General features: G+C 35.3%; 2 protein-coding genes, 1 long non-coding RNA gene and 3 pseudogenes across 3 annotated transcripts; 4 read left to right on the top strand and 2 right to left on the bottom strand.

Annotated features, from left to right (window-relative positions):
• Positions 1-25,806: 25,806 nt before the first annotated feature.
• LOC120143820 lies at positions 25,807-27,044 on the bottom strand. The gene is made up of 2 exons (XR_005517976.1): positions 26,904-27,044; positions 25,807-26,142 (listed from the first exon to the last, which is right to left on the bottom strand). It is a non-coding gene; the product is annotated as an uncharacterized LOC120143820 (long non-coding RNA).
• A 3,100-nt stretch (positions 27,045-30,144) lies between these two features.
• On the top strand, positions 30,145-40,581 carry LOC120143890 (annotated as a pseudogene).
• A 2,842-nt stretch (positions 40,582-43,423) lies between these two features.
• On the top strand, positions 43,424-61,326 carry LOC120143791 (annotated as a pseudogene).
• Positions 61,327-75,756: 14,430 nt separating this feature from the next.
• LOC120143889 lies at positions 75,757-93,945 on the top strand (annotated as a pseudogene).
• A 17,060-nt stretch (positions 93,946-111,005) lies between these two features.
• On the top strand, positions 111,006-111,809 carry LOC120143888. The gene is made up of 4 exons (XM_039158097.1): positions 111,006-111,046; positions 111,229-111,380; positions 111,485-111,610; positions 111,688-111,809. Exons 1-4 carry the CDS (start codon positions 111,006-111,008, stop codon positions 111,801-111,803), a joined length of 435 nt encoding a protein of 144 aa, XP_039014028.1. The 3' UTR covers positions 111,804-111,809.
• Positions 111,810-114,466: 2,657 nt separating this feature from the next.
• Positions 114,467-116,232, bottom strand: LOC120143824 (UDP-glycosyltransferase 74B1-like). The gene is made up of 2 exons (XM_039158055.1): positions 115,588-116,232; positions 114,467-115,379 (listed from the first exon to the last, which is right to left on the bottom strand). Exons 1-2 carry the CDS (start codon positions 116,227-116,229, stop codon positions 114,630-114,632), a joined length of 1,392 nt encoding a protein of 463 aa, XP_039013986.1. The 5' UTR covers positions 116,230-116,232; the 3' UTR covers positions 114,467-114,629.
• Positions 116,233-144,179: the final 27,947 nt, after the last annotated feature.

Raw genomic sequence — 144,179 nt, 5'->3', positions numbered from 1 at the left:
TAATTAAATTATTTAATAGATATAAATTTGAAAAAAATAATTAAAAATAAAAAAAATAAAATTATTCTCAATTAAATTTGTGCAATCACATTTCTCTAGCACCACCATCCAACGTTATAAACGTGACATTGGGTAGATGATGTGATTTATTTAGATTTGACATATTCTCTAAATAAAAATGAAGAAGGGCATAATCGAAAAAATGCATTTTAGTTTGTAGTATGAAATGGAACATTTTGATCCTTCAAATAAATAAATACTTATTTAGAATAAATATAGGATTTAGTGTTAACGAATTTGGTTGAAATAAAAATGAGCGTAAACTACACAATTGCTCGATATTATTTTATTGAGTCATTCAACTATTAAAAATTATAAAATAATTCATTGATTAAATGATATTGTTTTGTTGAGTCTCCGACTATTAAAATTTAAAAAATAGTCACTTGACTTCTTATGTTTCAAACTGTTAAAAATTTGACGATGGCCTGAGCTGGACGTTAACTTACTCATTATGATATGATAAAATTTGATCTCAAAATCTCAAACGGCTATCATATCTCAGTCAACAGATTAACGACAAGCTTAGACTATCAAAATTTTTTAAAGAAAAATGACGAGTTTGAAGCATGTGAATAGTCGAGTGACTATTTCGTAACTTTTAAATGTCATGAGACTTAAGAAAACAACGGCATGTAGTTAAGAGATCATTTTATATCTTGCAATAGTCAAATAACTTAATAAAATACTCCTTTATAGTTGGGGATAATTTGTGTACTTTGCCCTAAAAATTATCACTATACTGTAAGCTTCATTAGAAATGGTTCCATGCCAAGTATGTAGCATAGTACTAAATTGCGGTCGCAACGCAGCGTAACGCCTACATCGTAACATTTTTAAAGTTACCGCGAAGCAATATCGGTGCAACGCGATAAGGGAACCACATCACGATTTTTGATGTCAAAAACCGTTACGTAACACCGCAACACGCTATAATTGCGCCGTAACAAACTTTAAATTATCTGAAATATAAAATTAAATAGATGAATTGTTTTAATTTAATTCTTAAAACTGAATTATAAATATATATCATTAATAATATTGCAATAGTTGTGTTTAAAATTAGTTACTTAAATTTGAATTAATTAAATTATTTATGAACATTATTTTAAAATTAAATTAAATTAATTTTTTCTCATATATAAAATTGACGTGATTAATTTTAAATTGAATTTTTATATTAACATTAAGTATCATAATTATATGATAAATTTTGTATAAGAGAGGAATTCACTTTATAATACTATAATAGTATATGTATTTTATCTATTACTATAAAATTATAAAATTTTATATAATCTATTTATTATAAAAGTTTATCATACAACATATTTCTTTCCTACAAATGATGCATCATAAGATGCACATAATGTGATGTCTTCTTCACATAGAATAGGAATGAATCAAAACTAAGACAATGACAAAGATGTAAATGCTTTAGATCCGCCACACCATTTATTTTGGTGGTGAACTGTAAGATATAGAATTTTTATATTTGTAGTTATGTATTTTTTTCTAAGTTATGTAAAATGAATATGTACGTTACAATATAAAAAATTTGATATGATTTTAGTAATATTGTTTATATGTTATTCATTAACATTATAATTATTATTATCCATTATCCAATATGATAATACTTCTATGGTTTATATTTGTTTTTAATAATTTTTTATCTATGAAATTAAATTTTTATTTTCAAAATAAAATATTAAAAGAGTATAGTAATATTAGTATATTAAAATATAACTGTAAAATGTATAAATATAATATTTTAGAAGTATTGTGATTTTTAAGAAAGATATCACACCCACGACAATCGCAATACATTACGTAACGTTTGCAGCATCTGCAATCGCAACAAAATCTACAACCATAATTTGATACTATGATCGGTCATGATAATATCAATAACTCATTAACTCCCCCATCCTGAAATGGAAGGAAACTCAAAGTTGTCTTTTTTGTCCCACTCTCTCTCCCTCTCCAATCATCCATTACCATTCAGTACTCCATTTCCAGGTTCTACTGAGGAAGATCTTCTTCCCCTCATAAAATTTGTCTTTTTTATCCTTGAAAAAAACACGTCTTGAAAAGTGGATATTGCACTGTTTTAGAAGACATGGGATTGAAGTGGGTAGCAGCAACATCGTGAGGCTGAGTGGGGTGGGTGAGTCGAGATGGGTGGTGTCATAACGTTTCCACGGGGGAATCAATTAGACTTAAAAATTTTGTTTCGGGAAAGCGATGAAATATGATTTGGAAAACGATTTGATTTTAGAGTCGCCACCAACCATTAAGTTAGGAAGGTTGGAAACTTTAAATGTCCAAAAAATGGTCTGTGTTTTACTAAAGATTCGTTTTTAAGAGTTCGGGAGTCGGTTACGTGTGGGAAGAGTTATCACCCCCACAACGCCCAAATTTTGGTACCTAAACGATTTTATATTGTTTATATATTGAGAATTACAAACTCAAAAATATATTTAAATTACAATCCTGTTATTCACTCGAATTTATTAAAAAGTGTTAATTTTCGGATAATTAATGTTCTTTTTGTGTGAACAATCTTCAGGAAAATACTTCCTTTACAGTTAGGAGAATTTCTCATAGATTCCCCTCACAAAAGACATTATTCACAATTTTTCGCAAAGATAAAATAAAACAAATTAAAAGTGAAAAGAGTTGAAAATATTCAAAATAAATAACCGTGGAACAAAGAGAAATTATCGAACACCGGCCAACATTTATGCGAAAAATCTTCGTAAAAACACCTTCCCTTGTAGTTGGGAGATGTCTTCGTAGATTCCCCGCATAATGAAAATTTTGTTTTTTCTAATATTAAAACAATGATGATTGGAAACATGCGAAATAAAAAAATTACAAATAAATAGAGATAATCATGTTTATTTATATGATACAAGTACATACATAACATATAAAATGTACATACATATCGAAATAAATACAAATGAATATTGCAACCCAAAATTTAATGGTCAAAAAGAAAATATTTAAAATAACATGGACCAAAATGAGAAAAACAACAACTTAAATGACCAAAATAGCAAAAACCAAAACTTAAAGGACTAAAATGGCACAAACAAAAATTTAAAGAGCTAAAACAGTAAAAATAGAAACTTAAAGGTCTAAAATAGTATTAAAAGAAAATAAAAGGGCTAAACATTAATTACAAAATAAACCAGAGCCATATCGAAAATATTAAATAATACAGGAACCAAAAATGTAAATAACCCGTAAATATAATTTAGGACTAAAAATAAAATAAACAAAAAGATAAAGGGTCGAACCAGAATTAAACCCAATGCCAACATGGACTAAAATGAAATATTTACAAATTTCATATCTAAATTCAAATATTAACAAAAATAACACAACATATAATAACAAAACCAAAATATAAATAATGAATATAAGTACTCGGAATCAAAGAAAGTAAAACTTCATTACATGGCTTCAATATGATATTACAAAGCATGAGGGACCTACAGTGTAGTTAACCCACACACTAAAATACAAATTGGTTCTCTTTGAAACTACGTCGTTTCATTGGGGATATATAACCCTAAGCCCAAAGCCTTCTTTTCTCACTTTTCTCATTTGTTTCCTTTCACAAAAAATCAGAGAAGAGAGAAATTGAGGGATTCTCTCAACTCCCTCATCGGGGAGGGAAAAGCCACCACTCGCCAGTGGTGCCCCACGACAGAGCACGGTGGTCCACAGTGGCTAGAGTGAGCAAAACACTCCCTGAATTCTCCTTTCGCCACCCCCAACATATATCCTAACCCTTCCCAACCTAAAACCTCTTTTAGATCCCTAGATCTAGGAAAAGAGGAGGCCCTTTACATTCGATGATGTGGTTCCTCGAACTCTGGTGAGTCCACAGCTACAAGATCCGGGTGCAAGGTGAGTTTTCACGTTCTTACTTCTCGGTTTGTTTTTCTAAAAGGGGTTTCCTTAGTTTTTTCCTTTTCAAAAGTTTCTCTGTATTTTCTCTCCCTCTGTATTTTTCTTCCCCCACTGAATCGTTTCCTCTCCTTTTTCTTCTCTTTCTTTGTTTATATCCAGCTTCTGTGATTGATGAGTTTTACTGTTGGAGACACTAGGGTGGACAGAGGCTAACTGTACTTTAGGATATCAATTTGATTTCCTTTTGATTTTTTCCTTATCTTTTTCTCTGTTTCCTGACCGAATTGATGGATGATGGATGCATGTTACTGTTCGGTGCAGGTTTGTTGACGGCGTCGATGAAAGGCTCGGGTTGAACAGCTCGACGGCTAGGAAGTTGAAGAGTTATTAGAGGCGGTAACTGCTTGCTTTAGCTGATGGCATTTAGGGTTTTAATACCCTAAGTGCATTAGATTGGTTCGGGTCAGAATAGAGTGGGCTTTTGGTTGAATGCCTAAACCAGGTTGGATCAGCTGCTGGCTTTGGGTTGTTGGGCTGCTTTTTCTGGTCTCTCGGGTTTGGGATTAAACTTGTAAATGGGTTAGACTTTTGGGGTTTATATCTGTTGGGCTCGAGTTTAAGCCTGTAAAAATATGTAATAGATGTTAACATAATAATAATAATAATAATAGATAAAATATAAAATAAATAAAATAAAAAAGACCCGACAAAAACGGGTGTCTACGGATGCCTCTCTTTGCACATTCTTGTGTTAACAAGAATAGGGCAAAGACGACAAGACAACACGTTTTTGGATGGTTCTCTTTTTTGGTTTAGAAAATGGATAGGTTTGTTGGTGGGGATGACAATGCTCATACGTTATGAAGAGGTCTGGTCGTCTAAGGATGACACGACTCATACGTGATGAGGAGATTAGGTCAATGGATGACACGTCTCATACATGATTAAGAGTTCTGGCCATCTTTAGGAATAGTGATAACTCGGTTCCTACGCAATGTGGACGGCTGGTTATCTAAGGGTGACACGACTCCTACATGATGAGGAGGTCTGGTTGGGGATGACATGGTTCCTACATGATGAGGACGATAACCATCTTTAGGGATAATAACACGATTCCTTCATGATGAGCACGATTGGTTATTTGGGGTGACACGGCTCTTATATAATGAGGAGGTCTGGTCGGGAGATGACACGGTTCCTACGTGATGAGGACGACATGCCATCTTTAGGGATAATATTTCAAGGGAAACAGACTCAAAGATGATTTTGTTAAGAGAAACTGTCTCAAGAGAGACAAAATTTTGTTTCTTGTTTTAATAGAAATAGACTCAAAGACTTTTGTTTCAAGAGAAACAAACTCAAAGATACTGTCTCAAGAGAGACAAATTTTGTTTCCAAAGAAACAGACTCAAAGAATTTTCAAAAGAAACTGTATCAAAAGAGACAAAATTTTGTTACCAAAGAAACAAACTCAAAGATTTTTTCATTTTGTTTCGAGTGAAACAGACCCAAAGATTTTTTTTGTTTCGTTTAAAGTGAAACGGACTCAAAGATTTCTCAAGAAAATTTTCTCAATAGAGACAAAACTTTGTTTCAAGGGAAACAAACTCAAATACTTTTCAAAAGAAATTGTCTCAAGAGGCAAAATCTGTTTTTAAGAAAATTGTCTCTAGCTAGACGACACTTTGTTTTGAGAGAAACAACATCAAATGATATTGATAGTTTACTTGTTCCTGCTGGTAGAGGAAATACATTCAGAAGATCTGATCGTTCACAACAGGATGTTGAATCCTCAAATATGCCCCAATCATTCGATGTTGATTGCTTCAAAGATGCCCCAATATTCGATGTTAATTTCTTAAGCACTAATTCTAAGTATGAGCTTCATGTCTGAAAGCTATATGTCAACTACCAAGATCCACTCCAGAGAGATTATCTTGTTTGAAAAACGTTTTTCTTCTTCTTGTATTTTCAAAAGTATGAAAATATCAATTAAAAGAGTTTTGAAAAATGTTTGATCAAAGGTTTGAAAATATTGTCCCTTTCGAGGTTTCACAATTGACAACTCATAAAACAAGAGTTCATTAGATATCAAAGAATTAATTACACTGTTAATCCTTCAATAAATTATAGTTATTTGACAAGTGTCAAGATCAATGCTATCTTTGAGAAATGGTTAAGTAAGGAAAGGATAAAAAATGTCTCAGGTTGTTTTTTTTTGGTCAAAGGTATGAGGTTCTCATTTATTTGCCGTTCATTGATATGATGGAGTAGCTTCTGTACTCATTTCTTGGAAGTGTTATCCGACTCCCAACTCTCATGATCTTATTCGGGTTTTTGCGATGCCTCATCAAGGGATTTGTGCGATCGCCTCCTATGCAATAGCTGCACCATCTTCATATTCGAGTCGCCTTTTCAGGTTTTCAACTCAAATCCTCCTTTGGTTTCAAGAAGTTATTCAGAATTTACGTCTTGAACCCCCTTTGTTATTTTTTCGTATCATGTATTAAAGATTTTAGAAAATATTTTGCAAATAAAAGATTAATCCTGATGGGCGGGATGAAAAATGAAGATAGTCTATTCTGTTCAGAAATCCATGTATGAATAAAAAGAACTTTTAAGGAACGTAATGTAAGACATGATTCATGGTTATGAAAGAAAGGATAAAAGGCCCAAACAAGTGTTTAAGGGTAATTAAACCAATGATCAATTCATTCTGATGCCCTCAATCTTGTCTTGCTGAATTTGAACTGCTCGTATGTGCATTTCTCTTGATGTTCTATGATATTCGAGTGAAGTGATTCTAGAGTGATTATGCTTGATCAATCCCATGGTTTGAAGTTTGATACGTCATTTGAGTCGAGGGACTCTTTGCATATGCTTATTGTCTTCTTTTTCTTTGCTTTTTTCTTTTGCTTTTTTCTTTCCTTTGCTTTTTTTCTCTTTGATTTTTTCCTCTTTGCAATTTGTTTTTCCTTTGATTCTTTTCTCTTTGTTTTTCTATTTATTTTGATTTGATCTTTGCACTTGGCATTTGGTTCACCTTTCAGTATCTCATCTGGATTGATGGTCTTCACTCATGCGAGCAGATTTTTTCTACCTTGGCCCCTAGTGTGGAGGGTGATCCTTGGTTAGGGTTGAATCAGAAGAAAACATAATTAAGGCTCAAAAGGGGACACAAGGGATATATTTTATCCTTCTACGAAAGAGATAAAGAAAGAAAGCCGTTCATCATCTCATACACAGAAATCCATAACCTTATACACAAAAATCCTCGTAGAAAAGGTATCCTCAGGGGATAGATTTTCAGGATTAATTTTTATTCACTTGAAAACAATGTAATTAATTCATGATAGAATTATTTCAAATTAATTCTCCTTTTTTTTACTACTTCTTGCTCTCACTATACCTCAATGTTCAAGCTCATCTTGTAGGATGTTCATGTTCAAGTGAGTACCTTGTACTCAATGCTTTCAGGTTTTATTGGTAGAAAAATGTTTGTTTTGCGTCTAAGAAGATGATGTGTGACTTTATTGGTTCAAAAAATGGTATAACTTTTGTATATTGAAAGGATAAATGCAGTGTTTCAAGGTTAAAAAAATGTTTCGAGGTCTCAAAGAGAGGGAATGTCAAAATTTGGTTCTTTGGTAGTGATCAGGAATTATTCTGGGTAAAAAATTGGGAGATTTTATTTTGTGGTTTTAGACATGATAAGAAAGGTCTAATCTTGCCATATGTCAAAAATCCATAATTCTTGAAGAATCAAAAGAATTTGTAATTCATTTGATATTCGAAGAACTAAAGATTAAAATTCGTTCAATTATTCAACCTTAGAATGTAGCATAAGTTCAATCATTACGATTAAAAATATTTAAGCAAATATTAAAGACCGAACAAAAACGAGTTCAATCAAAACAATGCTCTCAATGCAAATGGTAGATGCAATGCCTCCAACCCTTCTTCGATTGTTCATGTCCCTGAATCCACCAGGTTCTGGATCTTGCACTTTAGTGCCTTACAGTTTTTAGCGGAATGTCTGGAGCTTCCTCAAGGAACATAAACTCTTTTCTCAGAGCATCCTGGAAGGCTCAGTCCTACAACCAGCTGAACAGGCTCTCACCATACTGATTTATTCGAATCTTGCTTTAATGTGGTGTCATATGATTAGGATCACTTCATCAAATCCTCAACAAATTAATTTCATGTTTTCATGAAAGATGCATGTGAAAACGTTTAAATGAATGTCATACAAAATGCAAATGCAAAAGACATCGATTTCCAAAAGTAACCATTCTTAGAAAGAGTTCCTTTTCTCTAAAAGAGTTTTCATCTTTACAAGAGAGATCAATCTACGAATGTGGTTTGGCCCTTTTATTTAGCTATATGATCTCAGTCATGATCCCTACAACATTTTTTCTTTCCAGAAATGACTCAAAATCCAGACGGTTAGTATTTGAGCGCAACCTCTGAATCGACTTCCCTCCAATCTATGACAGTTATTTAAGGATTGGAAGGTCTCTTCCAAGATAGTCGGGGCATGATTTATACCTCTCTCCAATCTGGTAAAGAAATCTACAACAGCAGCCTCCACGTGGAACATAGTCTTTGGTAATATCACTAGACCATGTATAACCAGAGCAAAGGTGTCTAATCTCTTATCTGTTGAAAGTGAAGCAATTGTATGCGGGATTCCAGAATTTGATCAGAGCTTTAATCAACAGTTCATCTATCTTTACGTAGAGGAGATGAGACATGTCACCATATTTCTTGTGAAACTTTTCCTTGGTAGCTTCTTCCCAAATCTCTATCAGCTCTTGTAGATTATTCTGCTTGTAATTGACATTAGCATCTATGGAAATCTGTGATACGTAATATCGATGCAAACTATCTCCTTTTGCCTTTTGTTTCTTCAGATCAAGCTCGAACTGCCAGATCGGGTTCTTCCTTGTTATGAAAACTCTTTTCCATATTAATGATCGTTCTTCTACTCTGATTATTACTTGGTTAATCAACACATTTCTTTTATTTATGATGATCATGTAGAATGAGAAGATGCAAATGCAGATGCAAAAGTGATGATCCTCTGAAATGCAATGCAAAGAAGAATGAAAAATAACACAAATAAAAGAAACGAAATAAGTTAGTAACACAAACAAAAGAGAAAAATGAATTAGTACTAATAAGATAATCAATAGAGTTAAAAGATGTTATCTATATATAAATATAACACATACCCAATCATGATATCATACCCAAGCATGTTTTCTACACAAAATAATTATTTTCCATGAAATGATCCTAATCGCATGGTATCTAGTTCGCATGCTTTTGTTCAACAAAATTTAAAGCAAAAGGAAATGTTCGGAAATGCTCATCCTTTGTGTACACTTAATTTGGGTACCTACTGACAGACAAAAGTTCGGTATGACTATACCTAGGGTGACTATTCTATGGTTCATTATATACGTGGTTTCGACTCTATGAGAAAAAGGGTACTCGAATTGTCCTTGTTGGTGCCTCTTTAGGCTGCTAAACCCTCAATCATGGCCCATTACAGGCTCGTGCGAATTGAGTTCAATTCGAGATGATACATTCTCTTATGTCTGTGAGAAGAACAAATTTATCTCACGTAGACATAAGGTATATGAACCCCAAAGGTTACTAGCTAAAACCCATACAGAGAAACAAATTATCTCACGTAGGCTAAGCTTTCACCTCAACTTAAAAGGGACAAAGCTCGTAAGTGAACTTATGATTGTAAGTGTACGTGTTGTGTGTGAGGAGAAACTCACAAACCTTTGAAAACACGATAAAAGACGACACAAGTTCAAAAAATCTGTTCAAATGTGAAGATCACTAATAATAAAAAAATTACTTAGTTAAAAATGGAATAATGCATGATATGTTGAAACTCAAAAATAAATAAAATGATCTTAAATTAAATACAATTTAAATTTGTAATTCCCAAAAAATAAAAACAACACATAATCGTTTATCGCCTGACTCTCAAAATCCCCAACGGAGCCGCCAAACTATCATAACGTTTCCCCGGGGGGAATCCGTTAGACTTAAAAAATTTGTTTTGGGGAAAGCGATGAAATATGATTTGGAAAACAGTTTGATTTTAGAGTCGCCACCAACCATTAAGTTAGGTATGTTGGAAACCTTAAACGTCAAAAAATGGTCTGCATTTTACCAAAGATTCGTTTTTAAGAGTTCGGGAGTCGGTTACGTGTGGGAAAGGGTTAGCACCCCACAACGCCCAAATTTTGGTACCTAAATGATTATATATTGTTTAAATATTGATACAAACTCAAAAATATATTTAAATTACGATCATGTTATTCATTTGAATTTATTCAAAAAAGTGTTAATAATTGGATAATTAATGCTCTTTTTGTGTGAACAATCATCGGGAAAATACTTCCTTTACAGTTAGGAGAATTTCTCATAGATTCCCCTCACAAAATACATTATTTGCAATTTTTTCAAAGATAAAATAAAACAAATTAAAAGTGAAAAGAGTTGAAAATAATCAAAATAAATAACTGTGAAACAAAGAGAAATTATCAAATACCGAAAAACATTTATGCGAAAAATCTTCATAAAACACCTTCCCTTGTAGTTGGGAGATGTCTTCGTAGATTCCTTGCATAATGAAATTTTTCATTTTTCTAATATTAAAACAATGATGATTGAAAACATGAGAAATAAAAATAATTACAAATAAATAAAGATAAGCATATTTATTTATATGATACAAGTAAATACATAACATATAAAAAGTACATACATATTGAAATTGTTGACACTCGTTTTTCTGTTCTAAATATTATTAAATATTATTTTTATTTTTATTATTATTATTATTAATTAATATAATTTTTTTTACAGATTACAAATAAAGGACTCATCCCAGCAACCCAGATGCAACATTTCCAAGCCCAATACAAGATCCAGCAGATCAAGACCCAGATCCGACCCAAACATGAATTGGCCCAATATGGTAACACGTTTGAAGTTAGGGTTTTTAACCTTAAAACTAAAACTGCCACTGTCTCCAACAAATGAAGCAGTTGCTGCTGCTAGTGACCATCCAAATTCCAATCGGTGCATGAGCCACCACCGCACGTATGCTCCGGCCGAACCTTCACCGCCGATCATCGAAGTCACCATCGTCATCACCTACGCCATATATCACTCAAGCAACCACAAAATCACCAAATCAGTGCAAAATCAAAAATCCACTAAACCTATTTAAAATTTCAGAAATTAGGTATCCTTACCTAATATACCATTATTTGTATGTAGTGGAATATCCATTAAACAACTAAGTTTCACTATAAAAGCATAGAAACAGATTCGAACAAAAGGAGGGGGCATTCGGATTTGAAAAGAAAAAACAGGGGTTTCTACTACTGATCTTTAATTTTCTGTTTTGAAAGCATTGTAACGGGGAGTTACACTTCCAAAATCAGAAAGCAAGAGAAGGCAATAATTTTTTTTGAGGTATTTCGTGTTTTTTTTCTGATTTCCAATATGTTAAGTGAATGTATGTGTGCATGTATTTGTTTTTTTAAACAAGTAATAAAAACAGCAATGAAATAAAAAAATTTCTAACAGCCTATGAGTAGAAAACCCAGCTAAACCAAAAAAATAACAAAATAAATAGGAAAGAGGGGTCGATCGGGTTTATCTTTGGCTTATAGAGGAGCAAATGTCTTCAAATTCTGTCTGTGTCATAAGAAGTCTCGGTGTTTGATTTAGAAGTTAGGGTTCTTGCATGGTGGTTATTTAGATCACGGTTTAGAGTAGAAGTGAGGTCTTGAGAGATTAAAAAAAGGATCAGAATACTGAGTATCAATTTTAAGGTGTTGAAACCTTTTCAAAGGTTTTTTTTAACAACAATAATTTAATTTTTTTTACTTGGGTTCGAACTAAAGAGGGGAATTTTTTTTTACCTGGTATTTGGTCTCTTCATCGTCGTAGTGTGGCCCCGATGATTGAACGGCGGTCGAGTTCAGGGGTTGAGAGTGGCGTCGTGTGTGTGTGTAAGAATGAAAGTGAAGGAGAGAATGAAAGAGATGGTACAAGCGGCGCAGGTGTTTTACACATATAAATTAGGGCAATTTTCATTCAAAATAATATATATATTAATTTTTTTTTTGAAAATAATATATTAAATATTTAAAACTACATCGTATGGGTGTGTTAGGGAAATACTCAATTCATGCATGGGTTATCACTTGGAAGAACCATTCAAATTTCATGTTTCATGAGTTTTGGTCCCTAAATCAAATGTTTCCTTATTTTCAATTTTGCATCTTTATTTTATGCATTTTTAATTTCGGTCCCAAATGTTATGTTATTTAATTTTTGTTACTTTAGACATTAAACTCTAAATTTTGCATGTTACTTGTCAGTCCTATGTATAATTAGAGGTTTATTTCAATTTCAGTACATGAAATGTAATATTTGATATTTATGTCTCAATATATGTCGAATTATAATTTTAACTTTGATTTGATTTTAAATTATTTTTATTATAATTATTACAAGATATAAAGTTGATTAATTAAATTTCTTGTAATCAATTATGATTTTATTAAGTTAATAGTAATTAATTAGTTTATTTCCTATATATATATATGTGTATTAATTAATAGATATAAATTTTGCTTTTCTTTATTTATTAACATCATGAACATTATTTTTAATATCATTAGAATATATGTTTTTAATTAAACTCTAAACTTTATTAGTTTTAACCTTGTTAATGTTATTCTCTTTATTTACAGTTTGTTTTGATTTGTTTATTTTATTGAGTATATATCTTAATTACTTTTAATATTTTTATTTTTTTATTTTAATCCTTGATAGATCATTTTTAGTCCATAACCTCTTAATTATTCGAATCTTAAAATTAATTCAGGATAAAAATAGAGCCTCCATTTTAGCTTAGATTAAAAACTAGTCTTTTAATTTAGGGGATAATTTGAGTTGGCCCTCGTGTAAACGCTCGAGGAACCATCTCAGTTATTTGATTCATTAATTAATTAAAATCGAATACGATTAATATTAGAGCTTACATTTTTTAGATTTGAGCTCTTAGGTTCCTTAATTTTCATAATTTGACCATTTAAGTTAGAAAATGCCTTAATTTACTTTTAGTTTAATTAGGACAAATAAAATGTTGTTTGATTGCATTGTTTTTTTTTCTTCTACAAATCTAAGGCACTGTTCACTTATTAAGGAATTAATAGTATATCTCCCACGATCTTGCTCAGGGGGTGACTACTGGTAATTCCATGAATAAGTCAACATCCTGTTCAAAACCACATCATGTTTTATAAAAATGAGGCAATATTCAGTTATTAGGCACAATAGCTGATCTCCCGCATTTATGCTCATGGGCGAATGCTATTGGTCTTGATAAACGAATACCATTTTCAACTTTGAATCCTTATTGATTTTTAAATTAAATAAAGATTGAAGTCAAAATTTCCGATTTTAAATAAAAGGTAATTAACTAGGTACCAATTTTTGGGCGCTTATGGGGGTGCTAATCCTTCCTCATGCGTAACTGACTCCCGAGCTTGATTTTTGGATTTTCGCAGACCCCAAAACTCATTATTTTGATAAAAATAAAATGTTTTATTAAAATCACCCAGTTTTTACGGTATTCCAATCGCACCTCAAATGATTGGTGGCGACTCCTCACATTTCGAAATGATTTTCAAAGAAAAAACCTCGAGTCAGTATCGGTTTTTTTTCCTCTGGGTGAAAAACGGTTACGACAGCTTGGCGACTTCGCTGGGGACTTTTATTTTTTAAAACAAATTGAGAGTCGAGCCACGAGTTGGTTACCTTATATTTATTATTTGGAAATTATGAGTTCAATCTTGTTTAATTTACGATTCATTCTGTTATTTCAAAAAGCAAAAAAAAAAGATTTTCTCTCTAATTAATGCTTACACTTCTGTGAAATATTTAGAATTGTTACATATCATAGCTCTAAACCTGAGCTCAATCCTAGTATACTTAAGTAGAGAGAAACGTCACACCTCACGAGGAGCATTGGGCTTCCTTGTGTGGGTCTGACAAAGTATCTCTGGAAAGCACCCTAAGTTGCCTATCTGGATATCAGTTCCGAGGTACGCTTTTAGTGGTGTGATCCCCTGAGCTGAATCTGATTCGTAAGTCTGTAATGGGCTAGAATCGGGGTCAACCTTAGCAGGTTGTAAAGATGGCTTAGGAACCTTTTGCTAGAACCCAACCTCGTATAAAGAATTTAGTAAGCCTACCTCGTTAAAGCCATGCAGATAACTTAGAAGAATTAGATCGCATGATGTTAGGATTTTTTATTTTCTTTGATTATTTTGCATTCAATACTTTAAATTTTTACTAATTATTCTTTGATATTTTTTTGAATTATTCTAATATCACTAACTTATTGCTTTGTTTCCTGATTGCATGTATCATTATCATATCACATCATTTCATAAACGATTTTGATTCCCATATTACCTAGTTATTATAAAAAAGCTTAAGGCAACAATGTCTTCCGATGGGATTGAGAATGCAATCAGTGTTCAGACTTGGTCTGAATACGGACAGACACGGTTCAGAGATAGCCTTGCCACTACTGAAGATTCAGTTTTTCCAGAAAAGGTAATTATTCGGATCAGGCATGCACACTGGGCTGAGTTATCAAGAATTTGGTCCACCTGGGATGATAATGAGAAGACATTGTTCAGAGGGATATACGGTGACATCGTAGAGCTGCTGAGAGTACCAATAGATCCAGTGGTGATTCGAGCCCTTGTCGAATGTTGGAATCCAGCTTACAGGTGTTTCACTTTCGGTAAAGTAGATATGACACCTACCTTAGAGGAGTATACAGCTTTGCTGAACATCCCGAATGTTAGAAGACATTCTATTTACACCAAGGCAATTCGACCTAAAGGGTTCATAGCCAAAATGATCACGTTGACGGGAAAGACCAAGGAGTGGGTCGAAGAGTACATTCATGATGAGGGGATCTCCTGGGCTCAGCTGAAGAGTTTAATTTACGAGTAAACTCCATCGAAAAGAAGAAGAGATCACTTCGCACTTGCAATATATGGTTTGGTAATTTTCCCTAGGAACGAGGATCACTTCGACATCACCTTAATCGATTTCGTCGAAGCTATCGCTAGAAAGAATCCCGCACCAGCCATCCTTGCGGAACCATTTTTGTCACTGAACCAGTGTAGACGATTGGGGGGAGGTCAATTCGTTGGATGTGCCTCACTGTTACTAGTTTGGTGGTGGAGCCACTCCTGGATAGTCGAGAAAGGCTGGGCTCGGAGACATCAATCAAATTTTTCACCTCTAGTGGATTTCCTCGATAAATGCCAAATTCCAGAGCATTGCAAGAGGAAAGACTGGGTTGAAGCTCTCCGTAACATGAAAGATACTGAGATAGTATGGAAGGCTTATTGGTTACCCAAAGAGGACATACTTTTCAGGTGCAGTAATGATAGTTTTATAATGCTACACGGATTATGGGGAGCTATCGAGTATACTTCGCTAATTGTACTCAGACAGTTTGGTACCCGACAGTTCGTACCAGCTACCCACGGCCTGAAAGAGGCAGAGTTATCTTTCTCTACTCCGGGTTACCGAGAGCGGATTCAAAGATCTACGCGGCTTGGCAGAAGCCTCAATGCATGAACTTCAAGATGATAGAGCCTGTATTCACACAGGCCTATGAGGTTTGGAGGTCACAGAGAATTAACAACAACACACCTAAGCCGAATTTAGAGGACCAGTTGACTATGGAAGAGCGATTGAGGAGGCTCCCAATAGAAACAGAGTTGTTAAAAGAGGAAATACGATTGATGAATTTGGAGAGAGAAAAAGAACAAAGAAGCTTTTCGGAGGAGAAAACAATATGGGAACTTGAAATGATTAAGAAGGATGGATTGATAAAACAATTGGCCAAAGAGAAAGAGAAGGTCCAGGAGAATTTTGATGCGCTAAACCAAGATTTTTGGGCCTTAGAGAGGAATATGAGAGCCCAAGGTCTACATCATACTGCCAAGACCCTAAAGATAAAACTCGATAGGGTAGAAAGAAGCGCAAGAAGAGGCCAAGAAGAAAAGAAACGATCCCTACAACACACTCGGAAACTGAGAGAGCAAAGAGATGAGGCTAACCAGGAATTAGCACAAAGACAAGCACAGATTGAACAACTCAAAGCAAAACTATTTAGCATTGATGAGACTTTTCGGAACCCTTACAACAGTCTTCAAAAAGAAAATGAGATGTTAAAGAAGAAGATAGTGGAGCTAGAAAGAGCAGGGTTGATCCACTCATCCGCATAAGAGGTAACCATGCAAGAAAACGAGGCCTTAAAAGCCAAGATTAATGAGTTAGAAGTTATAGTACATAGATGTCATCAGCGAATCCAAAAGCTAGAAGATAGCCGACCATTAACTAATCCAGAGCTTGGAATTGCTCTACAACAGGCTCAGGACACCATTCAAATGCAACATGAAGCAATGAGAGAGCAGTGGATCAGGCTCGCGATGTAGCTCGCCAAGTTTATGAATTATCTGAAGAAGCGATAGCTTTAAGAGTTTTCGTGATTCCAGAATCAGAGGAAGAACGCCGCATCATGGGATTGATGATAGAACTTGAGAGATTAGGGAATACGACAATATTCTACGTTTAGTATTCATGTCGATATAATCTCTTTGCCTAAGTGCTTAGACGTTGTGTGTTGTTGAGTACTTTTTATATAAACTAAGTTATTTTGGAATCAATATCGGGTTGCACTTGCATTAGCATTTTCATATGTTTTTTAATTTTTCAAAATCTTAATGATTACATTATAACAATTCATTCATTAAAATTAACCAAATAATAAAATACAATTTCCAATCATTTGTAGTTATTCTGGCACACATCTCACACACATACGGTACTCTTCAGTCAACCAAGAAAATGGATGACAAGATCGCACAAATTGAAAAAACTCAAGCTGAAATGCAAGAGAATTTAAAGAAAGCGCAAGAGGATATGCACGAACAGATAATGAAGGCTCAAGACGACATGATGGCAAAGCTGATTAGTTTGCTACAAGGAAATAGTATAATCCGAGAAGAGACTCCAGTTATCGGTCATACTACCGAGGAACCATTATATCCCCCTGGTTTGACACCACCACATGTCCACGCATAACAAACCACAACCATCCAACCGAAAAAAATACAAGTAAACCTATCTGGCTCTTCTACAAACCCGCAACCAATTGAAGATGTCCCTGATCTGGATGAGGAAAACAAAAAAGAACATGATAAGGAGATTAAGAAAGAATGGGAACAAATGAAACATGAATTCCTAGCTATGAAAGAAGATGCTAGCTTATATGGAATTGACGCCAGAGAGCTAAGTCTGGTCCCTGATTTAGTGTTGCCACCAAAGTTCAAAGTTCCAGACTTCGAGAAATTTGATGGCACCAGTTGTCCTTCTACACACATTACCATGTTTTGCAGGAAAATGACAGGCTATGTGGGAAACGATCAGCTATTAATTCATTGTTTTTAAGAGAGCCTGGCAGGCTCAACAATCCGTTGGTACAATCAGCTAAGCAGAGCTCAGATTAAATCCTGGAATGATTTGGCTAAGGCTTTTCTAGAGAAATATAAACACGTAAAAGATGTGAGGCCGAATCGAATTCTGTTACAAAGTATGGAAAAAAGATCCAATGAGAGCTTCAGGTAATATGCCCAAAGGTGGAGAGATGTGGTTGTACAAGTTCATCCACCATTAGAGGAGGAAGAAACTAATATGTTCTTTGTAAATACTCTGAAGGCCCCGTTCTTTGGACATCTTATTGGAAATTCGTCCAAGAATTTTGCTGATATAGTCAACGCAGGAGAAATGATTGAGATGGCGATCAAAAGCGGGAAGCTAGACGCGGGGGGGGGGGAATCTAGCCGAAAGCCTCCAGCAAGAAGGAAGGATAATGAGGTCAGTAATGTGAAGAAATATGATTCTAATAACATTACAGTAGCTCGACCACAAGCCACTGTATCGTCAGCACTAAATCCTGTCCAGCAAGGGGTGAAAGAATCAAGACAGGAAAGGGAAAGGGTTCAATTTAACCCTATCCTCATGACCTATAAAGAACTATTTCAAATCATGTATGACAAACATGTGGTGTCACCTTACCACACTTCTCCAATACAACCTCCTTACCCAAAATGGTTTGACATCAATGCTCAATGTGAGTATCATGTGGGGGCATCGGGGCATTCAATTGAAAATTGTCTGGCCTTTAAAAAGTTGGTGCAGAGATTAAGACAAAGAAATATCATCAATTTCGGTGATAGTGAACAGCCCAATATGGCTTAGAACCCATTGTCGAACCATGCAGGGACAGGGGTTAATGCTGTTATTGAAGAAAGAGTGAACAGAGTTATAACCAAAGTTAATGAAGTGAAATCACCCATGCATTGGGTATGGGGCAAATGGTCAAAATAGGCTGGTTGACCTTTAATGTTAACGGGAATAAGCATGCTTGCCCCTACCACCGTTGTGAGGATCATGTCATTCAAAACTGTGATGAGTTTAAGGCTTTGGTTCAAAGGCTGATGGATAGTAAAGACATGGAATTTTACCATGAAGCTATGGAGGAGGAAGAGGTAGAGATTTGTGCTTCCGAGGGTACATCCAAAGGAGTTTACAATTCTAACTGCCCTCTGGTTATCATGCCGAAAGCCTGTACAGTAGAGAATGTAACCCCAAAAGTGATGATCATACCCCCATCGTCCTTTTCCTATAAGGATAGCAAACAGGTCCCCTGGAGGTACGAGTGCCATCTAGGTGATATTGGTGTTTCAAAGGATGCCAATGAAGAGGTGGATGAGGTAGGCCACTTCACCAGAAGTGGGAGGTGTTATTCTCCTAATCAGACCAGTGAACCCGAAAAAATAGTAACCCCGGATAAAGGAAAAAAGGTCGAGATACAGCTGAAAGATGATGAGCCAACAATTAATGAGCCTGTAACCGAGAACGAAGATGTGGAGTTTTTAAAATTTTTGAAGCATAGCGAGTACAACATCGTCGAGCAACTACACAAGTTGCCAGCTCGCATCTCAATCCTGGCTCTACTATTAAGCTCTGAGGCACATCGAAATGCCTTGATGAAAGTCTTGAATCAGACCTTTGTGCCAAAAGATGTACCAGTAAAAAAGATAGACCGGCTGGTTGTAAATATTCAAGAAGACAATTTCATCTCTTTCTCTGATGATGAAATCCCATCCGGGATGATGGGCAATCCTAAAGCCCTGCACATTACCATCAGGTGCAAGGGACATGTGTTATCCTGAGTACTAATCGACAACGGCTCTGCCCTGAATGTAATGCCATTAGTGACCTTGAAGAAACTTCCGGTTGATAGTACACACATGAGAAATTGCCAAAGCATCATTCGAGCTTTTGACGGAACAAAGAATGAGGTTTTGGGGAAGATCAATATTCCTTTAACCATAGGCCTATCAACCTACGAGGTCGAATTCCTTGTAATGGATATAATGCCCTCCTATAATTGCTTATTAGGAAGGCCTTGGATCCATCAGGCAGGAGCTGTGCCATCTACTCTGCATCAGAAACTTAAATTTGTAATTGAGGGGAGACTGGTATGCCTTAATACTGAGAAAGATATCATTGCTTTCATATCTACTACCGCTCCATATGTCGAAATAGATGAAGATGCGGTAGAGTGTTCTTTCAGAGCTTTGGAATTCATTAATGCCACCTTTGTTACCGAAAGAAAGAAAATTTCGAAGCCTAGGCTATCCAACTGTACCAAAATGGAACTAAAAATGACTATGGGAAGAGGAGCTAAGGTTGGAAGAGGACTGAGGAGTCGCTTACAGGGGAATATTAGTCCAATTTTTCCCGATTTTAAGCGAGATCGTTTTGGTCTGGGATATCACCCGACCTTAAAGGAAAAATTGAAAAATGTTCAAAAGAGTCAGGAAAAGAGGAGAGCTAGGTTAGCCAGGGAGGATATTAAGTGGGAGCCCATGATTTTCCCATCGCTGCGTGACACCTTCATATCAGGGGGCCACATGTTTCAGGGGGACCGATCATCTAAAGAGTCTGTTATTGAAGATGCCCTGAGGGATTTGGGATAAATGTGATATCGGAGGAAGGAATTGAAGACGGAATGGCTATGGGCATTTACCCCACACAATCAGGCTTTGTGCTAAACAATTGGACTGTAGAAGAATCACATGTAGTTTACAAAACTATTTCAAAGTAATGCACAAAAACTTTCCTTATTGTCTAAACCCCGAGGCAATATGTGATCTTTTGTAAGGGGTTAATCTATATGCTTTTTATTTTAATAAATGATGCATTCCTGTTGATTCACGAAATGGCAAACATCATCCCTTGCATTTTTTTTTCATGTTGTTTATTATATATTATTATTTCATTCTATTTTGATATGGGATAGATCCTCCTGTATTTGTATATGTATATATATCCTCTCATTCGTTATTCTTTGAGGACCTCCGGTATCAATAGTATGAATGATGATGACTCTGACCTGAAGATAGATTTCTAGCTGCCCATATGTCAAAGGGAAATTGAAGATGATGAGGGAAGTGATTTACCTTTTGAACTACTAAAAATGGTAGAGAGAGAAGATAAACAAATTCTGCCTCATGAAGAGCCCATTGAAATCTTGAATCTGGGATCAGAGGAAGATAAAAAAGAGATAAAAATTGGCATTATCATATCTGTTGAGGGACGACAAAGTCTGATTGAGTTGCTTCGAGAGTAGAGAGATGTGTTTGCTTGGTCGTATGAGGACATGCCAGGTTTAGACACTGATTTAGTGGTACATAAATTGCCAATAAAACCCGAATATAAACCAGTACAACAAAAGCTCAGAAGGATGCGACCCAAAATGCTGCTTAAAATTAAAGAAGAAGTAAAGAAGCAATTCGATGCTGGTTTCCTAAAAGTAGCCAAGTATCCGGAATGGGTAGCGAATGTTGTTCCAGTACCAAAAAAAGATGGAAAAGTTCGTGTGTGCGTCGACTACAGAGATCTTAATCGGGCCAGTCCGAACGATAATTTCCCTCTGCCACATATAGACACTCTGGTGGATAATACGACTGAAAATTTTCTATTTTCATTTATGGATGGGTTTTCAGGTTACAATCAAATAAAGATGCATCCAGATGATATGGAAAAGACTACATTTATCACCATGTGGGGCACGTTCTGTTACAAGGTGATGCCGTTTGGGCTAAAGAATGTAGGGGCAACCTATCAAAGGGCCATGGTAACACTATTCCATGACATGATGCATAAGGAAATAGAGGTCTATGTTGATGATATGATTGTCAAAGCTAAAACGGAGGAAGAACACATCGAGAATCTGAGGAAACTCTTCCAAAGATTAAGGAAATGCCAGTTAAAACTCAACCCAAGTAAGTGTACCTTCGAGGTAACATCAGGAAAACTCTTGGGGTTTGTAGTAAGCAAAAAAGGGATTGAAGTGGATCCTGACAAGGTCAAAGCTATTTAGAATTTACAACCCCCACAAATACAAAAAGAAGTTCGAGGATTCCTAGGAAGATTAAACTATATTGCCCGATTTATTTCGCAATTAATCGAGAAGTGTGACCTTATTTTTTGCCTTCTCCGTAAAAATAACCCAGGAGTATGGAATGATGATTGCCAAGGAGCTTTTGAAGCAATAAAAGGATATTTATCGAATGCTCCAGTCTTAATGCCACCAATATCAGGCAAACCATTAATCCTATACTTGTCAATCTTTGAGAATTCAATGGGGTGTGTATTAGGGCAACATGATCAAACTGAAAAAAGAGAAAGAGCAATTTATTATCTCAGCAAAAAGTTCACTGATTGTGAGGCAAGGTACTCACCAATAGAAAAGTTGTGTTGTGCTTTAGTTTGGACTACCTGAAGGCTCAGGCAGTATATGTTGTATCACACTACTTGGCTGATATCTAAACTTGATCCTCTGAAATATATAATGGGTGTACCTGCTTTATCTGGAAGATTGGCTCGTTGGCAAATCTTATTGTCTGAATTTGACATCCAATATGTAAGCCAAAAAGCAGTTAAAGGAAGTGTTGTGGCCGATTTCATTGCAAGTAGGGCTTCTGAAGAGTATGAACCACTGAACTTTGATTTTCCAGACGAAGATTTAATGGTTATTTCAACTGAGGAGGTAGTTTCCTCTAATAATGAACAGTGGAAGATGAATTTCGATGGTGCCTCGAATGCCTTGGGGCACGGGATTGGGGCAATTCTCGTCTCACCTGGTGGAAAACACTATCCTTTCACCAGCCGATTGAATTTTGATTGCATAAATAACATGGCCGAGTATGAAGCATGTATTCTGGGTCTTAGAGCGGCCATGGAGCGTAAAGTGAAAACACTCAAAGTATACGGGGATTCAGCACTGGTAATTTATCAACTCAGAGGTGAATGGGAAACAAAGGATACGAAGTTGGTGGAATACCGTAAGTTGGTCCTAGAGCTCATTAAAGAATTCGAGAGAGTGACATTCCATTACCTTCCCAGAAAAGAGAATCAAATGGCGGATGCTCTGGTCACTTTGGCAGCAACCTACAAAGTCAATGAATATTCAAGCATGATGTCTATTACGATGCAAGCTTATGGGTATCCAACCCATTGCTATAGCATAGAAGAGGAAAATGATGGAAATCCTTGGTATTACGACATCATGCAATATATTAAATATCAAAACTACCCTGAGCATGCCACTAAGAATGACAAAAGAACTATTCAAAGAATGGCGGTAGGGTATGTTCTTGATGGTAATATCTTGTACAAGAAGAGTCATGATCAGGTCTTGTTGTGATATGTGGATGTCAAAGAAGCCAGAACGATTATTGAAGAAGTGCATGAAGGAGTATGTGGTACTCATGCTAATTGACACACAATGGCTAAACAAATAATGAGATTTGGATATTATTGGTCAACCCTGGAAACTGATTGTATCAATTTCTCCAGAAAATGTCACAAATGCCAGATTTATGGAGATAAGCTCCACACCCCTCCTCATCCATTGCACGTAATGACTGCTCCATGGCCATTCTCTATGTGGGGCATGGATGTCATTGGGAAAATTTCACCCAAAGCTTCTAATGGCAATCGTTTTATATTCGTGGCAATAGACTACTTCACTAAGTGGGTAGAATAGGCCTCCTATGCAAATGTCACTCAGTCAACAGTTTGCAAGTTCCTGAAGAGAGAAATTATTTGTCGGTATGGGCTACCAGAAAGGATCATCACCGATAATGCCTTGAATTTAAACAATAAGATGATGGAGTCAGTATGTAAATAGTTCCAGATTAAACATCATAATTCCACCACTTATCGCCCAAAGATGAATGGAGCGGTAGAGGCAGCCAATAAGAACATCAAGAGGCTCATACAGAAAATGACTAAGACTTATAGAGACTGGCATGAGAAGCTACCATTCGCTCTGTTTGCTTATCGAACTTCAGTAAGGACGTCCACTGGGGCAACTCCATTTTCTTTAGTTTATGGGATGGAGGTTGTGTTACCCATCGAGGTTGAGATTCCGTCACTACGAGTGCTGTCAGAGGTTAAGCTAGATGAAGCAAAATGGGTACAAACCAGGTATGATCAGTTAAACCTGATTGAGGAAAAAATATTAAAAGCCATATGTCATGGGCAAATGTACCAGAAACGTATGATAAGAGCACATAATAAAAAGGTTCATCCACGAGAGTTTCAAGAAGGAGACTTGGTGCTAAAAAAGATTTTGTCAATTCAGAAAGACTTTCGAGGAAAATGGATGCCAAATTGGGAAGGACCTTATGTGGTAAAGAAGGCATTTTCCGGAGGAGCTTTGATCCTGACTGAGATGGATGGACCAAAGTTACATAACCCTGTGAGTGCTGATGTAATCAAGAAGTATTTCGCCTGAAAAAAAAATGAAAAAGACTAAAAAATGAAAAAAAAAATAAAAGGAGGGTTCAAGATGAAAACTCGTAAAGGACGTCTTGTAACCAGAGGTCTCAGGTTGAAAACCCGTAAAGGGCGACTTGAGAATTGTGTAAATTCAGAATTCGTGCATGGTGGAGCTAAATTAGTTGGGTAACAAGAAAGTAAACAAGACTCAAACACTGGCTTATGGAATTCAACAGTCGAAAATTTGGCAGTATTGGGGGAACTTCACACCCTTACGCATTACCATAATCCTCAAGATCTCCTTGACAGAAGCTACACTCAGGTCCTCTTACGGCGTGCTAGATCAAAAGCATTCATTCTATTGATGTTTGATGACGCCTACTGTATTTTCTTTTAATTATTCCTTTTAAAAGTTTGTCATGTATTCACTCAAAAATCTCTTTATTTATAAATAAAAAGATGTTTTTAACCGCATTGTAAATATCCTGATTAAAAATAAAAACATGTATATTAGCTCGAAAAAAATGAGATCATTGTGCATTATTGTACAAAAAGTTTTGGAAAATACAGATATTCTGAAGCCGAAAATGGTTTTAGCATAAGGCTTGTGCAATGTTAGACCATAAGAAGTTAAACCCTTGGGATATACGTGAATGCTTAACAATTGGGGATAACCTAAGAGGTTTTGTCACTAATTAAATAGTGGGTCATGAGAAGCACATGGGTTCAAAGAGTAAAGAGAATCAGAGTCAGGCTCAACCAAAGAATGCCCAACCAGGGTTTTCGATCGAGATAAACTGCTGTTGATTTTTCGTGCCCAAATCAGTCTGAAGTACAAGGCCATTAACAAAATAAAATTCTCGTTTGAAAAGAAAATACCCTTAAAATAACTACATCATTGCATACATTTTACGCATAAACAGGATCATGACATAAAATGCATAAAAATAAGTGCTTGCGGGTTCTCTTAAAAGAAAGGGCAATGATGTAAAGACCCAATAAAGAAATAACCAATTAGAATTTCCATGTTTGGTTGTGACAAAACAAGCTTCCGCAAGAGAAATCTCTTCCAAAACTTATCTTCCCAAGACTTTCAGGTATGATGTTTTCGAATCCTCAAACACATATTAACAAAGGTTAATGTTTAATTTTCAGGTTCGATCCCGATTCAATGGATCAACTCCCCCATATCTGATATTTCCTTCAGAGTAAGTAGAACATGTCTCTCTTCTCCAAGATTTGATATTCCCTTCAGAGTAAGTGGAACAAGTCTGCCAGATCTGATATTCCCTTCAAAGTGAGCGAAACAGATCTCTCTTCTCAAAGATTTGATATTCCCTTCAGAGTAAGTGGAACAAATCTCTCTTCTCCAAGATCTGATATTTCCTTCAGAGTAAGCAGAACAGATCATTCTCTTTCAAGATTTGATATTCCCTAAGTGACAGTGGAACAAGTCTACAATGATTCAATCTTCCCTGAGTGACAGCGGAATGGATCAACTCATCCAGATCTGATATTCCCTTCAGAAGAAGCAAAACAGATCCCTATTTTTCAAGATTTTATATTCCCTGAGTGACATTGGAACAAGTCTACCCTGATCCAATCTTCCCTGAAGAACAGTGAAATGGATCAACATCCTCAGATCTAATATTCCCTAAATGACAGCGGAACAGATTCCTCATCATATTTCAAACAATGAAGTTGACCAGACAGAAAAACACATTGTCTCTTCGTCTTTGCCCTATTCTCGTTGATACAAAAATATGACAAAGAGGGACAACTGTTGACACTCGTTTTTCTGTTCTAAATATTATTAAATATTATTATTATTATTAATATAATTTTTTTACAAATTACAAATAAAGGACTCATCCCAGCAACCCAGATGCAACATTTCCAAGCCCAATACAAGATCCAGCAGACCATGACTCGGATCCGACCCAAACATGAATTGGCCCAGAGTAACACGTTTGAAGTTAGGGTTTTTAACCTTAAACTAAAACTGTCATTGTCTCCAACAAATGAAACAGTTGCTGCTGCTAGTGACCATCCAAATTCCAACCGGTGCATGAGCCACCGCTGCACGTATGCTTCGGCCGAACCTTCACCGTCGATCATCGAAGTCACCATCGTCATCACCTACGCCATATATCACTCAAGCAACCACAAAATCACCAAATCAGTGCAAAATCAAAAATCCACTAAACCTATTTAAAATTTCAGAAATTAGGTATCCTTACCTAATATACCATTATTTGTATGTAGTGGAATATCCATTAAACAACTAAGTTTCACTATAAAAGCATAGAAACAGATTCGAACAAAAGGAGGGGGCATTCGGATTTGAAAAGAAAAAACAGGGGTTTCTACTACTGATCTTTAATTTTCTGTTTTGAAAGCATTGTAACGGGGAGTTACACTTCCAAAATCAGAAAGCAAGAGAAGGCAATAATTTTTTTTGAGGTATTTCGTGTTTTTTTTCTGATTTCCAATATGTTAAGTGAATGTATGTGTGCATGTATTTGTTTTTTTAAACAAGTAATAAAAACAGCAATGAAATAAAAAAATTTCTAACAGCCTATGAGTAGAAAACCCAGCTAAACCAAAAAAATAACAAAATAAATAGGAAAGAGGGGTCGATCGGGTTTATCTTTGGCTTATAGAGGAGTAAATGTCTTCAAATTCTGTCTGTGTCATAAGAAGTCTCGGTGTTTGATTTAGAAGTTAGGGTTCTTGCATGGTGGTTATTTAGATCACGGTTTAGAGTAGAAGTGAGGTCTTGAGAGATTAAAAAAAGGATCAGAATACTGAGTATCAATTTTAAGGTGTTGAAACCTTTTCAAAGGTTTTTTTTAACAACAATAATTTAATTTTTTTTACTTGGGTTCGAACTAAAGAGGGGAATTTTTTTTTACCTGGTATTTGGTCTCTTCATCGTCGTAGTGTGGCCCCGATGATTGAACGGCGGTCGAGTTCAGGGGTTGAGAGTGGCGTCGTGTGTGTGTGTAAGAATGAAAGTGAAGGAGAGAATGAAAGAGATGGTACAAGCGGCGCAGGTGTTTTACACATATAAATTAGGGCAATTTTCATTCAAAATAATATATATATATTAAATTTTTTTTTTTTGAAAATAATATATTAAATATTTAAAACTACAACGTATGGGTGTGTTAGGGAAATACTCAATTCATGCATGGGTTATCACTTGGAAGAACCATTCAAATTTCATGTTTCATGCGTTTTGGTCCCTAAATCAAATGTTTCCTTATTTTCAATTTTGCATCTTTATTTTATGCATTTTTAATTTCGGTCCCTAATGTTATGTTATTTAATTTTTGTTACTTTAGACATTAAACTCTAAATTTTGCATGTTACTTGTCAGTCCTATGTATAATTAGAGGTTTATTTCAATTTCTGTACATGAAATGTAATATTTGATATTTATGTCTCAATATATGTCGAATTATAATTTTAACTTTGATTTGATTTTAAATTATTTTTATTATAATTATTACAAGATATAAAGTTGATTAATTAAATTTCTTGTGATCAATTATGATTTTATTAAGTTAATAGTAATTAATTAGTTTATTTCCTATATATATATGTATTAATTAATTGATATAAATTTTTCTTTTCTTTATTTATTAACATCATGAACATTATTTTTAAAATCATTAGAATATATGTTTTTACTTAAACTCTAAACTTTATTAGTTTTAACCTTGTTAATGTTATTCTCTTTATTTACAGTTTGTTTTGATTTGTTTATTTTATTGAGTATATATCTTAATTACTTTTAATATTTTTATTCTTTTATTTTAATCCTTGATAGATCATTTTTAGTCCATAACCTCTTAATTATTCGAATATTAAAATTAATTCAGGATAAAAATAGAGCCTCCATTTTAGCTTAGATTAAAAACTAGTCTTTTAATTTAGGGGATAATTTGAGTTGGCCCTCGCGTAAACGCTCGAAGAACCATCTCAGTTATTCGATTCATTAATTAATTAAAATCGAATACGATTAATATTAGAGCTTACATTTTTTAGATTTGAGCTCTTAGGTTCCTTAATTTTCATAATTTGACACTTTAAGTTAGAAAATGCCTTAATTTACTTTTAGTTTAATTAGGACAAATAAAATGTTGTTTGATTGCATTGTTTTTTTTTTCTTCTACAAATCTAAGGCACTGTTCACTTATTAAGGAATTAATAGTATATCTCCCGCGATCGTGCTCAGGGGGTGACTACTGGTAATTCCTTGAATAAGTCAACATCCTGTTCAAAACCACATCATGTTTTATAAAAATGAGGCAATATTCAGTTATTAGGCACAATAGTTGATCTCCCGCATTTATGCTCGGGGGCGAATGCTATTGGTCTTGATAAACGAATACCCTTTTCAACTTTGCATCCTTAATGATTTTTAAATTAAATAAAGATTGAACTCAAAGTTTCCGATTTTAAATAAAAGGTAATTAACTAGGTACCAATAATTGGGCGCTTATGGGGGCTAATCCATCCTCATGCGTAACTGACTCCCGAACCTGATTTATGGATTTTTGTAAACCCTAAAACTCAGTATTTTGATAAAAATAAAATATTTTATTAAAATCACCCGGTTTTTACGGTGTTCCAATCGCACCTCAAATGATTGGTGGCGACTCCTCACATTTCGAAATGATTTTCAAAGAAAAAACCTCGAGTCAGTATCGGTTTTTTTTCCTCCGGGTGAAAAACGGTTACGACATAAATAAATACAAACGAATATTACAACCCAAAATTTAATGGTCAAAAAGAAAATATTTAAAATTACATGGACCAAAATGAGAAAAATAGCAACTTAAAGGACTAAAATGGCACAAATAGAAATTTAAAGGGCTAAAACAGTAAAAACCAAAACTTAAAGGTTTAAAATGGTATTAAAAGAAACTAAAAGGGCTAAACATTAATTACAAAATAAACCAGAGCCCAGATCGAAAATATTAAATAATATAGGAACCAAAAATTTAAATAACCCCCTAAATATAATTTAGGACTAAAAATGAAATAAACAGAAACATAAAGGGTTGAACCAGAATTAAACACAATGCCAACAATGACTAAAATGAAATATTTACAAATGTCATGTCTAAATTCGAATATTAACAAAAATAACACAACATATAATAATAGGACCATAATATAAATAATGAAATATAAATGCTCAAAATCAAAGAAAGTAGAACTTCATTACATGGCTTCAATATGATATTACAAAGCATGAGGGACCTAAAGTGTGGTTAACCCACAAGCTAAAATACAAACCGGTCCCCCTCGAAACTATGTCGTTTCATGGGGATATATAACCCTTAGCCCAAAGTATTCTCTTCTCACTTTTCTCATTTGTTTCATTTCACAAAAACCAGAAAAGAGAGAAATTGAGGGATTCTCTCAACTTCCTCATCGGGGAGAGAAAAGCCACTGCTCGTCGGTGGTGCCCCACGACAGAGCACGGTGGCCCACGGTGGCTGGAGTGAGCAAAACACTCCCCGAATGCTCCTCTTGTCACCCCCAACATATATCCTAGCCCCACCCGACCTAAAACCTCTCTTAGAGCCCTAGATCTAGGAAAAATGAGGCCCTTTACCTTCAGTGATATGGTTCCTCGAACTCCAGTGAGACCACAACTACAAGACCCGGGTGCAAGGTGAGTTTTCTGCGTTCTTACTTCTCGGTTTGTTTGTTTTTCTCAAAAGGTTTTCCTTAGTTTTTTCCTTTTCGAAAGTTTCTCTCTATTTTCTCTCCCTCTGTATTTTTCTTCCCCCCACCAAATCGTTTCCTCTCCTTTTTCTTCTCTTTCTTTCTTTCTTTGTTTATATCCAGCTTTTGTGATTGATGAGTTTTGCTGCCCAAGACAGAGGCTAACTGTACTTTAGGATATCATTTTGATTTCCTTTTGATTTTTCCTTATATTTTTCTCTGTTTCCTGACTGAAAAGATGGATGATGGATGCATGTTACTGTTCGGTGCAGGTTTGTCGATGGCGGAGAGAAAAGGCTTGACTTGAGCGACTCATCGGTTGGGAATTTGAAGAGTCATTAGAGGTTGCGATGGTTGGCTTTAGCTGATGGCATTTAGGGTTTCAAAACCCTAAGTGCACTGGGCCGATTCATGTCAGAATCTGATGGGCTTCGGGTTGAATGCATGAACCGGGTTGGACCAGCTGCTGGCTTTGGGTTGTTGGACTGCTTGTACTGGGCTCTCGGGTTTGGGCTTAAACTTGTAAATGGGTTAGGCTTTTAGGGTTTGTATCTGTTGGGCTCAGGTTTAAGCCTGCAAAAATATGTAATAGATGTTAACATAATAATAATAATAATAATAATAATAATAATAGATAAAATATAAAATAAAAAGACTCAAACAAAAACAGGTGTCTACATGTGGATGGTAGTGAAGTTGACTCAGACTCACCTCGCTTGTCATTGCTCGATGAAAATGGCGAAAACAAGGGTATGGATCTTTGAAGAGGAGATTTGTTAAGAAGCCCAAGAGAGTTGATTCCCTTGATGTTGAAGCCATGGCCATTGCCGATGCTCATGCTCACCAAACTAAGGTTAATTAATTTCATTATTGCTTATAACGTCTTTTTTTTCTTTTGCTCTTCAAAGTATGAGCTTTTCAGGTTTTGCTGCACCAATATCACATTGCTATCTTTAATCATTGCTTAGAATATTGTGAAATTGGTATAAAGTTCATTGCTTGGGATGACTATTTACCAATTTCTTATATTTACCCTTTAAAGTTGAAAATTAATCACTAATGAAGTTTAGCATCTAACAAAGAAAATGAATGACTTTAGCAAGTGCTGTGATTGAAGGGTCTTCTCTGTTTTTTCTGTTATATTCATTTGGCCCAGCTTGACTCAGTTATGACTCTTGCATGTACTTTTACCATTGAAAGTGAACCTTATCTTGTCTTCAATAACTCCAAAGAATTGTTTTATCAACAAGCTTTAACTATACCCTCTTACCAAAATGTGATGCTTTATTTAAACAGGAGCTTTCGACTTGGCGCACTCTTGCATTGGCATTTCAAACACTTGGGGTTGTGTACGGTGACATAGGCACAAGTCCTTTATACGTTTTCAGCGATGTCTTCAGCAAAGTAAAAATTGAATCAGAGGTGGATATCTTGGGGGCTTTATCACTTGTGATGTACACAATAGCCCTAATTCCCTTGGTGAAATATGTGTTTGTAGTGCTTAAAGCCAATGATAATGGGGAGGGTAAGGGATTTCTGTAGCAATACTCTTAGTCTCCTTACCTTTTACTGGATATTTTGAAGATGATTTACATGTTAACATATAAATTAATGCGGATGTAGGGGGGCCGTTTGCGCTCTACTCACTGATTTGCAGATATGTGAAGGTCAACATGCTGCCGAATCGTCAGCCAGCAGATGAACACATATCGAGTTTTATGCTCAAACTGCCTACTCCTCAATTAGAAAGGGCTTTTAGCATAAAAGAGACTTTGGAAAGGAGATCATCCTTGAATACCATCCTGTAGCTGTTGGTTTTGATAGGGACTTCCTTGGTCATAGGAGATGGTATTCCGACCCTGCAATATCAGGTAGATAGGTTTGTACTAATCTTGCATTGAAGTTAACGAATTCAGGTTTTAAGCAAATACTATTTCGACTCCTGCCTACAATTTGTTTATGAATAGATGAATGGCATTAGAGGCTTTGAACCTGACTGTTGGATATTTTGTGTTGCAGTTATGTCTGCTGTAAGTGGTCTTCAGGGTGCCATTGAAGGTTTTGATACAAGTGGGTACTTTTCATTTGGTTTTGTTTCATACCAAATATTTACAGTTCATTAACTGCCATCTTCTTTAGAAGAACTGAAAGAGGTGAAGTATTTATAGTAGAGGAGCCTCGAGTTTGATTACTAAATAGCTGTTCTACTGGGCTGGCTGAATATGCAGTATCATATGAGGCAGTTCTTAACTAATAAATAAAGTTTCAAGCATTAACCAGTAAACTAATTTGTTTTTTCATCATCAACTGTTATTATTTTTTCTTCATTTATCTATATTTTCACAGCTATGGTGGTGCTCGTTTCGATTGTAATCCTGGTGGCATTGTTCAGCATACAGCAGTTCGGAACCAGCAAAGTTGGTTTTGTAGACACTCAAATTCGTCCTCTAATGTTATGTTATATATATATATATTATCATATTATAATATATATATATATATATATAATTTATTTATTTGGGTACATGTCCAATAAAAGACCAAACAATGACCCAAGTACAAGTAGTAACCCATTACACGCCCCAGGCCCAAACCGGTTCAAGACCCATTGAAGCTAGGGTTTCCAGAACCCTAGCCAGCTTCTCTCCAGTGCCGTTCTCCCCTTCAACGAGAGATCCCCACAGCCGCACGCCTCTCAATAGCACCAGATTTCTCGGCAACCACCAACGGCACGCAAGAATTTCGCAAGCAATCCAACAAACAACAAGCATTAGTGTTATATTCGGAGTTAAACTCCTAAGAATAGGATTTTTTTGGTTTCTATAAATTCTTGTAATAGCACACAAGAGATATACGAAATACCAAGCAAAAAATTACAAGCAACTCGTAGCCATTTTTCGAAGCATTTATATTTCGAAAGGTAAAGTTCGTACTTTCGCATGTTATTTTTCCTTACTCTTGCTGTGTTTTGATTCGAAGGGAAACCGAGAGAAGTGTTTTTGGCCAATGAACGGGGGTGTTTTCGAGATCTATTTTTGTAGATCTAGCCCCGAGGCTTGTGTTTTTTTGAAAAACTATTCGGATTTTTATAAACGGGTCGTGTGGATCCGTGTGTTTTGCCTCTACAGTGGGTTAATGCCCATTTCGGTCCCCCTGATTTTAAATACACACAAATTCGTTTTTTCTTCAATTGACTTTTAATTTCGACCCTTAATTCATTTTTTGTTTTAATTTAACCCTTATTATTTATATATATATATATATATATATAAATATAATTATATTTTATTTATTTATTATAGTTCTCTTTTTTTCATTTTTTTTGTGTTATATTATATTATTTTCCTATTATATATATATATATATTATATTATTTTTTTATATATGTTTACTTATTTACTATTTTTTACTATATTTTCCTAACATTATATATATATATTCTTACTTCATTTTATTTTATATTTCTATAATTACTATTTTTTTAGTTAATATTATATGTATATTTATTTTTCATTTATTTATTATTATTATTACTATTTAGTATTTTATTATATTATACATACATTTTTATATTTTTATATATATATATTTTATTATTTTATTTATACTATTTATTTATTTTAATTATATTTTTAGTTTCTTTGCTCTTATTATTATTTTTCTTTTTTAAAAAAACACTTTACCTTTTTTATTCTTTTTGTATATATATTTTATCTTCATTTATTTTATTTTATTCAATTTCATTTTATTTATTTTTTTTCATCCAATTATTTTATGTTTATTATTATTGGTTTCATTTATTTCCTTGATTTACTCTTTAGTTTTGTTACTTTCTTTTATTATTATTATTATTTTCTTTTAACATCTTATTTTTTAAGGGTATTTCCGTAAACTCATTAAGGGTAAGTAATTCTGATCAAATTTCACCCTCCACACTGGGGGGCAAGGTGGAGAAGATCTGCTCGCATGAGTGAAGACATTGATTCAGATGAGATACCGAAAGGTGAACCAAACGCCAAGTGCGAAGATTCAATCAGAACAAAAAGGGCAAAAAGAAAAAAAAGAAAAAAAGGAAAAAACAAAAGAACAAAAGAACAAAAAGAAAGAACAAAAATTGAAAGAAAAAGGGACAAAAAGCACATGCAAAGATTCCCTAAAGACAAATGGCACATCAAGCTTCAAACTATGAGATTGATCAAGCACAATCATTCTCGAATCTCTAAATCACTTCACTCGAAGATCATGGAACATCTAGAGAAAATCCAGAGAAACACATATGAGCAGATCCAAATTAAGCAATACAGGATTGAAGGCATCAGAATGAATTGATCATTGGTTCAATACCCTGAAACACTTGTTTGGGCCTATTTATCCTTTTCTTTTATAACCACGAACCCTGTCCTACATTGCGTGCCTTAAAAGTCCCTTCTAATTATACGTGGATTTCTAAACATAAGAGACTATCTTCAGATTTCATCCTGTCCATCAGGACTAATCGTTATTTGCAAAAAACAGTGTAATTAATGCATGATAGAGAAAAATAACAAAGGGGGTTCAAGACGTAAATTCCGAATGACGTCTTAAAACCAAAGGAGGTTTCGAGCTGAAAACCTGAAAAGGCGGCTCGAATATAAAAATTGTGCAACTGAGGCGATCACACAAATTCCTTGATAAGGCATCACACAATCCGAGCGTGACCATGAAAGCTGGGAGTCGGAGAACACTTCCAGTAGAGGAGCATACAAGCTACCCTATCAAACCTTTGAGCATCAAATAAACAAAATGCCAAACCTTTGACCAAACAGAATAACCTGAGACTTTTTATCCTTTCATTACTTAACCATTTCCCAAAGATAGCTTTGATCTTGGCACTTATCAAATAGCTATAATTTACTGAAGGATTAACATTGTAATTAAATCTTTGATATCCAATGAACTCTAGTTTTATGATTCGTCTCAATTGTAAAACCGTGAAAGGGGCAATATTTTCAAAACTTTTGATTAAACATCTTTCAAAACTCTTTTTTTATATTTTCAGAACTTTGAAAATAAAAGAAAAAGAAACATTTTTTTTCAAACAAGACAGTCTCTCTAGAGTAGATCTTGGTAAATGACATGTGACTCTTAGACACAAAACTCATGCTCAGAATCAATGCTGAAGCAAGAAATGAGGAATATTTGGGGCATCTTTGAAGATTCAACATCAAACATTGGGGCATTTTTGGATATTGGGGCATTATTTGGGGATTCAACATCCTAATACAAATTATCAGACCTTTTTCAGGAGATAAAATATAACCAATTCATGTTACATGCATCTTATGCATACATTTTAGAGCATCATATTTATCATTTTTTCCACATACATGATTTTTGCAACTTTTAGAGTCAAGTTTCGACTTCAAGACGAAGGATACTCAATTCAAAAACACCTTTAAAGATTGATATTGGTTGCTTAACTCAGCAGCAAGAAGTTTTTTTTGGAACTCCATTTTGTCTCTCTTGAGACAATTTCACTTGAAGCGACACAATTAGCTTGAGAGTAGATTTCAACTTTACGATGAATGATATCTAGCTCGAAGCCAAACATCACAATAAAAGGGGTCATCCACGGTTTCAACTTCACGGCGAAGGGAATCGTATCCACCCGCAACATACAATACTTGGATTTCAACTTCACAACGAAGGATATTCAAGTCAAGGTTCAACTTCACGACGAAGGGGCCATCCACGATTTCAAATCCACAACGGAGGATATCGTACCCATACATCTGCGATTTCAACTCCACGACAGAGGATATCGTGCCACTCAAGACAACACAAGTTTAACTTCACAATGAAGGGACAGTTGGTTCTCAACAAATAATTTCCCAATTTCAGAGCCAATTTCAACTTCACAGCGAAGGATATTGGACTCGAGACAACACAAGTTCAACTTCACAACGAAGGGACGACTGGTTGTCAACAAACAATTTCCCAGTTTCAGAGTCAATTTCAACTTCATGGTGGAGGATATTGGACTTGGAACAAAGCAACCTACATTGGATTTCAACTTCACTATGAAGGATATCCAGTCTCAGGCTCAACTTCACGACGAAGGGGCCACCCGCGGTTTCAATTTCACGGAGAAGGGAATCGTGCATACAAGCAGCATCCATCTTTAGATTGGATTTCAACTTCACGACGAAGGATATTCAACTCAAAGAAGAAGTGTCTGTCAACAAATTTTCCAGTTTCAGAGTCAATTTCAACTTCACGGCGGAAGATATTGGCCTCGAAACAAAGCAACCTACATTGAATTTCAACTTCACTATGAAGGATATCCAGTCTCAGGCTCAACTTCACGACGAAGGGGCCACCCGCGGTTTCAACTTCACGGCGAAGGGAATCGTGCATACAAGCAGCATCCATCTTTAGATTGGATTTCAATTTCATGACGAAAGATATTCAACTCAAAGAATGAGTGCATGTCAACAAAACTTTCCAGTTTCAGAGTCAATTTCAACTTCACGGCGAGAGATATTGGCCTCGAAACAGCACAACTTACATTGGATTTCAACTTCACAACGAAGGATATCCAATACCCATGCTCAACTTCACGACGAAGGGGCCCTATACGATTCCAACTTCACAAACAGATTGACCCAACTTCAACGACGAAGGAGTCATATGTAACACAACAACACCAAAGTCTTCAGGTCAAGTTTCATCTTCACGACGAAGTATCTTGAGCTAGAAGACAGTCCAGGAACTGCTGGTCAAAGTTTCGAGTTTGATTTCAACTTCACGACGAAGGATTTCGTGCTCAGAAATTTCCAGTTCCGGCTCGACCTCACGACGAGGGAGTTATTTCATATTTCAGTTCAAATTAACAAATCAGTCTTCATATCGGATTTCAACTCTGTGACAGAGGATATTCGATATGGACGAAATTTGTGTTTGTAATCTTTGCTCTATTTTCATTACACGATAATGAGCAAAGAGGAGCAGCTGTAGACACTCAAATTCGTCCTCTAATGTTATGTTATATATATATATATTATCATATTATAATATATATATATATATACATGTCCAATAAAAGACCAAACAATGGCCCAAGTACAAGCAGTAACCCATTACACGCCCCAGGCCCAAACCGGTTCAAGACCCATTAAAGCTAGGGTTTCCAGAACCCTAGTCAGCTTCTCTCCAGTGCCGTTCTCCCCTTCAACGAGAGATCCCCACAGCCGCACGCCTCTCAATAGCACCAGATTTCTCGGTAACCACCAACGGCACGCAAGAATTTCGCAAACAATCCAACAAACAACAAGCATTAGTGTTATATTCGGAGTTAAACTCCTAAGAATAGGATTTTTTTTGGTTTCTATAAATTCTTGTAATAGCACACAAGAGATATACGAAATACCAAGCAAAAAATTACAAGCAACTCGTAGCCATTTTTCGAAGCATTTATATTTTGAAAGGTAAAGTTCATACTTTCGCATGTTATTTTTCCTTACTCTTGCTGTGTTTTGATTCGAAAGAAAACCGAGAGAAGTGTTTTTGGCCAATGAACGGGGGCGTTTTCGAGATCTATTTTTGTAGATCTAGCCCCGAGGCTTGTGTTTTTTTGAAAAACTATTCGGATTTTTATAAACGGGTCGTGTGGATCCGTGTGTTTTGCCTCTATAGTGGGTTAATGCCCATTTCGGTTCCCCTGATTTTAAATACACGCAGATTCGTTTTTTTCTTCAATTGACTTTTAATTTCGACCCCTAATTCATTTTTTGTTTTAATTTAACCCTTATTATATATATATATATATTTAATTATATTTTATTTATTTATTATAGTTCTCTTTTTTTTTCATTTTTTGCGTTATATTATATTATTTTCCTATTATATATATATATATATTATATTATTATTTTTTATTTATGTTTACTTATTTACTATTTTTTTACTATATTTTCCTAACGTTATATATATATATATTCTTACTTCATTTTATTTTATATTTCTATGATTACTATTTTTTAGTTAATATTATATGTATATTTATTTTTCATTTATTTATTATTATTATTATTACTATTTAGTATTTTATTATATTATACATACATTTATTTTATTTATACTATTTATTTATTTTCATTATATTTTTAGTTTCTTTGCTCTTATTATTATTTTTCTTTTTTAAAAAAAACACTTTACCTTTTTTATTCTTTTTGTATATATATTTTATCTTCATTTATTTTATTTTATTCAATTTCATTTTTTTTTCATCCAATTATTCTATGTTTATTATTATTGGTTTCATTTATTTCCTTGGTTTACTCTTTAGTTTTGTTACTTTTTTTATTATTATTATTTTCTTTTAACATCTTATTTTTTAAGAGTATTTCCGTAAACTCATTAAGTGTAAGTAATTCGGATCAAATTTTACCTTTTAATTTAACTTGCAATTTTCTTAATCAAAGACAACTGGAAATTACGTAGTACCGAAAGGGCGATTCAAGGGTGCTAATCCTTCCTTGACCGTAACCGACTCCCGAACCCGACACATCTTTGGAAAGACGTAGATCAGGTAAGAAATAGGATATCCGATCAATCCATTTGTTTTAAATAAATGATCAGTGGCGACTCCAATCCACATTTTTCAAATCAAAGCCCAATTCCGGGGCTCAACCGAAAGACGGTTGCGACAGGTTTCATGTTTGCTCCTGCACTTGCTTTGTGGTTCTTCTCTTTGGGTTCAATAGGAATTTACAATCTAGTGAAGTATGATATTGCAGTCATCAGGGCATTCAATCCAGCTTATTTTTTTTTTTTCAAGAACAACAAAGATGCATGGTCCGCTCTCGGAGGCTGTGTCCTGTGCATTACAGGTGCAGTTTGCTTAGCAGACCTTTAGCGTTGAAGCAATGTTTACTGTCATAACAGCCTTGTGTTTTTACGAATAACCGATCATTGAAATTCTCAAATGCCCTCGATCACATGTCGAATCTGTTATACTTTTATAACCTGCAAAAATATAGCTTGAACTTGTCATTAAAATTTTTCATTACAGGAGCTGAAGCAATGTTTGCTGATTTAGGGCATTTCTCTGTGCAATCCATTCAGGTTGGCCCTTCCATTAAATCATCTTTAATAGGAATGAACTTGGCTTTTTCATTAGCTACATGCTTTTTATAATTATTTTGTCTATTTCCCTCCTCAGATTGCCTTCGCCTTTGTAGTGTTTCCCTGTCTTCTCTTTGCATACATGGCCCAGGCCGCGTATCTAATGAAATACCGTGATTCTTCGGGACGAATTTTCTATGATTCTGTTCCAGGTTACAGATGCCGGCATACTCCTTAATCTTATTTCATTTCATTAATTTTTCGAGAATTATATTCAGCTAATTTTTGTTTTTATGATGCTGATTATGAACAAACAGATAGTCTTTTCTGGCCAATTCTTGTGGTAGCTACCATTGCTGCCATGATTGCCAGCCAAGCAATGATATCTGCGACATTTTCATGTGTCAAGCAGGCTATGGCACTCGGTTGCTTCACTAGACTGACACCTCGAGGAAACTGATGGGCCAAATTTATATCCCTTTGATAAATTGGTTTTTGATGATCATGTGTATAGTTGTTGTTTCCATCTTTCGCAGCACTACTGTTATTGCCAATGCATACGGTTAGCGCTACCGATATTGGACTTTCCACTGAAAATTATGATGATTTATGAACAAGGAGCTGATAAAGATAGCAGATTCTACTCTGATCTTTTGATGATCGGTTCTCTGATGACAATCTAATTTTTTTTGCAGGCATAGCCGAAGTTGGTGTTATGTTGGTCACGATGACGTTGGTGACACTCGTAATGCTTCTAATATGGCAGACCAATTTGTTTATCGCTCTGTGTTTTCCTCTTGTATTCGGCTCGATAGAGCTCATTTATCTCTCTGCTGTTCTTTCTAAAGTCTTGGAGGGAGGTTGGCTTCCACTTGTTTTTGCTACTTTCTTTCTCAGCGTCATGTACATTTGGAACTACGGCAGTGTGTTGAAGTACCAGAGTGAGGTCCGAGAGAAAATATCTATGGACTTCATGCATGAACTTGGCTCAACGCTTGGGACTGTGAGAACTCCGGGGATCGGTTTGTTGTATAATGAGCTTGTCCAGTCCAGGATATCCCCTCGATATTTGGGCGGTTTTTAATTAGCCTACTGGCCATCCATTCGATAATCGTGTTCGTTTGCATCAAATATGTTCCTCTTCCCGTGGTCCCCCAGGAGGAGAGATTCCTTTTCCGAAGGGTTTGCCCGAAGGACTACCATATGTTCCGGTGTATCGCTAGATACGGCTACAAAGATATCCGGAAGGAGGATCATCATGTGTTCGAGCAACTTTTGTCTCAAAGTCTCGAGAATTTCTTGCGGAAAGAAGCTGAAGATGTTGCCTTGGAGACCGGTTTGCAAGAAATGGACATCGATAGTGTTTCAGTGAGCTCAAGGGATTATGGAACCAGGGGAATTGTCGATAACGAGGATCTTCGAATCCCATTGATGCAGGACACGAGATCAGAGGCAGCTAACAAAGAAGAAGCTTCACTTGCATTGCCTTCTAGTGTCATGTCGTCGGATATAGACCCGTGTTTAGAATATGAGCTTTCGGCAGTGCGAGAGGCGATTGATTCCGGATTTACGAATTTTCTAGCACATGGAGTCGTGAGAGCCAAAAAGAAGTCATTTTTACTCAAGAATCTCGCCATAAACTGCTTGTATGCATTCCTAAGGAGAAACTGTAGAGCCGGAGCCGCAAATATAAGGGTACGTCACATGAATATCCTGCAAGTGGGTATGACATACATGGTCTGATTATTTTGTCATCCCATCAAAAAGCACCCATTTTTGACGGATTAAGCCAATAATGATAGAATATTTGTACTTCATGAGTGGCTCATTGAAAAAAAAAATTATATTAAAACTCTTCAGATTGCGTGGATGGGAATGCAGATGAGACATTTGTTATCCCCTTTCAGCTTGAATTTGAACATCCAACACAAATCTTAATCAACGCAGCAATGATATAGCAGACATGAATTCGTTGTTGTTTCAAGTACTAATTTATGGCTTCTCATAAATTTTGTCACTCTTGGAAACCGAGAGTATGTTGGTGTTGCTTTCTCCGTAGCTGATCGAGTCAAATTGAATGAAAAAATTGAGTTATTCGAGTTGAAGAGGTATATTTAATAACTCAATCTTTATTTAAAACTTTTTTTAATCTATTTGAATTTATAAAATTCTAGTTAAATCGAGATAAATTATTCGATTTTATTTTTAATTATTCTTTCTTTAAATTAAACTACCTTACTACAGAATTGTCCGGTAAGCATACGTGTGCCTGAAGGATGATATATTTGATGAATGTAACTTACGGTAATGTTTAAGGTACGACAACCTTAATATATAATCAAGGAAATATTCTACCGGAAATGTTAATATTTTTTTTAACATTTTGGGTAAAGCGCTACCTAAAACATTATTTTTTCTACTGGAAATGTTAATATTTAGTGCTACCTAAAATGTTTAACATTTTTGGTAAAGCGTTATTTAAAATATTATTTTTTATACAAAAAATTATTAATATTGGGCGCTACCTAAAATGTTATTTTTTCTATCAGAAATTAGGTAAAAAAAATTAATATTTTCGATAAAAAAATAATGTTTTAGATAACGCTTTATTAACAATATTAAAAATATATTAATATTTCCAGTAAAACATTTTCTTAACCGTATATTAAGATTATAATACAATAAACGTACCATAACTTACACGAAGATCCATATATTGACTTCCTCTCTCTCATTGACTGTCCCATCGAGTCCCTTCTGGTTCTTTTGCTTTATTACTAATTAGTCTTAAATATATAAAAAGTGTATAACGTATCTCTGTTTTTTTTATTTTAGTGTCTAATATTTTTTTCGTTTTAGTTTTGTGTTTAACGTTTTATTCCGTTACTCAAAATGTTTCATGCCGTGACGGACCATTAGTTTTTCTCTGTTAAGTGACACATGTCACGATTTGGTAATTTTAAAATTTTATTTAAAATTAAAAAAAAAATTACATATTTTTAAAAATAATAATAATTTTTTTAAAATAACCTCAAAACTTTAAAAACCTTCATTTCAACCCATTAACCTTTAACCCTGTCACCAAACCACCATTCTCCGACCGGTGGTGTTGTACACCGCTGCTCCCACCGAACTCAGAAGCAACCAATGACCTCAACCAGACCCTCAGATCACTCGAAATCGGTCACGGTCGAGCTTAATCGCAAGGAAACCATTCGGTCGCCTACCTCCAACCTTGGCCACCACTAGTCGGGAGTCATCACCACCTAGTCCAGTGGAAGCGCCGTCCCGGACCGGTCATAGCCAGTCATCCACTCGCCTCCAGTCGTCGCCGTTCGTGGTGGAATGGTGTTTGAAAGTCTGACGGAAAGCCCCTATCAACGTTCGATTTTTTCGATTTTCGGCCGAAACTACCGCCTCACCACCACCGAAGCTGAGCTCGCCGGTCCTATCCGACCAAAACCAAACCTGTTTGGTAAGCCACCATCGCCTAGCGGACGAGCTTGGAAGAGGGGTGGCCGAATAATTTAGGGGTTAGAGGTTGAAATAAATGTTTTTAAAGTTTTGAGGTTATTTCAAAATTTTTGTGCTTCCTTTTTTTAAAATATATAATTTTTTTAATTTTAAATAAATTTTTTAAAATTACCAGACATTTTACTAATAAGACATATTACAATTTTTATTTTTTTTAATTTTTTTTGAAATAACCCCAAAACTTTAAAAACCTTTATTTCAACCCCCAACCCCTAAACCGTTCAGTCGCCCCTCTTCCAAGGTTGTCCGCTCGACGACGGTGGCTTACTAAACCGGTTGGATTTTGGTCGGACAAGACCTACGAGCTCAACTTCAGTGGCGGTGAGGCAGAAAGGCTGCGATTTCGATCGAATATCGTAAAAATTGAATGGTGATGAGGGTTTTTTGTCAGACTTTCAAACGACACTCTACCACAAACGGCGACGACTGGAGGCGAGTGGATGACTGGGCTATGACCGGTCTAGGACTGCGCTTGCACTGGGCTAGGCAGTGATAACTCCCGACGAGGAGTGGCTGAGGTAGGAGGTGGGCAACCGAATGGTTTCCTTGCGATTAAGCTCGACGATGATCGATTTCTGGTGATCTAAGGGTCGGGTTGAGGTCATCGGTTGCTGCTGAGTTTGGTGGGAGCGGTGGTGTACACCACCACCGGACGAAGAAGGGTGGTTCGATGACGGGTTTAAAGGTTAATGGGTTGAAATGAAGGTTTTCAAAGTTTTGGGGTTATTTCAAAATTTTTGTATTTTCTTTTTAAAAAATAATATAATTTTATTTTTTAATTTTAAATATTTTTAAAATGACATGTGTCATTTAACGGAAAAACTAACGGTCCATCCCGACGTAACCCATTTTAAATAACAAAATAAAATATTAGACGCCAAACTAAAACAAAAAAAATATTAACACTAAATTAAAAGAACAGGCATATATTGAGCCCGTTTTGTATATTTAAACCTACTTATTATTATAATTGCTTTTTCTTCCTTTTTCTCGTCTCTTTTCCTTTCCTCTTCCCTTGGTTCTTTTTCCATTATCAACAGAAAGGAAAAAGAAAACCCCATTGAAAAACACACTGTTTTACTCAACCTCATACTGTTCATTCACTTTTCTGGGAAAGACTCAGATTCCAGATAGCGTTTTGCATTTCTTCTCAATGTGTAAAGCTTGAATATTCCTTCATATCTAAGAGATCTTTGCTGTGTCTACTTCTTCTTCTTTTCTGCTTGACTGAAAGAGGCAATGGGTAAGAATGTGTTGATTTTGGGTATTCCACTTTTGCTTCTTCTTCTTCTTGGAGGTGACACTTCAGCTCCCACTACTTCTTCACCTGCAAGTAAGCTTCCAAACGCAATCGATTTTGATCCGCTACTAGATTTAAGCTAAATCTTTGCTTTAATGGCAAATGAGCTTGACTCTGTTTTTTTCTTGCAGAGATCGTTAGTTTTTTGTTGATTTTGGACTCTGCTAATAGCAACCTTTATCGGAAGTCTAGTTCTTTATCTCTTTGTAAGTGAAGTTTCTTCTTTCTTAATTTTTGTTGCATTTGCCTCTAATAATTCATAATGTTTGTATAATGCTTTGTTTTCTTAGTGTGATGTTTGCTTTGTTTGTATAATCTTTGCTGTAAACCAAGAATGTTTTGTGCCTATCATAGACGTTTGGTGAGTTAAATGGAATGTTAATTTATTGTGGTCCTCGGTTTTGTATAATCGTGTTAAGATTGATTATATGTACAGTTATGGTATTCATCAATTCAATTCTGCGGTCTGGCTATCGTCTTGATTTGTCCATGGACAAGTCTTGTAATTATTTCAATTAAATTATGGGAGAAATGCAGATAGTAGACCGAGGCTGGTTGCTGGATCCCTGGAAGGATATCCCTGACATGTCGATGGCAAGCTGAGAGAGGCAAGGATGAACCATCCTAAAGGGCTAGCAGTAGATTACAGAGGCAACATTTATATTGCAGACACTGAATATGGCAATCAGGAAGATAAGTGATTCAGGTCAGCAACTTAATCACTTAGTTTCCTGAAAGAGGAATCCCGATCGCTCGTTAATTTGATTAACTATATATAAGTCTTATATCCTTTATGCTCCTTGCATTTCATCTCCGTGCTGCTAATATCCTGCATGCTAAATATATGCCACCGTATTTTCTTTTCTTTTTTTTCTCACAAAAGTATTTATAGGATCACTCTTTGTCAAGCTTAGTGTTTGTCATAATTTGAATTTAAATTTTTTTTGCAATGTCTTAAAATGCTCGAAGAATTGCTAATAGGAGTCAAATCTTCTTCAGGTATTACTACAATTGCTGGTGGGAAATTGAGCCGAGGAGGGGGACATGTAGATGGACCGAGTGAAGATGCAAAGTTTTTGTAACCCCCTAGACCCGGCCTATGCGTTTCGACTAAGTTTAGTGGATCACAAAGACATTTTCCAAAACCGTTATCCAATCAATATAAAACCACATTATTCATGACATGAAATTATAATAAATTATACTATTAAAACTCAACTCTTAAATATAAAACCAATCAGTAATAAATTAATTTAAAACATATCTTAAAAATCAAAACCACGATAAACTGAATAGTAATAGCAAAAGTATCATCATTATAAAATCCAATACTTTAAAATAGGTCCATGTCACCAGAATAAAGTCAACTTGCAAGTTTAAAATATTACAATCAGATATACTTCAAGAGATATGTTGATCCTCCAAGTACTCGAACCGAGGTATCTAACCAACAGTATCTAAAAGGGGAAAAACATTTTCGAAAGGTGAGCTAGGCTCAGTGTGTCCCAACATTACCATAAAATCACAATAGGTACATTAAACAAATCATAGTCCAGTAAATCTCACAAATTCGTAAAAGAGTTTAACTTTTGAAAACCATAGTTTAAACCCTTTTCTTGTACACCATCAGTAGTTTCCAAAATTATTTTTCCATATAGCTTACTTTATGCACATAGCAAAAAGAAAGCCGACTTAAGGATAGGCTATGAAGCTTGTATCCTTAAGCCCAAGTCAATAAGTCCATATAGCTTACCCTAAGCACACAGCAAAGGAAAGCCAACCTAATGAAACATCTTGGGGCCCTCAAGAGTCACATTAGGCCCGTTTATTAGCTTGATCAGAGCTATACAATTGTAGTTCAATCCATCTCAAAATCAATATCCATATACCAGTCATCAAAGTCCATAAATCATCAACAATAAATCGGTGTACCAACAATAATAATCCATAGATTTCAATGTACCATATTTCAAAACATATAAAACCATTATGTAGTAAACAAGAACACACCTCGATAATGGGTTCAGATAGTAGATCTATTGATTGCTGGTTTCACCACGCTCTGCTACAGTTTTTGAACAGGTGAATACTGGTATACGTGGTTTAACTGATCTAGAAGAGCTGGGTCGAGCTGTCGAATAATCTTGAGAGTCTCTTGTATCTTCAAACAATAATAATTAATCAACCCCAAATCTTACTTAATTGTTCAAAGCTAAAATTCTTAAGTATATAAGCATTTTTTGGGTTTGACTATCATTTTGGGGTATTTCGAGTCGGAATCAGGACGTCGAAAAACATAAAGTATGAATTTTCAAAAATTCAGATTCTTGGTCAAAGTCAAAGTCAACCACTTTGACCGTCAATTTGGAGGCCTTCGGGTTCGAATTTGATGAAACGGACTTCGGAAACAGATTCGGGACGTCGAAAACTATCAGAATAGGTATACTCGAAAAAGATTTACGATCGTGTAAGGGTCGGTCAAAGCCATTTTAAGTTTTGGTCAAAGGAAGTCAACGGTCAACCGTCACGGTCAACGGTCAACGGTCGGGTCAGTCGGGTCGGGTCGGATCAGTCGGGTCGTGTGGCGCGTGTGGCGCGTGAGGCCTCCTCCGGGGTCTAAAAATTCTGGAAAAATTTCTAAAAATTATTTTAAGCGATTTCGAGATACTTACAAAGATCAGTTCAAATTTTTGAACGGCGGAGAGCTCGATTTCAACTCGGTCGAATCTTTGACTGCTCCACCTCCTCACGCGCCGCCGTCGACGGCGAACAAGGTTGACACCGGCGGACTCGAAACGACATAAGAAACACGATGATGCAGGAGGTGTCGTAAACGGAGTAACGATCGGCGGTGAATTTAAGATTTTCCCAACGATAGAGCTAACAAAAACGTCGAGACTTTGACTGTAAATTCCCGACGTTTGGCAGTGTTTCGCTTCAATTAAATTGAAGGATTTGTTCCACGCTCGATGATGAATACAACGGTGGTTTTAAAACGACGATCAGAATTTGGACGGCGTCGGAATCGGAGTTGGAAACGGCGTATGGGAAAGGAAAATTGGGAGCATTTTGGTTCTGAAAATCAGAACCAAATGCACGCTTATAATCACCCAAAGCTGCCGACAGTTTTAGGGTAAATTCAAGGCTTGGTCCCTGAATTTCCTTTACTTCTAAAATAGCCTATAAACTCTCATAAATTTTGATTTAGTCACCAACAATTTACCAATTTTCACAATTAACCTCCAATTTCAATTAAATATTATTTTGTAAATATTCGGGTTGTTACAATTCTCCCCCTCTACAAGAAATTTCATCCTCGAAATTTACCTTATGAGAACAGTTGAGGAAACTGAGCCTCCATTGACTTCAATGTCTCCCAAGGAGCTTCTGAGAGGCCTCGGTTACTCCATTGAACTTTGACCATTGGAATACGCCTATTCCGAAGAACTCGCTCATCTCTTTCTAAGATTTGAATGGGCTCCTCCTCATATGATAAATCAGGTCTCAGCTCTACTTCCTCAACCTTAATGATGTGACTTGGATCTGGACGGTATCGCCTTAACAAAGACACATGAAAAACATTATGAATACGACTAAGATGGGAAGCCAACTCGAGCTGATAAGCAACAGGTCCAACATTCTTCAGAATACGATACGGCCCAATAAATCGCGGACTCAGTTTACCCTTACGTCCAAATCTCAATATTTTCTTCCAGGGTGAAACTTTTAAAAAGACCTAATCTCCAACCTCAAACTATATATCTTTCCTTCTCTGATCTGCAAAAGATTTCTGCCTATCAAATGCCTCTTTCAGACGGTCACGGATCAATCTGACTGTGTCCTCTGTCTCCCGCACTAACTCAGGTCCCAAAGTCTTCCTATCAAGCAACTCAGTCCAACAAATCGGGGTGCGACACCTACGCCCATAGAGTGCTTCATAGGGTGCCATACGAATGCTGGTCTGGTAACTGTTATTATAAGCGAATTCAGCCAAAGGCAAAACGTTCTCCCAGCTACCATGAAAATCAATTACACAACCCCGTAACATATCCTCCAGAATCTGAATTACTCTCTCAGATTGACCATCAGTTTGTGGGCGGAAGGAGGTACTATAATCCAATCTCGTACCCAAAGCCGTATGTAGCGCCTTCCAAAATTTCGAAGTAAATCTCGGATCTCGATCTGAAATGATAGATAACGGAACACCATGCAATCTAACAATCTCTGAAATATACAACCTCGCCAACTTTTCCAACGTATAATTTACCCGTACAGGAATGAAGTGAGCTAACTTTGTAAGTCTGTCAACAATCACCCAAATTGAGTCCTTTTTCGAAGGAGTCATAGGTAAACCAGTAACAAAATCCATAGTAATACGCTCCCATTTCCATTCAGGAATCTTGATAGGTTGTAACAAACCTGATGGATGTTGATTTTCCGCCTTAACTTGCTGACAAGTCAAACACCTCGCCATAAAATTCGAGATGTCCTTCTTCATACCGACCCAATGATACCTCTCTTTCAAATTCCGATACATCTTATCTCCACAGGGGTGCATAGCATATGGACTACTATGAGCCTCCGTGAGGATAGTCTGCCTCAACTCAGCATCATCCGACACACAATACCGACCTTTGAAGCATAAATCTTCATCCTGATCAAGGGCGTAATCTGAGCTTGTCCCTTGCTCTACTTGCTCAAAGATGGAAAGCAAGGAGCTATCAAGGGGCTGCTTAGCTTTGATCTCATCAACCAAGGTCGGCTTAACTTGTAATTCTGCTAACAGAGTGCCATCGTCATATAAATTCTTCCTGGCCATTAAAGATCTTAACTCTGTTATCGTCTTTCGACTCAAAGCATCCGCTACAATATTAGCTTTACCAAGGTGATAATCAATCACGCAATCATAATCCTTTAGAAGCTCTAGTCAGCGTCGCTGTCTCAAATTAAGCTCCTTCTGGGTCAGAAGATACTTTAAACTCTTATGATCCGTGAAAATGTAACACTTCTCTCCATAAAGATAGTGTCTCCAAATCTTCAAGGAAAAAATCACTGTTGCTAACTCCAAATCATGAGTAGGATAATTACACTCATGCGGTCGCAGCTGACGGGATGCATAAGCCACTACCTTACCTTCCTGCATTAGAACACAGCCGAGTCCTGAGTATGACACATCACTATACACTGTAAAATCCTTCCCGAACTCTGGTTGAATCAACACTGGTGCTTGAGTCAATACTGTCTTTATTTTCTCAAAGCTCTCCTGTTGTGCCTCACCCCAGTCAAACGGCACATTCTTCCTTATCAACTTTGTCAAAGGAGAAGCAATGATCGAGAAGCCCTCAACAAAACGTCGATAATAACCAGCCAAGCCCAAGAAACTGCAGATTTCAGAGATATTCTTGGGTCGTTTCCAATTTACAATAGCCTCGATCTTGCTTGGATCGACCTGAATACCTCGCGCAGAAATAATATGCCCCAGAAACGACACTTCTTGAAGCCAAAATTCACACTTGCTTAGTTTGGCATATAGACGATGCTCTCTCAAAGTCCGCAGAACGATTTTCAAATGCTCGTCATGCTCTGCCTCAGTACGAGAATAGATCAGAATATCATCAATAAAGACCACCACAAATTGATCCAAATATGGTCGGAACACGCGATTCATCAAATCCATGAAAGCTGCAGGAGCATTCATCAAACCAAAAGGCATCACTAAGAATTCATAATGACCGTATCTAGTGCGAATGGCCGTCTTGGCAACATCAGATCCTTTAACTTTCAATGGATAATAACCCGAACGAAGATCAATCTTAGAGAATACAGTAGCTCCTCGCAACTGATCAAATAATTCATCAATCCTGGGTAGTGGATATTTATTCTTGACCGTCATCTGATTCAACTTCCGATAGTCAATACATAATCTTAGCGACCCATCCTTCTTTTTCACGAACAGAACTGGAGCTCCCCTTTGTGAAGTACTATGCCGAATAAATCCTCGATCGAATAAGTCTTGCAATTGGACCTTCAACTCCTTGAGTTCTTTTGGAGCCATGCGATAAGGTGCCATGGAAATAGGTGCAGATCCCGGATAAGTCTCTATCTCGAACTCTACCTCTCTATCAGGAGGTAAACCAGGCAACTCCTCTGGAAAGACATCAGGAAACTCGCTAACTGTACGGATCTCTTCGATCGTGGACAATGAACCTTAGTGTTAAAAATACAAGCAATGAAAGTCTCATACCCCTTCCGGATCATACGATCAATTTCCATCACTGAAACTATATTGGAGAGATAGCCACGCCGTTCACCAATTAACACAACGGTCCGACCATCTGAAGTCTTTAGAGTAGCCCGCTTGTATTCGCAATCCAGATTTACCTTGTGTTTATTCAACCAATCCATCCTAAGAATTAGATCGAACTCCTCTAAAGGAAGTTCCATAAGATCAGCGAGAAAAATTTCTCCCTGAACCTCGAGAGGACAACGCCAAAATACTTTATTCACTAATACCGCTTGTCCTACTGAACTCGTAACTGTAACAGAATTTTTATTGTTCTCGATCGGAATCTAAAGGTTTCGAGATACCGAGCTCGATACATAGGAGTGAGTGGAGCCATTGTCCAGTAATGCAAAGTATGGGATAGAATAAATAGTAAATGTACCTGCAATAACCTCAGGCTCTTCTCTGTCATCCCGACGTCTAGTGGCATAAACCAAAGCTGGTTGTCTAGCCTCAGAAACTGTTGGCCCTCTATTTTGCTGAGGTCGGGCTCTACTGTCAGTCCTGGACGCTGAACCACGCGCTTTACTTGGCTACGATCTCTAATTGGAGTCTATACTGTAGTCTGAGAACGCACAGGAGTCTGAGTAGCGGTCTGCTCAAACGAAGCTAGCTGAGGATAATCCCTCCGAAAATGCCCACTAGATCCACACTGATAGCAAAGACCCATCTTCTTACGACACTCTCATGTGTGTTGTTTACCATAAAACTCACAGAGGAACCCATCATAATACGACGAGAAACCACCTCGACTGCCAACTAACGGTGAGGATGCTGCAGGCCTGAAACGTGTATTGTTTCTCTGAGGGACTGAAGTACGAGCCCTTTTCCCGGACTGTGCTGATGACTCCATCGGACCTGCAAATTTCTTAGATCATTCCTGTTCAACACGCTCTCTACCATAAGCTAAAACCTCCACCTCTTCAGCATCTTTGGCTCTGCCCACCAGCACATCAAATATCTCATCCTGATGGGTTACAACTTGCCTACGTGTCTCGTATCTGAGTCCAAGGGAAAATTTACGACATCGATCTCTCTCAGTAGGTACCATACTAAATCCATACTTCAGTAACTTCAAGAACTCGATCTCATACTCAGAAACAGTCATGTCTCCCTGAACCAGGTCTTGAAACTGCTGACGTCTCTGAGCTAAGTAGCGCTCTCATAGAAAACGACTCCGAAAGCGATCCTTAAAGAAATTCCAGGTCAAACGATCGGTAGGAACACTACTGGTCACTGACTACCACCAAGTGTAGGCATTGCCATCTAACATCGCCACAGCACCCTGATATCTCTTAGTTGAGTCTAAACCCAACTGATCCATGCGTCTCTCTGTATCCTGGAGCCAATCCTCAGCTTCAGTAGGAGCTCCACCAATCTGTCCCCCAAAAGTTCTAACTCCATTGGCAATCAAAGTCTGCGAATAGGAACCTCTGATACAACACCAGTAGCTCTGACTGCTCCATGTATCAACTGCAGAAATCTACCAAAATTCTCATCCAAAGCAACTCCGGTAGACTCTGACTCAATATTGGTCGCTCCTATGATCGGTGTAGTCATGCCAATACCAGCGGCATGAGGCAGATTCGTGGGTCATAGGAGCAGGATCACTATCGGAGGTGGGGGATCTACCCGTATCTATCAATCGGAACTGCAAATCTAGCCACTCGACCTCGTCCACGGCTAGTTCGACGACTATGTCTAGCCTCATTTGATGGATCTCAAGTTTACAGAAGATAAAACTTAGGGTTAGATAAGCACTTGGAGTCTCGAACACAATTTAAAAATCTTATTATTTTGTGACATGGCCTTTGTAACTGTTTTTGTAAAATATTTCAAAACCGTATTTTCAATATGGGTCTCATACACGGTCCAATGGTTAAATTATACTATTAAACTCAACTCTTAATATAAAACCAATCAGTATAATTATTTAAAACATATCTTAAAAATCAAAACCACGATAAACTGAAAGTAATAGCAAAGTATCATCATTATAAAATCCAATACTTTAAAATAGGTCCATGTCACCAGAATAAGTCAACTTGCAGTTTAAAATATTACAATCAGATATACTTCAAGAGATATGTTGATCCTCCAAGTGCTCGAACCGAGGTATCTAACCACAGTATCTGAAAGGGGAAAACATTTTCGAAAGGTGAGCTAGGCTCATGTATCCCAACATTACCATAAATCACAATAGTACATTAACAATCAAGTCCAGTAATCTCACAAATTCGTAAAAGAGTTTAACTTTTGAAATCATAGTTTTAAACCCTTTTCTGGTACACCATCAGTAGTTCCCAAAATTATTTTCCATATAGCTTACTTATGCACATAGCAAAAAGAAAGCCGACTTAAGGATAGGCTATGAGCTTGTATTCTTAGCCCAAGTCAATAAGTCCATATAGCTTACCCTAAGCACACAGCAAAGGAAAGCCGACCTAATGAAACATCTTGGGGCCCTCAAGAGTCACATTAGGCCTGTTTATTAGCTTGATCAGAGCTATACAATTGTAGTTCAATCCATCTCAAATCAATATCCATATACCAGTCATCAAAGTCCAAAATCATCAACATAAATCGGTGTACCAACAATAATAATCCTAGATTTCAATGTACCATATTTCAAAACATATAAAACCATTATGTAGTAAATAGGAACACACCTAGATAATGGGTTCAAATAGTAGATCTACTGATTGATGGTTTTACCACGCTCTGTTATAGTTTTCGAATGGGTGAACACTGGTATACGTGGTTTAACTGATCTAGAAGACCTGGGTCGAGCTATCGAATGATCCGGAGAGTCTCTTGTACCTTCAAACAATAATAATTAATCAACCTCAAATCTTACTTAATTGTTCAAAGCTAAAATTCTTAAATATATAATCATTTTTCAGGTTTGACTATCATTTTTGGGTATTTCGAGTCTGAATTTGGCCAAACGGATTGCGAAATCGGAATCAGGACGTTGAAAAACATAAAGTATGAATTTTCAAAAATTCAGATTCTTGGTCAAAGTCAAAGTCAACCACTTTGACGTCAATTTAGAGGCCTTCGGGTTCGAATTTGACGAAACAGACTTCGGAAACGGATTCGGGACGTCGAAAACTATCATAATAGGTATACTCGGAAAAGATTTACGGTCGTTTAAGGGTCGGTCAAAGCCATTTTAAGTTTTGGTCAAAGGAAGTCAACGGTCACGGTCAACGGTCAACGGTTGGGTCGGGTCGGGTCAGACCGGTCAAACCGGTTCGAACCGGTCAAATCTCAATACTTTCTTCCAGGGTGAAACTTTTAAAAAGACCTGATCTCCAACCTCAAACTGTATATCTTTCATTCTCTGATCTGCAAAAGATTTCTGCCTATCAAATGCCTCTTTCAGACGGTCACGGATCAATCTGACTGTGTCCTCTGTCTCCCGCACTAACTCAGGTCCCAAAGTCTTCTTATCATGCAACTCAGTCCAATAAATCGGGGTGCGACACCTACGCCCATAGAGTGCTTCATAGGGTGCCATATGAATGCTGGTATGATAACTGTTATTATAAGCGAATTCAGCCAAAGGCAAAAAGTTCTCCCAGCTACCATGAAAATCAATTACACAACCACGTAACATATTCTCCAGAATTTGAATTACTCTCTCATATTGACCATCAGTTTGTGGGTGGAAGGAGGTACTATAATCCAATCTCGTACCCAAAGCCGTATGTAGCGCCTTCCAAAATCTCGAAGTAAATTTCGGATCTCGATCTGAAATGATAGATAATGGAACACCATGCAATCTAATAATCTCTGAAATATATAACCTCGCCAACTTGTCCAACGTATAATTTACCCGTACAGGAATGAAGTGAGCTGACTTTGTAAGTCTATCAATAATCACCCAAATTGAGTCCTTTTTCGAAGGAGTCATAGGTAAACCAGTAACAAAATCCATAGTAATTCGCTCCCATTTCCATTCAGGAATCTTGATAGGTTGTAACAAACCTGATAGATGTTGATGTTCTGCCTTAACTTGCTGACAAGTCAAACACCTCACCACAAAATTCGAGATGTCCTTCTTCATACCGACCCAATGATACCTCTCTCTCAAATTCCGATACATCTTATCTCCACCGGGGTGCATAGCATATGGACTACTATAAGCCTCCGTGAGGATAGTCTGCCTCAACTCAGCATCATCCGGCATACAATACTGACCTTTGAAGCATAAAACTTCATCCTGATCAAGGGCGTAATCTGAGCTTGTCCCTTGCTCTACTTGCTCAAAGATGGAAAGCAAGGAGCTATCAAGGGGCTGCTTAGCTTTGATCTCATCAACCAAGGTCGGCTTAACTTGTAATTCTGCTAACACAAAATTCGAGATGTCCTTCTTCATACCGACCCAATGATACCTCTCTCTCAAATTCCGATAACATTATCTCCCGGGGTGCATAGCATATGGACTATAAGCCTCCGTGAGGATAGTCTGCCTCAACTCAGCATCATCCGGCATACAATACTGACCTTTGAAGCATAAAACTTCATCCTGATCAAGGGCGTAATCTGAGCTTGTCCCTTGCTCTACTTGCTCAAAGATGGAAAGCAAGGAGCTATCAAGGGGCTGCTTAGCTTTGATCTCATCAACCAAGGTCGGCTTAACTTGTAATTCTGCTAACAGAGTGCCATCTTCATATAAATTCATCCTGGCCATTAAAGATCTCAACTCTGTTACCGTCTTTCGACTCAAAGCATCTGCTACAATATTAGCTTTACCAGGGTGATAATCAATCACGCAATCATAATCCTTTAGAAGCTCTAGCCATCGTCGCTGTCTCAAATTAAGCTCTTTCTGGGTCAGAAGATACTTTAAACTCTTATGATCCGTGAAAATGTAACACTTCTCTCCATAAAGATAGTGTCTCCAAATCTTCAAGGAAAAAATCACTGTTGCTAACTCCAAATCATGAGTAGGATAATTACACTCATACGGTCACAACTGACGGGATGCATAAGCCACTACCTTACCTTCCTGCATTAGAACACAGCCGAGTCCTGAGTGTGACGCATCACTATACACTGTAAAATCCTTCCCGGACTCTGGGTTGAATCAACACTGGTGCTTGAGTCAATACTGCCTTTAATTTCTCAAAGCTCTCCTGTTGTGCCTCACCCCAGTCAAACGGCACATTCTTCCTTAACAACTTTGTCAAAGGAGAAGCAATGATCGAGAAGCCCTCAACAAAACGTCGATAATAACCAGCCAAGCCCAAGAAACTGCGGATTTCAGAGATATTCTTGGGTCGTTTCCAATTTACAATAGCCTCGATCTTGCTTGGATCGACCTGAATACCTCGCGCAGAAATAATATGCCCCAGAAACGACACTTCTTGAAGCCAAAATTCACACTTGCTTAGTTTGGCATATAGACGATGCTCTCTCAAAGTCCGTAGAACGATTTTCAAATGCTCGTCATGCTCTGCCTCAGTATGAGAATAGATCAGAATATCATCAATAAGGACCACCATAAATTGATCCAAATATGGTCGGAACACCCGATTCATCAAATCAATGAAAGCTGCAGGAGCATTCATCAAACCAAAAGGCATCACTAAGAATTCATAATGACCATATCTAGTGCGAATGGCCGTCTTGGCAATATCAGATCCTTTAACTTTCAATTGATAATAACCCGAACGAAGATCAATCTTAGAGAATACAATAGCTCCTCGCAACTGATCAAATAAGTCATCAATCCTGGGTAGTGGATATTTATTCTTGACCGTCATCTGATTCAACTTCCGATAGTCAATACATAATCTTAGCGACCCATCCTTCTTTTTCACGAACAGAACTAGAGCTCCCCATGGTGAAGTACTATGCCAAATAAATCCTCGATCGAATAATTCTTGCAATTGGACCTTCAACTCTTTAAGTTCTTTTGGAGCCATGTGATAAGGTGCCATAGAAATAGGTGCAGATCCCGGGATAAGTCTCTATCTCGAACTCTACCTCTCTATCATGAGGTAAACCAGGCAACTCCTCTAGAAAGACATCAGGAAACTCACTAACTGTACGGATCTCTTCGATCGTGGACAATGAACATTTAGTGTTCAAAATACAAGCAATGAAAGTCTCATACCCCTTCCGGATCATACGATCAATTTCCATCGCTGAAACTATGTTGGAGAGATAGCCACGCCGTTCACCAATTAACACAACGGTCCGACCATCTGAAGTCTTTAGAGTAGCCCGCTTGTATTCACAATCCAGATTTACCTTGTGTTTATTCAACCAATCCATCCGAAGAATTAGATCGAACTCCTCTAAAGGAAGTTCCATAAGATTAGCGAGAAAAATTTCTCCCTGAACCTCGAGAGGACAACGCCAAAATACTTTATTCACTAATATTGCTTGTCCTACTGGACTTGTAGCTGTAATAGTATTTTTAGTGTTCTCGATCGGAATCTGAAGGTTTCAAGATACCGAGCTCGATACATAGGAGTGAGTGGAGCCATTGTCCAGTAATGCAAAGTATGGGATAGAATAAATAGTAAATGTACCTGTAATAACCTCAGGCTCATCTCTGTCATCCCGACGTCTAGTGGCATAAACCAAAGCTGGTTGTCTAGCCTCAGAAACTGTTGGCCCTCTATTTTGCTGAGGCCGGGCTATACTGTCAGTCCTGGACGCTGAACCACGAGCCTTTACTTGGCTACGATCTCTAATTGGAGTCTGTACTATAGTCTGAGAACGCACAGGAGTCTGAGTAGCGGTCTGCTCAAACAAAGCTAGCTGAGGACAATCCCTCCAAAAATGACCACTAGATCCACACTGATAGTAAAGACCCATCTTCTTATGACACTCTCCTGTGTGTTGTTTACCACAAAACTCACAGAGGAACCCATGATAATACGACGAGGAATCGCCTCAAATACCAACTAACGGTGAGGATGCTGCAGGCTTGAAACGTGTATTGCTTCTCTGAGGGACTGAAGTACGAGTCCTTTTCCCGGACTTTTCTGATGACTCTATCGGGCCTGAAAATTTCTTAGATTGTTCCTGTTCAGCACGCTCTCTACCAGAAGCTAAAACCTCCATCTCTTCAGCATCTTTGGCTCTACCCACCAGCACATCAAATATCTCATCCTGATGGGTTACAACTTGCCTACGTAGCTCGTATCTGAGTCCAAGGGCAAATTTACGACATCGATCTCTCTCAGTAGGTACCATACTGAATCTATACTTCAGCAACTTCAAGAACTCGATCTCATACTCAGAAATAGTCATGTTTCCCTGAACCAAGTCTTGAAACTGCTGACGTCTCTGAGCTAAGTAGCGCTCTCCAAGAAAATGACTCCGAAAGCGATACTTAAAGAAATTCCAGGTCAAACGATCGATAGGAACACTACTGGTCACTGACTACCACCAAGTGTAGGCATTGCCATCTAACATCGCCACAGCACCCTGATATCTCTTAGTTGAGTCTAAACCCAACTGATCCATGCGTCTCTCTGTATCCTGGAGCCAATCCTCAGCTTCAGTAGGAGCTCCACCAATCTGTCCCCCAAAAGTTCTAACTCCATTGGCAATCAAAGTCTGCGAAATAGGAACCTCTGATACAACACCAGTAGCTCTGACTGCTCCCTGTATCAACTGCAGAAATTGTCTACCAAAATTCTCATCCAAAGCAACTCCGGTAGACTCTGACTCAATATTGGTCGCTCCTATGATCGGTGTAGTCATGCCAATACCAGCGGCATGAGGCAGATTCGTTGGGGTCGTAGGAGCAGGATCACCTATCGGAGGTGGGGGATCTACCCGTATCTCATCAATCGGATCTGCAAATCTATCCACTCGACCTCGTCCACGGCTAGTTCGACGACTATGTCTAGCACTCATTTTGATGGATCTCAAGTTTACTACAGAAGATAAAACTTTGGATTAGATAAGCACTTGGAGTCTCGAACACAATTTAAAAATCTTAATAATTTTGTGACATGGCCTTTGTAACTTGTTTTGTAAAATATTTCAAAACCAATGCTTTAAATAGGTCCATGCACCAGAATAAGTTAACTGCAAGTTTAAAATATTACAATCAGATATTCTTCAAGAGATATGTTGATCCTCCAAGTGCTCGAACCGAGGTATCTACCAACAGTATCTGAAAGGGGAAAAACATTTTCGAAAGGTGAGTTAGGCTCAGTGTGTCCCAACATTACCATAAATCACAATAGGTACATTAAACAAATCATAGTCCAGTAAATCTCACAACGTAAAGAGTTTAACTTTTGAAAATCATAGTTTAAACCCTTTTCTGGTACACCATCAGTAGTTCCTAAAATTATTTTCCATATAGCTTACTTTATGCACATAGCAAATAAACCGACTTAAGGATAGGCTATGAAGCTTGTATCCTTAAGCCCAGTCAATAAGTCCATATAGCTTACCCTAAGCACACAGCAAAGGAAAGCTGACCTAATGAAACATCTTGGGGCCCTTAAATCACATTAGCATGTTTATTAGCTTGATCAGAGCTATACAATTGTAGTTCATCCATCTCAAATCAATATCCATAACCAGTCATCAAAGTCCATAATCATCAACAATAAATCGGTGTACCACAATAATCCATAGATTTCAATGTACCATATTTCAAAACATAAAACCATTATGTAGTAAACAGGAACACACCTCGATAATGGGTTCAGATAGTAGATCTACTGATTGCTGGTTTCACCATGCTCTGCTACAATTTTTGAACGGGTGAATACTGGTATACGTGGTTTAACTGATCTAGAAGAGCTGGGTCGAGCTGTCGAACGATCCAGAGAGTCTCTTGTACCTTCAAACAATAATAATTAATCAACCCCAAATCTTACTTAATTGTTCAAAGCTAAAATTCTTAAGTATATAAGCATTTTTTCGGTTTGACTATCATTTTGGGTATTTCGAGTCTGAATTTGGCCAAACGGATTGCGGAACAATCAATCATCAAAAACATAAAGTATGAATTTTCGAAAATTCAGATTCTTGGTCAAAGTCAAAGTCAACCACTTTGACTATCAATTTGGAGGCCTTCGGGTTCGAATTTGACAAAACGGACTTCGGAAACGGATTCGGGACGTCGAAAACTATCAGAATAGGTATACTCGTAAAAGATTTACGATCGTTTAAGTGTCTGTCAAAGCCATTTTAAGTTTTGGTCAAAGGAAGTCAACGGTCAATGGTCACAGTCAACGGTCGGGTCGGGTCAGTCGGGTCGGGTCAGTCGGGTCGGGTCGGGTCAGACCGGTCAAACCGGTTTAGACCGGTCAAATCGGTTCGAACCGGTCAGCGGTTGAAAACCGGTCAAACCGGTTTCCAGCCCTCCACTCTCCCTGCGGCGGTGCGTGTGGCGCGTGAGGCCTCCTCCGGGGGTCTGAAAATTCCAGAAAAATTTCTAAAAGTTATTTTAAGCGATTTCGAGATACTTACAAAAATCGGTTCAAATTTTTGAACCGCGGAAAGCTCGATTTCAACTCGGCCGAATCTTTGACTGCTCCACCTCCTCACGCGCCGCCGTCGACGTCGAACAAGGTTGACACCGACGGACTCGAAACGACACAAGGAACACGATGGTGCAGGAGGTGTCGTAAACGGAGCAACGATCGACGGTGAATTTAAGATTTTCCCGGCGATAGAGCTAACAAAAACGTCGAGACTTTGATTGTAAATTCCCGACGTTTGGCAGCATTTCGTTTCAATTAAATTGAAGGATTTGTTCCACGCTCGATGATGAACACAACGGTGGTTTTAAAACGACGATCGGAATTTGGACGGCGTCGGAATCGGAGTTGGAAACGGCGTATGAGAAAGGAAAATTGGGAGCATTTTGGTTCTGAAAATCAGAACCAAATGCACGCTTATAATCACCCAAAGCTGCCGACAGTTTTAGGGTAAATGCAAGGCTTGGTCCCTGGATTTCCTTTACTTCTAAAATAGCCTATAAACTCTCATAAATTTTGATTTAGTCACCAACAATTTACCAATTTTCACAATTAACCTCCAATTTCAATTAAATATTATTTTATAAATATTCGGGTTGTTACAGTTTTCTAATGATTTTGATGTAGTTTTTGTTGGAAGCAGTTGCTCTCTTCTCGTGATAGATAGAGGAAACCGAGCAATTAGAGAGATTCAACTGCATTTTGACGACTGTGCCTATCAGTACGGAAATGGTTTTCCTCTTAGTAAACTAATCCACCGAAAGTCGATCTTCATTAGTTTCTGATATTTAGAGGCTTACAGTACACTATAATATTTGTCATTGCAGGAATTGCTGTTCTTGTTGCTGCTGGCTTCTTGGGTTACATGTTAGCTTTGATGCAACATAGAGTGGGCACCATTGTATCAACCCAGAATGTAAATATTCAGTGTTATTATATGTGAATCTATCATTTACAAAAGTGTTCCTCGATCATAAGCTGCGCAATCGAAACTTGAAATTCTTTATGTTTTCATTATTCATCCAATGAAATGGAAATATTAGCACTGATCTAGTAAAGGTTCCGAAATCTTATAAAAGGGTGTTTTTTTTTTTGAAGCATCAGGATTCGGTTAAAGTAAATGCTGCTTTATCTTGTCCGTCTCAGAAACCGTTGAAATCAGTCAGGCCACCGTTAATTCTGACCAAAGATGAGCAAAAGAAGCAAGAAGGCTTCCTTGGATCCCTCGGGAAGTATTTTGTCAATGGCGTTTTATCCGCTTTGGAGATTTTCAAAGGTGTTTTCCCCTGTTTTAGAAAGGAATTAGTAAGCTATCAATATCAGATCTAGCACCAGCAACAACTGGAGCACACAATGCCCTGGCCTGCACAAGAGAGCTATGTGATACCACATGAAAATGAACCCCCATCAATCGATGCTCGAATCCCTACTCCACGAAAAACATACCCTTTCTTGTCCAAAGATGCAGACACCATCAGTTGCGCCAAAGCCGGGCCTTCTACAGTGGATGGGATGATGATATGGAACAGCAGCAGAAACCGCAGCATCTTCACCATCGCCATCAGCCATCCACCCCGCGTACGTGTTACCAGCAAAAAAACGATGAGAAAACAAATGAGATTGTTTTCGGGGCAGTTCAAGATAAAGATGGGAAGCGAGAAGCTGTGGTCGTACGGCCGATTGATTATGATCATCACGATTTCCGGTTCCGGTCAAATTTGGGTTACAATTATGGCTACTAAATTACGCATCAGAGATTTTGGAGTTTCTTACCCATTCAAAGCTTTATGTTGGTCCATAGAACTTAGGATATAATACTAGTTAAGATTTTTGGTCTGGTGTTTTGGAGCAGCTTGGTGTTTACTTAGGTTTGCACTCTCAGCTCAGCTGACCTAAATTTTGTAAGGCTTCTGCTATTATTATTTCATTAAACTCTCTCATTAATTTTTCAGCTCAAAACTTCCCTTAGAATAATTTAATTTACTAAATAAGTATTCCAACTACCAAAAATTATTTTCAAATTAATGTAGACATTCTTCATGCAGATAAAACCATGTAAATTTAAAGTTATGGTAATGTTATTGTATTAATTTTTTTAGTCAATTTAATTATAAGAGTGAGAAAATCCTAGCTGCTCCCTTCCCTCCTCTCTCTCCTTTTTTCTTCTTCTTTATAATCCGTGTTATTTTTATAGATTAAATCAATTTTTTTTCTTTAATTTGTTTTGCCGAAGGCGACACTAGTTTAATACTAGCCGAAGGCGACACTAGTTTTAATATTGGTTGTCAATCGTCAATTGTCTTTTTCTCTTTGTTTTTTTAGTTTTTATGAATAATTTGTTATCCGATAGTAATAATTCAAGACAATAATGGAACCTGAGAAAAGGTAAAATAAAGAATCAAAATTCTTTATAAACAAGAGAGAATCAAAAGAAAATAAAACACTATTTATATTTGATATTGTGATCGGAATCTGTTGAGGCCTGTCGCTACACAGTTTCCTTAAGACAGATTTTCGGTCACTCCTAGGTGCTCGAGATCTTTTAGTCATCTGTCTCCCAGGATACAACAACTTGATGATCACCTACAGTGACACAACAATAGAGATCACGAACTTTCCTTGCCTTCTACTATCACCGGAAAAACTACGGGAGAAAAGAATATTTTTTAAGAAAAAAAGAAAATATTTTCAAAAGAAGAAAACTTCTTAAATTATGATATGTTAAAAATTTGAGAGGTTTGCTCATTATTTATAGGGGAATTTCGAGAGAGTTTTACTTCATCTAAATCTCTTTTAATATCTAAATTTAAAAAGTTATTAAATATGAGAGATTTACTCCAACTAGATATATTTTAATATCTAAATTTAAACATATAATAATATCTTTTAAATTTAAAATATTAAATAGATATACACTCATTTTATTATTCAAATTAAATAAATATTATTTAATTTACAAAGGACTCTGAATTTAATATATATATTAAATCCAACAATGTTATTCACCATATTTTCCAACAATCCCCCACATGAATGAAATTGATGATTTAATCAAAACATTTTGACTCGATATGGTGATAGCCTCTACGATCGATAATTGTATAGGATAGGTAGGTTTCCTCATTTGAACCTTCTGTTATGAAAGTATATTTACTTTTCTGGTTAAACAGTGGACACGATGTACTTGAATTGTTTAGCCGTTTGTGTAAAAACTATGCCCCATAGTCTCCTTGAAGCGGCCCACACATAGGTGACTTATGTTGCTCGACTCACGACAACACACAATGATCATTAAAAGCTTAGCTTAGCCTATACCACTTTGATCATTGTTTACATCATAGGAACAAACTTGGGATAAGAAACTCCCACAATGATCGTACATGGGTTATGCAATTAGGTTGTCCCTTTAAACCTAGATCTTGAGATCTCCAGTCAACAAGGTAGTGTTTTCCTTCACGTAACACCTTTAAATTTTATGGGCTTTAGTCCCATTCCTTTAGATGTTTTCTCAACTTGATCTCGATTTAACCCTTTGGTTAGAGGATCCACGATGTTATCCTTTGATTTTACATAATCAATAGAGATAACTCTATTTGAGATCAGTTGTTTAATGATATTGTGTCGACGACACATATGTATCGATTTACTTTTATACATAAAATTATGTGCTCTAGTAATGGTTGCTTGGTTGTTACATTATATACATATTGTGGGCATAGGTTTTAGTCATTCTGGAATATCCTCAAGAAAGTTCCAAAGCCACTCTACTTCTTCTCTAGATTTATCTAGAGCTACAAACTCAGATTTCATTATGGATCTAGTTATAATCGTTTGTCTTAAGGATTTCCAAGACACAACTCCTCCTTCTAAAGTGAATACATATGCACTTATGCCTTTGGTATCCTGAATATCAAATATCCAACTAGCATTGAAGTATCCTTCTAAGACAGGATCTCTAGAATAATGCAACCCATAATCCCGAGTATATCTAAGATATCTCAGTATCCTTTTTATCCTTTTACAGTGATTTTCACCTGGATTGCTCATGAATCTACTTAGACTACTCACAGTAAAAATGATGATTGGTCTCATACAACTCATGAAATACTTTAAGTTGCTTATGACCCTTGCATATTCCACCTGGTAAACACTTTCACCTTGATTCATAGACAAAAGTACACATGAGTCTATTGGGGTTATAGTCATACCAGAATTATCCTTCTTAAATTTCTCAAGGATCTTGTCCACATAATGTGACTGTGTTAGAATAAAATATTCAAATGACCTTTTAATTTGGATGCCTAGAATTGTATTGGCCAATCCCATATCTTTCATGTCGAATCTTGAATTCAACATGTTTTTGGTATTTTAACATTTCATTGTTACTCCCAACAATGAGTATGTCATCAACATATAAGCATAGAATCACATATCCTTTGTTTGTAGTTTTGACATAACACATTTGTCACATTCATTTATCTTGATGTCGTTTGTCATCATGACACTATCAAACTTCTCAAGCCATTGTTTTGATACTTGTTTAAGTCCATAAAAAAACTTCACCAACCTACATACTTTTCTTTCTTGACCTAGAACAACATGACCCTCAGGTTGTTTCATGTAAATTTCTTCGTCAAGGTCCCCATTCAAGAAAACTATTTTAACATCCATTTGATGTGCTTCTATATTTCGCAAAGCGGCAATTGTGAGTATCATTCTTATGGATGTTATTCTTGATACATGAGAGTATGTATCAAAGTAGTCAAGGCCTTCTTTTTGTCAGTATCCTTTTATTACCAATCTAGCCTTGTGCTTACCAATTGTTCCATCTGCTTTCATTTTCCATTTGAAAATCCATTTAGAATTTAGTGGAATCCATTTATAATTTAGTGGTTTAATCCCTGGAGGAAGATTCACTAATTCCCACACATGGTTTTGAATGATGAAATCTATTTCGCTCTTAATGGATTCTTTCCATAAGGTGCCTTCAGAGGATCATATAGCTTTACTATACGTTTGAGGTTCAACCTCCAACATAAAGTTTAAGAAGTCTGATTTTCCAACCCTTTCCCGTTTACTCCTTCTTGGTTTTATCACAGAAACAAAAAAGTGAAAAAAATAGTTATGACAATATATGCTATCACTATAGCTAAAATTTATAACTACAAATATAATTTGTCACAAAAACGTGAATATCGTTATTTTTTGTGGCAATGATTTTTGTAATAATTATTAACACTTATAGTTACAAAATTTGTCAATATATGACTTTTTTTGGCGCAAAACAATATGGAGGGAAATCTTTGTGACAATATATTTTGTCACTATAATTAAAACATATAATGACAAACACTGTTTTTTACTAAAAATTTGAATCTCATTATTTGTTATAACAACTTTTTTTGTAACAATAATTATAACTTATAGTTACAAATCATGTCACTATTTGATTTTGTTTTTGTACAAAGATTGGAGATAATCATTTGTGACTGTACATTTTGTCACTATAATTAAAATATATAATCACAAACAAAATTTGTCACAACAAATTTAAATTTCATTATTTGTTGTGACAATTTTTTCTGTCATAGTTACTAAAACTTTTAGTTACAAAATTTGTCACTATATGCTTTTAATTTGGCGCCAAAAAATTGGAGGGAAACATTTGTGACAAAAAATCGTAATAAAATTTATTTTTTCACCGTATGTTACACATGTTTGCTAATTGTGACAAATTATTATGACGATTTTAGCTTTTGTCATAATTGTATATATATTTTTAATCTAATGCGACAATTATTTATTTTGTCACCAAAAAGCTACTAATAGTGAAAAAATTAATTTTGAAAAAATTAAATTTGTTACAATAGTAGAAATTTCTTGTAGTGATATGGTTCATTTTATTGAACTTTGATCAAAGTCCTTAAATTTATAAGAAAAAAATATTTTTAAAGAATGATGCATTCTTTGATTCCATTAGCGTATTCTTGTGAATCTCAAGATTATTTGATTCATACACAATAAATCGATATGCATTGCTATGTTCTGCATAGCCTATAAAAATACAATCCACAGTTTTGGGACATATTTTCATTTTTTTTTGTAATGGGGTCATTATCTTGACAAGACACCCCACATTTTCAAATGTTTGTTGGAAGATTTCCTACCTTTCCATAATTCGTATAGTGTCTTGTCCTTTTTTTTCTTTTGGGGTACTTTATTTAAAAGGTAGTTAGCTGAAATGACATCTTCACCCCATATGTTTTGTGATATATGAGAACTGCCTCAAAAGACATTCATCATTTCTTTTAGAATCCGATTTTTGCGCTCGACTACTCCATTTGATTGAGGAGAATATGGTGGTGTTACTTCATGAATAATTCAATGTTGTGAACAATATTCACCGAATGGTTCAACATATTCACCACCACGATCACTTCTTATAGTCTTAATCTTTTTATTTAGTTGGTTTTCAAATTTATGTTAATAGAAAACAAATTTCTATATAACATCACTTTTTCTCTTTTAGAAAATAGGGGTGAGCGTTCGATCGAGTTGAGTCGAGTAAAAAATTTCGAGTTATTCAAGTTGACGAGTATTATTTAACAACTTAGATTTGATTTGAAATTCTTTCGAGTTGATTTGAGTTTATAAAATTTGAGTCGAGTCGAGTCGATTTTTTAAGTTTCTGTTTAAATTTAATTGTAAATATTTATAATATTATAATATTATTTGATTTCAATTAAAGTGACTTTCTATAACCATATATACAATACAAATATATTTATTCATATTTTTTATATGTGATATACACATATTATAGAAAAGCCATGGACTCGAGTCAAACTTGAAAATAAATCCACTATTTACTAAAAATTTCGAGTTATTCGAGTTGTATTTTACAACTTGATTTGAATTTGAAATTTTTTTGTGTCGAGTTGAGTTTATGAAATTGCAATTCTAACTCGATTCAAGTCGAATCGAGTTGACAAATTTGATTTTTTGAATCGAGTCGAATTTTGCTCACTCCTATTAGCAGATACACATAGCAATACTTTTTCTATCATCACTAGAGGTAATAAAATATTTATTTTTCCTCGTCTATGCCATTATTAAAACAATTTGGAACTTGACCACTGAAATTTCCTTAGTGTCAACATCTTCCATTTCATATTTATGGTCTGATGTCATCCATAATTCTTTAGTCATTTTAAACACTGTACACTTCATAACGTGCATCAGATAAGGCTTAGAGAATGTGATTACATCTTAGAAAACCATGTTTTCCAAGCTTTGATTCGAGACGTTCAAGAAATAAATTTAACAATTTATTTTTTTACAAGATAGAATCATACTTGATTCTAAGGAAAAAAAATCCAACGATTTAATTTCTTTTACAAAATAGAATCATACAAAATTCCATGAAAATAAATTTAACAATTTATTTTGTTCTACAAAATAAAATCGATCTAGATTTCTAAGAAAAATATATTTGACGTTTTATTTCCTTTTACCAAACAAAATCATATAAGATTCATAGGAAAATAAATTCAGTAATTTATTTCCTTTTTAAAGCTAAAATCAAATCAATATTCTAAGATGAAGTAAATTCAATAATTTATTTCTTTTTTTGTTCCAGTGTTATATCTTCTGAAACAGATATATCAGGGCAACCCCATTCTGATTAACAACCATAAATAAAAATAAATAATCTTTTAACTTTGACAACCCATTATTCAAGTGCATTTAATTAAACTCTGAATCTGTTTGTATCTATAAAATTTTTCAAAAAAAATTTAATAGTACAATGTTTCCAAACACTAGCCATAATTATTATAATAGTTTATAATAATTATAAATATCAAACGATAATCTTTATTCATGCCATATTTAATATTATATATTAAAAGACCATGATTAATGCTTATGCATTTTAATATGGTAACAATATTTACCTCATCATATCTAATAATAGGAAGATCATCTCTTATCTGGTCAAATTTACCATGACCAAATAAAATAACATCTTATGTTATCACATCTTGAAATTCTATCTTTAGAATTGTACAAGCTTCTTGTTCTAGCTTACAACCATCAACACTGTTGAATTTAAATTCGAAGTTTGAGTTGGAATAAACATTCCAAATCACAAATTAAGTGAATCACTAAGATTACCCATTATTCCATTTAACATGAAATAATTCCAACAATAAACCAATTTTTTTTTTGATTTATTCAATCAACATTATTTAGTCATGAACTAAAATCTCAATTGATTCCAAATACAAAATCAAATATTCAAATAAACAGAAAATTAATTCTCGCTTATTTTAGATTGTTATCGGACATAATCAATATTTTGAAACAAAATCAATAACCACAATTACTTTAATTGTCCACTTGATATTCTAGTAAACCCGTTAAGACGACATGATAAATCTCGAAATAAATTTGTTTACTATCTCGTTTTTCCTACAATTCTGAATTATCTCGAATCAAGAAAGGTAGAAGATGAGAAAAAATGTCTTAAGATTGTTATCCAAGAGTAACAATGCGAGACAATAATGAAACCTGATAAAAAGTAAAAGAAAGAATCAAATTCTTTATAAATTAAAGGGAATCAAAAGGAAATAAAATACTCTTTATATTTGATCTTTTGATTAGAATCAGTTGAGGCCTATCTCTACAGAGTTTCCTTAAGACAGATTTTTGGTCACTCATTGGTGCTCGAGATCTTTTGGTTGTCTGTCTCCTATGATACAACAACTTGATGATCAGCTACAGTGTCACAACAGTAGAGATCACGAACTTTCCTTGCCTTCGACTATCACCAGAAAAACTAAGGGAGAAAAGAATATTTTCTAAGGAGATAAAATATTTTCAAGAGAAGAAAACTTCTGAGATGTTAAAAAACTGAGAGGTTTACTCAGTATTTATAGGGAAATTTCGAGAGAGTTTTACTCCACCTAAATATTTTTTAATATATAAATTTAAAAAGATAATAATATCTTTTAAATTTAAAATATTAAATATGAGAGATTTACTTCAACCACATATATTTTAATATCTAAATTTAAATAGATAATAATATCTTTTAAATTTAAAATATTAAATATATATATACACTCATTTTATTATTTAAATTAAATAAATATTATTTAATTTATAAAGGACTCTGAATTTAATATAAATATTAAATTCATCAATGTAATTCACCTTATTTTCCAACATAATTATGTATTTAAGACGTGTTTATCTCTGTCTTTGTGGCACATTTATCTCTATCTTTTGGTAGTTTTCAACTTCTTTGTTGTTTTTGCTTATCTTTTTTAAGGGTTGGATTTGAGATCGCCACGACTAATCAAGAAGACGCTTATTTGTTTTCATGATGATTTTCCTTGCTTTGGACCCTCAGATTGATTTGGATACACATTTTGCATTTGTGGATAGTTTTCTCACGTCGTATGACTCTGATTTGTGATTTTTCGGTGGTCTTTTAATAGCTTTATCCCCTTTTGTGGTTCATTTTCCGATGCAGTCATATTTGTTCGTATCTCCATTTTGTTCGAGTATTTTAATTAGATTTTTTAACAATTTCATTCTTTGGTCCTTGTGTGATCTAGGTGACTAGTTTTTGTATCAATAGTTATAAGAAAATGTTCTAATTATAATTTAGTTTATGCTTATAGTTATACTTGTAAATTTCATTGTAATTCTGGATATTTTATACTTTTAATAAAACTAGCGGTTTTCTATCAAAAATATATTAGTAAATTTCGTAGGATGAGATACTAGATTCTCAAGTAATATTAGATTTTTTATAAAGAATTAATATTAGATATTTAAATTACGATGTTGTAATTAAACAAATTGAATTGAAAACGTCATTTTTATAATAAACTTATGTGTTATCTAATTCGAGTTAATCTATCAATAAATTAAATATAAAAAAAAGTTATACTAAATAAATGGTTGTCCCTTTTTTCCCATATGTATGGGGTAAGGGGAAGGTAAGATAGTAGGCTGCCCCCAACACCAAATTGAGAGCAGCTTTCGTAGGAGACCTCCGAATTATGAAATGCCCTCCGTGGGACTCGATCCCACGACCTCAAGGTTAAGAACCTTGTGCTCTACCAACTGAGCTTGGATGGTCATTTCATAAAAAGTTATACTAAAAATATGTATAAAAATATTGTTGTCCTTCGTATTTAATTTAAATCTTTGTCTATGCTGGTATTCTTATTTTAGTATTTTCATTATTTGTGTCTATTTTATTGTGGATCGCATCTTCTGTTATTATAATACTTATATTCATTGTTTTAATACAAATCTAAATTGATTCACAAATGCTTTTCATTTTTAAAAAATATATTCAATCTTAGTTCAAGAAACAGTCTCAATTGTATAAGGAAAATATTATTCTCCTTACGTAATTTAAATTTGAATATTTTACTTACATATACACACACGCGTGAGTTTATTTAAATTTAGAATCAAATAAAAATAAAGTAAATATTACATTATAATCATATTAAAATGTTAAAAACAATTGAATTCAATCTAGAAAATAGGAGTCAATATTATATTACCCTACCTTGATTAATAATATAATGTTTGCAGCATATTCTATGTACAAAATTATCTTATAAAAAGAAATAAATGTTGGAAAAAGGAGAAACAATTTAAACTCTGTTGCAGAGAAATGGAAATCAAGAGCATAGTGTATAAATTAAGTGGTTAAATTATGTTATAGTCCTTTGAAAACATTTGTAATATAATTAAAGCTTTTAACATAAACTTTATGCCATTTAACCTAAAAAATTAATTTTATTTGGGCCCCTCTGGTTACTTTTAATTTATCAAAAGTATCTTTGTCTCCCCTTCTAATCCTTTGCTTAAACACAAAGAAAGGAAGAAGAAAGAAGAAAGAAGAAAGAAGAAAGAAGAAAGAAGAAAGAAGAAAGAAGAAAAAAGAAAGAAGAAAGAAAAGAATGGATCCAATGCTTTCTCTTTATACTTTTTATGGGAATCACATAAACCTATGTTCACAAGCAAGAATTATACACTTTACTTTAAACCTTGAACTATTTATAATCTCTATGGTGCTGGAAGACAAGAATTCCACCATATTGCTTTCTGTTTGATCTGCTCACCCTCACCCATGGAGGGCTTGCAAAGGGAGATGAGTTTTTTCCATCCTTTTTAATAGCCCAAGGTAATTATAAGTTAGTATTTGTTTATAACTTTCTTAATCATTGATAACATAGTGTAAAAACTTATTCAAACTCAAGAATTAAGTTTCATGAAAGTGGGGATTCAAGGATCCAAGTTGTTATTTCTTCCATCTCTGGAATAGGTGGTGTAGGAAAGATCACTGTTGCCGAAATAGTACATCACCACAACCAAGTTATTGTTCATTTCAATCGCTTGGTTTGGATGTATGTTTCTCAACCGTCCCAGAAGCCAAACTAAGTATGCAAAGAGGGATAAAGAATTAGCAGAGATGGTGGTGATACTCGATGATATTTGGAGCACAGAAGCTTGGGATGGTTCAAAATCACAATTTTCTGTAAAGGTTGATCCTTTACAGATACATGATCTGATGAGAGATCTTTGCTTGTCAAAGGCAAAACAAGAAAAAATTCATCTTCATTGTTGATCAATCAAATGCACGCTCTTTTTGTAAGATATAATGCATTAAAGTCTTAATCTTTGATCACTTTTATTCATTCAATGAGATAAATCCGATGGAGGAGTGGAAGGTTGATGATGGAGCCATGTATTGTCTTCGACGATGGTCGATTGGAGATTCGGAGTTGAGGATACTTCTGTTGGGAAAAATAACCAAGTAACGAGTAATTTCCCTATAACCAGATTAGTGAGAATGCGAAATAAAAGCGGAAAAATAATACCCGAAATTGATAACGGAGTTCAGCCAATTATGCCTACGTCTCCGGACTGCTGCAAATCTTTTACTAAAGAGAAAATTTATAGGTGTTTACAAAAACACTTGAGAGAGAGCTTGAATGATTTGGGGATGATTTTGAAGCTAAATGGGTAAGAGTATTTATAGTTGAAGCTTAGGGACTAATCTTTGAAAATACCCTAAAGTGCAATAACTAAAGTGCAATTTACCCATTTCCATTTTCAACACAAAATTTGCCAACTTTGAAATTGTGCACCATTCGGTGCCAAACTTTGAACATGCAACGAATGGTGCAGCCTTATTCGACTAACAATCTCCCACTTGAAGACTGATTTTAATATGTCTTCACACCTCTATCAATGCAGCAGTATTTCTGTTCTTATTAATCTAGCATGCAAACTGAAGCTGAACACAGCTTCAGTTTATCCGTAGTCACCGCCCTGTAAACCCTCTTGTTATTGGGTTATTTCTCCAAGGTTTCCTTGTCAACTCAACGTCTTGGCTCCCTTCGACTCTAGTCCACTAGTCTTTGAAGGATTGCTCCTCATTTGAACATCATCGGTAAGCCCCTGCTCCGACCCTTCTCTTAAATGGTCTCTGAAGCCATGTTCTCTACACGAACATGCTCGGAAAACTTCTTGGACACGGACAACTCGATCTTGGGCTCATCCGTCACCTTGGATGACTCGGCTCCCCTCGGGTAATTTGGCAACACTTCTGGCATCTTAAGTCTGCGCCTCCTCGTTTGCTCGACTCTTACCCTCGGCTTAGCATCTTTGACACTTAAACTTGTGTCAAGATTGCATACATCTTCTCCAGACTCACCATATGGTTCATCATTGAGTGGACTTTCTCTGCCACTCGAGGAACAACATTCCTCATCCTTTGACTTGCCTTCATCTTGACTCCAAATTCTTTGATGGACTCAACGGTTGTCAAGGCTTTGGAAAACTCCTTGACTTCCCTTCGCTCCTACACTTTCTTTGCCCACGGCTTTAATCCGAACATGAAGGTTAAGAACCCATCTTCTTCAGTCAGAGTTGGGACTTTGAGCATGAGTCTTCTGAATCGGATCACATACTCCTTAAGTGCCCCTTTATGCCTAAGATGCCTCAACTTGGACCACGCCTCCATCCTGACATACTGTGAGCGGACTTGCTCACTTTGCACCCTCGGCTTGACGGCTTTATCTCTTGCTATCGCATCGGATCCCTTCTTGTGCTCGACTGCTTTGACACCTGCAGTCTCGTCATGTCTCAATCTTGGATTGACTACTTGAGAACTTGTAGTCTTACCATGTCTTGTTCCTTGCTTGGCCGCATTGATCCCCTCAATCGGAGTGAGTCTTTTCCGTAGCTTGGTAGCTTTAACACTTGCAACAGCGCCAATTCCCGCTACTTCTCCTTCTCCCATCCTCTTCATGATGGTTGTAAGGCGATGCTTCTTGGGATATCCTCTAATCAAATGAGGACCATCACAGAAGTAGCACTTCAATTTTTCCTTCCTCCCCTTCTTTTTCACACCGGACTTAGCCTTGCAATTTTTTCTCGATGGCTTTCCTTGGCTACGAATTGTCGATGGCTCACCTTGGCCATTTGAAGCTTTCTATACCATCTCCCTACTGCACCTTTTCCCGGTCTCCGCCACTGTTGCCACTATCTCTGGGCATGGGCCTGGACGACACATCGCTACTTGGCTTGTCACCTGCAAGCTCAGTCAGTTTTCCGGCTACAACTATGGCCTCTGAAAGTCTCTGGGCATCATTTTGCTCTCCCCCGAGCATCGCCCCTGGTCTAAGTCCTTCCAAGAAGGTTTTGAGCGCATCCCATTCACTCATTGCTCCCTTACATATGAGCAGCTCCCTCTTGAGCTCATCAACTTCGTTTCTCAAAGCCATCGTTCCCACTCGAATTTGGATTTTTTGGATCTTTTCTGACAATTCTTGCGAACCACCGTGTATTAGAACACCTCCGTCGACAAATTTGTATCATCGACAATTTTTACTATTCACGAAATTCACTATTCACATGAATAGTAACTTCACAAAAAATTGACAAAATTTACAACCAAAAGCTCATGATACCAGCTGTTGGGAAAAATAACCGAGTAACAAGTAATTTCCCTATAACCAGATTGTAAGAATGCGAAATAAAAGCGGAAAAATAATACCCAAAATTGATAACGGAGTTAAGCCAATTATGCCTACGTCTCCGGACTGCTGCATAACTTTTACTAAAGAGAAAATTTACAGGTGTTTACAAAAACACTTGAGAGAGAGCTAAAATGATTTGGGGGATGATTTTGAAGCTAAATGGGTAAGGGTATTTATAATTGAAGCTTAGAGACTAATCTTTAAAAATACCCTAAAGTGTAATGACTAAAGTGTAATTTACCTATTTCTATTTTCAACACAAAATCTGCCAACTTTGAAATTGTGTACCATTCGGTGTCAAACTTTAAACATGCATCGAATGGTGCAACCTTATTTGACTAACATCTTCCTGAGCTATAAAATAATTCTCACCGGAGATAAACTGTTTATATAGGTGAAAATTGTTTTATATTTTCGGAGCTAACATTCCACTGTCATATTTTCCACATTAATTCTTTTGAAGATCCTCTACCATTCAAGTGAAGTAAACTCAGTCCTATGGAGCATCTATCCTCCAAACCGTATTTTGTTTATTTTTTTTACGAAAATATTATTTACGTTTAATATGTATTGAATTAAATTGTATTATTTCTAATAATTCTAACGCAAATATTGTTTAAATAGGAATGATTAATCCTTTGCTTACCCATCCATCTATATTTTCCCTTCCCTTGGAAATGTTTACTCATCCAATATCGCACTGCCCATTCGCTGACATTTTATTTGACTATCACTTTGAAAAAATATATAATTATCTAATTAATAGATTAATTAACAAATTGACACTTTTATGGGTAAAATGGCGGAGATAATGTAACTGAGATTTTTTAATTCTCATTATAATTTACTTCGGGGATTATTTTTTTATCTACGGTGAATTGAACAATATCAATCAACTTAAAGATGTAAGTGTTTCATGCGTCTTCAAACTAAATATGAAGACTTCACGATTGCATGATATCTTCATGCAAATGAAAAAGACCCTACGATTGCATGGCGTTTTCAAACAAATGGAGAAGACCGCAGGAGTGCAATGCGTCTTCAGACTAATAAAAACCCCTAATTCAAAAAATAATTTGGTTGATGTCTTATATGAGAAAATTATTTTCTCACAACCTTATATGAGCAAGAAAACCTTTTTATGGCACGTAAAATAAAAACATATCATATTAGAAACGTTTTTCAAAAGACATATAAGGAATGTAAAATAAAGAAAAGACATTTTTATGTCATGTAAAATCAAGACGTATCACATTAGATACTTTTTATGTCATGTAAAATAAAGACGTATCATATTAAAAAAAATTATGTCAAGTTTTTCTGCTCACAACAAGAAATTTCCACCTTCATAGTTTATCTTTTTATTTATTTACCGTGTCAAATCAATAATCTATTAATAGTTTAATGATAGTTTTACCTTCAATAATCATATATTGATAAAACGAAAATTAAAATGACCATAAATTAAGGTTTTTTTGAGTAACCATGTAGTTTAAAAAAAATTGATTAACCATGTAGTTTATTTAATATTTTAATATTTATTTGTAAAGGATAAATAATATATTTAATATCTAGATTATTACTTTTATTATATTTTGGTATTAAATTCTTTTTTTAAATCACATCTAACATTTAATTTATGTTTCATTTTAGTGTTCGTAGTTAAAAACTTAATGGTGATATTGATGTGTCACTATAAGTTAATGACACATTATTATTGAAAAAAAAATAAAAAAAATGCCTCGCCATTAATAATTGAATCAAATTGAAAAAATAAGAACTTAAATTCTGTTAATTTTTTTAATGTTGAGATATCAAATTGAAACATAAACTAAATGTTAGGTATTATTTTGAAAAACAATAAAGTTTAGGTACCAAAAAGAATAAAAGAAATACTTTAGATACTAAAGTTTAGTTTACCCACTTGTAAAACAAGTTGATTAACGCTGCAATGACGAAAGTCGCTATGTCAGCAGCGACTTGGACTTCGTTGCTTGTCTTCTACCGGGTAGTGGTACTGGTAGCCATGGCTGCTAATCGATTTAAACTATAATAAAAAAGGCATTTATATTTTATTATTTTAATTTTTGTAATCTATCATTAAACTTGAATCTATTATCACGTTCACAAAAAAAGAACCTTGAATCTACCATCTTAATTTCAGCCCCTAGAAGTTAGAACAGTCGAAGTTCATCGCCGGAACTGAAAGAAGGAGAAGGAAAAAGAAAAGAAAAGAAAGAGGATCAGAGAATGGGGAAGGAGATTGCTTTACCGATGGTGGGGATGGTGATGGCGGAGTGTGCTCAAGTTGGACTAATTATAACGGGAAAAGCTGCAATGTCCCACGGGATGCCTAATTTGGTCTTCATCTTTTATTCCAATGCTCTTGCCTCTCTCATTCTCCTTCCTTCTTCCTTTCTCTTCCACAGACACCCTTCTCTTCCCTCTTATTATTACCCATTTCTCCATTTTTCTTTAATTTCCATTTTCTTTGCAGATCGCACCGTCCTCCGCTCACTTTCTCTATTTTCTCTTGGTTTTTCCTGCTTGACCTTCTTGGGTATGTATTATTGATGGCAATTATGGTGTTTTTTCAATTATATAACAATGGGTTCGAGGGTTTTATTGGTGATTTGTATGCAGTTGTTTTGCCCAGATTACTGGGTATGCTGGGTTATATTATAGCTCGCCTACTCTTGCAACTGCCTTGCTTAATCTCATCCCAGGATTCACCTTCATCCTTGCTGTTGCTTTCAGGTTATTTTCTCTTGCCTCTATTGTTTTTGGTTTAATGCTGTTGAATCTGATAACTCTAGATTATTATCATGTTTTCTATTGGTTCTCAATTGAAGTCTCCATTTCCAGTTTCTTTTCCCCTCTTTGTGTTGATGTCTAAACTGATTTTCGTTCGGATACGAAATTTTTAATTGGCGGGAAGAGTGATATGAATAAATATTTTTTTAAATGTTTAAGGAGTCGCCATCAGCCTTTTGGGTCAGGTAGGTCGAATACCTAAAAATAATCTTTTAAAAGATTTTTTAAGAAACCATCAGTTAAAAGATAAACTGGTCAACGTTTTAACCAAAAATTCATTCTTTTTAATAATAAAAAGGGGTTCGTGGTCGATTACATTTGAGGAAGGATTAACACTCCACAACGCCCAAAATTGATACTCATTAATTATAAATTCTCTATTATTGGAATTTAAAAATTCAAAAATATATTTAAATCATAATCCTGTCATTTCAAATTTATTAATGTAATTTTAAGAAAATATATTAATATATATATTTTTATTTTTATAAATAAGATATTTATTTACTTAGAAATATCAGAAAAAAACTTCTAAATGCTTTAAGACAACCAATTTCTTAATATTAAGAAATAAATAAATAAAACATAAAATAATATTTATAAAAGTACAATATTTATTTATAAAAGTAAGATATTTATTTATTTAAAAATATCAGAAAATGGACATCCAGTTGCTTTAAGACTGACCTTTCTTAATATTGAAAAATAAATATTAAAACATGATTTATATTAAATATGTATACAATTTTTAAGCATAATATTTATTATTATTATTTTTTTAAAATACCAGAATATGACATCTAGTTATTTTAAGACTGCATTTTTCTTAATATTTTAAAAATAAATAAATATTGTTATCTAATCAAATTATAAAAATCATAATATTGTATTTCACGTAAATATTAGTGAAAAACATAAATAATAAATAAATAAATAATTAAGTAAATTACTAATTTAAACATATTAAAAAATAAATGATAAAAATTATAATAAAATTGCAATAAAATGACCAAAATAACATGAATTAAAACTTACAATATAATTTATTTAAATTAATGAACATAACTCGAAATATTATAAAAATACAATTAATAATAGTGTAATTATCCCTTTATTAATCAATGATTAGAATAATAATTATTAAAATTAAAGGCTCTAACTCGAATAATAAAAAAGTCTGAGTGCTAATAACGTAATTTAGCCTTATTTAATTAATTCATGTTAAAATAATAATTATTAAATGTAAGTGACTAAATTAGGTATTTACCCTAAATATATATATATATATATATATATATATATATATATATATATATATATATATATATATATATATATATACAGATAAGGACTGAAATAAAATAAAATAAAATTACGAGACCAAATTAAAAGGATTAGCAATTAATTCCAGTGACTAAATTGCAATGTTACAAATCTATGAGTGTTGCGGAAATGATTTTCCCAAAAGGGAAATTACACAAATACCCTCCCCAAAATAGCATCGTTTGGGAGAGGGTATATAAACCCTTTAATCGGCCCAAGAGGGTTATTTTTCTCTCATTTCTTTCTTTGGGTTCCCTCTCTAACGAGAGAACCCTCTACCTTCTCTCTAAAAGGCTCTGCTCGGAGGGAGCCCGAGCACCGACTGGCCGCCGTGCTCCGGCGCCGGTCACGACCTCCGACCACCGTGAACAGTGGCCGAAAATTACGACCCTATACCTAAAACGTAGATCTAGAAGTCCTAAAACCCAATATGAGGTTATTTTAACCTAAAACCCTATAATGCATCGTAAATCTACAGTTTTCACATTCGACTTTTCGATTCTTCGGTGGCATTTGAGGTTTTTCGATGACAGAGTAAGTTCTTCCTCTCTCTTCTCTTTTATTTTTGTTTCTGGTTGCGGTGTTGTGGGTTCGCTGGGTTGCTGTTATTCGTTGTCGTATGGTTGATGGTCTTTGTCTTCGATCTCTTGCTCTCTGTCGCTCTACCTTTTTTTTTTTGTTTTGCAAGGAAGGGTGGCCATTTATAGGCCTCATCGGAACTCCCTTCGGTTCGGTCTCAAGAGTGAGGGTCGGTGAGTCACCGAGCTATGTGGTGACTCACCCCATAGCTGCGACGTGGACGATCGTTTGGGTCTTCTAGAAGCTTCGTCGTGGCAGTAGGGTGTTGACGTGGAGTGGTGACAACAAGGGAGGTGGCGACGTGTCCCTAGGGTGATGATACCCTAGGGTTTCATCTGGAACCTCTGGGGGCCGTTGGATCTAATCAGATCCAACGGTTGATAGAGAAGGTGGCTGTTGGATTGAGGTATAAACCCTAATTTGGTTTAGGGTTTTATTATTGGGCCGGTTGTAACTGTAATCGGGCCCTAATTTTGGGCCTTGTATTCTTTATTTAATAATAATAATATATAATATATATAATAGATATTATTAAATAATAATAATAAAAATAATAATAATAATTAAAGTAAAATAAAAAAAATTAGTGTTTACAGCTGCCCCTCTTTGCTCATTCTTGTGTTAACAAGACTAGAGCAAATACGAAAAAACAATAATTTTTCATTTGACTTCTTTTGAGTAAGATGGAAATGTTGAAAACATTCTGCATAGAGGTCTTATGAATGGCCCGGAGGTCTTATCATCTTGCACTGTAGGTCTTAAAGATGACCCAGAGGATTTAAGATCAAGAAACCTTTGAAAATCAGTTTATTAAAATCTCATTTGAAAACATCCTGCACTGAAGGTCTTATAAATGACCCGGAGGTTTTGAGAACATCATGCACTGAAGGGCTTACAAATGATCCGAAGATTTTGAAAACATCATGCACTGAAGGGCTTACAGATGACCCGAAGGTTTTTGAAAACATCATGCACTGAAGGGCTTACAGATGACTCGAAGGTTTTGAAAACATCATGCACTGAAGGGCTTACAGATGACCCGAAGGTTTTTGAAAACATCATGCACTGAAGGGCTTACAGATGACCCGAAGGTTTTGAAAACCAAAAATCTCCCGAAGGCTTTTTGAAAACATCATGCACTGTAGGTCTTACAGATGACTCGAAGGTTTTGAAAACATCATGCACTGAAGGGCTTACAGATGACCCGAAGGTTTTTAAAAACATCATGCACTGAAGGGCTTACAGATGACCCGAAGGTTTTGAAAACCAAAAAGCTCTCGAAGGCTTTTGGAAAACATCATGCACTGTAGGTCTTACAGATGTATGAAATAGTTTACTAAGTAAGAAACTATGAAAATCATTTCTTACTATTCAACAATTTCATTTTTAGAAAAGATTAAATGAGAAATTTTGGAAATCGTTTTCTCATTGAAATAACTTGTTGATTGGGTAACATGCCCTAAAATAAAGATAATGCTCATTCTTGTGGATTGCGTCCATCTATTCTTCAGATGTTTTCGTGATTCCTGCATTTGCGGTTTTGAATACATTTTTCTTGTAAGGTATTTTTCACCATGAATCTTTTTGTTCATACGAAGATCTGTAAAACTTCATGTTTGAATGCACTCAGATGTATCAATGTAATGCATTGCCTATTGTGTAAATAATATTCTTATGAATGCATGAATGTTGATGCAATCTTCATTTGACTTCAAAGTGGTGAACTTGGTCTTTCTTTGGATATCAGTGTAGCAACCTATGCCATAAATCTGAAGAACCATTTGATCAACTTGTATTTTTGTGTTTTCTTTGCTTCATTAAAATATCAGAAGAAATGTTTCATTTATGGAACTCTTGTTGTAGTCAGAACTATGACCTTGATTCCCCATTCAGTCTGAATAAAACCGACTTTCTTTATCTGGATTTGTATAGAAATCCAATAAAGCTTTCATATTTAAAAAGAGAATATATCATCTTTGAAGAGTGTAGATGTAGATATGTCATACTCAGTAAAAATTAATTAGGATAACAATGTCTTTTCTGATTTGACTCTTGCAACACATTATAAGGAGGATGTATCCTAATTCCTTTCATGTCTCCACATCTAATCAGATCTCGAATAAGGCAACTTGAACCATATCATGTTGAGATGTTTAACAACAACCTGTCATTCAACTTTAGTTGGCTCTACTAGTTTTTTGTTGTTAAAAATTTCAGCTTCCCTTCTGTGGAAAGAAATCTTCATCATATCTTACTTCTGACCTTAGGGTTGAAGAAAACATACTTTATCTTGCAACAATAAATGGAAACCATATGATCACAACATTGGTTCAACATCAGAATAACTGGTTCGTAAAACATTTGACAATATATTCATTCTTTACTGTGGCTCCTGCCCAGATGTTCGTAAAGCATTTGACAACACATTCATCATTTTCTGTGATTTCTGCATATATTTCTGATCAATGAAGTTCTTTGCACAATATTCAAAGCTTTTATATGATGTCACAAGACCATTTAAGAATAAAACTCAAGGGGAATACAAGTGAGATGTTGGTGTGTTTCATGACCAAAATGTTGGTCAAACTCACAAAATACGCTACTGACGAATTGAATAAGAGATACCAACTGATCTTGATATCATCTTGAGCAAGGGCAAGTGTGATATCGATCACGTTTTCTTCCATAATGAATTTTTTAGGAAGTAGAAACACATCAACTATAGGAGCCATGTACAGAAAGAGGTCCATGGAATTATTATTGTTGTGGATGAAGCACACATGATCAAACCCCATAGATTAAAACTCAGTTCATCTTGACTGGTAATGATAACTCCAGTAACAAATAAGGGTAATATACATAAGTTAAGCCTCTCTCTTCAATGTCATCAAGTAAACAAAACTGATGTGAAAAATGATTTTGTGGCCTCAACAGCATGATTGAAACTAATTACCAGAAACCTCAAAGAAATATGTACAATCACTACTGACACACAAAATACCAACAGTAATGTAGCTTACAAAGAACACGCTGTCATGTGACACATGGTTTAAGAAGATTGGGTATTTGAAACCATACTTGCTGAGTGGATATTTGTTCAACAATATGATCATAATGTAACTGCCTGATGAACGAAACAAATAGGTATAGTCAGCTCGACTGTCATTGCTTCACCATTTTCATTATTCATATCTTTCTGTCTCATTGGAAATATTTGCTCAAGTCCATGATCTTTAACACAAGATGATATAGGCCTTTAACATGCCCCAGTATTTGCTAATACAAACGTTCAAACTACATTAACATTCCTGATTCTGATTGAAAGGGGCTTTCATCATGCTCCAACATTGCTTCTTGTTAATCTGAGCCTTTAAAATGCCCCACATGGATATGTCTGAAGTAACCTTTAAAATGCCCCAACATTTGCTGATACAGATGTTAAAAGCGTGCTCAACATTACTTCTTGTTGAGATGAGCCTCCAAGAATGCCCAAATATTCATATTACTATGAGCCTTCAAAAATGGCCCACCATTTTATTTCTGGTTGAAATGGACTTTCAAGATGTCCCGCATGGATCTGTCTGAATTGGGCCTTCAAAATGCCCCCAACCTTCTAAACTGTAAGGCTTACTTTCAATGTTTGTTTGATTTCAATCTCATGATCCTCACGAGGTCCAATTTTACTAATACCCCATTGCGGGTACTCGTGGCTCTATCCGTGCCCGAAATCTGTTAATCTTGAATGCTCTCATTCTGGTATTACAAAGCATCATTGTTATCAAGTAATTTGAGGAATTCTCTTCATGTTGTCACAAACTTAAGAAGTAATCAATCATTCTGACAGAAATGTCTGAGATATGTGCCTCTTCTGAATAAGGTGCCCATTCTTTGGATCTGGAGGGATCTAATCGGACAAAATGGTGTAAATCGCTTGGTAATTCATTTCAGGCTGACACAGTGAACCTTGCTTTCAGTGAAGGCTCTTGAAAAGTCAACACTCATGCAACATGTTGATTCTGATAACTACTTATATGATTTTGAAGCGATCTTTCAGGATGATTTCACAGATATTGATAGTTTTTCTGATATCGAGGAAATCCTGAATTCTTAATCTGATGAGGAGAATAAACTATTATACTTGACGAAAATGAGGTACTCAGAGGCTGAAGCTTCAATAGCCATAGAGAGATGTGGTACGGATTCATCAATTGCAGAGTTGACAAATTTTATATGTGCTGCTCAAATGGCTAAGGCTGTTGACGCACTTCTTCCGGTAGAAGATAGGAAGCCATTATGCAATAACTCCAATTACAAGAAAAGGCGAAACTCAGGCTATGATTTTTTTGAAAAAGAAGAAGCAGAGGAAGCTTGAAAAGAAGCTTCTTAATGAAGACGATCATGCAGTTCATCTTCCAAATCCAATGATTGGTTTTGAGGTTCCTACTGAATCAGATCAGATAACTAAAAGAATACTTCAAGAAGATGCTATTGGGCCTCCTTATTTCTACTACGAGAACATGACACTTGCTTCAGTTGGTGTTTGGACTAAAATGTCACGGTACTTATACAATGTAGAGCCAGAATTTGTAGATTCGAAGTATTTTTGTGCTGCTATACGGAAAAAAACTATATTCATAATCTTCCGATTGAGAACATATTTCATTTTGTTCCGCTTCCTCCATGCGCCATACATGATGTTTTTCCATTGATAAAAAATTGGTGGCCTTCCTGGGATCCAAGAACAAAGTTGAACTGTTTACAAACATGTACAGGAAGTGCCAAATTGACAGAAATGATCCGTAAGGCTCTTGAAGCTTATGACGATGAGCCACCTTCGAGTGTCCAGAAGTATGTTCTTGATGAGTGCCGAAAATGGAATATGGTATGGGTTGGAAGAAATAAAGTTGCTCCACTTGAACCTGATGAGGTGGAAATGCTTCTAGGTTTCCTTAAAAACCATACACGAGGAAGAGGATCTGCTAAAGACATGTTCCCCGGTGGTATCAATGTTTTGTCTCTTTTCTCTGGAATCAGTGATACAGAGGTTGCCTTTTACGTTCTTGGCATACCTTTGAAAGCAAATATGCAAGAACTGAATAGTGATCGGTTGGAGCAATTGATGAGATCTATTGATTCGACCTTGTTGTTAGTGACATCCAGTGTAACAACCTTACCAGAAGCAATAAACATCATCAGGATGTACTAGAAAATCTTTGTTGGTGCATTTTCTTGCAATGACTGCTATGGTGGCTGCCTCTTCTATTGCTTTAAGATACACACCTACTGTCCCACTTTGCTAAGGGACATGGATTGATGGCTGGGGAGAATAATTTGTCTGGTAATGCTTATCGCCCTCAGCATGAGATAAATGATAATCTTTCTTGATGGATGTCACAAGAGATATTTACAAGCTCAATTCTCTAGACTTTCTGGACTCTCAGACCCCTTGCCTTCAAGAATATGAAATGCTTCATCTTTTTGGCATCACTTTCTTTTTTCTACAATAGAAGTAGAATAGGAAACAATTTACTTTAGGGGCCTTTCTCATTTGAGACTGTCCTGTTTGAAAATGATTTTCCCTTCTTTATTGAAGAATTATAGAATTTTGTAAAGTATTGCCCTTTACAGGTTCACAATAGAATTAAATCATAAGACATGAAATTAATGAATATCAAATAAATCAACAACTCTTTTAAATCATTCAAAAATCATAGTCCTATGGCAAGTGTCAAAATTATTGAATGATTTAAGGTGTAGGTTGATTATGGTAAAGTAAGGTCTCTTAGGTTAGTCCAACATATATGTCTCTTTGGGTTTCCATTAACTTGAAGAAATAATTGTTATGCTTTTCTGCTAGAGATACTTCTCGTTGTTATGCTCATCTTGTAGAGATACTTCTTGTTTCCAGAGTTTCAGGAACATCTTTGGGATGTGTGGTGCTTCATTTAGAGCTTAAGATCGTCTATTATGTCGCTGTTGCACCATTTAATATTTGAGCCGCCTTTTCAGGTTTTCAACTCGAATCCTCCTTTGGTTTCAAGATGTTATTCAAAATTTACATCTTGAACCCCCCCTTTTATCATTTTTCATATCATGCATTAAAGATTTTAAAAACCAATTTTTGCAAATAAAAATCAATCTTGAGAGGCAGAATGAATTATGAAGATATTCTCTTTTAATTAGATGCCTTCAATCTTTCTTTGCTTGACTTGGATATGCTTTGCTGGGGATTTTTCCATAAGATTCATTTATCTCCAGTATTTCTTGCGCTTCTTGTTGAATATGAATCTTTGAACTAATTGTACTTGATCAATCTTGTAACTTGAGGCTCTATGAGTCGCTTATTTTGATTCAATTTTTTCCTTTTTTTCCTTTTTTTTCTTTTTTTCTTTCTTCTTCTTTTTTCTTCTTCTTCAAGTATAATATTTCTTGACAGAATATGAGTTTATTTGGTTTCTCAGAACTTTCTCATTCATTTCTGCCAAAATCAATGCTCCTCCGGAAAAGGCCCCTTTTTACAACATATGGCCCTTCCTAATTAAGCATCCATTTCCCATGGAAATCTTTATGTATAGGTAATATTAGATCACCCTCTTGGAACTCTCACGGGTGTATTTTCTTGTTGTGATCTTTCATCATCCGTTTCTGATGCATCTACCCATAGTAAATAGCTTTCAATCTCTTCTCATCAATAAGGTTTAATTGATCAAATCGAGCTTGGATCCCTTTAACCTCCTCCAATTTTACCTCCTTCAATATACAAAGTGGTGGGATCTCAACTTAAATTGGTAAGATTGAACAATAAGGTATTGTCCCAGTGATGTTTGAACAATATTTCGATATGCGTATAAGGCAAAAGGTAGCTTATCGTGCCAATCCTTGTAAGTTTCAGTGGTCTTTGTAATGATCCTCTTAACATTCTTATTTGCTCCTTCAACTTCCCCATTCATCTTTGGGCGATATGTCAATGAGTTTGCATGCTTAAACTGTGCAAAAAGTTCAGTCGTCTCATATGTAGAAGTCTTTGTAAAAAGAGGGTATCTCCAGGGGGATGAATATTCAAGATTAACTTTCATTTACATGAAAACAATGTAATTAATGCATGATATATTTATTTAAATCAATCCTTTTTTCTTCTTTGAGTATGCCCTAATCACTCGAAATTATCTTCAATAAATTGATCCATGATGCCTCTTCTCGTCTCTTCTTGCAGGAAGATTCACGGATAATTAAAAGTTTGGTTCTTTTGAGGTCATTTGGTTTATGATGGTTTTGTATTTGGAAGGACAAATGTATGACTTTTGAAGTCGTGTATGTGGTGGAAGGTAGTATCATCAATCAGTAAACATTTGGAGTTGGTCTCTCAAAAATAGGTAGAGACATTTCTTCAGAGTAGTGGCAGGATTTGGTTTTGGTAAGGGTTAAGTAATTGGCGTTGGATGGGATATGGAAGATATAATTTTACCACTTGCCAAAGATCTATAACTCTTGAAAAATTAAAAGAATATTTAATCTACTTGATACTAAAAAATTTCAAGATTAAAACTTAATTCCTTGTTCATAACCATAAAAGTAACACAAAATTATTTATTGCACAAAAAGCGGAGAAAAGAAACAAAAAACAAGTTCAAACAAGATGCTGAAAATGAAAGGTACTACAGTGGTAGATATCAACTTCCAGTCTTTTATCATGCCTCATTACTCCTATAATGTTAGGTGTGTAATAGGACTAGGGTTTTCATCCTTATTTATCCCCCATTTATTGATCATCTTTTGTGTCAACTTTCCCTTTTCAACAAGCATCTCTATTTCCTTTAACAGTTGCCTACAATTGCTCGTAGAATGCCCAAATATTCCCAAATGGAAATCACAAACACTATCTTGATCATAACTATGTGCAGAAGGGTTTGATGGAATTTTCATAGGTCTTGGTGTGATGTATTGACCCTTAATCAAATGAGGGTACAAGTCTGAAATGGAAGTTTGGAACACTTCTAAAGTTTTCCTTGATCGCATGACTTTCTTTGGTCGATTCGAACAAATACTTGCTCTTTTTCTTTTGCAGTAGCGGGGATTCTGGATGCGACATTCATTTATATCATCCACTTTCGATTTTTGATCCGTCGGGCTCTTAGATGTGACTTCTGAGTTTCCTTCGTTGATTACATTTTTAATTAATTCTCCACTTGTCACAAGATTCTCGAATTCCTTCGTCGGATTTGCCTGCATTAACTCGAAGAAAGGAGCGGGAAGGGAATCACGAAACATACGTGATATCTCTTTTTCTAACATGGGAGGTTGAACTTGTGCTGCCACTCCTCTCCATCTTAAGGCATATTCCTTAAACCCTTCATTGGCTTTCATCTTTACTCCTCGAAGATTCATCCGTGTTGGAGCTAATCCTTTAACATACCTATATTGTCCCAAAAATGTATCAGCTAGATCAACCCATCTCTTGATCTGTTCTTGGGTCAACTGATTATACCAGACTACTGCTGGTCCAATGAGGCTATCATGGAAGGAGTGAATTAACATATCATCAGAACTTAAATATCCCTCCATTTTTCGGCAAAACATTCTCAGGTGGATTAGAGGACAACTGGTGCCATCATATTTCTCAAAATCAGGCATTTTGAATTCATGGAGAATAACCAAATCTGGAACCAAGCTGAGCTCTCTTGCTTCTATTTCTTTGTGGAAGGCATTAACATCTTTCATATTTCTGATTGCTTCATCCATCCTCTTGAATCTCTCCTCATATTGTGAATAATTAATGAGGCTATTCTTTGGGTTCGAGTGGGATGCCCCAGGGTTTGTTATTATTTTCGACTCCTTAATCTGACAGCATGGTTGCTCTTTATCAGTTATCTCTTCTTTATCAGATGTCATCCTCTGAATAATTTGATTTGGTCCATCTGGTACTGAATCCGATGATTCTTTCCTTGTATCCTGAGGTAACCCTGTCAATTGTTCTAACCACTGATCTTGTAGTCCCTTATAAGATTACTCTATTGTTTTCACGATGATGATACAGTAATATGAATAAATGATCTCGTTTTACTGTTACAGAAACCTCTCAGGAATTATTTACATGTTTTTATAATTAATGTATATAACAATACTTAAATAAATAAATGTAATGTAAATGCAAAATGGCATAAATACAAAAATAAGAATGCAAACTGTGCAATGCAAATATGCAAATATAAAATGAAAATGTAAATGAAAAAAAAAATGCAAACATAACATAAAAAAATAAGAATGCAAAATGCAAATGCAACAAAGGTGTTACTCAAGAGTGATCATATTAGAACAGATTTCATTGAAAACAAAAGTTTCCGTGCAACAAACAAAACTTTTACATGTAAGGGATATATTTCACTCCTAACTTCTCTATTTCGCTTAAAAGCCAAATTAACTTCCACTCATGCTCAGGTGTGAAGTTATCAATCTGCTTTAACTCTCTCGTGAAGCCAGCTAAGTCCACCAGCTTATGAGCCACATTGTTTACTTAAACAATAGCTTTCTTCATGATATTCTCTTTTTCCTTCATCTTTTGTGTCAATTCTCGGAATTGTAGACAATGTTGTTCATTTTTTCTTGCGAGAGAATCTTTGTGCAAGAAGTTCTCGTACAAGATCTCCGTAATCATCTAAACATTTCTTCAATGTCTTGTTCTTAGCTATAGTAGCTTTTAATTCAGTATCGATCTCAAGCTGATGGATCTGATATGATGCTTTCATGTTGGTTATAGCACTAATGAACTTTTGACTGTCGACTTGATATTTTCTCGATTCAATGACAATTGTATTGAGTCTTTCTTCTGTAACTCGTAAATCATGAGAAAACTTCTTGGCTCGACCTTCATGTATGTTACAGTTCTTTTTCAGTTTAGTGACCCATATTATCCACTCTTCTGGGGTGTTTCCCATGCCAGCATTTTGAAATGCTTGACTAACCTTATGAAAATCTTCCTGCATGGTTTCCATTTTGGTGCTCAATTTATCGTTTTCAATCTTTAAATGACGTATTTGAGCCTCAGACCTCGACAAATCTTCTTCTTTCTGGGCGCCCTTACTGATATTCTTACCTTTGAATACTTTTGGTATTAATATAGCAGGACATTCAGTTACCAAACTAGGTCGATTATTTACATGATCCAAAAGACTTTGGACTCGACGTTTGAAGGCAAGACAATTCTCAATGGTATGTCCTTGAGCTCCGGCATGATATTCACAATAAACGTTGATGTCATACAAATTCGGATATGGAGGTTGGAACGGTTTTATGTAGTACGGAGCCACTTCTCGTGCTTCAAGTAGCTTCTCATGCAATTCTTTATATGATATATGAATAACATCAAAATGAGAACCACCTTTTATATTAGATTGAACCTGAGTTTTAGACGTCGGAAGTAGACTAAACTTAGATGGTTTCAGATTACATGATTTCTTCTCATCTCTGGGAGCTTTTACAGTTGTCACCATTTCTTTGGTATCTCCAGAAAATTTGTGAATACGAATGATAACTGTCTGTAATTTCTCAAATTGGTTTAAATCAGAAGTCCCTTGCATATCTGAAATTGCAGGATTATCTTCATTGAGTTCTCTCTCTTTTTGTGCTGGAATCTCCTTTCCTTTGGCCAAAACAAATATTCTACACATCATTTTGGACACCTGTTCTCTTATTTTTGCTCTTCAATGGGCATACAATCTTTGGGTGCATAACTCTCCTCTATCCTCGGAGTTCCCTCATGATGTCATTCCATGGTTGCGTCATATTTTGTTTGATCATAAAATTTTTTGTCCATTTATAATTTCTTTCCAATTTGATGAACATTCTTTCCAGTTAACACCTTTTGGTTATGACATGATCATGCAATGCAAACAAAAGAAATCAATATAAACAAATTAAAGCAAAACAAAATGTATGAAAAATAAAAATAAAAATGAGAAAGGAAAAAAATAAATTGGTTAGTACCATTTAATGGAAAGAAAAGCTCCCATCTATCAAGGTATAAATCCTAACCTTATGCTTCCTAGTTCCATGCTTTGTTTGGAAAAATTAACTTAACTGCATGATTTCTAGTTCGTAGGCATTTATTAAGAAAAAGAAAAAAAATCAAATAAATTAGAACTTATTTCTCCTTTGTGTAAACCTATGGACAGAGGTTCAATACTGTCTTAGATCAGGAGAATTTCTAGGGTTTATTATATCCAGGGTTTCAGTTCTAAGAGTAAAGGTACTCGAACTGTCCTTGTTGGTGCCCCCTCAGGCTGCCAAACCCTCAATCCTAGTCCATCACAGACTTAAGCGGACCGAGTTCAATTCGAGGGGATACATTTCTCTATGCCCGACACGGAGAATAAATTCTCACGAAGACATGGAGCATATGAATCCCGAAAGTTACTTGCTAGGTCTGACACGGAGAATAAATTCTCACGAAGAAGTCGCTTTCACTCCCGGTTAAAAGGGACAAGCTTGATTATAAAGCTTATGTTATGCAATGCAAGTGTTATGTGTGAGGAGAAATATTCAAACCTTTGACAAACAAATAAAAATGAAATTTAATAACTGAAAATAAAATAAAAACAATTAATAAAGAAGAATATAAAAATATTATGAAAATCATAAGTAAAAAAAATTTGAAAGCAAAGAATTATAAATTAAATATATGAATTTTTAATTTCTGATTGATAGAGACAATTTATAATTAATTCTAAAGCTTGACCCATCCCCAGCGGAGTCGCCAAGCTGTCGTAATCGATTTTCGCCCGGGCACGAAATTTTTACTTGGCGGGAAAAGTGATGTGAATAAATATTTTTTTAAATGTTTAAGGAGTCGACATCGGCCTTTTGGGTCAAGTAGGTCGAATACCTAAAAATTATCTTTTAAAAGAGTTTTTAAGAAACCATCAATTAAAAGATAAACTGGTATGTGTTTTAACCAAAAATTCATTTTTTTAATAATAAAAAGGGGTTCGTGGTCGATTACGTTTGGGGAAGGATTAACACCCTCACAACGCCCAAAATTAGTACTCATTAATTATAAATTGTCTCTATTATTGGAATTTAAAAATTCAAAAATATATTTAAATCATAATCCTGTTATTTTAAATTTATTAATGTAATTTTAAGAAAATATATTAATATATATATTTTTTATTTTTATAAATAAGATATTTATTTACTTAGAAATATCAGAAAATGACTTCTAGGTACTTTAAGACAACCAATTTCTTAATATTAAGAAATAAATAAATAAAACATAAAATAATATTTATAAAAGTACAATATTTATTTATAAAAGTAAGATATTTATTTATTTAAAAATATCAGAAAATGGACATCCTGTTGTTTTAAGACTGCCTTTTCTTAATATTGAAAAATAAATATTAAAACATGATTTATATTAAATATATATATATAATTTTTTAAGCATAATATTTATTATTATTGTTTTTTTTAAATACCAGAATATGACATCTAGTTATTTTAAGACTGCCCTTTTCTTAATATTTTAAAAATAAATAAATATTGTTATCTAATCAAATTTTAAGACGGCCGTTCACGGTGGCCGGAAATTATGATCTTATCCCTAAAACATAGATCTAGAAGTCCTAAAACCCAATATGAGGTTATTTTAACCTAAAACCCTATAATGCATCGTAAATCTATAGTTTTCACCTTCGACTTTTCGTTTCTCCGGCAGCGTTTGAGGTTTTTCGACGACAGAGTAAGTTCTTCCTCTCTCTTCTCTTTTATTTTTGTTTCTGGTTGCGGTGTTGTGGGTTCACTTGGTTGCTGTTGTTCGTTGTCGTATGGTTGCTGGTCTCTGTCTTCGGTCTCTTGCGCTCTGTCGCTCCGCCCTTTTTTTTGTTTTGTAGGGAAGGGTGGCCATTTATAGGCCTCATTGGAACTCCCTTCGGTCCGGTCTCAAGAGTGAGGGTCGGTGAGTCACCGAGCTATGTGGTGACTCACCCCATAGCTGCGACGTGGACGGCCGTTTGGGTCTTCTGGAAGCTTCGTCGTGGCAGTAGGGTGTTAACGTGGGGCAGCTTTCTGAGGCGGCGGAGTGGTGGTAGCAAGGGAAGTGGCGACATGTCCCTAGGGTGATGATACCCTAGGGTTTCATCTGGAACCTCTGGGGACCGTTGGATCTGATTAGATCCAACGGTTGATAGAGAAGGCGGCTGTTGGAATGAGACACAAACCCTAATTTGGGTTAGGTTTTTATTATTGGGCCAAAACTAGGCCGGTTGTAACTGTAATCGGGCCCCAATTTTGGGCCTTGTATTCTTTATTTAATAATAATAATATATATAATATATATAATAGATATTATTAAATAATAATAATAATAATAATAATAATAATAATTAAAGTAAAATGAAAAATTAGTGTTTACAGGGGAGTTGATATATTCATGGAAGATGGAACTAATGCCATTTAATTCAACTAGATTAGGGATAATGTATAAGAGGACCATGGAATGTAAGGCTATTTTATCTATGTACATATTCAGGCATGGTTATGGGGTGTAATTCTCGAAATATAGGGGAAAACTTGAGTTGGGGAATTGAGCATACTCTTGTCGGACACATCCCGGAATTCTGGTATGCAAATATCTGGACCAGATGTGACAGTTTGAAGTAATTTGTCTGCAGCCATTTCTGGTTTTTTTATATACCTCATAATTCCCCTTGGGATTGTATATCTAATTCAGAGATATGGTTCCTTAAAGGAAGTAGATTGCAGTCCCTAGGAGGCTGCCGGCTCTTATTAGTATAGAAGGGGATACATGGTAAATTGGGAATTTATTTAAATGACAAATTTGTTTGGTGTCTTCGCCACAAATAGTCAAAATTCATCTCTGCAATCTTCTTACACCAGAGGTTCCTTCTGATGAAGGTTTTCCCTGCTTTTCATTCTCGTTTTGACAACCTGTTGAATAGACAAGGACTAATACGGAACTCCTTTTAGCTGAGAAAAACACCGAGATCAAGATAGACCTAGTTATACGTATAGTTACTGCATTCTTATTTGTGTACGTTGAACCCAGGTGATAATGCGGTGTACTATCTGGAAGAAATTCCAGTTTAATTATGGTTCGTGTTGGTTTTTGTGTTTCCAAAGAAAAAAGCACTTGAGAATATGTTAAACTTTCTAGTTTCTTCTACATTTGTCGCTATGAGGCTTTGCTTCCTGTTTCTGTCCAATCTTCCCCTGTTATATTATCTCTAATTATGTCAATGCATGAGCTGTGAAAGAACTGGATCTTTTTTTTTTTTTTTGCATTTTACATACGTGTCATGTACAAAATATTGAACTCCAAGTATGTACTTGTGTAACGGTAGCAGAAGATGAAATATATGTCTGTAGATTGGTTTAAATTGATGCATTTGGTGATTTCAGGATGGAGACACTGAATTTGAGAAGTAGCACTAGCCAAGCCAAATCAATGGGAGCCATAGTGTCAATTGTTGGGGCTTCATTGTGACTTTCTATAAAGGCCCATCACTTTTGATGGCACCCCCACATTCAAGCTCACCTCATTTACTTCTCGGGCAGCAGTCCAATTGGATCGTTGGAGGATTTCTCCTTGCTGCTGATTGTGTTTTGCTTCTGCCTGGCTCATTATACAGGTGGAACCCTCTTCTTTGTATGTAGAAAATTGAAGTATGTTTCATCATGATTTAGCACTTCAAGAGAAAGGAAGTGATTGGTGTTTCTTATTTTCCAGGCATCGGTCCTTAAGAAATTCCCAGCTGAGCTTTCTGTTGTCTTCTATTATTGCTTCTTTGTCACCCTTCAGTCGGGAATAATCTGCTTGGTCATGGAAGGAGATCTTAGTGCTTGGAGCTTTAAACCGGATGTGAGATTGGTTGCTGTTGTATACTCGGTAAGTGGTCGAGAGTTCAAAATCTTCATTACTACATAATTTGACTGTTTGGTACTGCAAGCTTATCCTAATTTGCACCCAGTTAATTAAGAGCTTTAACATGGGAAATCGTAGGATGTGTTTGGCTCTGCATTCCAACTGGGGGTTTCTACTGGTGCATGCATCGGACAGGACCGGTGTTTGTTGCCATGTTCAAGCCTTTGGGAATCATTGTTTCAATTGTCATTGGTGTTATCTTCTTGGGGGATACATTCTATCTTGGAAGGTGAAGTATTCATCACTCACTATCGTTGTTATTATGGTAGTTTTGCTGTGTGCACTGTTTAGTACGTGTTGCTGCTGCTGCTTCCTTACGTCTTGGTTTTGTAATTAGAGCTCCTTTCAGCTGTGGGATAGAGATTGGAGTCTAATTTTTATTTCTCATGTATCATTTTGTTCTTTGTATTGTTAACAACCCTCTTATCACTTACAAAAGAAAGTTAAAGACAAATAAGCTTTTGTTTCGAACGTGTTACAGTTTAGTTGGTGCAATCGTCATTGTTAGTGGGTTTTACTCGGTGATGTGAGGGAAAGCAAAAGAAGGGAAGTTAGACGCGCATACTCAGGAGATGGGATCGGAATCAGACGGTCAAAACGTCGCTCTCTTGTCAAAAGATACCGGAGAACCATAGGAGTTTTGTGCAGTCAATCAAAAACAGGTATCTCATATTGATTGTTGTAGTAAGGGGACTTGTAAAGTCGAAGCTAAAAGATGCCATCGTGTCGTCTTCTAGTAACCACTTGACGACTTGGCTCGCTTTTCAGTATAGGGTTCGATTCTTTTCCTGATAATATTCCTAAGGAAGACCATATTTGTGTTACAAGCCTGGCATTATGTTCATGCAATAGGATAAATTAAATGAACCATTGAGGCATAATTTTATTGTTTTGAAATGTAGCTTTTCCTTTTCAGTTCTTGTAAGCACTCAGATCGGTTATTGCTTCAGGTTTACACATCAGGGTAACTAAAGATATTTCAAATATATGAAATAACTTCGAAAGCCTCTAAAAATCCTCAAAATGCACTAAAATCTTCAAAAGAAAACAACACACGGCAGCAAACAAGATACAAGAATGAAGTAAACTTCTCATACAACAATCAAGCAAAGATTGGTTAGCAAAACGAGATGTTAACACAAACACTGAGTTTTGGTAAATCACTATCTTAAAAGTAAATTTGTTCCGATAAATGTAATCGTTGCACTGAATGATGTCCTAAGGTCAACACAATACTTCTAGAAATTGTATACCCAAAATCTGGATTGAATGATAGTGATATTACACTTCCCTTGAAAACAAAATTGAAAAACAATGATGAAGCTTTGAAAAGTGATAAGAATGTAGAGAGAAAATTAAAGAGAAATTATTTTCGGATGACTGAATGAGAAAATTTCTTTCTAAGTTCACAAAATCTAATAAAAGGTTTTACAAAATTTCTTTTGAAAAATAATACGTGTGCGGTACATGTCAAACATAATTTGATCTAATTCAAGCATGTAGGTGTAGACATCAATTTTTTTTCATTTTAAGTTTATTATTATTATTAAAATTATTATTATTATTATTATTATATTATTATTATATATTATTTATTAAATATTACAAAGCCCATTTACAACCCGATTACAATTGGCCCAGCAGAACCCAAACCCTTTAGGGTTTGTAACATTCAGCTAGGGTTGTCTAAACCCTAGCTTCCAGACGCGGCGCCCCCCTGAAGCCACCCCGACGACCGACTCTCTGATGCCAGATGGTCCAACCAGTTGTTGCCGACGCTTCAGTACTGCCACGACGCCGGCCTCGTCGAGCTTTCCAGAAGCCAGCTGCCTCACCAAATCAGTGCTCTATGGTGAGTCACCGCCATAGCTTGGTGACTCACCAAAGATGCTACCCATGGGACCGGTCCGAGGAGTACACTGTGGTGGCTATAAAAGCCACCACTGAACCTGCAAAGGAAAACCAGCAAGAACGGAGAGCAGAGAACAACAACAAACAGAACAGAAAAAAAAAAGAGGGAGGAGAAGAACACAAACGAACAACAACAGAGAAAAGATACGAAAAAAAAAAACACAGAAAGCTACCAACGATCCCAATCAACGACAAACCAGTAAAAAAAAAGAAGAAGAAGAGAACAGAGGAACTTACTCTGTCATCAGAGAACACCAAACGTCGCCGGAGAACCGAAATGCCGAAGGTGAAAATCGTAGATTTACGATATATTATGGGGTTTTAGGTTAAAATAACCTTAGATCGAACCTTAGGACGTTTAGATCTACACTTTGGGGGTGTTTTTGGTAAATTCCGGCCACCGTTACGGTGGCCGGCGGCGGTGGCCGACGCCGGAACAAGGTGGCAAACGGTGGCTGGTTTCCCTCCGGCGAGGGAAACTTAGAGAGAAACGAGAGAAAAAAATTTTCTCTCGTTTGAGAGAGAGAAGGGAGAAAGGAGAATGAGAGTGCTGGCCCTTCGGGCCAGCCGTTTGGGGTTAAATGCCCTCTCCCAAATGACGTCGTTTTGGGAGAGGGGTATTTCTGTAATTACCCTCAAGGGTAAACCCTTTCCGCAACCCTCTATATTTATAACTTTGCAATTTAGTCACTGAAATTGATTTTTAATCATTTCAATTCGGTTTTATAATTTTATTTAATTTATAATTTAATCCTTGCCTGCTTATATAATATTTAGGGTAAATACCCTTTTTAGTCCTTACCAGTATTAAATAATATATTTAGGTAAATATCAAATTTAGTCCCTTATAGTTTAGTATTTTTTATTTTAATCCCGTATTAATTAATTAGGTTAAATTACACTATTAACCATTATCTTTCATAATATTTCAAATTATTATCTTTATTTTTGATACTTTATATTTAGTTTTATAATTTTAATTTCTTTTATTTTGATCATTATTTAATTACAATATTATTTTGTTATCACTTTTATATTTTAATTATGGCTTTAATTATTATTTTATTATTATCTTAATCTTATAAATATATTTATATTAAATATTATAAAAATTATAATTTATCTAAATCATTTTTATGAAAAATTATTATATTTTTAATATTTATTTATTAATATCGAAGAAAAGAACTGTCTTAAAACACCTAGAAGTTCTTTTCTGATATTCTTAAATAAATAATTATCTTGTTTTTTTATAAATTAATTATTTTTTAAAAAAAATGCTTTTTTTAGTTATTTATTTATTAATATCGAAGAAAAGAGCTGTCTTAAAGCACCTAGAAGCCATTTTCTGATATTTCTAAATAAATAAATAATTTATACATATTAACATATTTTCTCTAAATTATTTAAAATAACATAATTATGAATTAAATATATTTTGAATTTTTAAATTTTTAATGATAGAGACAATTTATAATTAAAAAGTACCAATTTTGGGCGTTGTAGGGGTGCTAATCCTTCCCTAAACGTAACCGACACGAATCCCTTTTTATTATTAAAAAGAACGAATTTTTGGTTATAAACGCAGATCAGATCATTTTTTAATTGATGTTTTTTTAAAACTCTTTTAAAAAAATAATTTTTAGGTATTCGACCTACCTGACCCAAAAGGCCGATGGCGACTCTCAAATTATTTTCAAAACCATTTATTCACATCAATTTTCCCGCCAAATAAATTTTTCGTGCCCGGACAAAAACCGGTTACGACAGCTTGGCGACTCCGCTGGGGACTGATGTTGTCAAACTTTAAAATCAATTATAAATTGTCTCTATTAATTAAAAATTAAAAGTTAATATATTTAATTTTTAATTCTTTCTTTTCAAAATTTTTATATTTACTTATTATTTTCATAATATTTATATGTTTCATTTTACTTGTAAGTATTTTATTTCGTTATTTATTTTTCTGTCAAAGGTTTGAACATTTCTCCTCACACACAACACTTGCATTGCATAACATAAAACTCTATAATTGAGTTTGTCCCTTTTAAGTGGGAGTGAAAGCGACGTCTTCGTGAGAATTTATTCTCCGTGTCAGACCTAGCAAGTAACTTTCGGGGTTCATATGCTCTATGTCTTCGTGGGAATTTATTCTCCGTGTCAGGTATAGAGAAATGTGTCCCCTCGAATTGAACTCAATCCGTTTAAGTCTGTAATGGACTAGGATTGAGGGTTGACAGCCCAAGGGGACATCAACAAGGACAATTCGAGTACCTTTACTCCTAGAACTGAAATTCTGCATATAATAAACCCTAGAAATTCACCTAATCTAAGACAGTACTGAACCTCTGTTCATAGGTGTACACAAAGGAGAAATAAGCTCTGCTTTTAATTTATTTAATTTATTATTATTTTTTCTCCCTGAATAAATGCATGCGAACTAGAAATCATGCGGTTAGTTAATATTTCCAAACAAAGCATGGAACTAGAAAGCATGAGGTTAGGATTTATTATATACCATGATAAATAAATTTTGTCTTTCAATTAGTTGGTATTAACCATTTCATTTTTTCTTATTTTCCCATGTATGTTATTTTTGCTCTAATTTGTTTAAATTATTTTCTGTTGTTTGCATTGCATGATCATGACCAAAAGGTGTTAACTGAAAAGACTGTTCATCAAATTAGAAAGAAATCATAAATGGACAAAAAGTTCTATGATCAAACAAAATCTGATGCGGCCAAGAAAAGACATCCTGAGGGAACTCTGAAGATAGAGAAGAGCTATGCACCCAAAGATTGTATGCCCATTGAAGAGCAAAAAGAGATACGAGAAATAAGAGGGCAGGTGTCCAAAATGATGGATAAAGTATCTGTTTTGGCCAAAAGAGAAAAGATTCCTGCACAGAAAGAGAGAAAGCTTAATGAAGATAATTCTGCAATTTCATATATGCAAGGGACTTCGGATCTTAACCAATTGGAGAAATTACAGACATTCATCATTCGTATTTACCAATCGTCTGGAGATACCAAAGAAATGGTGACGACTGTACAAGCTCCCAGAGAAAAGAAGAAATCATGTAATCTGAAATCATCAAAGTTTAGTATGCTCCCGATATCTAAAACTCAGGTTCAATTCAAGATAAAAGGCGGTTCTCATATTGATGCTATACCTATATCATATAAAGATTTGTATGAAAAGCTACTTGAAGCACGAGAAGTGGATCCATATTATATAAAACCGTTCCAACCTCCATATCCAAATTGGTATGACATCAACGTTCATTGTGAATATCATGCCGGAGCTCAAGGACATACCATCGAAAATTGTCTTGCCTTCAAACGCCGAGTCCAAAGTCTTTTGGATCATGGAACCTTACAATTTATGGTAAATGATCGACCTAGTTTGGTAACCAAGGGTCCTGATAGATTAATACCAAAAGTCTTCAAAAGTAAGAATATCAGTAGGGGCGCCCAGAGAGAAGAAGATTTGCTGAGGTTTGAAGCTCAAATACATCATTGGAAGATTGAAAATGATAAATTGAGCACCAAAATGGAAACCATACATGAATATTTCCAGAAGGTCAGTCAAGCCTTTCAAAATGCTGGTATAGGAAACACCCCAGAAGAGTGGATATCAGGGGTCACCAAATTGAAAAAGAATTGCAACATACATGAAGATCTTCTCCAAAAACTTTTTGAACACAAATGTTCTCTCACAAAGGAAAATGATCAACTCCAAGAATTAACATAGGAGATGAAAGAACCCCAGAATGTCATGGAAGAAGCTGCAGTCCAGACAAGCAATATGGCCCATAAGCTGATAATCTAACTTGGTTTTAGAAAAGAAAATGGGAAAGTTATTCCCTATATGTAAAGTTTTGTTGAAGTTAGGATTAAAAGTTGTCCCCTACATGTAAAAGTTTTGTTTGATGTACCGAAACTTTTGTGTTCAATGAAATCTGTTCTAAGATGATCACTCTTTAGTAACACCTTTTCATACATGCATTTACATTTTGTATCTGTGCATTTTCATTTTATATTTTTACTTTTTATATCTTTGAATTGCACATTTTGCATTCTTATTTTTCCATTTATGCATTTTTTACATTTTTATTTAAGTACTTTCATGTACTTTAATTATAAAAACATGTTAATAATTAATGAAAGGTTTTGTAACAGTAAAACCAAGGTCATTCATTCATATTACTTTACTGTCATCATGAAAACAATGGAGCAATCTTATAAGGGACTACAAGACCAGTGGCCAGAACAATTGAAAGGGTTACCTCCGGATATAAGGAAAGAAACATCAGATTCAGTACCAGATGGATCAAATCAAATTATTCAGTATGTGACATCTGATAAAGAAGAGATAATTGATAAAGAGCAATCATGCTGTCAGATTGAAGAGTCGAAAATGGTAAAACCCTATGGGGCATCCCAATTGAACCCAAAGAATAGCCTCATTAATTATTCACAATATGAGGAGAAAGTCAAGAGGACAGAGAAAGCAATCAGAAACATGAAAGATGTTAGTGCCTACCACAAAGAATTAGAAGCAAGAGAGCTTAGCTTGGTTCCAGATTTGATTATTCCCCATGAATTCAAAATGCCTGATTTTGAGAAATATGATGGCACCAGTTGTCCCTTAATCCATTTGAGAATGTTTTGCAGAAAAATGGGAGGATATTTAAATTCTGATGACCTGTTAATTCACTCTTTCCATGATAGCCTTGTTAACCCAGCAGTAGTCTGGTACAATCAGTTGACCCAAGAACAGATCAAGAAATGGGTAGATTTAGTTGATGCATTTTTAGGACAATATCGGTATGTTAAAGGCTTAGCTCCAACACGTATGGATCTTCGAAGAGTAAAGAAGAAAACCAATGAAAGATTTCAAGAATATGCCCTAAGATGGAGAGGAATGGCAGCACAAGTTCAACCTCCCATATTAGAAGAAGAAATATCACGTATGTTTCGTGATTCCCTTCCATTGCCTTTCTTCGAATTGATGCAGGCAAATCCGACAACTGAATTCGAGAATCTAGTGACAAGTGGAGATTTAATTGAGAATGTAATCAATGAAGAAAACTCAAAAGTCACATCCAAGAGCCCAACGGATCAAAAAGCGAAAGCTGATGATGTGAATGTATGTCGCATCCAGAATCCCCGCAACTGCAAAAGAAAAAGAGCAAGTAATTGTTCGGATCGACCAAAGAAAGTCAAGCGATCAAGAAAAACTTTGGAAGTGTTCCAAACTTCTATTTCAGACTTGTATCCTCATTTGGTTAAAGGCCAATACATTACACCAAGACCAACTAAAGTGACATCAAACCCTTCTGCTCATAGCTATGATCAAAATAGTGTTTGTAATTTCCACTTGAGGGTAAAGGGGCATTCTACAGGAAATTGTAGGCCACTGTTAAAAGAAATTGAGATGCTTGTTGACAAAGGGGTTTTGACACAAGAAATGATCAAAAAATGGGAGGGTGAATGAAGAAAAGAACCCTGATCCTATTACATACCCAACATTATAGGAATAATGAGGCATGATAAAATAAATAAGTGGAAGTGTTATCTACCACTGTAGTACTTTATGTTTTCAGCATCTTGTTTGAACTTGTTTTTTTTTCCTTCCTCCACCTTTTGTGCAATAAATAAATTTGTGTTGCTTATTAAAGTTATGAGCAAGAAATCAAATTTTAATCTTGAGATTATTGAGTATCAAGTAGATTAAATGTTCTTTTAATTTTTCAATAGTTATAGATCTATTGGCAAGTGGTAAAATTATATCTTTAATATCCCATCCAATGCCAATTACTCAAACCAAATCCTGACACTACAAAGATTCTGAAGTAATGTCTCCACCTGTTTTTGAGACACCAACTCTAGATGTTTACCTTCTCGGGTAGAGTCGATTGATTGATGATACAACCTTCCACCATATACATGACTTTAAAAGTCACACATTTGTCCTTCCAAACACAAAACCATCATAAACCAAAAGACCTCAAAAGAACCAAAATTTCAATTATCCGTGAATCTGACTGCAAGAAGAGACGAGATGAGGTATCATGGACCAACTCATTGAAGATGATTTTGGGTGATTAGGGCATACTCAAAGAAGAAGGGGAAAGTGATTGATTGAAATAAATATATCATGCATTAATTACATTTTTTCATGTAAATAAAGTTAATCTTGAATATTCATCCCCAATGGATACCTCTTTTTACAAAGGTTTCTGTGTATGAGATGATGAACGGCATTGTTTCATTTATCCCTTAATATATATATATATCCTTTGTTGTCCCCATTTGAGCCTGAATAATTTTTCTTCTAATTCAACCCTAACCAAGGATCACCCTCTACATTGGGGGGCAAGGTAAAGGATATTGGCTCACAGGAATAAAGATTGTCAATACAGTTTTATTACGAAGACAAGTTTCCATGAAGTCATGAAAGTTTTGAACTATAAAGTATGTCAAATACAGAGTGCTTGAAGATCCATCCAATCAAGAATAATGGAAAATCTCCAAAATGCAAAAGGAAAAGGAGGTGCTCAAAGCAATTGAAGTATTATACTCATCCAGCAAAGAAAAAAAAATTGAATCAAGATGGGTGAGCCTCAAGTTACAAGGTTGATCAAGTACAAACAAGAAAAGCAAGAAATGTTGAAGATATGAGAAAATGGAAATAAATCCAAAATTTGGCAGTCTAGAGGGATCCAGTTGATGGAAAATTCCCCAGCAAAGCAGATCCAAGTTAAGCAAGGCAAGATTGATGGCATCAGAATGAATTGATCCTTGGTTTGATTACCCTTAAACACTTATTTGGGCCTTTTTATCCCTTTCTTTCGTAACCATAAGCCATGTCCTACGTTACGTACCTGAAAAGTCCATTTTAATCATACATGGATTTCTAAGTAAAAGAGAATATCTTTAGAATTCATTCCGCCTCTCAAGATTGATTTTTATTTGCAAAAATTGGTTTTTAAAATCTTTAATGTATAATATGAAAAATGATAAAAGGAGGGTTCAAGATGTAAATTTTTAAATAACATCTTGAAACCAAAGGAGGATTCTAGTTGAAAACCTAAAAAAGGTGGCTCGAATAATGAATGGTGCAACAATGGCATAAGAGACGATCTTAAGCTCTTAATAAAGCACCGCACATCCCAAAGACGTTCCTGAGAGTAGGGAAACAAGAAGCATCTCTACAAGATGGGCATAACAACTATTTCTTCAAGTTAGTGTAAGCCAAAACGACATACTGAACCAACTTGAAAGAACCTACTTTACCAAAATCCACCCACACCTCAAATCAGTCAATAATTTTGACACTTGCCATAGGACTATGATTTTTGAATGATTTAAAAGTGTAGTTGATTTATTTGATATTTAGTAAACTCATTGTTTATGATCTGATTCTATTGTGAACCTAAGAAGGGCAATACTTTGTAAAAGTCTTTCATTCTTAAATAAACAAAGGAGAAAAAAAACATTTTCAAATAGGACAGTCTCAAATGAGGAAGGTTCTTTAAGCAATTGTTGCTTATTCTACCTCTGTTGTAGAAAAAAAAGAATGAACGAGGCCAGAATAATGAAGTACTTCACATTTTTGAAAGCAAGTGGTTTGAGAAGTCAGAAAGTCTGGGGAATTGAACTTGTGACACTCCCCTATCACATTATTAATAGCTCATCAAGAAAGATTATCGTTTATCTCATGCTGAGGGCAATAAGCATCACCAGACAGATTATTTTCCCCAACCATCAATTCATGTTCTTTAGAAGATTACATCATAAAGCCATGAACAAGTCACTACCTGCACTCTGGTTATACCGTGATGCTGGCTCAAGTCTTGATACATTATTGCTACTTCTTCTATGCTGATCATTTTCTTTGTCAAGATGATATTCATTATGTCCTTCAGAAGATTGCTGAATTTGAATTTGAGGACTTATGGCACAGAATAAGACATTGGAACAGAATCTACCCTTATAGGCCTTTTATATAGGGTAACATTGGTTACAGGATTCCAAAAGTTGAAGATGACAAATTTTACTGTCAACTAAACCGTTCTATAATTCGAAAAGAGTGGGATATATTGAAGCAGCAGAAGAGACATTTTGTTGTAGCAATCATTGCAAGTAAATGCACCAACAAAAATCTTCAAGCCCATCACAATAATGTTTATTTCTTCCAGTAAGGTTGTTACGCTGGATGCCACTTACAACAAGGTCGAATTCGACAAAACTACTCATCAATTGCTCCAACCGATCATCATTCAGTTCTTGCACATCTGTTTTCAAAAATATGCCAAGATAGTAGAAGACAGCCTCTGTATCATTGATCCCAGAGAAAATAGACAGGACATTGATACCACCATGGAACATGTCTCTATACAGATCATGGTGTATGGTTTTTAGGGAAACCTAGAAGCATTTCCACCTCATCAGATTCAAGTGGAACAATTTTATTCTTTTCAACCCATACCAGATTCCATTTTCAGCACTCGTCAAGAACATACTTCTGGACACTCGAAGGTGTTTCATTGTCATAAGCTTCAAGAGCCTTACAGATCCTTTCTGTCAATTTGGCACTTCCTGTACATGTTTATAAACAGTTCAACTTTGTTCTTGGATCCCAGTAAGACCATCATTTCTTTGTCAATGGAAAAGCATCAGCACATGGAGGAAGTAGAATAAAAGAAAATCTATTCTAAATTGGCAGAATTATGAATATAGCCCTTTTCAGTGTAATAGCATGAAAATGCTTCGAATCTATAAATTCTGGCTCTACATCAAATAAGTATTGTGATATTTCAGTCCAAACATTAACTGGAGCAAGTGCCATGTGCTCAAAGTAGAAATAAGAAGACTCAATAGCATCTTCTGGAAGTGTTCTTTGAGTTATCTGATCTGGTTTGGTATGAACCCCAAAAAACCAATCATTGGATTTAAAAGATGAATTTGCTCATGGTAGAAACAAGGAGACCCAATAGCATCTTCTGGAAGTGTTCTTTGAGTTATCTGATCTAATTTGGTAGGAACCCCAGAACCGTTCATTGGAATTGAAAGATGAACTGCATGATCATCTTCATTAAGAAGCTTCTTTTCAAGCTTCCTCTGCTTCTTCCTTTTCCACAAATCATAGCCCAAGTTTCGTCTTTGCTTGTAATTGGGATCATTGCATAATGGCTTCCTATCTTCTACCATAAGAAGTGCGTCAGTAACCTTAGCCATTTGATCAGCACATATAAAATCTGTCAATTCTGTAATTGATGAATCTGAACCACATCTCTCCATGGTTATTGAAGCTTCAGCCTCTGAGAATCCCATTTTTGTCAAGTATAACAGTTTACTCTCCTCATCAGAATCAGAATTCAGGATTTCCTCAGTATCAGAAGAACTATCAATATCTGTGAAATCATCCTGAAAGATCGCTTCATAATCAGATGAGTTGTTATCAGAATCAACATGTTGCATGGGTGCGGATTTTTGATGAGCTTGTACCATTGTATATGTAGTCTTGCCATTGCATCAGATTATTGTTTGCATAAATTGGTTTCTCTCCCACAGAAAAGTATATTTCAGATATGGCCTTCACTGAAAGATGATAAGCCACTGTGTCAGCCTGGAACGGATTACCAAGCTATTTTTACTTCACTGTCTGACTATATCCCTCCAGATACAAAAAATGGTCACCTCATTCAGAAGACACATATCTCAGACGTTTCTGTTAGAATGATTGAATACTTCTTAAGTTTGTGATAACATGAAGAGAATTTCAGTTACTTGATAACACTACTGTTTAGTGACACCAGAATGAGAGTATTCAAGATAAATAGATTTGGGGCACGAATAAAGCTACAAGTACCTACAACAGTGTATTGTCAAAATTGAACCTTGTAGGGATCATGATATTCAAGTCAAACAGACGTCGAGAGTAAACCAGAAATAGAAAATTGAGGCATCTAGAAAGCCCAATTTAGACAGATCTAGAGGGACATATTGAATGCCAATTTCAACCAGAAATAGAATATTGGGGCATTTTGAAGGCTCACAGCAATATGAATATTTGAGTATTTTTGGGGGCTCATCTCAACAAGAAGTAATGTTATATTTGAGTATTTTTGGAGGCTCATCTCAACAAGAAGTAATGTTGAGCACACTTTTAACATCTGTATCAGCAAATGTTGGGGCATTTTAAAGGTTCATTCAGACGGATCCATGTGGGCATTTTGAAGGCTCAGATTAACAAGAAGCAAATATCGGGGCATGCTGAAAGCCCATTTCAATCAGAATGAAGAATGTTGATGTATTTTGAACGTTTGTATCAGCAATTGTTAGGGCATGCTGAAGGCCCACATCATCATGTGTCAAGATCATTGACTTGAATAAATATTTCCAATGAGATATAAAGATATGAAGAATGAAAATGGTGAAACAATAACAGTCAATCTGACTACACATAATTGCTTCGTTCATCAGGCAGTTGCATTAGGGTCCTGTTGTTGAACAAACATTTATTCAGCAAGTATGGTTTCAAATACCTAATATTCTTAACCGTATGTCACATGACAGTGTGTTATTTGATAAACTACATTACGGTTGCATGAATAAAGATGATCCCCAGGTAGACTACTTGATCCAGGGTTCAGTTCCTTAAGATCTCAGCATTGAATTTGGCCTTCTGTGTGTCGGTGATAATTGAAAATATTTCTTTGAGATTCCTAGCAAATAGTTTCAACCATACTACTGAGGTTACGAAGCTGTTTTTCACATCAGTTTTGTGTAATTGATGATATTGAAGAGAGAAGCTCAAGTATATTGCTCTTTCCCGATTGTTACTGGGGTTATCATTGCCAGCTAGACTAAACCGAGTTCTCATCTATTTGGTTTATCATGTGCGTTTCATCCCCAGCAGCAAGAATTTCATGAACCTTTTTTCTGTACATGGATCCTACAGCTGAAGTGTTTCTATTTTCTACCATGCTCATTATGAAAGAAAGCATGATCAGTATCACATTTGCCTTTTCCAGAGATGATATCAAGATTTGTCGGTATTTCCTATTCAATTCGATACCAGCACATTTTGTGAATTTGACCAACTTTTTGGTCATACCAACATTACACTTGAATCCCCACTGAGTTTTGTTCTCAAGTGGTCTTGTGACGTTATTCAAAAGCTTTGAACATTAGGCAAAGAGCTTAAATGATTGAGAAATCTTGGCAGAAGCCACAGTAAAGGATGAATGTGTTGTCAAATGTTTTACGAACATCTGAACAGAAACCACAGGAAAGGATGAATGTGTTGTCAAATGTTTTACGAACATCTGAGCAGAAGCCACAGGAAATGATGAATGCACTGTCAAATGTTTTACGAACCTGCTATTCTGATGCTGAATCAATGTTACAATCATATGGTTTCCATTTATTGAACCAAGATGAAATTTATCTTCTTCAACCCCAAGATTAGAAGTAAGATATAATGAAGATTTCTTTCCACATAAGGGAGAGCTGAAATTTTAACAACAAGAAACTATTTGAACGACAGGTTGTGGTTAAGCATCTCGACATGATATGGTTCAAGTTGCCTTGTTCGAGAACCAATTAAATGTGGAAACATGAAAGGAATTGGAATAAATCTTCCTTATGATATGTTTCAAGAGTCAAATCAGAACAGACTCTACTCCCCTAATTAATCCCCGCTGAGTCACATATCTACATCTACACTCTTCAAAGATGATAGGTTCTCTTTTTAAAGATGATAGATTCTCTTTTCAAAGATGAAAGCTTTATGGGATTTACACACAAGTCCAAGCAAATAAAGTTGGTTTTATCTAAGACAAAATGGGGCATCAGGGTCGTAATTTTGACTACGACAAGAGTTCCACAAGAAAAACATTTCTTCTAAGACTTAAATGAAGCAAAGAAGGCACCACGATACAAGGTCTGCAGAAATACAAGCTTGATAGCATAAGTTCCTACACTAATATCTAGAGGTAACCCTGGCAATAAATGATGAAGTAAAGGAAGACCAAGTTCACCACTTTGAAGTCAAATGAAGATTGCATCAATATTCATGCATTCATAAGAACATCATTTGCACAATAGACAATGCATTACATAGATACATCTGAGTGCATTCAAACATGAAGTTTTACAGATCTTCGGAAGAACAAGAAGATTCATGGTAAGAAATACCTTACAAGAAGAAGGTATTCAAAACCGCAAATACATGAATTATACAAACATCTGAAGAAGTGATAGATGCAATCCACAAGAATGAAAATTATCTTGAGATTAGAGCATGTTACCCAATCAATATGTTATTTTGAAACATAATGAGAAAACGATTTTCATAGTTTCTCATTTTATCTTTTCTGAAATTAAATTGTTGAAAAGTAAGAAAACGATTTTCTTAGTTTTTTACTTAGTAAACTATTTCTCACATCTGTAAGCCCTTCAGTGCATGATGTTTCCAAAAAGCCTTCGGGAGCTTTTTGATGTTTTCAAAGCCTTCGGGTCATCTGTAAGCCCTTCAGTGCATGATGTTTCCAAAAAGCCTTCGGGAGCTTTTTGATGTTTTCAAAGCCTTCGGGTCATCTGTAAGCCCTTCAGTGCATGATGTTTCCAAAAAGCCTTCGGGAGCTTTTTGATGTTTTCAAAGCCTTCGGGTCATCTGTAAGCCCTTCAGTGCATGATGTTTCCAAAAAGCCTTCGGGAGCTTTTTTATGTTTTCGAAAACCTTCGGGTCATCTGTAAGCCCTTCAGTGCATGATGTTTCCAAAAAGCCTTCGGGAGCTTTTTGATGTTTTCAAAGCCTTCGGGTCATCTGTAAGTCCTACAGTGCATGATGTTTCCAAAAAGCCTTCGGGAGCTTTTTGATGTTTTCGAAAACCTTCGGGTCATCTGTAAGCCCTTCAGTGCATGATGTTTCCAAAAAGCCTTCGGGAGCTTTTTGATGTTTTCAAAGCCTTCGGGTCATCTGTAAACCCTTCAGTGCATGATGTTTCCAAAAAGCCTTCGGGAGCTTTTTGATGTTTTCAAAGCCTTCGGGTCATCTGTAAGTCCTTCAGTGCATGATGTTTCCAAAAAGCCTTCGGGAGCTTTTTGATGTTTTCAAAGCCTTAGGGTCATCTGTAAGTCCTTCAGTGCATGATGTTTCCAAAAAGCCTTCAGGAGCTTTTTGATGTTTTCAAAGCCTTCGGGTCATCTGTAAGTCCTTCAGTGCATGATGTTTCCAAAAAGCCTTCGGGATCTTTTTAATGTTTTCAAAGCCTTCGGGTCATCTGTAAGTCCTTCAGTGCATGATGTTTCCAAAAAGCCTTCGGGATCTTTTTAATGTTTTCAAAGCCTTAGGGTCATCTGTAAGTCCTTCAGTGCATGATGTTTCCAAAAAGCCTTCGGGAGCTTTTTGATGTTTTCAAAGCCTTAGGGTCATCTGTAAGTCCTTCAGTGCATGATGTTTCCAAAAAGCCTTCGAGAGCTTTTTGATGTTTTCAAAGCCTTCGGGTCATCTGTAAGTCCTTCAGTGCATGATGTTTCCAAAAAGCCTTCGGGAGCTTTTTGATGTTTTCAAAAACCTTCGGGTCATCTGTAAGCCCTTCAGTGCATGATGTTTTCAAACATTTCCATCATGCTCAAAAGAAGCCAAATGAAAAAATTATTGTCTTTTTCGTCTTTGCTCTATTCTTGTTAACACAAGGATGAGCAAAGAGGGGCAGCTGTAGACATCAATTTTTTTTCATTTTAAGTTTATTATTATTATTAAAATTATTATTATTATAATTATTATAATTATTATTATATATTATTTATTAAATATTACAAAGCCCATTTACAACCCGATTACAATTGGCCCAGCAGAACCCAAACCCTTTAGGGTTTGTAACATTCAGCTAGGGTTGTCTAAACCCTAGCTTCCAGACGCGGCGCCCCCCTGAAGCCACCCCGACGACCGACTCTCTGATGCCAGATGGTCCAACCAGTTGTTGCCGACGCTTCAGTACTGCCACGACGCCGGCCTCGTCGAGCTTTCCAGAAGCCAGCTGCCTCACCAAATCAGTGCTCTATGGTGAGTCACCGCCATAGCTTGGTGACTCACCAAAGATGCTACCCATGGGACCGGTCCGAGGAGTACACTGTGGTGGCTATAAAAGCCACCACTGAACCTGCAAAGGAAAACCAGCAAGAACGGAGAGCAGAGAACAACAACAAACAGAACAGAAAAAAAAAGAGGGAGGAGAAGAACACAAACGAACAACAACAGAGAAAAGATACGAAAAAAAAAAACACAGAAAGCTACCAACGATCCCAATCAACGACAAACCAGTAAAAAAAAAAGAAGAAGAAGAGAACAGAGGAACTTACTCTGTCATCAGAGAACACCAAACGTCGCCGGAGAACCGAAATGCCGAAGGTGAAAATCGTAGATTTACGATATATTATGGGGTTTTAGGTTAAAATAACCTTAGATCGAACCTTAGGACGTTTAGATCTACGCTTTGGGGGTGTTTTTGGTAAATTCCGGCCACCGTTACGGTGGCCGGCGGCGGTGGCCGACGCCGGAACAAGGTGGCAAACGGTGGCTGGTTTCCCTCCGGCGAGGGAAACTTAGAGAGAAACGAGAGAAAAAAAATTTCTCTCGTTTGAGAGAGAGAATGGAGAAAGGAGAATGAGAGTGATGGCCCTTCGGGCCAGCCGTTTGGGGTTAAATGCCCTCTCCCAAACGACGTCGTTTTGGGAGAGGGGTATTTCTGTAATTACCCTCAAGGGTAAACCCTTTCCGCAACCCTCTATATTTATAACTTTGCAATTTAGTCACTGAAATTGATTTTTAATCATTTCAATTCGGTTTTATAATTTTATTTAATTTATAATTTAATCCTTGCCTGCTTATATAATATTTAGGGTAAATACCCATTTTAGTCCTTACCAGTATTAAATAATATATTTAGGTAAATATCAAATTTAGTCCCTTATAGTTTAGTATTTTTTATTTTAATCCCGTATTAATTAATTAGGTTAAATTACACTATTAACCATTATCTTTCATAATATTTCAAATTATTATCTTTATTTTTGATACTTTATATTTAGTTTTATAATTTTAATTTCTTTTATTTTGATCATTATTTAATTACAATATTATTTTGTTATCACTTTTATATTTTAATTATGGCTTTAATTATTATTTTATTATTATCTTAATCTTATAAATATATTTATATTAAATATTATAAAAATTATAATTTATCTAAATCATTTTTATGAAAAATTATTATATTTTTAATATTTATTTATTAATATCGAAGAAAAGAACTGTCTTAAAACACCTAGAAGTTCTTTTATGATATTCTTAAATAAATAATTATCTTGTTTTTTTTATAAATTAATTATTTTTTTAAAAAAATGCTTTTTTTAGTTATTTATTTATTAATATCGAAGAAAAGAGCTGTCTTAAAGCACCTAGAAGCCCTTTTCTGATATTTCTAAATAAATAAATAATTTATACATATTAACATATTTTCTCTAAATTATTTAAAATAACATAATTATGAATTAAATATATTTTGAATTTTTAAATTTTTAATGATAGAGACAATTTATAATTAAAAAGTACCAATTTTGGGCGTTGTAGGGGTGCTAATCCTTCCCTAAACGTAACCGACACGAATCCCTTTTTATTATTAAAAAGAACGAATTTTTGGTTATAAACGCAGATCAGATCATTTTTTAATTGATGTTTTTTTAAAACTCTTTTAAAAAAATAATTTTTAGGTATTCGACCTACCTGACCCAAAAGGCCGATGGCGACTCTCAAATTATTTTCAAAACCATTTATTCACATCAATTTTCCCGCCAAATAAATTTTTCGTGCCCGGACAAAAACCGGTTACGACAGTAGGCCTCATAGTTTGTATTCAATGCTTGGGATATATGCCAAGCCAAATGCTGGGTTTGATCGGTTTCTATCGTTTCTTTTCTAGTCTTAGATGAAGAATGTGAAGCTTGAACCACGTCCTACATTTTTATAACAAAACATCAAATAAAGTAACGATAATCCAATCATGTATTTCTTGGACGCCCTAGTTATTGATACAGCCAATTAAAATTTTAAAGCATCACAATTGCTCCAACCCCCTTTAGCTTCACACGTTGTTCCAACTTTGAGAGACCTAACAAGTTCATAGGAACTTTTCACGACAAGACGATAGGATCCATTTGGCATTCGACTTTGATTTATGAGTTCATAGGAACTCTCACCCTCGGCCATGCTTATCGCCTTATCACTTCTCAAGGTACCATTTTCTTCATCGGAAGATTCCTGATTGTTGCTTTCCATCACCTTTATGTCAATTTCGGAACTTATTGTTTGTTTGCTGTGCCTGCAGATTTGATGAAGGATTGAAGGTCATGAGAGCCAAGAAAATTGCAAAAACGAAATGGGAATCCATGAAAAAGTTGCAGCACCATGGACAAGACAAACTAAGTTCAAGAAGAAAGTCTGACGCAGAGACAACCAACCAAGTATGTTTTCTATATATGTTTTTCCGACCATTCTTTTTCCCCCCTACCCAAACACTAAGGTACTTATGTTGTAAACTTTTCAGGAACAGAAGCAAGAAAGACAAAGCTCAAGGAAAACACATGTGAACGCAGCTGCAATGAGGTCAAAATCATGGCGGCCGTCATTACAGAGCATCTCTGAGGCTGCAAGTTAAATATGTTTTCATTTGATTAGGTTTTGAGAATGACCCTCTTTTGTTTAATGAAGACCCAAACATTAGGATGTATGGGGAATGGAAGTTCACCGGTTGAATGAAGGTGATAAGATAACCCAGATTTCTTAATTGCAATGGAAGCTCCCAAATTGAAATCTGTTTGTAGAAATGAAAAACACATATAGCTTCTCAGTCCAGAAGAGACTTGGATCTTACATCGTATTACAAATTCCAAACAGTTAGCTCTCATAGTTTATTTTTAACCAAATTTGAATCAAATTCTCTTTTATTACCATAGAATATAGGCATAATGATAAAATTAATCTCAACATTTACACAAATAATCATTTCATTTCTGTTCTTTTTTGGGAGCATTTTAACTCTCAATATTTCAATTTTTTATCAAAATAGTCCCTGTAGAATAGAAATTATTAGTTGACTAACATGGAAAACGTGCAAAGTATATGTAAAAGTGTCACATCATCAACATGTATTAATTGATAGTCAACTAATAATTTTTATCGAACATATTTTGATCAAAAAATGAAACGCTTAGACTAAAATGCTAAAAAAAATAAAAGATGAAATAACCATTTGAACAAATGTTAGGAGTTAATTTTATTATTATGCCTGAATATATATGTAACTTTAATTTCTATTTTAACTATAATTTTTCTCTTTTTATAATTTAGTCCTCGGCTTTATATTTTATTCAATTTAATTTTTATTGTAGTTTTTTTTTACAAATTTCTCTTTCAATTAATTCCTTAACTACTTTATATCATTATCAATATTGTGACCCTAAAATATTTTGTTTTAAAAATTGGATTATAAATACATATTTTTTATTTTAAATGGCATTTTATTTATTAAATAATATTACAATGCGAAAACGAATGTATGTATGTAAGTGTTGTTAGATAAAATCGTTAAATTGAACTATTCGCGCCCTAACATTATTAATATTTATAATTAAATTTGATTAGAAACTAGAAAACTCAATTTGATTCGACTTGACTCTAATTTCTTAGACTTGACTCGAAAAAATTTTAAATAAAAATTTAAGTCTTAAAATATAACTCAACATCTTGAATAACTCAAATTTTTTTAACTCGACTCGATCGTACACTCACTCCTAAAGTTGATCATTGATTACATGTTCCTTGTTAGAGTTGCTATCTATTTTTTTATTAGGTCATGAAATTACAATTCAAACAATGATAAAAAGTGAACAATATATTTCGTTTGATACTTTAATTCTTCTATTGCTTTTATGTTGATCAAGAAAGGACATAATAAAAAATATGGAATATAATTTGTAATTTGTGAGTGTAACAGTTATAACAAATACTGTATTTCTTCGACATATTTCTTATAAATCATACCAAAAAACACATATTAAACTATCACACTCACACATCTATATAACATCAATATAGTCATCATGTAAAATTGCACGTCAATCGAACTTCAAACAAGATTTCTATTGTGTTAACAAGGTACATTAGGAACCAAATTGTAAGCTATCAATTAACATCTATATTAACATGCATTTCTTAATCTTTCTAGTTCAAACATGAAATTAAATTTCTAGTTTAAATTTGAGCTTAATAGAGGAACAACGTTAGAATTTAACCAAGCTTATAATGACTAAAGAGTGGGACCCTTTTCAAGAGGGGAACCTGTTAAGAGATTATTGTTTTTATGTAATTGTATAAATAGTCGATTATTATTTAAGTATAAAGGTAAATATATATATTTATTAAGACAATTTCATTTGCATTTTTTGTCTTGTTAATAATGGGAATCTTATATTGGTGTATACAATTCGATATGCTGAAAAAAGTCGATTAACTAAATCTAAACGGAATAAATGAAAATACCGTTTAAGACAAGTTTGAATTAAACGCTTCAGAAGAATAATGAGAAAAATAAAAATAGGGGTAAACTGCATCAAGCATTGTTAAACTTTAGGTTTAATATCCTCTTTATTATTGGGCTTTAAATTAGTTTTTCAATAAACCTACACAAAATCAACAAAAATTTATCTAAATGTTAGATGTTCAAACATCCGATGAGATTAATTTCGAGGTATACTGTTTGACTTTTTAAAAGAATATTTCTTGCCGTTTGAATTTTTAACAAAAAATTGAAACCCCTTAAATTGAGAAAGCTCTCAAACTCTAAATATATAAAAAAAACTGTGTTTAATTTGTGAGTTTTTAAAGAGATTTCGAAGAAAAAAAATCTAAACTGATTAAGTAGTAAAGGACGATGAGACAAGTTTATCAAAATCTAGGTTGGTCACAAAAAACGTTGGTAATTTTTTACGACAATTAAAAAAGATGAAAAAATTCTAATAAAACAGTTTATGATGACGAATAAAAAAATATATTTTTTAGCTTTTACAGTAAACGTCAACACTAAACTGTCATATCATTTAGTTATTAAAGATTTAACTGTTCTGTGATTTAATTGAACTCGAAACTAAAATTTTGTATTTAAATTGAAACGTTTTAAATCGACACACAACCTAAAGTTTAGTGAAATTCGTTGTGATTTATCTTAAAAATAAATAAATAAAAGTTTTTATTTTTTTCTATAAACTAACAAAGCTGATTGCATACTATCACAAATCATCAAATAAACACTCTTTCCTTTAATTCCAAATGCAATGCCTGGAAGCACAAAAATGATATAAGAAACATCATACAACATGCTAAACATGGTCAACACGTTTAAGATTTTTGTCCAAATTTGATTGACTAATGCAATGAAACGAAAAAAGAACACACAATACAAGACGGTCGAGATGAGTAATTTGGTTTAGCAATGTCCATTGAAGTTGTGGTAAGAAGCCATCAAATGTTCCACAAATTCATTGATGCACTTATCCGAGCTCCCTCCTTCATCGATCGCTCTCTTAGCCGAATCCCTCCATTTCTTAGCGTTTCTCTTCATCTCTTTGCTCCTCTCCCCTTCCATCACTTCCATCAAGCATCTCATCAGCTCATCTTTCCTCACAACACCCTCCTCGTCTTCCTCGGCTCTCACCCCGATCTCCCAAATCTCCTCGACAAACTTAGCGTCGGTCAATTGATCGGTCCATTTCGGTATGCCGATCATCGGCACACCCAGGCTCAGCCCTTCTAGGGTTGAGTTCCACCCGCAGTGTGTCACGAAGCACCCCACTGTCCGATGTGCCAGCATTTCAAGCTGGTTGCACCATGTTACGACCTTGCCCTTTTGTCGACTCGAGTAGTCTATGAACCATTTGGGCAGTTTTCGCTGCTCGGTGTCTCTTACTACCCATAGGAAATACATGTTGCTCTCCTTTAAACCCCATGCGATCTCTTGAATTTGTTCCTCTGATAATGAGACCATGCTTCCGAATGAAACGTAGACGACCGAGTTAGATGGTTTTGGTTCGAGCCATTCAATGCACTCGTCGCTGAGTGGCTTCCATAAACTCGAACCGTACCCTCCATCACCTTTGATCCTTTCGTCCAAGTAAGCCGATGGGATCATTGGGCCAATCAACTTGGCTGGCCAAATCTCTGATACCCCTATTGTTTCCTATATAACATGCAACTTACAACATCATCACTAAAATCGAGCCAAACCAAATACATTTAATTGAACCGAACCGAAGCTTAACCGAACACTACGGTTTGAATCTGTTTTCTCGAACTTTTTCACATATCTATAAAAAATCAAGTAGCCTGCACGATAATGATATTATGATAAATATGATGTTATAGATTCTATATTGATCTAAACATACCTTTCCTTCGAGTTCTTCGAAGGTGTTACCAAAAACCCAATCCGCTTCATTCAAATTCGAATACTGACTCAACTTCATGGCCAAATACGCAGGGTAGCTATCTGGGAACCTAAGGAAACTCGGCAAGTCTCGGGAGTTCAACGGCGGGAGTCCCGGTAACACCAACGGCATTGTTGCATGATCGAGTGGCAAAGCCAGCAGGTCATGTTGAATGTGAGCAAAGATGTTACACACCGTGGCAGAGTTAGTAAAAAATGCAGCCCCGTAAATCCCATGCTGCTTAGCAACATCGAGAGCCCATGGAAGAAACGAGTCGTACACGACGCAGTTAACCGGCATGTTGGAGTTGGAGAATTTTTCGACGAGTTCGGCCAGGGTTCTAGAACCGTGGACCCTGAATGACTTGAGGTAAAAGTCTACGTCCCCTACTTGAGAAAAGCCGCCTTGGTCGAAGCCGTCGGAGATGGGTTCGACACCGATGTGAGGGGCGGATATGGAGTGGAGGGTGTAATGGGTGGTGGCCAGTGTGGCCTTTACACCTTTGGAGGCTAAACGTTTGGCGAATTGGAGAAGAGGGTTAATGTGGCCTTGGCTTGGGTACGGGAGTACTACAACGTGCCCTTTGATTTGTTTGTCTTCCATTTTCTCTCGTCTATTGAATGAAGCCTGCTTCATTCAATGGGTTTCTATTTCTTTTATAGAAAAAGCCAAAGGAAAATAAATCCAACTGTTAACACAGACGATACAGAATTTTACGTTGAAGTAAATAAATTTATTTTAGAAACAAAATCAAATTATTAACAAACGGGGTGCTCATCATTCCTCACATGTGATTGATTCCGAATTCTTTTAAATGAATATCTCGTAAGATATAGATATAATAAAAAAACAATTTTAAGTATTCAATTTTACCTAACTCAATAGATTATCGACGACTCCAAGAAATAAATTATTCACTTTAAGTCAAAATGTGATCTCATATAATTGTTGCAACAAAAATACAAAAAATATATGTTAATTTAAAAAAATAGAATTAATTATTTAGTCTCTCCGTCTATAAAGATCATGAAGAAAACAATAATTAATATTTTTATTTTTTTTATAGAAATCTTATATATTAAATTTTTTATTTGCATACGTATGCTATAACCGAATACCATGTTCTTTTTTATATTATTGTTTTCCGAAGAAAGGGGAACATATGTTCATATCCAAAATTTGTGATGTTATTTTGAATAATATAATCGAATAATGATCATGAAAAGTATGTTTTAAAATTTAATTATATTTAAATGTTGAACCAATTTTTTTTGACTCCCGAGTGTTCCAGCAGATTGGAGAGTAGACTAAAGCTGCACTTTGTCCTGAAACCAAAATTTCAATTACTAAAATATGTATATATAACGTCATGATAACTAAAATTAACAAGTAATGGTACACATATGTATATTGTATATACTTGATTAATTATTATTATTATTATTACTAGTTTAAATATAGTGATTGGTTCTCGATAATAAAAAAAATCTCCCTTTTCCAGTAAATTTTAACAATATTTCAAAAGTTATAGGACGAATCAAATGATTTTAGTAAAAAAAATATTTTTTGTTATTCTTTAAAGTCTCAAATTCGAATATTATGAATCTTAAAGGTTTAAACGTTCAATATCAAAATTATTAAGAATTATCTTTAAAATACTACATTATGCTTCCCTATATTATAAAAAAAATTAATAATACTTCAGAAATTATATGTACCTACGTAATAGGAGTCCTCAGCGCTTCAATGTGATCATCAAGCGTATAGAAGGAAAAACGTATTAATAAATATTGGGTAAACTATAGAAGTGGTCATTTTCGTTTGAGTTTTAAAAACTTTTCTTCACTAAATTTAGAAAATATAATATTTGGTCACTTTATTTCGTTTTAATTAAAATGTGGTCATTAATGGTTAACCGTCATTAAACCTTTAACAATTTACTAACATAATACGATAAATATATAACATTAAAATTACATCATAATCGTTAGTAAAATGGTTTGATTTTATTTGAAATCCTAAAATTTAGACAAATACTGATTATGAGTTTTTTTTTTTTGCAAAATCAAATTAGTTTTTGGGCAATATTTCAATTTACCCATATTTCAATATTTTTTCTCCCTAACCGTGAATATTGCTTATCTTCTCCTCTCTTCTTCTTTAGACATCTCTGCTCCATTGCAATAGTATTCTTGTTTCTAATTATTAGTTGTAATTATTGAAGTCCAATTAAGTGGGTTACCAGTTGTAAGAAAAGGTATAAAAAAGTAATGAAGATAGTGAAAAATACAGAGAACACATCATTTAAACTCTAAAATGATTCACCACCATAGCGACGCCACCGCCTCGAGCCGAGAAAACTAGAGCTTCTTCAATGGCTGCGTTATTGATGACAAAGTACTAGGTTTCCTTCTCCGACGCGTTGTTGACTAACAAAATCCCTGTGATGCGAAAGATCGTCGGGAACGTTTCATCGCATCTGAACGTGATCTAACTCCACGATGATTACAAAGATTAAACTATTATTCACTTAGTACTAAAGCTCTGCTCTGGCAATGAGTTGTTCAATTGGGGCGACACATAAAAGAGGTACTTAAAGGTTGATGCGATGGTGGTGGCGTGACAAATTACGCAGGTCGTAGAGGTTAATGGTGATTCATAGGAATCTAGAATTGGAAAATTACTTATTCTTGAGGAAAAAACAAAGATTCGATGTTAAAAATCATGGATTTTGGATTGAGTTCAGTGGATGAATTCATGGATCTATTTATTAGGTTGTTTGGATCCATTTGTTTTGTTTCACTAGAGACGTTTTCTCAAGGAAAAATCACCACGAAAAGTAATATTCGGTTATCGAGTTATTTAGATCCATTGATTTGTCTTCTTGTTCCTTGTTGCATTTGGCATTATACAATCTCAATCTTTGGAAATTGAATTTTAGTTTGTATAAATGAGATTATCCAACTTTATTTTATTTCTAGATGCATATCCTCTCATTTTTTTTTCTGAACTTGTGGTGTTATTATTTGTTATCGAAAGTTGAAAATATTTCATTATTTTTGAAATGCAACATGAGTCCTTGAAAGAAGGCAGATGAAGCAATGGAGCAATGGAACAAAGATGTGTGAAGAAGAAGAAAAGAGAAGATGAACAACAATGGGTTGGGAAGAAACCTATTAAAAATGGATAAATTGAAATGTTGTCCCCTAAACTAATTTGAATTTATAAAAAGACTCATAATCAATACTTTGTCTAACGTGTAAAGGTTAAAATAAAAATTAAATTATTTTACTGACAGACCACATCATCAAACTAACAACATTCAACATCCAAGTGGCCAAAACTTAATAAAACGATAACGTAAGTGACTAAAACTTAATAAAATGATAACGTAAGTGACTAAAACACATGTTTTTTTTAAAATTTAGTGAGAAAAAGTGTACAAATATGAAAGGAAACCAAAACTTAATCCACGTATTATCTACGTAGAAATGATATAATTTTACTTTTATATATTTATCGTGCCACATCAGCAAATCGTTAATGATTTAATCGTCGTTAACCTTCAATAACCATATCTTAATTAAAACGAAACGAATGAGACCAAATATTATGCTTTTTTAGTTCATTGAGGAAAAGTTTATAAAATTCAAACAAAAGAGATCAACTATGTAGCTTACCCATAAATATTTGATATAGTTGAGGATGAACAAAATTTGATTTTACTCGATATTTTTTAAATTTTAAGTTATTCATCTCAACTAGTAGTAGTGGTTCAGATTTTTAGTTCAAATAGTTTGAATTTTAAAAGTACAAACAATAAAAAATGAATATTAAAACTACGTCATATTTATCATTAGTTTCATTTAAATAATTTAATTGTTTTATAATTTTGACTTTGATTTATTTATTTCTTCAATTCTTCCTTTATTTTGAATTCATTTTTACCAAATTTAAAATTCATGCTTCTCAACTATAGTATATGTAACCCCTAGACCCAGCCTGGTCGTTATGCCCATGTCTAGGTGATTACGTATCATATTCCAAAATTCTTTTTATATTTAAAACAACGTTGAAATCCATATCTCAGTGATATATGAAATTTATCCATAATAAGGATTTATACAATAACATATATTAATACATATTTTAGAAAACCATACAAAACACATACATATCAAAATACAAGAATACATGTCACCATAATATAACAGAAAGACATGTAAAAATGTAATTTTTACAAAAGTAACAATAGTTGAGCTCCCTTGATGCCAAGTCTACTAGTTTACGTTCTGCTGTTATCTGAAAAGGTTAAAATTTACAAAATGAGCTAAAAAGCCAGTGTGCTCCATACAGTGTATAAAAAAGAAACATACATATAAAATATTTCAGTAAAATTAGTTTATCAAACATGTTTTAAAAACATGAACACTACCCCATCCGATCACATCAGAATGTGTAGGTTTCCCAGAACCATACACCTCATGCACAACAGTAAGGCCCTGAGCACAAAGCCGAGGAGCCTAAACATATACTTCCTCCAACAATACCCCGATAACCATGAATGTATTCAAGTGAAAACGATGATTAATCCTTTAAAACATGAAAATGTTTCATGCTTGGAAATCATATACAGAAATATGAAAATCAGAAGTCAAATCAGTAACGTACTGTAAATCATATATCGGATAAGCCATATTCAGAAATCAAGTATAAAAATATACCATAACCAGAAATCATATCAAAAGTGTGTTGTAAATCAGATATCAAATAAACAGTAAGGTAACACATTCAGGAAACACACCTGTAACAATATGAGAAATCGGATAGGGAAGCCTACTACTGAGCCTGTCAATCACTCTCTGCTGCAGTGCTAGATCCTACAAATAGGAAAAATCCATATTGGAATCCTAATATGAATAATCTTAATCTTTATTTAAATAATTTACGAAAACCTACGGGTAATTCTTGTAGTACGTGGATCGGGCGGATTTGACGAACTGAAAACACTAGACCTAACTGACCCTCGTTCAGGTGAAACACAAGTACCTTCATAAAAATATCTTATTGGATCAATTACATAACCATATCTCAAATAAATAAGAAAAAATGCTAAAAATATTAAGCATTTTTTGGGTTAACGAGCTCGATTCGGGACTTTCGGGTCTAAATTTAGTAAAACAGACTTCAAAATCAGATTCGGACGTCAAAAAACATAAAATATGACTTTTCAAAAAATTTGACCTTTTTGGTCTAAGTCATCGGTCAACGCGGTCAACAGCGATAAACAGTCACCGGGTCCGGTCAGTTGATTTTTCAAACTGTCCCCACGCGTCGAACATTCCCCACGCGCAGGAGCAGCGCGTGGGGCGCGTGCGATGGCGGGCTCTGAAAAATTACGAAAAAATTCCTAAAATTATTTTAAGGGATTTTGAGACACTTATCAAGCTCAGTTCACACTTTTGAATGGCGAAGAGCTTGATTTCGAAACGTCAGAAACTTTGACTTCCTTACCTCCCTCAAGCTCTGGTGACGACGGAGACGCGAAGGACACCGGTGGATTCGGAAGGACACAAGGAACACGATGGTGCGGGAGGTGTCGAAAATATAGCAATGATCGATGATGAATTGACGATTTTCACGGCGATAGTGTTAAAAACGTCAAAGCTTTGAATCGAAATTCAAGGCGTTAGATAACGTTTTGCTACAATCGATTTACAGGGTTTTGTTCACCGGTCGAAGACGAACACGATGGTGGTTTCGAATTGACTATCAATAGCCGGACGGCGACTAAATTGGCTTTGGAAAGATAGGTGCGGGAGAGGAAATGTTTAAGCAATTGTTTCTGATTTTGAAATCAGAAACCAATTTTGAACGCATATAACAAAGGGCTGCCGACACTAAATGGGGGATTTCAGGGCTTGGTCCCTAAATTTTCTTCAACTTCTAAAACATCCTACAAGTTTTTAAAACTTTTAATTTGACCCTCAAACTTCATCAAATTGCTTATTTATTTATTTATTACCAGGTTGTCACAATTCTCCCCCTCTACAAGAAATTTCATCCTCGAAATTTAACATATGAAAATAGATGAGGAAATTGAGCCTCCATTGACTACAATGTCTCCCAAGTAGCTTTTGAGGGGCCACAGTTACTCCATTGAACTTTGACCATTGGAATACGCCTATTCCGAAGAACTCGTTCATTTATTTCTAAAATCTACACATGCTCCTCCTCATATGAAAAATCAGGTCTCAACTCTATCTCCTCAGCCTGAATGATGTGACTTGGATCTGGACGGTATCGCCTTAACATAGATACATGAAAAACATCATGAATACGACTGAGCTGGGGAGGCAACTCAAGATGATAAGTAACAGGTCCGACTTTCTTCAAAATACGATACGACCCAATAAATCTCAGACTCAGCTTACCCTTACGTCCAAATCTCAATACCTTCTTCCATGGAGATACCTTGAGAAAAACCTAATCCCCAACCTCAAACTCGATATCCTTCTGTCGCTTATCTGCGTATGATTTCAGCCTATCAAATGCATGTCTTAAGCGATCAGGGATAAATCTGACAGTATATTTAGTCTCTCGAACCAAGTCTGGACCCAAAGTTTTTCTATCATACAACTCTGTCCAACATATAGGAGTATGAAATTTACGTCCATACAGAGCCTCGTACGGCGCCATGCGAATACTTTCCTGGTAACTATTATTATAAACAAACTCGGCTAATGACAAGAAATCTTCCCAACTACCATGGAAATCAATCACACAACCCCGTAACATATTCTCCAACACCTAAATAACTTGCTCATACTGACCATCCGTCTGTGGATGAAAAGCTGTATTGAAATTCAAATGAGTACCCAAAGCCTCGTGCAAAGCCTTCCAAAACCTGGAAGTGAACCTCGGATCTCTGTCAGATATAATAAATAACGAAACACCATGAAGTCTAACAATCTCAGAAATGTACAATCTAGCAAGTTTTTCTAGGGAATAATTAACCCGAAAGACTTGGTGAATCGATCAATAATCACCCAAACAGAATCCTTTTTGGGAGGAGTCAGAGGGAGACCAGTAACGAAGTCCATCGTAATGCGCTCCCATTTCCACTCAGGAATCTTAATTGACTGTAACAATCCATACGAATGTTGGTGTTCTGCCTTAACCTGCTGACAAGTCAAACACCTTGCCACAAAATCTGAAATATTCTTCTTCATACCAGTCCAAAAGTAGCACTCTTTGAGATTATTGTATATTTTGTCCCCGCCAGGATGTATAGCATAAGGACTACTATGAGCCTCCTGAAGAATAACCCGTCTCAACTCATCATCTTTAGGGATGCAGTAATGACTGTGAAAGCACAAAATACCATCATGATCCAAAGTATAATATGAACTCGATCTATGCTCAACTTGTTCAATAATGGAAAGCAATGAGTCGTTTGGCCTTAATCTCCTCGGTCTAAGTGGGTTTAACTTGAAATTCTGCTAACAGACTATTGTCATCAAATAAACTCAAGTTGGCGACTAAGGCTCTGAGATCTGATATCGCTTTACGGCTCAAGGCTTCGCCCACCACATTAGCCTTCCTTGGATGATACTCTATCTCACAATCATAGTCCTTTAGAAGCTCCAACCAGCGACGTTGTCTCAAATTCAATTCTTTCTGAGTAAGCAGATACTTCAAACTCTTATGATCGATATAGATATAACACTTTTCTTAATAAAGGTAGTGTCTCCAGATCTTTAAAGAAAAAACCACGGCAGCTAACTCCAGATCGTGAGTAGGATAGTTACGTTCATGCGACTTTAATTGACGTGATGCATAAGTGATAACCTTCCCATCTTTCATCAAAACACATCCTAATCCAGAGTGAGAAGCATCACTGTAGACAGAAAAATCTTTCCCAAACTCGAGGTGAATCAGTACTGGGGCTTGAGTTAGAACAATCTTTAATTTCTCAAAGCTAGCTTGTTGGTTCTCAGACCAGACAAATGAGACATCTTTCCTCAATAGTTTCGTCAAAAGAGATGTAATAATGGAGAACCCCTCAACAAAACGACTGTAATAACCAGCTAAGCCCAAGAAACTACGGATCTCTGAGACGTTCCTGGGTTGCTTCCAGTTCAGAATAGCCTCTACTTTGCTCGGATCCACCCGAATACCATCAGTAGAAATGATATGTCCAAGAAAATTTACTTCGCTGAGCCATAACTCACACTTGCTCAACTTAGCGTATAACTTATTTTCCCTTAGAATCTATAGAACAATCTTTAAATGCTCCTCATGTTCTGCTTTAGTTCGAGAATACACCAGTATGTCATCGATGAACACAACTACAAACTGGTCTAAATAAGGTCGAAACACCCAATGCATCAGATCCATAAAAGTAGCAGGGCATTAGTTAACTCGAATAACATCACTAAAAACTTGTAATGCCCATACCGAGTACGGAAGACAGTTTTTGGGACATTAGAATCTTTCACTTTAAGTTGGTAACAACCAGATCTCAAGTCTATCTTCGAAAAGATAGAAGCCCCTTAAAATTAGTCAAACAGATCATCGATCCTATGTAGAGGATATTTGTTTTTAATCGTAAGCTTGTTCAATTTCCTATAATTAATACAGTCTCAATGTCCCATCTTATTTCTTGACAAAAAGAACTAGGGCTCCCCACGGTGATATACTGGGTCGAATAAATCCCCTATCCAACAACTCTTGGAGTTGAACTTTTAGTTCCTTAAGCTCTTTTGGGGCCATAAGGTAAGGAGCCATTAAAACTGGGTTGGAACCATAATAGACTTCAATCTTAAACTCAACTTCTCTATTCGGTGGTAATCCATGCAACTCTTCAGGAAAAACATCAGGAAATTCCTTGACAATCCAAATGCCTTTATTATTAGATCGGGAACTCCTAGTGTCCAAAATATAAGAAAGAAATGCCTCGGAATCCTTCCTGATCATCTTTTTAGCTACCAAAGCAGACACAACATTCGTCAGGAATCCATGGCGTTCCCCAATCATTATAATCTTTCAGTTATCTGGGGTCTTTAGAACAACTCTCTTGGTCTCATAATCGTGATTGACTCGATGTTTGTTCAACCAATCTATGCCAAGAATCAAATCAAACTCTTCCAAATGTAACTCCATCAGGTCGGTCAGAAAAATCTCCCCACATATATCTATAGGGCACTCTCTAAAAATACGATCTAACTCTATAGACTTGCCTAAGGGACTTTGAATTGTCACCGAATTCTCAACAGGAATATTCAGGCCCTCAGAAACGGAATGTGATACATAGGAATTCGTAGAACAACTATCAAACAATGCAAAGTATGGAACTGAATGAATAGTAATAGTACATGCAATCACATTAGGCCCATCACGATCCTGTCGAAGTCTAGCAGTGTAGACCAACGCATGCTGTCTGGCCTCAGATCTGACTGGACCCTACTCTGAGATGCTCGACCTCTAGTAGCTGATCCTGGTGCTCTCTCCTGAGTACGACCCCCTGCAAGAGTCTAAACTGTACTATGAGAACTAGCGGGGAGTACGAGCTGGTGTTTGAACTGTAGGACCTAACCCTGTATAATCCTTCATAATGATCGCCAAAACCATATTTAAAACAGGTACCCAATTTCCACCTGTATTCCCCAAGATGAGGTTTCCCACAATAATCACATGGCTGCGACCCAGAAGAACCACCATATTTAGAAGGCAGAACAGTTGAAGAACATGATGCCACAGGCCTAGCACTCGCACCGCCTCTCTGAATAGACTCACTCCTGCCTCTCTTCTTGAAGTGTGTATAAGAATCAATAGAACCATAAAGCCTCTCGAATCGGTCTCGATCTCGATCTCTCCTACGCTCTATACCCACTCGCTCGATCTCCTCGGCGATCTTGGCTATCTCAACCAATGCATCAAAATTCTTTTCTCGATGGGTATCAACTTGACTCCTGATCTCATACCTGAGTCCATTCTCGAACCTCAAGCACCGATCCAACTCAGTATCAACAAGTCCAGTAGCATAATGACTCAGTCTGATAAACTCAATCTCATAGTCCATAACATACATATTACCCTACTCCAGATTCTGAAACTCCTGACGTCGCTCCTGCAGATATCTCTCTCCGATATAGTGACTCCGAAGACGTGTCTTAAAAAGAACCAATGTTAATTGATTCCCCGGAATACTACCAGAAATCGATTTCCACCATTTGAAACTCTCTTTCTTCAGCATAGCTAGAGCTCCCTTTAACTTCTATTCAGGCCTCAGATCTATCTCAACCATAATTCTCTCTGTATCCTCCAGCTAATACTCAACGTCAGTCGGAGGTACACCAGTAATACCTTCAAATGGAACTACTCCAGCAACGACCAAATACTTTAAAATTTTGACCGCAGTCATATTACTATGAACTCTAGCAGCTCTCCGAAACATACGAAAGACAACTCTATTAATGGTGTCTTCATCCATGTTAGTATCATCGTCATCAGTGACGGAATGGTCTCTCACAAGAGTAACTGAATCATTATGAGAAATAGACGGTTCTACTTACGGAACAGGAGGATCAAGCGGTGACATCAGATCATCTATCGCGACAGAAGGTCGGGTGACTCGCCCTCGACCATGGCCATGACCTGGCATACGACCTCTAGCAGCACTCATCAGATGAATCTCTAAGGCTCTACAGAAAGAATTTGAATATAAGTCAGATTAGCATCAGGGTTCTCGAAAAAAATAACTCATAAAATAAGGTGATACATTTTTGAAAATATCAAAATTTCTTAAAAATCCAAAGTTTAGGACTCATCTACAGTCCGAGTGTTTAAAACCGAATGCTATGATACCACCAAATGTAACCCCCTAGACTCGACCTGGTCGTTATGCTTATGTCTAGGTGATTACTTATCATATTCCGAAATTCTTTTTATATTTAAAACAATGTTGAAATCCATATCTTAGTAATATATGAAATTTATCCATAATAAGGATTTATACATAAACATATATTAATGCATATTTTAGAAAACCATACAAAACACATACATATCAAAATACCAGAAATACATGTCACCAAAATATAACAGAAAGACATATAAAAATGTACTTTTTACAAAAGTAACAGTAGTCGAGCTCCATAGTTGCCAAGTCTACTAGTTTAGGTTCTGTTGTTATCTGAAAAGGTTAAAATTTACAAAATGAGCTAAAAAGCCCAGTGTGCTTCATACAGTGTATAAAAAAGAAACATAAAGATAAAATATTTCAGTATAATTAGTTTATCAAACATATTTTAAAAACATGAACACTAACCCCATCCGATCACATCAGAATGTGTAGGTTCCCCAGAACCATACACCCCCTGCACAACAGTAAGGCCCTGAGCATAAAGCCGAGGAGCCTACACATATACTTCCTCCAACAATACCCCCAATGACCATGAATGTATTCAAGTGAAAACGATGATTAATCTTTTAAAACATGAAAATGTTTCATGCTTGGAAATCATAAACAAAAATACGGAAATCAAAAGTCAAATCAATAATGTACTATAAATTATATATTGGATAAGTCATATTCAGAAATTAGGTATAAAAATATACCGTAACCAGAAATCATATCAGAAGTGTGCAGTAAATCAAATATCAAATAAACAGTAAGGTAACACCTTCAGGAAACATACATGTCACAGTAAGAAATCAGATAGGGAAGCCTACTACTGAGTATGTCGATCACTCTCTGCTGCAGCGCTAGATCCTACGAATCGGAAAAAATCCATATTGGAATCCTAATATGAATAATCTTAATTTAAATAATTTACGGAAACCTACGGGTAATTCTTGTAGTACACGAATAGGGAGAATCTGACGAACGAAAAACACCGGACCTAACTGATTATCGTTAAGGTGAAACACAAGTATCTTCATAAAAATATCTTATTGGAACAATTCCATAACCATATCTCAAATAAATAAGAAAAAATGCTAAAAATACTAAGCATTTTTGGGTTAACAAACTCGATTCGGGACTTTCGGGTCTGAATTTAGTAAAACAGACATTGAAATCAGATTCAGGACGTCGAAAAACATAAAATATGACTTTTCAAAAAAATTGACTTTTTTGGTTAAAGTCAACTGTCAACGGTGGTCAATGGTCAACGGTCAACGGATCGAGTTTGGTCGGACCGGGTTAGGTTAATGGGTCAGGTCGGGTCAGCGAGCCGGGTCGGTTGATTTTTCAAACTGTCCCCACGCGCAGGGGCGACGCGTTGGGGCGCGTGCAGTGGCCTACGAGCTCCGAAAAATTATGGAAAAATTCCTAAAATTATTTTAATGGATTTTGAGACACTTACCAACCTCAGTTCACAATTTTGAACGGTAGAGAGCTTGATTTCGAAACGTCGAAAGCTTTGACTTCCTCACCTTCCTCACGCGTCGGCGACGACGGAGACGCGAAGGACACCAGTGGACTCGGAACGACACAAAGAACACGATGGTGCGAGAGGTGTCGAAAATAGAGCAACAATCGACGATGAATCGACCATTTTCACGATGATGGTGTTTAAAACGTCAAAACTTTGAATCGAAATTCACGACGTTAGATAACGTTTCGCTACGATCGGTTTACAGGTTTTGTTCACCAGTCGGAGACGAACACGATGGTGGTTTCAGATTGATTATTGGTGGCCGGACGGCGACAGAATCGACTTTGGAAGGAGAAGTGCGGGAGAGGAAATGTTTAAGCAATTGTTTCTGATTTTGAAACCAGAAACCAATTTTGAACGTATATAACAAAGGGCTGCCGACACTAAATAGGGGATTTCATGGCTTGATCCCTGAATTTCCTTCAACTTCTAAAATAACTTACAAGTTTTAAAAACTTTTAATTTGACCCTCAAATTTCACCAAATTGTTTATTTATTTATTTATTTCCAGGTTGTTACAGTATAATACATAAGTAGTTTTAATTCTTTTTTTATAACATTTTTTTATTTTTTGATTAAATTTTTTATTTTTTTATTTTATTCAATTTGGTCTTTTAATCGTAATTCTTTGCAAATTGTTTCTTCTCATCAATTCGATGACTTTTTTGTACTCTTATCAATACTTTATCCTCAAAACTCAATCTTTTAAAAGAAATTATAACTATATTATATAACTTTTAGATGATATTTGATTTATAAAATAACATTACAAATATTTTTTACACATGTGAAAAAACATTAATATATATATATATATATATATATATGATTAGAAAGTCATTTAAATAGAAACCAATCAATATCATAATATTATAAATAATTATAATTAGATTTGATAAAGAAAACTTGAACAAATATATTCGGTTTGACTCAACTAAAATTTCATAAGCTTGACTTGACTCGTAAATTTTAAATAAAATTTGAATAATAAATTCTCATCAACTTGATAAAAGTTGAATTGTTCTAATCAATTTGATTCAACTTTGTCGAATACTCACCCTAAATGTAACAATAAAATCCATCACATCCCTGGAAAATGAATTCAGGTTCAAGTTTTAGATATGATATTGTTAAGAAAATATATACAAAGTCCAAAAAATATTAGATTTTTATAAACAGAAAGACAAACATAAAGAATAATTTTAATTCCAAAAAAGGGAAAAGGGAAAAGGGAAAGATAAGAATGAAAGCATATGGGAAGTGTAACGGAGAGGATTGATTCGCCAATACGAAAGATTTCCCATTAGTTGGTAAATAATGATGCTATATTTAGCATTGGTTCTGTATTCTTTGGGCCCTTCAAAATCAGAAATGTTTTGGACGTGAAAGATTTGTTGGTCGAGAAAATGCTTTCACTGTTCAATCTTCGGCCAATTGAAAGTGGCTTCATTTCCCTCTCAAAATGTCATTAAACAAGTGTGTACTATGTTTTTCCTCAACAATATACAAAACCTTTTAAATTAATCAAAGGTTAAATATAAAATAAGTGTTAAAATTGTATTTAAAATTAATTTTTGGTGTCTATTTTTTTATAAATAAGTGTCTTATATTTTTTTCGTTACAATTTTAAGTGTCTACCGAGTGACACATGTTATATTTATATTTTTTTTTTGATTTTTTTTAAAAATAAAATATTATTTAAAACTATTTTGTTAGAAAATCTAAACGTGAAACATTTCACTTAACGAGTTTTTTTTAACGGTAGACACCTAAAAGTGTAATAGAGAAAACATTAGACATCTATTTTTAACGAAAAATTATTTAGACACTAAAATTAATTTTGAATATAATTTAAACAATTATTTTTATATTAAGCAGTAATCAAAATTGTTATTGTTGTTTTTTTTCTTTTAAATGTCACTTATTAAAATTTTCATTATGTTATTTTGAGAAAAATTATAAAAATTAAAAATAGAGAATAAGAGACGTGAAACACAATATGAGGGAGAATAATCTTGTTACTGCTCGTGTTACACAAGCATGTCCATGACTACTATTTGCAGGTATCAAATATTATAAGATTCATGAATCTAAACTTTAAAAGTCTTGTGTTAAAAAATTCACTCTCCCAAAAGTTAAAATTTTTGGACGGAGGATTTGCAATGGTACTTTGCCCATGAATTCGAGATTAGCGACTGCTTGGATTAGCGATGGAGTGTGTCCATTGTGTAACACGAAGTTGGAGAGCACTATTCATGCATTAAAAATTTGTGCGGAAACATGTTCCATTCTCCTACTTTTGGGTCTCCCTCTCTCGAACGTGGACTAGAGTGGCTCTAACTGTAAAGACTGGCTGGAAATGGTTGTTATTCCCATGGACATTTTGTGGTTCACCAAACTAATTGTTCTTTTTTGGAATATTTGGAAAAGAATGAACAAGTGAATCCATGATGAAGACCTTCAAAGTGATCGTGTGGTGGTGGATGCAGCTTGGCGACTTTTGTCTGAGTATAAAGAGACTAACTGGGTACCGAGGACTACAAGATTCTCACCCACCCCGCCCACCCAAATTGGATTAGGAGAAAATTAGTTGCAGGATGCATCAAAATCAACGTTGATGGAAGCTTCCTTCAGAGTACCGGTGATGCAACAGTCGGAGTGGTGGCACATGATCACAACGGAATGGTTATGAGAGGGTTGGCTCATCGACTGTTGTACATGCATGGCTCACATCAAAAGAAGATTGGCTACCGCTTCCACTTGATCCACACGACCAAGCCTTGGAAAAGAATGAAAGAATAGTAGCAGACTTACGACTGTTTTTTGAATGTGATCCTGATGTTATTTGGTCGACATGTCTTCTGTAGATATAATCGACTATCTCTTAATTTGGTCTAATGGTTCTTGAATCGCATCAATATACAATCGAAAACTCAATATATGTCCATTTTAGTGAAGACAAAGCATGCACAAATCCCTATACGAGATTTTGTAATTAATTACGAATTCAATATTTTCATCTTAGGAATAGTTGAAGCAAGGTTAGAAAGGTAATTTTCTTGTAATGATAAAATCCCAACAACCCCCATTTTATTCTCCAAGTCGTCACCTTCCAAGTCATCACATCTAACTGCTAAGGACCAAGTCATGGATTCAAACTCCTAGTTTTCATCTCCACCATCGAATCAATCACTACATCAAGGCCCATATTGATGCTACCCACATCACATGGATTAGATAGTATTTTATTATTATTTTATTATTATTTTTATGTTTTAGTCATGTTACAACAATGACTCCTTCACCCTATATAAAGGATGCTCCACCCATCATTGTGATCACATCTTTTATTGAATACAGTACAACGAGAGTTTATTTTTGCAAGTGTTGATCATCTTGTGCCTTCGGAGCTTTTTTTCATTAAGTTCTTTTCAAGTTCTTTGTGAGAGAGATCATCACACTCTGGTTTGCCTCTTCATTGTGATTAGGAGGGCTGGTGATGCTTCGAATAATGTAACAACAAAAATGCAAGCATACACTATCATTTATTAAGTAGTAAAAATGGACGCAGCTAATGTGTTGAGTATCGTATCCAAAATGATTAGTATTACTTAGTAGAATTGTAATGCAACAAACATAAAATTGTGTGTTGATGTATGGAGCAATGTTGTAGCAATGTAATAGAAAACATAATAGAATAAATTAGATTATAGCACCAGTAAATGAAACAATGATCGATTTAGGCAAAGCATTATGGGATGTCAAACAGTAGCATGCAATTAACAATGATGTAGTATTGCAATTGATGTGTCTAGCATTAACCTAGCAGGTTATTATTATCTAAAAAAATATTCACTAGCAACTTACAAGAAAGACTATATCTCTATAACAATTCTGATATGCGTACTAAGAATTCTACAACAAAACAATCAACAAAAATATTTTATGATAAATGTTGTTCTTACAGACACTGATGCTATTCGTGATGTAACCAACTTTCGCAGCATAACTGGACAATTTATATATATACAAACAAGCCAAAAATTAACTTAAGCAAAACCAATCAATAATACTAAGACAAAGTGTGTAACCCCCTAGACCCAACCTAAGCATTTCGACTAAGTCTAGCGAATTACATTAAAAATTCTTAAAATATTTTCCAAAAACATTATTCAATAATTTAAAATCATATTACAAATGACAATTATAAAGGTATAAAAAAGTATCGCTAAAAACCCAATTTGTAATTATAAAACTAAAATAACTAAGTAATATAAAACATATAATAAATCCAAAGAACAGTAAATCGAATACCAGTAGCAAAAGCTGTAAGCATAATAAAAGGATAAGTAGTTCAAAATAAAGGCACATATCACCGTAATTGAAAACAGTTCAGAATATAGAAACATTACAACAAAATTATCTGTAGTAAATGTGTCGATCCTCCAAGTGCCTGGTACGGAGTGCTTATCCAAGAGTATCTGAAGTGGGTATAACAGTTTGAAAAGTGAGCTAGGGCTCAGTGTTTCCCAAAAGTGCATAAATAAAACATGCATTTATATTTTAAAATTAGTTCAGGTCACAATTATTAAAACACCAGAAGAGTTTTCAGTTTAAAACTTTAGTATTGTCCTCCAACCGAACACCATATGCAGTTCCCCATAACTGCATCCATAAGGACTTACCCTAGGCCCGAAGGGTGTAGGTGCAAACTTAAGGGAGCACCTTGGGTCCATAAGGTCTTACCCTAGCCGAAGCGTAGGTGCCCACCTGAGGGGAGTGCCCTTAGGCCCATAAGGACTTACCCAATGCACACAGCAGATGAACCACCCTAAGGGAGTACCTTAGGGTCCATAAGGTCTTACCACTAGGCCCATTAGGCCTAGGATCCCACCCAAGATTTACCTTAGGTCCATAAGGAATTACCAGTCGATATTGAACCTATACAAGGAATTACCAGCAGCGACTGAACCTACCAGAGTCTTCATACCAGATCCCAGAGTACCCCGAAGAAAACATTTTTTAGTCAAAAACCAGTAGTAGCAGTAAATTAGAGTTCAAACAGATCATCAATTCAGTAAAACAGTAACCAAAGATCATAAGTCAGGCAATCATGCTTTAAATTTCAGTAAATCAGGCATCAGGCTTCAAATCAGGTAAATTATACAGTAGTCAAATCATATCAAATATTATATTTCAAATCAGAGAAAACAATCATGTTCACATGATATTTCAAACATATATTTAAAACAGGTATAAGGAACCCACTTCACAAAATGGATCAGTTCGGAAGATCTATCGAGCACCTACTTCACTAGGCTCTTCGGCTCTTCGACTGAATGGGAACCTAAGCAACATCAGAACAGGGTCATATACGAAATAATATTCTAAAAAGAATATCTAACAAGGTTATAGAACTATACGAGTATTCACGGGCTCTCGCGGCCGAGAGGATCGGGAGGAACCAGATCGAGCAATCGAACGGTCAGGAGATCCGCAAGTACCATAAATATACGATAATAATAATTAATCCTTGATCCTTCGATTGAATTAATTGAATAAAATCACTTAAATAAATATGCATTTTTCGGGTTTACGGGTCAATTCGGAGGCTTTCAGGTTCGAATTTGGCAAAATGGACTTCATAATTGGGCTTAGGATGTCGAAAAACATAAAATAGGGCTTTTCAGAAATTTTGATTTTTTCGGTCAAACTCAACGGTCTTACCGGTTAAAGTCAACAGTCTGACTAGTCAACGGTCAACTCTGACAAAATTTAACGGGTCGGGTAGGCGGGTTGGTTCTTCCTGAATCGATTCTAGAAATTTCCTGGACCAACCGGAGACCCCCACGCGCACTAGCGACGCGTGCAACTGCGACAGGGGCCATTCTCATCGGCTGATCACTCCCAACACCGCCAGGAATTTAATTACACCTATAACCAAACCAATATCACACTTAAACCATACCAAAACTCACCCACAACCGATCGGTGACTTACCCAATGGTGGATTGACGACGGCATGTCAACGCCTAACAAAATCGGTCGGGTTTTGAGCGCACGACGATGATGAGTGCAGTGGAGGCGGCGGTGAAGCGAAACAATGCCGGATGTGGCCAAAATCGATGAAGATACACTCAGCGACGGATGGTTTTTGACGGAACTTCCCGGCTAGTTTCACGGCGAACGATGCCGATTCACGCCGGGCTAGGGATTGAGTTTTGATCACCATTCGATAATGAGTCACTCGGTGGAAATGGATCAAGCTGGGGTGGCTGGACGACGATGGAATGTGACGGTAAAGGGGTTTGGCGAATATGGGAATTGGGGTTAAGGATTCAGACTAATTGGGAAATTTTTTTGGGGGTTTTACCCGATTGAGGGACAAATAAATTTCACCAGGTATTAAAAATGGAAAAATTCGGTTCAAGTCTATGAACTGCCTATAATTTAGATATTGACCCCTATTTTTTTCAAAAAATAACAATTTAGTCATTTAATTAAATTAACAAAAAATAATTTTAAATTCTCATTTAAAATCGGGGTGTGACAAAGTGAATAAACATAAAATTCATGAAATATATTTAAAATAAAAGATCCAAGTTTAACATCTCAACATAAATAAAAGCAAATCATCTTAATAAAATAAATCCCCCGTAAGTTCAATCTAAATCGATAAGATGACGCCTAATCGATCGTCAGCCACCACTCTCACGGTTGCAACATGCTTCATGTCCAAGTGTTGTTTTCTCAAAGGTTTTTAGACTGCTATGGCGACGGTATGATAGAAAAATAAAATATTAGCTATAAAAAATATGGGTTTTTAAGGATGAATTAAGTGTGTAGAAAATAATATATTCATAACCCATCAAAGTCAAACTTTTCACTAATAGAAAAGTTCTCTTTTTTTTTTTTGAAAAATCCTTCTTGAATTTAAATTCCAACATTTTTTCCCACAACTTTATTAATTTCTAAAATTTCTCTAACTGCTATGTGACTCAACAGTTGCTACAGATTCAGTTCGGCAATCCAGTCCAACATCAGCGCACAACAACGGTTACAACATTAATAATGTCAAAACATCATTTTATCAATTTACATCAAAAACATTAAAATCAGCCCAGGTACCAACAATTCACTCCCAATATGCAAATGATGTAAAATTCTCTAAAATAATTGTAAATATGATTTTAAAAATGCTAAAGTACAAGCTTAACCTATGTTAAAGGCTTTAAATAATAACTATTTGGAGAGTTATAAGCAAGTTATAGCCAATTATCGTGTTTTCCTAGTCAGTTACGATTATAATGGTATGTATGAAACTTATCAATCGTTTATCATATTCATCATCATCATCATCAACTACTCGCCCACCACATCCTTAAACCAAGTTTATGTTAACATCATACCTATCGGGGGAATTTTTAATTTAAGTTTTTCTATTCATTCGTTTATCTCTTCATAATTTTGTTTTCATATCTTTAATCCTTAGTTTATTCTCTTTTGAACGTCTATATACTTTTTTGGTTCTGTATCAAGAACAAATTTGCTAAAAATCCTAATTTGGCTAAGTTATCCCTATCTTATTACATCCATTGACTTTATTTATCTTTCTTTATCTTATCCCTATTATTCATTGTCTTAACCTTGTATTTGTCTAAATTTCCATCAAACCTAATCCATACAAACATCCTTCATATTATCGCCCATATTATCTCTTTTCCCTCTTGTTCTTTGATCAAATGTAGAGCTTTCTAGGTTTGATTCTTCAACAACGAGCAACGTTCATCACTCTGTTTTCATTATCTATCAATTAGTATCATATTTGGGATGATTCTTGGAGAGAATCAAGCATTCATGATTGTTCTTTCAACCAAAACTACCAACATACCCTGGCGGAGCTAGTTCATGACAATTCTTCATTTTCAGGTTATTTTCAAAAACTTTTGATTTAATTTCAATTCCTTCTTGTTAGTCTACTGGTTTTCGTCAAAAAGAAAATAAAAAACAAAAAAAAGAGAAAAAGGAAAAAAAATAAAAAAATAAAAAAATAAAAAAATGTAAAAATCACAAATAAAGAAATTTGAGGCTTATTTTTTATAGGTCTATTATTCATCAGAAGAGAAATTTACAGTCCAAAATTCAGGTCAATCAGACATCAACAGACCCTTCAAAACCATCATTCAAATTTTTGTTTTGTAGATTTAGGGTTCTTCATTGAAAAATTTTCAAAAAATTTCTATTAAGGGAATTTTGTCTGAAAATTTACAGGCTTATTCCTCATACCAAGGGTGACTTCCAATAAAAATATTAGGTTATTTGAACACCAAAAACTCTTTCAAACAAAGTGATAAAGAAAAATAGGCAATTTTATGGTTCATCGTTCAACAGATTCTATAGAATACTACTGAATGTATTTTGCGCTAAAATTTTCTTGATTGCTGCTACACCCACAAAACAACATTAATTTTTTTTAGATTTTTTGGACATAGAAAACCCCCTTAAAATTGTTGCTCAAGTTGATCTTGCATTTTAGGCTTTCTGAGTTTAGTTTTAGAACTTTTTTTATTCTTATTGCTTTAGGTTCCTTTGTTTTATCTCTTCATTCTTCCTTTACATTATCTAACACATTCTTATTCTTGTGTTAGTAGGATAAATGAGTTTGTATATTTCTTCTTCCTTGTATTCTTGTTAAGTTAGAATCATAACCTTTGTTTGACCTCTTAGAGCTTTCTAAGTATTTTTTTTCTTATCTTTATTAGTGATTGAACTCCAATACGAACATTGAAACACTTCTTGGTAAGAGAGTTTTAAAGAGTATAAGATTTTCTTACTTGCCTCTCGGTGTATTACTTTCTTAGAGTGACTTGTGTGTTTCTTTGATTTTACTTTACATTGTTATTTGAGTGTTGTGACTTTCAGGATGGAAAAAGATGTAGAAGTACACGAGGCAATCTGAGTCCTCATGAATGTTATTCCTCAACAATCAACTTTACTTATTGGGATTCAATAACGAATTGAAGAACTTAATCTAATCGTGAGACAACAAGCACAACCAAATGCTAGTGATCATCCGAGACAAGTTGAAGAAAACCCACCCATCAATCTCATGCAACATATACAAGGATAACTGAGATTGCACATGCCAAAACGTTTTACTAAATCAAAGTTCACAATTCCATAATTCAAAGGAGATTATGATCCGAACAGCTACATAGATTGGGAAAGCAAAGTTGATCTTATGTTTTCCTACCACAAATATCCTATGGAAGAAAATGTATCACTCATATCCATGGAATTTTTGGATTATGCTCTCACTTTGTGGATACAAACAAAAAAGTTGATCCAAGATAGAAGAATACCAATAATCAACTCATGAGGAGCACTTCTAGAAGTTATGAGAAATCATTTTATTCCAAAACACATCTGTGAAGCTAAACAAATTCTTTAAAGACTACGACAAGGTCAAATCTGAGTGGAAGATTACTACAAGGAGACAATCCTTACTCAGTCATTAAAATATCAATGAAGAAGATGAAGTTACAGTGAATAAATTCGTAGTAGGTTTAAATCAAAACATTCTTGATTTACTCAACCTACATGGTTATGAAAGCCTTGAAGATACACTGAAGAAAGTTAACAATTGGATTTCACCTTCAAATAAAACCTCAGTTCAGATAACAATATCAAGGTACTTCAAACCAATCAACTTCTTCTACTGTATCTTTTTTCGCAGATAATGAATCCAATACTAATAGTGACGAGAACAATGTTGAAGGGATTGTAATGGAAGATATCGATATTCAACAAAACATCTTTAAATCACTTACACCATTGGAAACATAAAATGCACTTGAAAATCAAGTGATGACACTTTGTGAGAAGGGCAGGAAAACACAAAAAGCAAAAGACAATGAAAAAGAGGCAAAAACAAAAAAGGTCACAACCCATAAAAGTCAAGAACATGACCCACGAGAGGTGATTGAACATAATTGTAAGAAGAAAAGAGTGACTCAAAATCTATGTGTAAGCACAAAAGAATTGAGAGAGAACTTTCTTTACAAAAAACCTTATATCATTGTTCGCTTTAGGGAATCAATTGTTTTGATTTCTAACATTAACAAAGATTTTCCTAGTGTGTTTATTTCTCTCTTACAAGATTTTTGAGAAGTCTTAGGTGGTCCACCTATCGAATTGCCACCTGAAAGAGGGAAATAACACTAAAAGGATCTAATTCCAGGGTTTTTCATACCTCATTAGATAAATAATCCTATTATCCATTGTCTTTATTTATCTTTTTCTTTATCTTATCCCAATTATTCGTTGTCTTAACCTTGTGTTTGTCTCCATTTCTAATAACCCTAATCAATACAAACATCCTTCTTGTTGCCACCCACATTATCTCTTTTCCCTCTCATTATTTGATCGAGTCTAGAGCTTTCTAGGTTTGATTCTTCAACAACAAGCAACGATCATTACCCCGCTTTCATTCTCTATCATATTGGAACCCCTCACACTCCCAATGTAACACCCTAAACTCGAATAGACCTAAAGTATCACATTGGATCGTCGATACAACCCTTGATTTTCAAAACAAGTTCATTTTATTTTTTAAAACATACAATATGTTATTAAATAGACATTCATGACAATTATAAAAACATTTTATAAACATGAGCTCCGTAATACGTAATTTAAAACCAAAATAGTATAAACTCAAAGTTATAAATCTAAATACAATAGTAAGGGTCCTATGAATACATATGCCCACTAAAGCTATAGTATAATAATCTGGAAGACATGTTAGTAGACATTCTGTGAAGGTGCTCCACGAACAAATCTAGCTAATAACCTGCCAAAAGAAAATATTTGAACACTGAGCTTACAAAGACCAACATTATAATCACTAATTGAGAGCATCATTATAAGTCTCATAAACATAAGCATGCTAAAGATATGGTACTAAGTAGTAGGTGCATGCATGATCTTAATCAAGTGATACCTACTTAAGGTTTAATTGTTCTATCGATGAAGTAGGGGTCTCATGCTTCCCTTAATCCTCTGCTAAGGTCCTCGCCATTAGTACACCTTTATTAGGTCTCTACCCACACTGACTATAAGTGTTGTGAATTATCTTAATACGGAAAATGGTACCCTAATGTGCATTATCTGAATGCAATACTGACATTACTATGCATTATCTAAATACGACTTTGACACTATTGTGTATTATCTGAATGTGACACTGACATTGTTGTGCTAATATCTGGTCTCACATAGCATCAAATACTAGTATGTTGAGAGGGGTACCGATATCACTTAGATTCACATAGCGTCAAGTAGACCATGGAGGGGGATTCTAGTATCACATAGTGATACGCACTGTGAGTGCTATAAATTGAACGCAAAATGTGTGCAAGCATACACCATCGATCAAGTAATATAGTAGTGAGTAAATATCGTCTCTACAAGGATTAGAGGGATTTTAAAAGATGTTATAGGAAAAGGGTGTCACTAAGTATATCTATGTATGTATATATATATATATATATATATATATATATATATATTATGGTATAGACAAATGAATAAAGTTTGGTTGTGGCAAAAATGGTATGAACATGTGAAAAAGTATAGTTGTGGTGAAAGTTTTAGGGAAATGATGAGGTGAAAAGTAAAATATTGATGTGGTAGAAATTTAAGTGAAATATTGAAGTAACAGAAAAATAATGTTGTAGTAAGAATTAAAATTGAACTTCAGAGAAATAAATTAAGACTTGACAACCTCACACAATTAAGCTTCTATAGGGGTAATTGGTTGGGTTTGCTATGGCGAAAGTTTATTCAATGTCTACAATGGTTTGAGTAATCTATGTGTCACAGTATGCCCATAAATTGCCACACACAAAACATATATCATATGGGCACTAAGAATGAAATAATGGGCACTATAAATATAATAATGTAGTGGCAGACAATGGCTTAACCACTATGCCATGTTTTGTTTTTTTTTATTGAAAACAATAAATGGTGGATTTATTTTTAAATGTTGGGTTATTACCCATGCTTGGCAAAAAATCTCTCCCGTGTTTTAAACTCAATTTTCCCTCATTTAAGCTAGCTTTCGCCCTTCATCCTTCTCCTTATTTCGACTAGCGGTGTCACACCCATCTCCATCAGGTGCGCCTAGACTCCGTGAAGCGACCCTGACCAACCTCACTCCAAAATCGGTCACAGTTCGGACAAATCGAGAAGGGAAATCGATGCCCAAAACCCCGATTTCCATTTTAATTTTGTCGATTCCGGCCATTTCAACTATTGTCTTGCTTCACCGTCCCCGATTTTAGACTCCTCGTCACCTCCTGATCAAAACCCAGTATGTGGGTTACGTTGACGTTGATGTTTTGTCTGTCTGCCGTGGGTAAAGTCAGATCGTTTAATTTGGATAATATTTCAGTGTTTTAGCTTGAAACATGTTATATTTGGTGTTGGTTTAGATTGTTGTAGTTCAGGGAGTAATCGGCCGCCGACCAGACCCTATTTTGTCGGTCCACGCGCTCCCACGCGCCACTGCGTACGCGTGGGTATTATCTTCGTTTGAGTTTCCTTTAGAAACTGGTCTAGCCGGTCTGGACCAGTCTGAACCGGTCCTACCTGAACCGAACTGTTTGACCTGACCCGTTGACTTGGAACCAAAAAGTCAAATTTTCTGAAAAATACTTATTTTATGTTTTTTGATGTTTTGAGTCCGATTCTGAAGTCCGTTTTACCAAATTCAAAACCTAAATCCTAAAACCTGAAAAATTCATATTTATCTAAGTGTTTTAATTTAGTTAATTGAACTAAATGGTTAAGGACTAATTATAGTTATGTTAAAGGTACTCGGGGATCTCCTAATTGTTTCACTGCTCGACCCGGTTCCTCCCGATCCGCTCATCCACGAGAAGCCGTGAATACTCGTATAGTTTTAAAACCCTGTTAGTTATTCTGTTTAGAATATTATTCCGAATATAACCCTGTTCTGATATGGATTAGGTTCCCGTTCAGTCGAAGAGCCTAATGAAGCTGGTGCTCAATAGATCTTTCGGACTGACCCTATTATCGAGGTATGTTCCTTATATGCAGAATAAATATTTTAAATATATGTTTGAAATCTCATGTGCACATGATTGTTTTCTTTGATTTAAAATACAATGTTTGATATGATTTAACACTGTATGATTTACCTGATTCTGGATTTACTGAAATGTAAAGCATGATTGCCCGATTTATGATTTTTGGATATCGGTTTACTGAACTGATGATCTGTCTAAATTCTGAATTTCTATTACTATTTCTTACCATCTAAAAATGTTTTATTCGGGGTACTTTGGGTTCTGGTTTGAAGACTCTGGCAGGTTCAGTCGTTGTTGGTAATTCCTTTGACAGGTTCAACACCGATTGGTAATTCCTTATGGACCTAAGTCGAGCCTTGGGTAGGCTATGCGGCCCTGAGAATTTTCTTGGGTAAGCCTTAGTGGCCCTAAGAATTGCCTTGGGTAGGCTCGTAGGCCCCGAGTTACTACCTTAGGTTGTTCCATACTGGGGATCTGCACATGGCGCTTGGTTGGAGGACGTTGCGGAGTTTTTAAATTAAAAACTCCTATGATGTTTTAATGACTATGATCTGGACTAGTTTTAAAAATCATAACTATATGTTTTTATTTCTGCACTGTTGGGACACACTGAGCCTCTAGCTCATTTTACAAACTGTTTTACCCTTTTCAGATACTCTCGGATAGACACTCCGTATCAGGCACTTGGAGGATTGGTACATTTAGTTCAGACTATTTTGTTGTAATATTCTGTCTTCCGAACTATTTTTAATTATGGTGACATGTACCTTATTTTTGAAGTATTTATCGTTTTATGACGTTTTCTACTTTGTTACTGATATTTGATTTTTGATGCTCCGGATTTATTTCATGTAAAATTTTACTTGGTCTCTTTCATGTTTTATATTTACGAATTTAGTTTTATCGTTACTTATTATATACTTTTATAAATGTCATTTATAATATGATATATATATTATCGAATAATGTTTTGGGAAAACTATCTTTGAGAATCTCTAATATAATTCGCTAGACTTAGTGGAAACGTATAGGCGGGTCTAGGGGGTTACATTTAATTGGTATAAGAGCTTTTGGTTTTTAAACCTCAAACTGTGTACGAGTCCAAACTAAAAATATGATTTTGAAATGTTTTACAAAATAAGTCACTAAGGTCATGTCACAAAGTTTCTACGATTTTAATTATGTTCGAGACTCTAAGTGTCAATCTAACCCTAACTTTTATCTTATATAGTAAACTCGAGATTCACCAAGATGAGTGCTAGATGTGGTAGTCAAACTAGACGTGGTCACGGCAGAGTGGCTAGATTTGTAGATCCAGTAGATGAGATACGTGTAGATCCCCCACCTCCGATAGATGATCCTGATCCTACGACCTCGACGAATTTATCTCATGCCTCTGGTATTGGCATGACTGCTTCGATAAGAGGAGTGACTCGTACTGAGCCTGAGTCTACCAGAGTTGTATTATATGAGAATTTTGGTAGATAATTTCTTCAGTTGATTTAGGGAGCTGTCAGAGCTATTGGCATTATACCCGAGGTTCCTATCTCTCATACCCTTATTGCAAATGGAATCAAGACGTTTAGTGGCCTTACTGGTGGAGATCCGACTGAGGCCGAGGATTGGCTTAGTGATACTGAGTGACGCATGGATCAGCTAAATTTAGATATGCATCGACGTTATTTAGGAGCAATTTTTATGTTGGATGGGAATGCTCACACCTAGTGGGAGTCAGTGGTTAGTAGTGTTCAGACCGATCGTTTGACCTGGGATTTCTTTAGAGAGCGCTTTAGGAGCCGTTTCCTGGGAGAGCGTTATTTAACTCAGAGACAACAACAGTTTCAGGACCTGGTTCAGGGAGATATGACGTTTCTGAGTATGATATTGAGTTCTTGAAATTGGTGAAGTATGAATTTAGTCTGGTACCTACCAAGAGAGATAAATGCTAAAAGTTTGCTCAGGGACTTCGATTCGAGTTGCGTCGCTAGGTAGTTACTCATCAGGATGAGGTATTCGATATTGCAGTTGGGAGAGCAAAAAAACGCAGAGGAAGTTGAGGCTTCTGCACCTGACAGCGATAGAGTAGGTCTAGAACGATCTAGGAAGCCTTCTGGTCATTCTGCACCTTTTGCATGCCCTGATAAAAGACCTCGTACTATTCCTCATCATATGAGTCGGTCTGATTCAAGGCCTGCATCTCCTCCACATACTATAGCTAGTCGAGAGGATTCTTCATATTCCACTCCGAAATTGAGTTGTGAGTTCTGTGTAAATCAACACGGGGGAGAGTGTCTTAAGAAGATGGGTACCTCTTTTCGTTGTGGATCTAGCAAGCACTTCTTGAGAAAATTTCCATATCCAGCTCCTGTCGATTAGACATATGTTCAGACTCCTATACGTTCCCAAGCCTTTGTTCAGACTCCAAATATGAGTCATAGTCAGGGTAGGACTTCCGGATCTGTTTCTAGGGTTGACAGTAGAGCCAGATTGCAGAGTAGAGGACCAGATGCTTCTGAGCCTCGACAGCCTGCTCTTGATTATGCTACCCAAAGTTTCGGTGATCGATTTGAGCCCAATACTTCTACAGGTATATTTATAGTTAATTTTGTTTCATGTTATACATTTCTAACAACACTCTTTCTATACCCGAGTTTAGTAATATAAGACCCTAAGACTTTAGAATAAGGCACCAAGACACTGTTTTCGCTCCGAGTTTGTTAAGATATTATGATATTGTCAAATTATCTTTGTCCACTAAGGGATCTATTAGAGACCTAATCTCAGTTTCTTATCCGTTTCTGATGAATTTCGAGGACGAAATTATTTTAGAGGGGGAGAATTGTCACACTCTGCCCATAAATTGCCACAAAAAAATAATATATCTTATGGGCACTAAGAATAAAATCATGGGCACTAAGAATGAAATAATGGGCACTATAAATATAATAATGTAGTGGCAGAAAATGGCTTAACCACTATGCCATGTTTTGTTTTT

The sequence above is a fragment of the Hibiscus syriacus genome, unplaced genomic scaffold, assembly GCF_006381635.1.
Source record: "Hibiscus syriacus cultivar Baekdansim isolate YM2019G1 unplaced genomic scaffold, ASM638163v2 tig00110864_pilon, whole genome shotgun sequence".
Classification (NCBI taxonomy): Eukaryota; Viridiplantae; Streptophyta; class Magnoliopsida; order Malvales; family Malvaceae; genus Hibiscus; species Hibiscus syriacus.
Note: the sequence above shows the minus strand (reverse complement) of the source record. Positions and strands in the feature narration are given on the sequence as shown.

Excerpts from the sequence above, each read along its gene's own strand:
- LOC120143888 (XM_039158097.1), top strand. The coding sequence starts at position 111,006 with ATGCTTGGGATATATGCCAAGCCAAATGCTGGGTTTGATCG. Across the intron at positions 111,047-111,228 it reads CCAAATGCTGGGTTTGATCG|CTTCACACGTTGTTCCAACT; the intron begins GTTTCTATCGTT and ends AACCCCCTTTAG. Across the intron at positions 111,381-111,484 it reads TCGCCTTATCACTTCTCAAG|GATTGAAGGTCATGAGAGCC; the intron begins GTACCATTTTCT and ends GATTTGATGAAG.
- LOC120143824 (XM_039158055.1), bottom strand. The coding sequence starts at position 116,229 with ATGGAAGACAAACAAATCAAAGGGCACGTTGTAGTACTCCCGTACCCA. Across the intron at positions 115,380-115,587 it reads TCGAAGAACTCGAAGGAAAG|GAAACAATAGGGGTATCAGA; the intron begins GTATGTTTAGAT and ends CATGTTATATAG.